The sequence below is a fragment of the Orcinus orca genome, chromosome 15 (genome assembly GCF_937001465.1).
Source record: "Orcinus orca chromosome 15, mOrcOrc1.1, whole genome shotgun sequence".
NCBI classification, from domain to species: domain Eukaryota; kingdom Metazoa; phylum Chordata; class Mammalia; order Artiodactyla; family Delphinidae; genus Orcinus; species Orcinus orca.
The window spans coordinates 47,155,737-47,277,632 of NC_064573.1; the positions used below are offsets into that span (position 1 = coordinate 47,155,737).

The 121,896-nt window shown below is 44.2% G+C and overlaps 1 protein-coding gene across 3 annotated transcripts; it reads left to right on the plus strand.

Annotated features, from left to right (window-relative positions):
* The first annotated feature begins 18,795 nt into the window (after positions 1–18,795).
* On the plus strand, positions 18,796–108,716 carry KCTD1 (potassium channel tetramerization domain containing 1). Of its 3 annotated transcripts, none has more exons than XM_004273732.3 (5): positions 18,796–19,228; positions 64,377–64,555; positions 87,295–87,439; positions 103,346–103,651; positions 107,802–108,716. In XM_004273732.3, exons 2-5 carry the CDS (start codon positions 64,392–64,394, stop codon positions 107,958–107,960), a joined length of 774 nt encoding a protein of 257 aa, XP_004273780.1. In that variant the 5' UTR covers positions 18,796–19,228; positions 64,377–64,391; the 3' UTR covers positions 107,961–108,716. The 3 variants fall into 3 exon arrangements, with proteins under 3 accessions (XP_004273780.1, XP_033291154.1, XP_004273779.1); XM_004273731.3 differs by lacking the exon at positions 18,796–19,228 and adding an exon at positions 19,238–21,388; XM_033435263.2 differs by lacking the exons at positions 18,796–19,228; positions 87,295–87,439; positions 103,346–103,651; positions 107,802–108,716 and adding exons at positions 19,235–21,388; positions 74,799–75,400.
* Positions 108,717–121,896: the final 13,180 nt, after the last annotated feature.

The following is a 121,896-nucleotide window of genomic DNA, read 5'->3' on the forward strand; positions in this document are numbered from 1 at the left end:
CTGCACATTCCTACAAAATTAGTACTCCCTGAACACAGCTTTCTTTGTGTCACTCCCTAGTATGAAATCTACAGTGACCTTAGCAAACACTTCCTGGAAGAGTAACACAAAGTCCTCCCCGCCTCCATGAAGCCCTCCCGGGTTATTCAAAAGTGTATTTAGTTCACCCTATTTGGAACTGAGTTGCTTTACTACCTAGCATGTGAGTACAGCCTGATTGGTATTGTGGGTCAGTGATTTTACTAATATGTCTTTTCTCAGTATTGTTGTCAAGGATCTTTGGTTTCAGAGAAGTTAAATTCTCACTACACAGGGACTTCCCTGGTGGTCCAGTAGTTAAGACTTCGCCTTCCAATGCAGGGGGTGTGGGTTCAATCCCTGGCTGGGGAGCTACGATCCCACATGCCTTGCGGCCAAAAACCAAAACATGAAACAGAAGCAATATTGTAACAAATTCAATAAAGACTTTTAAAAAATGGTCCGCATCAAAAAAAACTTGAAAAAAAAAATTCTCACTGCACATGGATTGTCTGTTCTGACTCATGGGCCCTTGGCTTCTCCCATAATTTTAACTCGCATGTGACTTTGGTTGACCTTGCTGCCAAATATCCATGATCTTTTCCTTAATTCACTGCTAATATCTAATGAATTTAGTTTCTCAGTCAATATATTACTCAGTTATTTGTGAGTGAATAACTTTATAAGCTATGTGTCTTTCTGTCCAAAACTAAGTTCCAATCGGTGATTTCAGGTCTGAGCCAGGAGAGGGTTGAGATCCAGTTAGAGGAATTATTTCATAACCAGAGGTGAGTCGGGAATTTTCTGTTCTTTGTGAATAATCTGTGTCCTTACTTCCCCCTCAACAATGAATGCAAGTTTAGTTGCCATTGCCATGGGAATCAAGGCAAAGTGCCCTCTCCTCCCTGATTGGAGTCCCAAATGCTTTGCAAGAAGAATCTGACAGCCTAAATTGAAGAGAAGAGTGCTGTCGGGGGCGGGAGAAAGGCGAGAGGGGTAGGAAGTGTTCCTTTTCCCTGACATTTGAGCTGCGAATTGTCAAGAAGAAAGAGATCTTGAGTGGGTTTTATCACTGAGTGAAGCTCTGCTCAAAGCGCTAAGCTTATTTCTCAGAGCCCACGGGATGCTGTAATTTTTTTAGGTGGTAGCTGTAGTAGTGAAGGAATACAGGATTTGGGATCGAAGTACTGGGGCCACTGCATCTTAACACCTGGGTTAAATAATTTTGGGGGGCAAACTATTTAAATGCTCTCTGCCTCCGTTTTCTTCTATGTCAAGTGGGGAATAACAACAGCACTCCTTGGGATTTCCCTGGCGGTCCAGTGGTTGGAACTCTGTGCTTCCACTACAGGAGGCATGGGTTCGATCCCTGGTCAGGAAACTAAGATCCCACATGCCCCGGGGCATGGCCCCCCAAAATACCAAAAAACTAAAAAAAAAAAAAAAAGCACTCCATTCTTTGTTGTGAAGTTGAGATGAGAAAAAACATACGAAAGTGCTTTGTAAACTCTAACACATCAGACAAAGATCAATGACACATTATTAAAGGTACCTCAGCTCTGTCTAGTCCGTATGATAAAATGCTGTTTATGCAATGGAGGTGGGATCAATGAACAGGCTAATTGCCTTTTTTAAATGTTAAACAGTAATTCCTCTCTCTTCCCCCCAACCCAAAGCAAATTTTTATGTCGAAAAGAAAAATAACACTTGTATTTTCACAAAGAAGATACATTTGGAACGCAACTTTTGGTTTTTCAACAGTACCAACAAAGGCCCCTTTAGCACAAGAAGATATCAGGGCCGTTTGCTGGGCTCCCAGGGTTCAGCGTCCATTCTATTGAGCTCAGTCTCAAAAGTATATCAGCGGCAGCAAATTAGTTACAAATTAATAGGGAGCAAACCCACTGTTGGCCTTGGTTAAACTCTCAATGGATCCTGTTAATTACTCTATTTTTTACTTGTATTATTCTATGGTGTAATGGTTTTAGATGGAATGAGTATACAAATGGACTGCCTTTACACCCTACCTACCTACCTCCTTTTTTTTTTTACTTTGAAGGAAAAAAATCATTTAAAAACGCATGAGCTGGTTCATTTATATTGTTAACTTCTCTACTCTTTCCCCCTTGATAATTCTACTTATATTACTTCTGCTGTATTTGGGGTTTCATTTAGCACCACCTTTTGGAATCTGTTAATCATGCCTTATTAAGTAGAGAGGAAACAGGTACAGAATGAATTTTCAGGTGGTCAGAGAAGAAAACGATCTAAAATATTCTAACTTAAAATCCTACAAATGTTTAAGAAAGTAAGGCCTTGGTTATCTCGATTTTGATTTCATAAACAATGTGTTTCTGAAAAGATATCACTTCATCGTTGGTTTTCTTCTCATGGGGTCGTAACACACACACACACACACACACACACACACAGAGACAACTGCTCTTTTACATAGATTAGACGAAATCTTAATCATCATCTTCAACATGTGTATTCAATTCCTATTTGCTATGGATTTTAAAAAAAATTATAATTGACACACAATATTATATTAGTTTCAGGTGTACAATATAGTGATTTGGTATTTTCATACATTACACAATGATCACCATAAGAAGTCTAGTTACCATCTGTCACCATACAAAGTTATGACAACATTATTGACTCTACTCCTTATGCTATACATTACATGCCCGTGACTTATTTATTTTATAACTGGAAGTTTGTACCCCTTCCGCTGTGTTGCCTGATATGATGGGTAATTTCAACGGAGAAGTACTAGATCTGTGTCTCTAAAACAACAGCAGTTCCCTCTCATCACCCCTAAGACAAGTTTTCCTTTGGCGTTATGACAATGCCTCTGCCCCCTTACTCTCAAGAGAGCACGCTGGAATTGCAAATAGATTCCAGGGTTGTAGTTATGTAACTTGTATGTAAACAAATTTCCAATGTTCACATTTTAGCATCAGTAACTCATTTCTTGAAACAATGAGAAATGCCTGGACATTTCTCATCCTTACACAGAGATGAGCAGAAACCATCCAATTCTAGAGACACTGATGTTTGGCTACATCTCTTGTAAAAATAGTTTGTGGACTACTAGGCAACTGGTGTCAAGGGAAACCTCAACAACATTTGAACTCCACTGGGAGACAGTGGGTTTGCAGGAGACCCTCTGAGTCATTCCCCTTCTTCCCTGGCTCCCAGAGGGCCTCCTGCAACAGGGAAAACGTTCCCTTGATCTTTTGCCTCAGGAAGTGGCCCTTTGTGGCACCAACCTCTAAGCTGTTGCCTGACCAGCCCGAGGACACAGGGGCACAGATTCCTGGGCGGAAAGGAACAGATGGCTTCGTCACAACCCTACCATCTCCCCTTCAAGATCTTGCTTCCAAAACAGCACTTGGGGATTATTGTCTAAGATTCTGCAAGCCACCACGGGCAATGGCAGCTGTGCGGGCTGTGACTTTGGAAGCAGACCACAGAGCCTGCAGAGTCCAGGTGAACCCCCCGGTGCCAGGCTTGTGGATCTCGGCACAGAGGCTGCTCCAGCAGAATGTTCCTGCAGACGCTCCAGGAACAAGCTCCCTCCCCCAAATGCAAATTCAGACCTCCCCAGCAGATTCGTCGAGTTGGAAATCTCTACATGTACCCACTGTCACCCTCTGTAGGCAGGAGCAGTTTCAGAGCTGTCTTTCTCAGTGAATTGCTAACCAACTCAGAGTCCGGCAGTGCACACGCAGTGGCAAGCTTTTGTTGGTTTGTTTTGGAACAGCCAGAAGGAGCTCGGTGGAACTGGTCTGGTGCCTCTGTAGTGCAGGTGTGGACCTGGATGGGCGGGGAGGGGGGTTGGAAGTGCAGCCAGGGAGAAAACTCAGGGCAGGAGACTGGGCAGATGCAGCTGTCCTAGTGGAATCCGGCTTCCTAGTTCCCTACCCAGGCCATAGATATAGCGCTGGGATCCTTGGACAGACTATGCAAGCTTGAAAATTGGAATTTCAGGAAGAAAAATAGTTTAAAATGCCAAACTTCTGAGTTGAGTTAATGGAAGAGGAAACAACATTTAATGACAGCTATTTGATCACATTCAAAATGGCAAGTCATTCAGATTCAATTCAGTTCAACCAGTGGTTGTAGGTCCCTACTATGTGCTTGGTTTTATGTTAGGCACTGGGTAGGAAATGAAGACACAGACTGTATCCCATAGGGTTCATACACTACTAAGATAAAAAGCTATTTTGGGTACAAAATGCAAAGAATACTTGTGAAAGAAACATATTTTTCCTAAATAGAACTTAAGATGTCAGAAATCGGGAGAGAAAATTATTCAGTAATAAAATACTCTTTAAATGGCAAATTCCCACAATAATAACAAAAACAGCAATGACATGTACACTTAGTGCAGATCTAATTTTGCCTTTCATCTAATGATTTCAAAGGGTTTAGCCACCACTGCTGAGTTAATCCTCAGTGCTAAACCTGACTCTTCCATTTTCTTTTGAAAAAAAAAAAAAATTGGCACTAACACTTAACATCCCACAGGGAAGAAGTTCTGGAAACAAAGAACGCTCACCCCCACAAAAGCATCAAGCAGCGAATTAAAGATAGTCTAATTTATTCAAAAAAGTAAGCTGGGCCTCAGAAGAATCAAACCAATGCCCACAAAATGAAAGTCACTGGAAAAAGGAGTGCAAATTGTTCTTGCAGATGGAAATGACCAACTTTAATGTACTTTTAGACATTCTTGTTGGGCTTTCTGTATTTCTCAGGGACCTAAGGTCCTGAGTATATTCTGAGAAGTCTTGCTCCATATTCAGAGAGGGAACTGCTTCCTCCTGTTTTAAAAACAGAATGGAAGATAAAGATTTCATTTCCATAACATAATATATAGAGGCAACCTGATTCAGCTGATGATCTCCAAGCGCTTTGATGGGTCCCCTTAGAACCATGTTCATATGAAGGGAAAGGTTATGAATGAAAGAGTTCAATTGTCTGCAGAAATAAAGTGAGAGTCTGCCAGAGATGGAGGTGATCTGGAACAGATCTGATGGCTAATTATATAGTAAACTGATACTTAGCACGCTCACCTGGCAGTCTTTATCTTCAAAGGATCGGACCAATATTAATGAATTCTTCACCTCCTTACCTCTTATCTACTCCCAAAATAGCTACTCTTTCAAGAAAATTGGTCTAACTTTTTTAGCAGACCTGACTCTCATTAGCATATCATTCTAGGATACAGTTACAAGTATCTCTTTTTCCTTTTGATGTTCTGTGATGTTGCCTTTTGGCTTGTTTTGAATAGATATTATATAGTCTATGACGGTGTTAAGACTGTTCTTAAAAAGTACACACACACATAGGCACACTGGAGCCTCTCTGTGGAGATATTATTCTGACAAAATAATATGCAAGTATCAGCATAGAACAGAGATCAGAGATGGCTTCATAAAAGCCTCTAAGACATGAATTGGGTCAGGTAAGTACAGATCAGTGGGAACGTGTCAAGTAGGAGGGAAAGGCATCCTAGGCAGAGCGGAGCTGCGCAAAGACCCAGAGCTAGGCACAATGCACTGAGCTAGAGCCCAGGCTGTGGATGTGGGTAATGTTCATTGGAATGAGACTGGAAAAGTGAGTTGTTCAAGGTTACACAGCTCGGAAGTGACGCAGCCATGATTTAAAGTGGGCTGTTTAGCTCTGAGTCCACGCTCACTCTAACCTATGCCTCACCGCCCCTCCTTATTCAAAGAGTAAAATGAGTGCAGGGAGCTCACAGACTAATGGGTGATGCAGCCAAGTAAATTCATATTAAGTTAAATTCATTATAATACATTCAACAGACACCTATTGAATATCTTCTATGTGCCATAACTATGCCAAGCAAAGTGAGTTAAAAATAAAAGAATCAAGCTCCTTTCTTTTAATGAAGGCAAGGAGTCTGATTAAGGAGAGAATAGCAATCATAATACATGCAACTGCTAAACCACAGGTCTGTCCAAAATACCAGGAAGCGTAGGGAGTCAGAGAAGGTGCCTGGGAGGACTTGAGTTGAGACTGGAAGGCTCGCCATTCAGTAGACGGGGGCCATAGGTCCTGCGTAGGGTCACCATCAACACTCACATTTATTAAGCACTTACAGTGTACCAGCCACTGTTCTGAGCACTTTGCCCATATAAACTCATTTAAATGTCACAACAACCCTCCACCCTGCAAACAAAGACACAGGCATAGAACGGTGAAGAATTTTGCCCAAGATCACATAACAGGTAAGCAGCAGAGCCAGAATCTGATCTGAGTCGTTTGGCACCAGAGCCCAAGCACTTCACACCCACACTACACTCTCTTGATACAGAGAAAGAAAACCCAAGCCTGCTGAGTCACGGCAGGCTTCCAAGAGGGGGCAACATGTGAAATCATTCCCAAAAGATCTCTGGGAGTTCAACCACCGGGGGAGGGGATGAAAGACACGTGAGGCCAAGGGAGGTGGAGCTAAGGTATGCGGGAGAAGAGACAAGCGTGTGTTCAAAAAATTACTTCCTGGGCTTCCCCGGTGGCGCAGTGGTTAAGAGTCCGCCTGCCAATGCAGGGGACATGGGTTCGTGCCCCGGTCCAGGAAGATCCCACATGCCGCTGAGCGGCTGGGCCCGTGAGCCATGGCCGCTGAGCCTGCGCGTCCGGAGCCTGTGCTCCGCAACGGGAGAGGCCACAACAGTGAGAGGCCCGCGTACCGCAAAAAAAAAAAAAAAAAAAAATTACTTCCTGGTAGGTGGAGGGTGGAGGCAGGTATTGGGGAATGGGGGGGCCACTCACATTTCTTGGTTTTCAAGGAAGAGAAGCTTACACAAATAAGCCAAGTTAAAGGATATAAAGGTATCCCGTGGACATCTATGGACAAGGCACTAATCCCAGCCTGGACTCCAGTGGAGGCTGCTCCCTCTTCTGTGGTTGGCACTGCCTCAGTCTTGGCTTCTACTCTGTTCCCTAAATCACAGAACTGTGGAGGAGATGCCTGGATTAGGATGAAGGCATTGGAACTGCAGAGCACGGGCTGAATGAGACGGATAACACGAGGGAACAGTGATGGTGATCGCTGGGTTCCTAGCTCGGGTGCACTGCAGAGACAAGAAGTATAAGGAAGAGCAGGTTTGGAAGGTATTATGGACTGAATTGTGTGCCCCCAAAGCCATATGTTGAAGCCCTAGTTCCCAGTGTGGCTGTATTTGGAGATACGGGCTTTAAGGAGGTAATTAAGTTACATGAGGTCATAAGGGTGGAGCCCTAATCCAATAGGACTGATGTCCCTATAAGAAGAGGGAGAGAGACGCCAGAGATTTCCATCTCTCTCTCTCTCCACACATGCACAGAGAAGCAGCCAGCTGAGGACACAGCGAGAAGGCGGCAGTCTACAAGCCTGGACGAAGAGGTCTCGCCAGAAACCAACTCTGATGGCACCTTGATCTTGGACTTCCAGCCTCCAGGACTGTGAGAAAATGAATTTCCACACTTGGTCTGTGGTATTTTGTTATGGCAGCCTGGACTGACTGATATAGAGGGAAAGACAATTAATCCACACTTGGATGAAGATGGATTTAAAGCAAATGGTGACTTAGAATTAGCAGGTCTTGGGGCTTCGCTGGAAGTGGAGAGTGAGACAGAGCACAAAGGAGGAAGAGGGGGAAGGGATGTGGTCTAGGTGGCAATCTTGGCTAGAGGATGAATTGTGGTGACTTTCTGAGTCTGAGGTTTGGGAGCTGCACCTGGGCAGAGGGTGAAGGTGTAGATAGGATTTCTTGGTTGTAAGCAAGAGAAATTAAGTCAGGGGTGATGAACTGTAGGGATGTAGTGTGCTTGTAATGGAAATGGAAGTTCATTGAAACCCAAGGTCAGGATTCCAGTAGGGTCACCCTCCTGGAGTCTGGAGAAAGAGCAGCTCCGGGCTCTCAGCAGATGCTCACTCCACGAGCAGGACTGGGCTGCCTCAATGGTCTGTCTTCTCCCTGCTGGCTGACTTACTCTCATCATAATTCCTGGAGAGATAGTTTGGCTCAGGAGTTTCAATGCTGGCTTCTAGGTAGCTTAGGGATTGGTTGTATAGGGACCTATCCTTGATCCAATCTGTTAAGGCTGTTGGTCACGTGACAGAATGAATACTTGGCTTGACAAATCTGTCCCTTCATCAGTGGCTGTGAGCAAAGCAGCATCCTTTAGAAAGGTCTGGGGTATGCCAAGCAGTGTCACTGAAACATCTAGAATGGGGGGGGCGGTGGGTAGTAAGAAGATCATTATTTTGGTTTCAGGCTTGTTAGGTACATTCGTAAAATGTGCATATATCATTTTAGTTCAGTTTTTGCAACAAATGAACTCATACTTTCCATTAATGTTCTTTACTTGTTTAAGAAAACGTCTTGGAGATCCTTCCACTCAGAACCTACAAATCTATGGACACATAAATTTTTTTATTCACCATCCACCTCTAGAGTTAGATTGTATCTGATGAGTCTTTATCACAAACAATGCTTCAAGAACATCCTTGTACATTTCTCTTTGTGTGCAGCCTAGATTCCTAGAAATGAATTGCTAGGTTGAAAGGGATGTGCATTTTGCATGCTGATAACTACTGCCAAATTGTCCTCAAAAGACACTGTACCAGTTTATACTTCTAGCAACAGAGCATGCATGTGCTTATTTCTCCACATCCATATGAATGTTTCTTCAACTATTTTGAATCATAAACCCCTTTAGATTCTGCGGAAAGCTATGAATCCTTGTTGTAGGAAAATACACAGATGTCCCTATACAGAACATTTTGCATACAATTTCTATGAGTTCACAGACCACCTGAAGACCACCCAGGAATCCCAAGGCTTCATATTAAGGGCCTCCGAATGGACATGTATGAATGGGTCTCCCAGTCTAGGTCAGTGAGTCTCAATCTTAGCTGCACATTTGAATCACTCGGAAAGCTTTGAAAATTCCCCATGCCCAGGCCACTTCCCAGACCAAGTCAATCAGATTCTCTAGAAAAAGATCTAGGTATTAGTAAAATTTTTTGCCAGTTTTCTAGATGATTCTAACACACGCTCAGTGGCAAGAACCACCTCAGTTTAGGAGAGGCCTAAAGAAGGATGAAAAGAAGTCATTTGAAGACAGAAAACCAGAGTCTACAAGGGTCTCTAGGGACCTCAGACCTGACTGCAGGTGTTTTTATTTTCATGGGTCGGTGTGGGGGGCAGGAGGGACGAGGACATGGCATTGATGCACATGTTTTCACTGAGGAAATGTTCCACGTACACAGAAGTAGAGAACCTGAACACCCACATGACCTAAATTGAACACTTATTAGAATTTGCACATTTGCTCTGTTCTTGGGAGCGCGGCGGTGGGTGAGGGCTGACCCTTCTCCCTCAAATAATTCAGTGGTGTTGTTACTTTTTAAAAGCTGCCCCTGGTGACTCTAAGGTGTAGCCAACGTTGATAATCACTGTGCATTGGGAAGCCTCCCAAAGAGAAGAAACCCCAAGAAATGAGAGTAGAAGGAAGAAAAGCTAAATGCAACCCTGAGAACTTGCGACTCAGAGCCAACGAGCAGAGCAATACCCCTGTGGGTGGCACTGACGAAAGGGCTCAGCCAGGAGCGTCAAAAGCAGGGACAGCTGGCTTCAAGCTGCAAGGGTGAAAGAAGGCTTCATGGGGAAGGAGGATTTGGAGGTGGCGCTTAAAGAATCCAGACAAGTTAGATCAGCAGAGGGGATGAGAAGAGGAGTTTCCCAGTCGGAAAGGAAGCTGGTAACTAGGGCTGGTTCAAGCCTCCTAACTGTTTCTCCCATTATAGGCTCAATCATAGGAGTCATACGAGAGGTTCCCTCCCCCCTGATACTGCCCAGTCAGCTCAGGGATGCTCACCACGTTCCACGCCTTCAACCTCTAACCCCATCTTTCCTCCCTTCCTGCGCTGATTCTTCCCTTTAGAAATGTTGATCTACCTTCTCCTAGGACGGTGGTTCTCAAAGTGGGGTCTGGGAACCAGCGCATCTGCGCACCCGGGAGCGTGCACATTCCTGGGTCCCAGCCTTGACGTGCTCCATCAGACACATGGGAAGGATGGGGGGCGGGGTACGACATCTATCTTGACGAGCCCTCCGGGGGATTCGGATGCACACTCAACTTCGAGGATCAATGTCTTGGGGACTCCCAGCCACATCTCCAGCACTGTTCTCTCTGGAGTCCTCCCCAACAGAGGGCTGGACTCACCGTAGGGAGATGCAAGGAAGAACATTGGGAAATTAGCCTGGGGCAAGACTATAGGGCATTTGGACTTGAAACTAACCTAAGGAAGGAGCCATGAAGACTTGACCAGGGGAGGAAAAGTACTCAGATGGTGCTGGAGACCATGCAACAGCATTTTCAGAATGCAGGTGGCCCCCACCCTCCCGAAATGGTAGGCAGAATTCAGTGTGAATGTGCATCTTCTGAGGAAGAGGTTTCATAACTTCCATTCAATTTTCAAATGAATTATGGCCCCCAAATGATTTAGTAATCATTGCTATAGAGAGGAAATTATTTTATTGCTTGCTACATTATATTAGCTTTTGAGGCCGTGTTTCTCAAAGCATGGTCAGATTAGTATTAGAATTATCTGAGCTGTGTGTTAAAAATATACCTTCTTGGGCTGTATCCTGGACCTAGTAGATCAGAATCTCTGCAGTTGGCACCAAGAATCTGCATTTTAAAAAAGTTCCCTAGGTGATTCTGATGCATTCTGAGGTTCACGAACTGCTTCAGGCTTTCAATTCAAAAGCCAAATACTTCTAGGAAAGCTAAATTAATAATGAGTTTGGAAAGCATGTGAGCCATTAAAGCATGGTGCTAAGGCACAAAAAGTCTTACAATGCCCACAGTCCCACAGAACTGGGAACAGTAGCCAGAGCAAAGATTTTCCTGGGCTGTTCGGTGATCATTTAAAGCTAGGTTCTATTGGGAGTTTGGGAATGACATATACACACTACTATATTTAAAATACATAACCAACAAGGACCTACTGTATAGCAAAGGGAACTCTGCTCAATATTCTGTAATAACCTAAATGAAAAAAGAATTTGAAAAAGGATAGATACATGTATATCTATAACTGAATCACTTTGCTGTACACCTGAAACTAACACAACATGGTTAATCAACTATACCCCAATATAAAATAAAAATTTTTAAATAAATAAATTTGAAATAAAAATACATAAAAATAAAATAAAATAAAGCTAGGCTCTATGTGTATTACTATATGGATGGCAAAAAAAGATCTGAAGCGAGAGTCTGAGTCCAACTCAACTTCCCACTGTTGGATAAAGAATAAGTTAACGTGTTTCAGGGACTTCCCTTGTGGCGCAGTGGTTAAGAATCCGCCTGCCAACGCGGGGGACAGGGGTTAGAGCCCTGGTCCGGGCAGATCCCACATGCCGCGGAGCAACTAAGCCCATGCTCCACAGCTACTGAGCCTGCGCTCTAGAACTCGCGAGCCACAACTACTGAAGCCCGCGTGCCTAGAGCCTGTGCTCCGCCACAAGAGAAGCCACCACAATGAGAAGCCCACGCACCGCAATGAAGAGCAGCCCCCGCTCGCTGCAACTAGAGAAAGTCCACACGCAGCAACGAAGGCCCAACGCAGCCAAAAATGAAAGGGAAGAAAGAAAGAAGTGTTTTTTCTGTGGCAGATAGAAATAAGGCAGAAGGAAAACTCTTGACCACCGGGACCTACTGAAGGTTCACCCCTCCCTGCAGTCAGGCCAGTCATGTTCCTGGAGAGAATCTTCTGCTTATCCTGCCTCGTAGCATGTACTTGGCAGTTTGCCAAAAATCCACTGATTACATATTTTGAATTATAGATTTTGAAATATGTAGTACTTAAACAGAAAACCACATAAGATCAAGTTCATGGAAATATACTCGAGTAAAAAGAGTGTTTTTTTCTGGGCAATGGAAAACAGAACTGAAGGACCTGTTCTGGTGGATTAAGAAAGTGTGTGTGCTCAAGTCTGACCCCCATTAGCTGTGTGATGTTGGGCAAGTTATTGAAACTCTCTGGGTTTCTACTCATCTGGAAATTGGGAACAATGCTCACACATATTCATGAGAATGACTTGAGAGTGTTAATATAAAAAACCAGACCTGCAGCGAGCACTCTCTAAACCTCAACGAGAACGAAATAGGGTGCATATACATTTTTCCAGATTTGTAGACTTTCTGAACCTGAAGACCCACTGCTTTTACAATCAGGAAAGAATGATAAACCACAGTTTTGCCGTGTTGTTGTTGTTGTTTACTTGAAAGTAACAATGAGCCGTAAAGAGAGAAAGGATAGTGAAACAAACAGATGCTATCACAGTCAGAGGAGTCTGTTTTTATTTGGAGTAGTGACAACATGTAACCCCCGGGGTATCCTAATCTAAGCACAGATTGTAGGAAGAGTAAACACCAAGAATGATGAGTTCTGTACTGGTATCTCCCATGCCCTGGCTCTACAAATTTAGATCCTAAAATAGAGGGGTAAAGTCACAATGTTTCCTGTTTCCCCACCCCTCTCCAAGGCAGTCTTCTAACATCAGGTTCAAAGCCTGGATTTCCAGCATCAAATTAAAGAACTAGAACAAACCCATCCCAGGGCTTCTTTAAATATTCAGATAAACCCATGTGCCCCTATCGGTTAAATTAAGCTTTCCTAAGAAAAAGTAAGTCAATTAGTTCAAAATGTGGGTTAGTGCTTCTGGGTATTTAAAAGGGGATTTTTTTTTTTTCTTTTTTAGTTCATTTAGAAACAGCCACAGGGCAGGTACATACCTACTCCTCAGCACGTCCTGTGAATTGCCATGACATACCTAGATACTAATTTCTGATATCTAGAGCTTTAAAATCTGGTCCTTAAACTTTCTCCAAGTCATGAAGATATTGAAATATGAGCTTTAAAAATGCATCTTGCTTTGCCCTTTTAGTTCATATACTTTATCTTCACCTTCATTACTGTTATTTGTCAAAGGGTGCTTGGCATTGCTATAGAACATGAGAAGACAAGATTCTACCCTTATTGAACTTCTTCCTTCCTTCATTCAACAAATATTCTGTTGAATATTTGTTGTTCATTCAACAAATATTCTAAATGTCTATAAACAAAGGTCAGTGCCCAAGACACGATGAAATGTAGCTCTAGAGCACACTTTATGACGTATACTGCAAAACTCATTTGTCCAAGTGGTCCAGATGCAATAAACTAAACTTTACCAAAACACAATTACATATTTCTTAAGATGAATTTCCAGAAGCAATTTCTGGGTCATAGAATATGAACGTTTTTGTGGCTTTTGAGAGGTTGCCTACTTGCGTTCTTAAAAGGCTATCTTAACTGATATTGACAAAAAAAATATATAAGAATAACATTTTCATATCAACATTTGGGGGTAGAGCGATGTTTGACATTTTTGTTGTTTGTTTTGTTTTGCTTCTACTAATTTAATAGGTTACTTTTTTGACATGTAGCTAATAGTTTCAGGAATATTTTATCTTCTGAGACAACTGTAAATAGCTGTTCCATTATGTAAAATACATGTATTAGTTACATGACATTAACACATATCTTTATCTCCTTTTCCACCTTAATTAGTATTGTAATAGCATTGAAATAAATGTTATTTAATACTAGGACTAACATCCACTTCAGTCCTACATGCTCTTTAAATATATATGACTAGAAGATAAAGAAAGAAATGACTATCATTATTAATTTTATGTTTGACTTAACTTTGACAGCCTTTAGGTTTGACTTCTTTATTAGCCAAGAGGAGTTTCATTGTCAGAATATTATAACAAAGAGAAATAACAACACACTTTTAAGCTCTACAAAAACACGATTCTCTTATGCAAAACTGCATTCTTCTCATACATTATTCGTTTTACAAACAGCGTAGGAGACTGGTAGGTGATTATTAGGTGGAAAGATCAAGAATTATAGTTACCAGGTGGCAATTAGAAACTAAAAATTCTACTCCTGCCAATCTGTGTGGTAAGTTCACTCTGACCTGTTTTCTGACAAAACATCAAAGATAAAAATAGGTAAAGCCCTCCTTACCCCCAGGAGATTTATGCAGGACAGCCCAGGGTGTTTCAACAGAAAACACCTAATTCTAGTCTGATTGAGTTTGTGGGCGTTCCTTTTGCCTCTAAAATCTTCACCATCATTTCTTCTAAGACACAAATGGGTCTCTACCTCCAATAGCCCAGAAAAATAATCCCAGTTTTTTTGTTGCCAAGTGACAAAGGTGACAGCGTCTTAGGCTATTTCTGCTGTACTCACAGTCCAAGGACGTGGCTTGGTACTGTTCTAGCTTTCCAAGATTCCCAAATCAAATGACACACAGAAGTATTTTAATGGTAGGAAACTGTTCCCTTGAAGATTTTTATTTTTTGCATCCTTTGGTTTCTAGAAACTGAATGTGGCCTGCTAAGCTTGGGCTACAGAGCCAAACTTCCCTGCCCTAAGGAGGCCTGGGAGACCTTGGGGAAGTGGCTTAACTTTTGTGAGCCTTTCTGGCCTTGGTTTTCTTGTTTATAATCAAGCCTGGAAAATACTAGAGTCTTAATAACTAAGAGCTAACGGTTGAATGTTTACGATGTTCCAGACACTGTATTACGTTTATTCATATTAACCCATTGAATTCTCACAACAACCCTGTGAGTTAGGGGTCATTATTATTATAATCCAAGATAATAAAATAATGAGGGCAGCTGGTAAGGCCAAATTAGGATTCAAACTCAAAGATGCAATTTTTAAGTACTCTGCTCCGTGACCTTTTGTGGTGGTTAGCTCTCTCCCCACACATAAATATTTGTATGTTTATTGAGTGTCTACTATGTACCTGCCACTCTGCTAAAATATGTGAAGGAACTGTACTGGAAATGAACCGGAGTTGAAGTGATAAATAAGACACAGTTTCTGCTCTTATTGAGTTTTCTTCCACCTCGTGGAGTTAGATTACATGGGTTCTATTTTCATCTGAGTTCAAAAAAAAACATTACTCAAGATGATCTTCGATTAAATTCAACAGAATTTAGTAGTAATACTCTGAAACAGACATGTCAAAACAGCCTCAATTTGAATTCATATTTAACCTCCAAAGTTCTTTATGAATCTTTTAGTAATCAAATCAAGAAAGCATGACTTAAAAGTGACAACTAAAAACAGTGATGAACTAAAACATGACTTAGACGAGGAACTAAATGCTTTTTCTGGCCTCTGCCCTCAAGAGCCCACAAAATTTCTTGAATTTATCCATCTAAATCCTCCCCAACTCTCATCTCTTGATACATAGCTACCTCCCTTCCCTGGTCCCTTGCTCCTCCAATAACTGCCTATAATGTGGTCCTCTAGAGAGGGAACTAATGGCAGGAAAATATTAAACCAAAGCAGGCATTACATTCATTTTAACTTGTAAACATTATTGCAAACAGTAATGTTGCCTTATAGTTACTTTTCATCCTACGAAATTTTTTTGATATAGAAGTTCAGATGCTTGATATTTCTGATTTTTCCCCTACATGTTCCTTCCTTAAAATAGGGGTTAACTAAACACAGATCCTGTTCACGCATTCATTCATGAAAAACAACTGGAGTGTTCACCACGTCCCCGGCACCAGCCTAAACTACACAGGTATATCGGTTTAGGAGAGGAAACATCAAAAGCAACTACATCAATTATGTAACAGATGAGGTCAGAAGGCTGCAATCAAAGAGGAGGAAGAGTTGAATCTGCTTCTTTATGGCGTAACTTTTCATAAAGTGTGAACTGAATGGGAGTAAGTAGGGGGGGTTATAAAATGAGGAAAAAACATTTGGAGTTTTTCCTTCCAGAATAACCATGTCACTACTTTCAAGTAATCTTAGAAATGGAGAAGCACGGATGGTACTTTATAATGATAATGAAAGAGACAAAAAATGTGGAGCATATTGTTGAAGTTGTAAACCTCTTAGGGTCGCTTACAGTAAAGAGTTCTGACAGTTACATCATTGCAATCAGTGTGCCATACAGTACTGGGATCATTTTTATATAAAGAAGATACGTGTTTTATATGTGCAGAAGCTATGCTACACAACAAATAACTGTCCTTGCAAAGGAGTGAGGGACAGCTGTCAGTTTCAAGTGGTGAGCTAAAGGGACTTCATGATAGGCAAAATCAAAGTGGAGGAATCAGGCTGGGCTGATAGGCAGAAGATAACCAATATTGCCTGTCTACCAAAATAATTAGAAGAAAGCTCTTTTGATTCTGTCAGTTTGGAATTGAGTGTGTGGAACGACAGGATGTTTTTAAGGAACCATTTATTAAAGCTGGAATTGAACTCCTGTATGAACTCAACTGTAATTCTGTGTTATTGGGTTTTAAAAATTAAGCAACATTTGGGTGGGGAGCGTTGGTGTGTGTGTGTGTTTTGGGGGGAGGTGAACAGGTTTATAATTGCTTGGTTTCCCTGGGTGTTCTTCCTGGTAAATATTGTAGGTACTAACTTGAAGAGGCCTTTTCCAATATTTGATGAAGTATCATTACGGGGAAAGAATTCTGGTAGCGTTTCAGGAGCTGGTGCCACGAAGCAGATTCACAGTCGCCCGATAATCAGTCAGGGCGTACTTCCCGAGGTGCGTTTTTTCGTCTCTAACATTAGCGGGGGTCCTGCCCGTTGTTTGCAAAATATCCAGGCAGCATCTGAAGCTGCTGTTTTTCCAACTCCGTTAAAAAGTTATTTGTGCTTGGGGTTTTTTGGTTCTGCTTTTCCCCAACCCCGCCCCCTGGCTTTTGCCAGTAGAGACCTGCCCTGAGGGGGAAGGGGGGGAGGTTTGTCCTGGGAGCACAAAACCATTTTCTTTCCTGGAAATAAGTTGACGTCAACTGGGAGCTGTTTTTGGTTGCTTTGTTTCCCGGAGCGTCCAACCCAGCACACTGCCTTCGGCAAATTGCAAGCAATTCAAAGCAGCTCGCCCAGCAGGGAGGGGAATCGGGGAGGAGGGAGCGGGGGACCCCCGCCGCCTGCAGAAGTGGGGAGACCTGGAAAGCGGCTTCGCTCCTGGACTGGAATGTGGGTCCGAGTCCCCAGGCCGAGCCGGGAGCGCAGCCCCGAGCCAACGAGGCCCCTAGGTTCACTGCGTCGGCGGTGAGGGCCGCCGGGGAGCAGCCCCTGGTAGGTAACTTGCCGGGCGCCCACCTGAATTCTCAGAACTGCTGAAATGCCCCGCCGGAGAGTTCCGGCGGCCCCAAAACCTGGGAACATCCCGGGACAAAGAGGCTGCCGGAAGTAGCCGGTGCTACTGGTGTGTGCCAACTCGTGTGCGCGGGCCCGCGTCTGCGACTAACTTAGCTGCCTACTGCCTTGGGCTCCTTTCTACACATTTCCGGGGGACAATGTATTTTGAACAAAGCGGGCCGCACCTCCGGGACGATTCCCGAGGAATGCCACCTCCGGATTCCTCGCGTCCCGAGACTGTTCTCTGCGGAGAGGAGGACGGATGAGAGCGCGCGCCCCGAAGAGCGGGAGAGGGCCCGCGAGGCAGGGACTTGCTCTAACTTGTTCACACCTGGCACGGTTTCCCCAAAGCTCGGCAACGTCCAGGGCCGAGGAGGAACACGGAGAGCAAGGACTCATCGCTGTGGAGACAGTCAACTCCCACTTAGACGCCCATGCGGCCCAGAGACCTAGTCTTCCTCCCTTCCTTCCTCCCTCCCTCCCTTCCTTCCTTCTTACAAAAGGACAGATGGGTTACTTTTGATGCGCAAAATTATAAACTGCCCTGAAAGCAAGACAGAAGGCCCCGGGGAGAGGGGGTCCTCGGGGGACCGGCAATTGACAAGACTCTCACAGCGGAACTGCTGAGAACTCGGAAGGAAATCCGAGGACGCCCTCGAGGAGCTGGCGAGGCAGCCGCACAGGCTGGCCGGCTTGGGCCGCGCGCTGCTGGTACCTGACTCCGTAGGTTCCCCTAGCCCCTGGGACTCGGAGTTGACTAGCGCGCCGGGGGGACACTCAGACTGCCCGAGGAGGAGAAAGTTAGAATACAGGGCGAAATCCGTAGGTGGCCGTGGCTGTACGTCCAAAGAAATCAGTCGAGGCCTCCGGAGGCTCTGGGGGCGCTGCCCCTGGGAGACCTGGAGGCGGTGACGAGGACGTGCCCGGAGCCTGGGCGCGCCGGGGGCGGGCCTTTGGCTGGAAGTGGGACAGTGTCTCTGATGGGAAAGCGGGACCCGGGCGAGCTCTTTGGCCGCCTTTCCAGTTTCGGAGGTGCCCGCCCCCGCGCGCCGAAGGCAGCGCAGCCCTGAGGGCAAACGAACGGCAGCTGGCAAACTTGGAACTAGAGCACGCTCGGGATCCCAATTGCCGGAATTGTGGCGGCGGCGGGGGCGGCCGAGACCCAAGTTCACTTTTTCCGCCCTCCTGCCCGACGGATCTTAGGGACCGGCATTGCTCGCTCCAACTAGGTGGAGCGCCTTGCCGGAGGGAGTTGTGTCAGTTTGCTCCGAGGCAGGAGGGCGGTGGCCTGGGCGAGTGGGGAGGGGTCCCTGGGGTCCCCAGCGCCTCTTCCCGCGTCTCCCCTCCCACCCGCCCCTCCCAGTCTTTCTTCCTCGCTCCTTCCCCAGGCTGACTGGACCGGCGCGGACTTGCCCCAGACCTACGGGGAGCGCCCCCGGTCTTTAATGACAGCTTAAAAGTGGCTGTTGGAAAAGTCGAAAGGGATGAGGCTGACGTGGGGCGTGTTTCGCTCCTTTGCAAGAGTCAGAAAGGGAGCTGGGAGCCTTGCGGCTGGCCGCAGGCCCCCGCGCCTCGCCCGCAGCAAGTAGGTGGGGGAGTCGCCGCTGCCGGCAGCCCCATCCCGCTCCCAAGCCTCGCCCGCTGCGCCCTGGCCGCGGGCGCAGAGAGGGTGCGGGGCCCCGCCGTGCCTCCTCCACCCTACTCATTAACCTGCCTGCTCCGCTCCGCTCCGGGCGGCCCCAGACACAGGCTTCTCGAAGTAGCATCCGCGGCCCACCGGGTGCTGCCGCCTCCCGGAACCCCCGGCTCCGGGGGGCAATGAGGGGGCGGTGGAAGGGGCACTGCTCCTCGGGCATTACTTAGAGAAGCGGCCGCCCCTCCCTCCCGCCGGCCCTCCCTCTCTCTCTCGCCCGGGCCCGCGCGCCACTCAGCCAGAGGGTAAGTTGGGAGTGTTTCACCCCCACCGACAGCTCTCCCTCCCCTTCCTTTTTTTCCCTTCAAAGTTTTCTTCGGAGTGGGGAGAGAGGTGGGGGAGGAAGAGGGTCCAGCCAGCCTCGGTCCTTACGCTCTCCCTGTCTAATTTACCCCCCGCCTCCCTACCCCTCCATCCCCTGCGCGCCGCTGCCCCTCCGGAGCAGCGCTCCGAACTGACAATTGGAGCGCGGCTCCTTTAAGAGCCCGGCTTTGCCTCCCGGTAGCTGAAGGTCATTAAACACAAAAGCTCTCAGCGCTGCGGTCCAATATAGCGCATGCGCCCTGCCCGAGGACTGGCAGAGAGACGGCAATATGGCGAGAATGCCTGGCAGCGGGGACTGTAACACCAGCGCGGGCGGCAGCGCCAGCGCCGCCGCCGCCGCCGCCGCCGAGAACAATGGGGAGCGGGGCGAGGGCGAGCGCGGTGCGGGGGGCCGAGGCCGCCGCCACGGCCGCCCGCACTACTGCAGCGCGGGCGAGGAGGAGGAGGAAGAGGAGGAGGAGGACGAGATCCAGGAGGTGCAGATAACGGGGGACGAGGAGGAGGACGGAGGTGGGGGGCTGGAGGAGGAGGAGGAGGAGGAAGAGGAGGAGGAAGAGATGGGTCTGGACTGGGACGAGCCCCTGGAGCCCGAGGACTCGGCCGGGGAGGAGCTGGAGCCGGAGCCGGTCCATATGATCAATATGGACCAGAGCGCCGCGCTGGAGCCCGAGGCGCCGCCGCGGCTGCTGGCGCCCCGGGCCCGCGGCGGGCCGCCTGGGGACGGCGCCGAGCTGGACCCCGACGTGCTGCAGCGCCCCGAGCGGGCCCGGCTGAGCGAGAACACCCGGCTGGCCACCCGCTACGCCGTGCGCATCTTCCGGGAGTACCTGAGCGAGAAGGCGCAGAGCCCGGACTTCGAGACCATGGACAAGGGGGCGCTGTGCCGCGTGCTGCGCTCCTTCTACGCCGAGGCCCGCTCCAAGAGCGGCCAGCTCTACAGCAAGTCGTCGCTCATAAGCATCCGCAGCTCCCTCAACCGCTACCTCAACGAGCCCCCGTACTGCCGCACGCTCGACCTCACCAAGGACCCGGAGCTGCGCAGCGCTAACCTGACGCTGGCCGCGGTCATCCGCAAGCTTGAGGAGCAGGGCGCCGGGCCGGTGGTGCAGAAGCAAGCCATCACGCGCGCCGACCTGCGCAAGCTCTACACCTCCAGCGTCTTCAGCACCAACACGCCCTTCGGGCTGCTCAACAAGGTCTGGTTCGAGACGTGCATGTACTTCTGCACGCGCGGCCGCGAGAACCAGCGCGAGCTGGAGGAGGACTCCTTCGGGCTGGCTATGGATGAGGACGGCCGCAAGTTCGTCTACTTCAAGTCCCTCGGGCCCTACCACAAGTCGCGCTCGTCGTCGTGGAGCAAGAAGCGCGCCGAGAGCAGCGACGAGGAGAACTTGCCGCGCATGTACGAGACGGGCACCGAGTTCTGCCCCTACGCCAGCTTCGTCAAGTACCTGTCGAAGCGCAACCCCCTCTGCAAGGCGTTCTTCCAGCGGCCCCGGGACCACTGCAGCGAGGGCGATGTGACCTGGTACGAGAACAAAGCCATCGGCAAGAACTTGCTGGGCACCAGGATGCAGATGCTGTCCAAGGCGGCCAAGCTCTCCAAGACCTACACCAACCACTGCATCGGCGCCGTCTCCATCGCCACGCTCAACAGCATCGCGGGCATCGGCACCAAACTGGGCTCGCCCGCCCCGCAGGGCTGCTACGCCGAGGCTCTGAACGGGGCGGCTCGCCACCACTCCCCCCATCCCCCCACCCATCCCTCTCACCACCACCGCCCCCAGCCGCCCTCGCTGGGGAACACCTATATCCTCCCCAGAGACAGCCAGGTCGGGCCCGACGTGAAATCGGAGGCTGCGCCCAAGCGCGCCCTGTACGAGTCCGTGTTCGGGTCGGGGGAAATCTGCGGCCCCTCTTCCCCTAAAAGACTTTGTATCCGCCCCTCCTCGGAGCCTGTGGATGCGGTGGTGGTGGTTTCCGTGAAACACGACCCCCTGCCTCTTCTTCCAGAAGCCAATGGGCACAGAAGCACCAATTCTCCCACAGTAGTTTCACCTGCTATTGTTTCCCCCACCCAGGTAACCAAACCAAACTCTATGCATGAAATGTTTCTCTGGTACCACTTCGAGACTAACTTGTGCTAACTCAGGTCTGGGTTGGGGGGAAGTTTTTCAAAGTAGCAAATATGCTGAGTCGGATTTGATTTCACCCTTAGAAGCTTAACTCTCTCGATGCTTTTCAGGACAGTTTACACCTAACCTTAAAGGCTGTGAGAGGGCAAGCTACCTAACAATCCCTGCTGCGCAGTAACGCTGAAAACGTCAAAGTTCTCAGAACAAAAGGGTCAGCTCAACCCTTGCAGCCTCTCTCCACTGAATGCCTGAGTTTATAAGGCAAAGGGTGCAGGAATACTGTGCATATAAATGGAGCAGTTACTTAAAATATCTTTGAATAAAGTAACCATTTAAAATACTGTATTACATATTCGCCCTAACTTATGAAGGTAGAAAAAGTTATAAATTATTTAAAAAGAAAACATGCCAATCCTACTTACTGTAAAGGGGCGGGTTTTGGAGAGACTGGCGGTTGAGTGCCAGTTTATACCATGAGGTGTAGTTGAATGTAAAGCAACATTTGGGATATAGTTTTCATAAACGAAAGTCACTTGTTAAAGTTATGGAAAGGTAGTATCTCCACTGCCAGCCAGGCTCCCAACTGGAGTGTGCCCCATGGTGCCCAGCAGAGTGGGCACTGAAACATTGCTGTCTTTCCTAGCACCATGGAGCTCTCTGTCTAGGAGGCAGATAAGTGGTGGGAAGATAGACTACTGAGATAACAACACAGTAGAGTGGAAAGAACACCAAAGTAAGAGTGCTAGCCCAGAAGCTGAGCCACCTTGGGCAAGTCAGTTCACCTCTCTGGACTTCAGTATCCTCAACAAAGATAAGGAAACTGTTTTCACACAAAAATTATTTATTTCTAAGCACTTAGAATTCTGGGTGGAGATTGGGGATTCGATTGGATGCTTGTCTTATTATTTTTCCTGGAGGAATATATTCATATTATTAAAACTGTATTCATCTTTTGGGTACTGTGCTGTAGGAGCCAGAACGCAGAGGTCCTTGGGGACTCTGCTCTATTTTCCAGGCAGGGGTAGCCACGGGGTTTTACAGCTTTGCCCTCCCTGCCATCAAACAGAAGTAGGAATTTCAGCTCTAAGTTTGGAGGTGTAGTGCAGGTCTTTCAAGGAACAGATGTCAGGTACCTCTGTGCTTTTTCCAAAGTGGAAATTCCAGTTCTGGACATACTGACCCTTTCAAACGTTTACTTGCTAATCAGCAAGCCTCAAGGCCAACCGAGAAAGGGGCTGTGAAAGGTTCTATGAACACCAAAGTTCTCTAAAATACACGAGACCAGAGGCTTACGTGGCTTTCTGCACTTGTAGTGTGCACGGTAGTTTCTGACAGACCAGGAGGTGGGTTGTAGGGCGTTGTAAGGATGGACAGGAGAGTTCTTTCTCCTCTTTGGAGAATTTGGGTTTGCTTTTTCTTTGAAAGCAGAAATAAACGATCACATTCTTCTGATAAAGTAAAAACCCTTAAAATGCTCTGGTTTCAAGTAGCACCTGATTAATTAAGAGTTAAAAGCCTAAGAGAGTTTATTAAAGTATCTATCTGCTTGAATTTAACAATGAAGCAGTTTGTCCCCTGGCATTTGTCTACTGGTTTCTTGACACCAGTGTCACATAGAATAATGACATGACATCCACATGAGAAAGATTAGGGGGGTTTGTTTAGTTGGTTTGGTTTTGTTCTAAGAATTGCAGTCACTCTGTCACAGTCTTTCATTTTAACTGAGTGAGATCAATCATTTCTGTAAACCTGAACACTGATTCTTTTATTCTTGAGTGATTGTCAGGTAACTCCCAGGTTAAATGTAGATTTGAGGATCCATATGTTGGTTATGTTATCATTATGCCTCTCAAGCAGTATCTTAGCTAAGTCTCTTGCAGTTAAAACACTACAAAAACTTGCCCTCTTTGCTTTCACTAATGTTAGAGTGAACATTTTTTTTATCAGCCTTAAGAAGTTTAAGGGAACTCTTTAGTAACTCCTGTAGAACTCACTTAATGAAGTCTGAGCATTCTAAGTATGAAACAGGTGTTTAATTTAAGTACAAAGCTGATATTAAACTTTTTCCTCCTGTATTTACTAAAATCACTGTTGAGGTTCAGGGCATTTCCTGGGGATTAAGGACTGGCTGGGGTTACTGGCCGGAGGCTTTGCTTTAGGTCGGCAACTCCTTTGGCTGGTCATTAATCCCCAGGAAATGCCCTGTGTACCTCGGACTTCGGTCATTATCACTTAATTATAAACATAGGCTGTCTAACTTTAATACAGGCTAGACCCTCATCAAGTGGAGTGGCGCTGAATTCCACTAAGGACCACTTGAGGCCACAGTCCCCCCCGATGTTTGATTCTTTTGTAACATTGCAAGTTTCTCAAAAAAATGAAGAGCCTGTTACTATCAATGCATTTACTGTTTTTACTTCTTGAGGGTGTTCATAAGTGTATCACTTATGGGACTGGTTGAAAAATGAATGCACTCAAGGATTAATGAAGATTATGGAATTGGTGGTGTTTTCACTCATGTGGAGTGCCTGGTTTTAGTTGGTTTTGGAGTGGGTGGAGGGCTTGGTGGTTGTGTTGGTTACCTTAACTGGTTCATTCATGAATTCTTTGGAAGGTCTGTATTCAAAGTAAGGGATGGTTTTAGTTCCCGCCCCTCCCCACCCAAGGCTGTTGTGATTTAAGATGATCCAGTTGCTAGTACAACATCTAGCTCCCAGGTGGAGATAACGTGGTATTTAAAGGCTTAGCACATCCCATATCCTACCTCTTCGTAGCTGTTCTCTTTGCATGAAAATGCAGCATTTTTCCTGCCTCAGTCAACGGTACTTCAGCCTAGGTGGGATGATAGAGATCTGTAACTTTAGTCTTTATCATTTACAGAAAAAAGAATACTAGTAGGAGTTTAGATTCTAAATATCATAGTTTTGTTGCTAAAGTTTTTATGGACTGTACCTTTCTTGGTACCAAACGAAAATGTGAAAATTAGCTCCCTAACGTATACCTAAAGTCTACTTGGCAGCGTTCGTAAGCTTGTGACAAAGGTGCCTTCAGTTGGAGCTACCTGACCCTAACCCAGATTACTTCCAGAAATACTTTTAAGGAATCCTGTAAGTAGGAAATCTATTAGTGGAGAGATTCTGGGGTTGGTGGTGCACGTCCAGTGTTTCTGTTTCATCGACTTCACTAGGGGCCAGAGTCTGTCCTTAGAGTCTCCAAGATGAAAATTAGAGCAGCTTCCCTGTGAGGCACGCCCAGTGGTTCATGACCTTGCCTTTGAAGAAGCCGGATACTAATAGCACTTGGGAAACCACTCTTCATTCAGGTGCTGTCATGTGGGAAGGGAGAAGGAATACTCATTCTATCTACTTACTAGAAAAAACATGCATTTTCTGTATTATTGAAATTATCACCAAAATCTTATTTTGAATTTGGAGACTAGGCAGGAGGGATACCCTTTTTTTTTTTTTCTTAAAGATGGAATCAAACTTCTGTAAACGTGACAGAAGAGTGTGTTTAACAGCTATGGCAATTATAGGTTATCTGGAGCAATTAGGATTAACCACCTTGTTTAAAATGGGTATTTTCCTGATTTTTAATAATATTTTGTGGCTGTATTATTTTTTCTGATGCAGGAATGTTTGCTCTCCTTTACAGAAAGTTCAAATTGGTGAAGAAACTAAATGGCATTAACATAAGTGTGGAACTTTTTTCATTCACTCAGGAAACAATTACTGAGCACCTACTATTTTGGCTTGGGTACCAGGAATCTTTATAAACTAATCATTTTCCACTTGGCAAGTAGTCTCATTGGCAAGATTTTGGCCTCATTAAATATTAAAACGAGATTAAAATAAAGAAGGTTAAAAGGTGACGAAAGAAATCTGTAGTTTTACTCTTGCATATTCATATTGCAGTGAGTACTCAGGTGTATTATTTTAAATTGATATGAACCTACATATATGTCAGCTCACTATCTATCATATCTGATCCAGGAAATAGAAAGCGAAGTATTTGCCACCAAAGGAGAAAGTGGATGCCATTCATCTCGAACGTAAACCCTGACTTAAAATCTGGTTCCCCTAACACATGTCACCTATAAGGGCATCCTCTCGTCATTGTAGATGGATTTCAAGCAAGAAGAGCCCCTTCTTCAAATAGGACTGTGAGTTGTGCGTGAGACCTCTTAGGTTTTCACCTTGATTTAGGCCAAAGCTCCACTTCAGTGATTTAATAAGTTCACTTTCAAGTTATCTTTTGGCATCTCCACTGCCACTTCAAAAGCAGAATCGATATAGGAGTTGCTTTGTGGTTACGTATGTTGAAAATCTCAGGACCAGACGTAAACTAGTATTCTAGAACTTTTATTTCTAGAACCTTTTTTACTTCTCTTGATTGATCATTCACTGCATTGTACCGATTAGTCAGGATGCTATTTGAAAGACTTCTTTGGAGAATTTAGATAGGGGATAGGTAGTGGGAATTAATTGGTCCAAAAAGGGAGATTGATTGACTTTGATAAATGAAAATGAAAGAAAATGGAGCTTTAGAATTTGAAACCTTGTGCTGACAAACATTTTTATTTAACACTAGTAATATTCTAAAGAAGCTGAATTCAGCTCAACCATTGTTTTTTGTTGTTGTTTTTCTTGGCCCCACTGCAGGGCATGCAGGATCTTAGTTCCCTGACCAGGGATCGAACCGTGCCCCCTGCAGTGGGAGCAAGGAGTCTTAACCACTGGACTGCCAGGGAAGTCCCTCAGCTCAACCATTGTTACCTGAACCTCTTGCTACCTGCTAAGTAGTGCCAAGAGGAACAGGATTCAGTTTTTGCCCTCGGTCAGGGTTTGCAGAGGACGGGCTTCCAAGCTGAAGTGATTCTCTGTTTGTTGCATGAACATCACAAGGGAAACAGATGAACTTGTCAAGTTTTAGGCCCTTTGGGTTTCCAGATCTGTGAAAGTTTCTCTTTGCCTTCTCTTTCAAGAGAGGATGGTCTCTGAATGGTGTCGAGTCTTTATAACAGAGATTGAGCTTCTATATGGTCTAGAAATAAATGGGCATTTAAGCCATTCAGGATATCTCGCTAATATCCCCTACGGGCTGGGATTGAACCTGCATGTGAGGGGATATTACCTAGCGCCCATGGCTGTGAACTAGACACTGGACCCCAGCGCGTCCTGTCAGACTACAGGAGGCCCAACCTAATTAGACGTGTTTTAGGTTTTGAGTAATTCAACACTTTTTTTTTTTTTACTGTCAGACTTTCTTCCTTTCAGCTTTTGCTATAACAATCTGACGGAGGCTTTTTTTCCTTAAAAAAAAAAAAGATCCATTTATATCTGACAGCAAACTTTCCTTTGTGACTGAATTTTTTTTTTTTATTCATATCCTATCCTAAATTTGTCCGCATCTTGGGTCACAGAATTTTCAAAACAAATGGAAGTGGGAACAAATGGAAGTTTGTTTTCAAACAAATTTTCAAAACAAATGGAAGTGGTCTTCCAGTATTGGAAGGCCAGAGTGTCTGAGCTTTAATTGTAGTTTTTGTCACAGCAGTTTGCTCTCGGGCAGCTTTGCAAACCCCAGTGGGAACTTCCTTTTTCTGGAAACCCACTACTTTCTGAGATTTGTGATTTGTGTTTAGCAACTGGAAACAGTTCAGCTCTTGTGGGCCCTCCAGGTAGTTAGTTCGGTTGTTTTTAATATGGGGGGGAGGGGAGCGAAGGGGGAGGGGAGCGGGGGGGGGAGAGGGTGCGGTGGGGGGGGGGAGTACAGGGAAGTCCCACAGGCGTGAAGGAGCGGGGATGGGGGGGCGGTAAGGGTCTCCTGTGTCGAGTCCATTTCTGGAACCCTGGGAAACTGCGGGAACCTGGGGAGGCCTTGGAGGGAAGCCCCGGGCACCGTCCAGGGCCACTCAGTTCTTCCCCCATCACCAGCCCCATCTCCACCTGAGTATAGACATTTGAAACTCATCTTTGTAATGCAAGCCTTTCCTGGGAGTGTCTAGACTCCTTCACACCCTGAATTACTGCTTTCCCCTGATCACCTGGCAGTGAACCCTGGCAGATGGGCGGTTTGATCCGGTCTGTAAGGAAGGAGGCAAAAATGTGCTACCTACAAAGGGCTGACAGATTTAAGAGAGGTTAGGCTGTAGGCTTCTGGGAAGAAAGAGGAATTTGGAAAGGAATGCTGGAGAATGACAGAGATAAGTGTTGCTTCCTTTGTGATAATTGGGTTACCGAATGTCAAGACTAGTTTGGAAGCTTGTAATTATCAATTTCTAGTTTTAACTACATGTCCCCAGTCCAGGGTAACTCACCCGGTTCAGTCCGCGGTCTCACCACTCAGTCCCCATCCTTCCTCTCTTAACACAAGACAAAGGGAACTGTTATTTTTAGCACCAGGTCCCATAAGGGCTCTTTCCACCACGTTTCTTCAGCTTGTGGATTCGTTTTGATACCTAAATGTGCTGTGGCTTTTGCCATGTAGTTTTTGGTTTGGGGGTTCTTTTGGCTGCGGCGCGTCAGGCAAGATCTTAGCTCCCCAACCAGGGATCGAACCCGCACCCCCTGCATTGGAAGCGTGGTCTTAACCACTGGACTGCCTGGGAAGGCCCTGCCATGTGGTTTTTAAGGAACTTACACAGGTGAACTGTTTCACCATCCTGGCTTCTTCACTGTTCTGGGTCAGGGAATGGACATTTGGACCAGATCCACGCAGGAGTGAAGGGAGGGAGTGTGTGGCCCCGAGGCTTCCACTTTACTGGGCTGCAGTCCAGAGACAAACGTGATTCCCTCCTTGAAGAGTCTGATGTCAACTGTCCCAGCCTCTAACTGACTCTGTAGTTAGGAAGTAGAATGTCATCATGAATAACAGAGGGCTTTAAAGTGGTCCCCCGACCGGCAGCCTCTGCATCGCTCAGGAGCAGTGGGCTACTTGGTCTCCTTTAATCCTCACACAGTCCTTCAAGGAGTTATGGTTATTATTTCCATTTTACAAAGGAGGAGTCTATTAATAGATGTTGACTTAATTTACTGAAGGTCCAACAACTGGTTAGTGACTATGCTGGGATTTAAGTCCAGAACTGTCAGATTTCAGAGTCTGCTTTTAAATCCATGGTCTGTTGATTCCAAAATTCTTAGCTGTTCAAATAAAAGAATCCATTAAAGAGAAGATGATATAACATTAGATTCATATCACTGCCTGAGGTGCTGTCCTGGAGCAACTTAAGAAGAGCAAACCTGTTAAAATACAGCAAAAAAAAAAAAAAAAATTGGGAACACAGAAGAATATTTCCAGTGCTTAACATGCTTCCATTTTGCTGTGTGTGGTCCCAGCCTCTGACGAGTCTGGGGACAGTATCAGCCTCTTTTGAGAAGCCCCATCACATAGAACATGTTAAGAGTAGACTCCAGGGCCTGACTGCCGGGGCCAAAGCTCAGCTCTGCCCAGAACCAACGTGGTCTTCAGTTTCCTCCTGGGTCAGATGGGGACAGTGGTCATACTCACCTCCTAGGGTCATCAGCGTTAAATGAATTACTGTTTAAGAAGTGCTTAAAACAGGAGTGGTCGATGAACATTTTCTGTCATTTTATTATCTTAGCACAGAATGTTTGACGTATGAAAAACGGCTGATCTTGCTGATAAAGTCCCAGTGTCCGTCTTCAGTGTTTCTCTTGTGACTAGGTCGTCCAGGTGCTGCTCAGGGGCCTTTCTGCCGTGTCTCCTTCTGGGGCGTCTGTTGCCTTGGGCCAGTAGCACCCCCTCTGGTCTCCTAGGAGATGGGCAGTCTCAGGAGGCCTCTGGCAGTGTGGCTCACCCAGGCCCCCTCCCTCTCACTGTCACCTCAGACAGCCCATCCAGGTGGATGCTTTATACCAAAGCTGGTTTTTCTCCCCTCTACTTTCCTTTGCTACTCAGCTCCACAGCTTCTTCTAAGTTTGTTCTGCAGACCCTTCCCATTGCTAGAGGGAGTAGGAGGCACTCTCTGAGGGGCATAATTGCTGCCCAAACTCCAGGGGATTCACAAAAGTTGGCTTACAAGGAGATTGACAGCTTTTCACAGGAGTAAATTTTATTTGGAATGGTTTGGGATTAGGGGAGCAGTCATAATACTGGGGTTCTTAAAACATCATGAAGGTCGTCATGGCAATGACTTTAGTAAATTTTTTTGGGGGGGTGTAATTCAGATTGTATTGCTTATTATGTCATTCCATACAACTTTAAGTAAACAGACGTTGAGAAAATATACTGGAAGTATTAAACAGATGATGGCAATATTGATGAGAATGTTCAAGTGTTTTACATAAGGTAGTAAGAGGCACCGCTGCCACTGTCACCCCCCCCCGAAATTTGTACATTTCGTATAAAAAGAGTAAAAATAGTTCAATGGCATTTAACTAGCATTATTCTTTGTAATGACTTTCATAAATTTTAATTCCAGTATTCTAGAAGTAGGGCCTGTATTTGGCTAGATCTTCTGGTATATTGTTTACATTTCCCTAATGCATAATTGGATTATAATTTTCTAATTCTTTTTTTTTAATTTTCTAATTCTTGACTTCTGTCTTGGAGACTATATAAAATCAGTAGAAGTTTTACTTGAAGTTGATGTGTACTAATATATGCTTTGAATAGGCTGCGGAATCAGGGTAACTGGTTGGTGTTCTGATGCAGCATTGCTGACCAGTTAATGACCTCTTCTGACTTGTTCTTAGTTTGACAAAGCGAGCACTCGTATAAAATAGAAACGATTGCTGTGATGATGCAGGGATCTGTCACCTCTAATTTAGTTTGCTTTTCAAATAATCACAGTATTCAGCCACCATATTCCCAGTAGTATAAGTTTGTGGGTTTGAGAATTATATTAAATAAACTAATAATAGCTTTAATTAATAATTCTATTCATTAAGCCAGCTCATCTGGAATGTTGGTTTCTATTTTGTGACATTTTTTTCTGACAAAGTTATATATAAATAGATTTTAGATATTTTCTTTCCATCTTGAACAAATATCTCATTGTTTTTTACTCCAGAAAAAAAGAGACTGGCAGAAAATTTATTTTACAGTGGAAAGCATGTTGCTGCAGAAACACACAGACCTAAATAAAAGTGTAACAAGAATATTAGAAAACAGATTATGCTAGCTTCATTCTCTTTTCTTCTCAACGTGGTGGTCACTCACACGTTGAATTTTTATAATTAACAGTAGGATATTCATAGTGCTGGTGATTTCACTATTTTCAGGATTATTTTACGGGTGGGGTGGTAAAGTTCAAGGTATGTTTCTCAGGTTTATGCTTTTAAACTTATGAAGAGGGCTTCCCTGGTGGTGCAGTGGTTGAGAGTCCGCCTGCCGATGCAGGGGATGCGGGTTCGTGCCCGGGTCCGGGAAGATCCCACATGCACGGAGCGGCTGGGCCCGTGAGCCATGGCCGCTGAGCCTGCGCGTCCGGAGCCTGTGCTCCGCAACGGGAGGGGCCACAGCAGTGAGAGGCCCGTGTACCGCAAAAAAAAAAGAAGAGGATCATGGAATCCTAGATCCTATTCATAGCATTTAACTACAATCTCAAGTGATGTATTTTAGAACCACCTCTTGGGATGTGAGTGGTGATCTGAGAAAAGTCAAGATGAAGGAGACTGCTGCTATACAGAAAAACTCTGAAAATAGGATTCATTTATTGAGCACTTACTGTGTGCAAGGGCAGGAATTTGGAGGTAAAGAATAACTTAGAAATAGTTAAGAGAAGATGCTGGAGAAATGACAGTGGCAATACCTGGGGCAAGTCAGAAGGAGGACCCAATGGAGAGGATGAGGGTCTTGTACCATCTAATGACTGTTCACAAGTAAAGCCTGGGTAGTAAACAGTGTGTATTACTTTCTAAGAAATGGGACCGAAGGTGGCCCGACCAAACTGAAAGACTAAACATTTAAGCCTTAAAAGTGTGTGAAGAGAAAATGTAAAAACTCAGAAGAAATAAAGTCTTGCCTTGTCAAAATGTAAGCCTTTTCCTTGCTGTGACATTGATCTCTCTTGGGAAGGCCTTAGTATACTATTTTAGATGTCCCAGCACGACGTAAGCTGCCACATCTCTCTCCATATCAGCCCCTCTAAATGTTCACCCTGTGTTAATCCACGTGTTTTAAGACTCAGTATTTACGCAATAACCCAAGGAAATTCAGAACTGGTACTGTGTCCTAGTTTACATTTCAGTTCCAGCTCTTTGAATTACTAAAGCCTGGCTCCTTTGGTACCCAGCAGTATTTCTTTCACATCTCGAGTCCGGGACCGTACAATGAGTAATCAATTACTAAGGTCCATGAGAATAGTGCTTAACGATTTGCAAATGGCTTTCTTGTATGTGACTTCATTTCTAAGGAAGCTTTGCAGGGCCCTTTGCAGTGTCAGGTACTGGCTTAGATAGATGGTGCCGACATAGATAAATTCCTTGTCCTTGGAGGACTCAGTCTCGTGGAGGGGGCAGACAGGTAACCTGAAAGATAAACTCCGATGTGTGCTAACTCCTGTGATACTCTGTCCACACAGTATAAGCAAGCTGAAGGGGGAGGGGAGGCACTGGGATTATACCCATCCTGGGTGAGAAAAACTGACCCTCAGAGAGGTTAGGCAGTTTCTCAGGTTCACCTCACCACGGAGGAGTGAAGTTCCAAGTCCAGGTCCAGGCCTCTTATACAGGGCTGCTTTGGGGGCTGTCATTTATAGCTGAACTTTTGTTTTGTTGGTTCTTTTGGCTGCACTGTGTGGGATCCTAGTTCCCCAACCAGGGATTGAACCCGCACCCTCGGCAGTGAGGGCACAGAGCCCTAACCACTGGACCGCCAGGGAATTCCCTAGCTGAAGTGATAAAAGCAGTGCAGTTAGGCATTAAAGAAAGAAAGAAAGAAAAAGGACCCTGAAGCACAAGCATGTAGATGGATGTGTCTTTTAAAAACTAAAAAAGGCTTAATGTGATTTTCATGCTTTCGGTATTTTAGGAAAATCCAAGGGAACATTCTGGATTAGGGTGAAATAGAATGGCCCAGCACAGGCTCCAGGCGTCAGTGGCTGACAGCTCTAGCCAGACTGACTGGGGGATCTTTCCTTACAGTGAAGCCCCAGCTCCTGGAACCCTTTCTGCAGTGGTTGAGGGCTGACCCCCACGGGGAGCTGCGCGGTTCCGTCTGATCCCTGACTGGTTGGCAGTTGAAGACCAGCTCCCCAAGGCCTTCGGTCTTTCCCACTTCAGCCAGAGCACTTAATTAAAACAAAAAATGAACACAGCTCTGATGCAGGTATGGCTAGTAAAAAGAACCTATAAAAATGACAGTGGAGTGCCCGGCAAATGGAAGATGTTAATGATACTAAGGCGCTTCATGGGGCACGTCTGTACCTCTTGGCACAGGACGACAGGCTGCCCACGGAGGCTCTTCCTCACAGCGGCCCTTGGCCGCCAGCTCCCACCCAGACTGCACAGGCGAGGTGCCCGGGCTCTGCCGACCTGGGGCCACCCGACTTCTCCCTGCAGGAACATCGCTGGGAAGTGGCCACCACTGACATGTAGCCCTTTTCGCTGGTGACAGCAGATAACACAAGGTTTCAAGGATACTTTTGTGACACGGGAGCAAAAAGGAGACAGGGAAAAGGCACAGGATCAGAAAAGTTAAAGGGGAGGGAAGTAGTCAAGGTACCTCCAAGCTTACTGGACATTTGGAGCAAACTCAGCGTTCTCATCAGTTCTAATTAGACTTACCAAAGGGTAGACCAAGTTAAAGCTAAGAGAATAATAACTCTGAATTACCCTTGGGCAAGTTACTTAGTTTCCCAGCTGTTAGATGGGAAGATGGGAATCCATTTGTTCCTCGGTATCCTTGGAGAATTGGTTCCAGGACCCCTGCAGATGTTCAAGTTCCGTATGTAAAATGGTGCAGTATTTGCATATAACCTGCACACACCCTTCCTTATACATTAAATCATCTCTGGGTTACTTATAATACATAATACCACATAAATGCCATGTAAGTAGTTGTAAATACAATGTATTGTTATAGTTATAAACACAAATACTATTATAAATACAGTGTAAATGTTATGTAAATAATTACTGGTGCATGGCAAATTCAAGTTTTGCCTTGTGGAAGTTTCTGGAATGATTTTTTCAATATTTTCGATCTGCGGTTTGTTGAAACTGTGGATGTAGAGCCCATGGATATGGAGGGCTGACTGCACTCCAGTTGTGAGTGGTAAAAGCCCATAGTAAGTGCTTAATAACCGACAGCTTTAAAAAATTTCAGTTGGTTAGAGATTGCTGACAGGCTAGAGGAAAAGCAGAGGGATTGTGTACAATTTCCAGCTGATCCTCAATATTTTAAAGCTAAGACAGTGGATCCAAAAAAAAAACCCACAAAATATTTATAAACACAGGTGAAAGAATGGAAATATGCAAAGAAACCAGCTGGAGGACCCACATCTATGATAAGAACAAAATAACAATAACCAAAAGGCAAATAATAAAAGAGAAAAATGCGTATTAAATTCTAGGTATCCCTGTTTGAGCCAGTGTGTAACTCACTGAAGTATAAAAATAAAACTAAATCTGCAAGCTTTTGTTCTCTCCTTTATACCATGAAGAGGTTAATTTAAATATATATAAAATGTTTCACAGATTAATTTTGGACTACCTTTTAAGTAGATCTTAGAAAAAAGTTGAAATGACTTACAAGTATTGACAATATGTCTTCAGTGTTCAATAAAATTATCCATCTCATTAAAAAATACACAATTTGATTTCTTTTAATTATAAGCAGTAAATTTATAGAAATTGATCTTTTTATTTATAATTTTCATTAGAGGGTCATGATTCCAGTAAAGTATATTCTAAATTGATTTGAATAAACAAAATATCTTAATAGTATAGAATATGCAACTGAGATCTTTTAAACTTTTATCATTAAAAACAATACATGTGACCAGATGATAAATTGCAGGTTTTGTTTTTTGGTTTTTTTTAATAATAGTTTAAAAACATTCTCATGGCCACTTTACAACCAGAAAATATCTCATCCAGATACAATAAAGAATATGAAACTTTCTGGCAAGTATTAAATAGAACAGTGGCACTCTTTGTGTCAAAGTGCTAATTTGAGAGAGATTATGTCATGCTTTTAACTCTCTTTTCCGATGTGGCAATAAAGTACTTGCTCAACTGACATAAGTCATCAAATATTTCACATTTTAGTCTTAATTTAGTTTATACCAACATGTTTAGAAATGAAGTCAGTAAATATTATTTGCATCATGAAGTACGAATTATAATTAGAAGATTAGCCTTCAATGCATTGCCTTTACTAAAGATACACATCTCATTCCTGAAGAATTTATCCCCATGATCCATTCAGGAGCTAACACATATGTGTGGAACTTGTTACCGTACATACTCAGCATACATGATTCGATCCAATCGCATAACAATCTTGTACCCTAGAAAGATGAAGTAGCCTGCCCCAGGAAGTTCAGTTAGTAAATGGCAAACTCAGGGCGTATCCCAGGGCTCTCACTTGACCATTTATTCAACAAATATTAATTTTTTTTTTTTGACTGTACCATGCAGCTTGTGGGATCTTAGTTCCCTGACCAGGGATTGGACCCGGGCCCTCAGCAGCGAAAGCGCAGAATCCTAACCACTGGACCGGCAGGGGATTCCCATCAACAAATATTGAATACCTACTATGTGCTAGTCGCAGACGACCCAGTAAAGAACAAGACAGGTCTCATTTCTCATAGACTTGACATCCAAGTGGGAGAGACAGACATTAAAACCAACAAAACTATCATCGAAATAGACTGAAGTGACTGCATCAGTTGGGTCCCACCCACAGAGGAGTGGGCCACACACACTGAGCACAGGGGCTCTCCTAATCCCAGAGGAGGCCCTGCATGAGCCCAGAGCAGATGGACCCGTGACTGGTCTTGTCCACTCTTCCAGGTACAGGTGGGCACTTTTAAATCAGACTTACAGTTTCCCGAACTAGAATATTGGGTTGGCCAACATGTGCGTTCGGGTTTTTCCCGAACGCACGTGTTGGCCAACCCAATGTTAGGGGAAGGACGGTGACCTGTATAGAACAGGTCTTAGTATCGTTTCTTAAGAGCTCAGGGTGGACAGCACATCTGAGCACCTCAGCTTGTTAGGCGGGGAGAGGATACGGAAGGCCAGAGAGATGGGTAGCAGAATCTGATCCAGAGTCAGGAAGCGCTCCTTATTCATAGGCTCAGAATCTCCTTGCTGGTCAACAAAGCCCCGGTTCTCACTTGCTAGGTTATGTGTAACCCTTACGATGTGACAGTTTCAGACTTTATTCAGTTGATTCCCATCCCGGGCAAGGTCCTCCCATGCCTTCAAAGGACCGGGGTCTTTCTCTCAGGGACACACTTCCCCACACTGCCTCACTGAGGATATCTGTCAGAAAATCTGTGCTTTTCTCCCCACTTCTATACTAGAAAGCAGCCAAGGTATTATTGATGGAATCAAAAGAAAATATCAACATGGGTGGGCACTTGTTAGTCCATATTTGTGATGCTGAAGGATCGTGGGATTAGCATTTGAGAGTGAGATCACCTGGCATGGCTGCTGGTTACTGCTGTCACCTCACTGGGTGTTAGTCTAACTTACCTAAACCAATTTATGAGAAGTCCTTGATGAGACGGGCATTACCGGAATACCTGGTCAGGTGATCTTGAGAATCCCTTCTGCCCTAAGAACCTAGGATTCCATCGTGGCAAAAATGTCTGCAAATCAAAATTTTACAAATCAAATGTTCGTAAATTAGATCGCAGTTGAAAGACACTGAGTGAATTCTTTTTTGGAGCCCTCATTTGTCCTCGATGTGAATTCCGTTATTGGGTCAGGCTGTTTAACCTTAACCATACCTTGGTATACTTTCTAGTGTCTGTTGCCATTTCTGGTTGGGATTTATGTTTCAAGGATGTATGTCTTTTTCTACAATATTCAACTTAATGTGATGTATAAAGTAGTGTATCTGATTTAATGTATCTCAACCTGCGGTTGAAATTTTCTTACTGATTTAGGGTTGTTTTCTCTTTTATTTGCTGTATGCAGAGTAGCCTCTCAAAAACTAATGGTTGAATATTTTTAAAAGTGAGAGTTAACATTTTCATGATTTTTATTCATTGGACCCTTTGCATAAGGACCATTCCTGGGACGTTGCTTCCTTTTCTCACTGCTCTATTCTCAGTGCCTGGCACAGTGGTTGGCACATTTTAGGTGCTCAAAAGTATTTGTAGAAATGAATAAAAATATTTTGTAATAACAATAAAGGTGAGTTTATAATCTTTGCCCTCCTAGCCTTGAGCAGAACGGGTCTAGATATTTTACTCTCATTTGAAAAAATGAAAACTGATTCTTCAGCTGTGAAGGTTAGAAATAAAAAGCTCCTCCAATGGCACATAAGGAAAAAAAGTTTCCTTAAATATGTGTGGCCCACCTACTGTGTGCCTGGCACTGTGCTCTGCTCTGAAGGTCAGACGATTAAGACAGTGCCCTGAAGGTTAAGTCGAGTTCTGTCCTGCATATATTGCAGAAGCAGTTTGTTCCCTTCTGTTGATTTCTTAGCACACGGCAGGGATCACATACAGCCAAATAAATCAGCAGCTGGGTTAAATGCGGTAGTGGTAGCTGTGCTGTCCTAGTAGAGGTGCAGGTCTGGTTGGTGAGTTGTGCCCTCTGGGGATGACGGTGGGGCGAGACGAAGATGGACTTGCCCTTAGGTCACCACACCTGGACTTCAGCCCCTTCTGTGCCTTAGGTCTGGACTAGTGTTCACCTCTCCACCTCAGGCCTACTCAGGTTTTCTTTTCTTTCTTTTTTTTTCTCCCAGAGCCCTCATTTCTCCTCTGCCTTTCCCTGGCTCAACCTCCAACCCCATAACAACTGAGAGAAACCCTTTTACAGAGGAATCCGTTTGATTCCGTAGAATCATCCAATGTGTAGTATTTGCTCAAATTATAGAATTGACAGTGCACAACTGTGAAATTCTTAGGGGACTCCAACTTTAGGGGGTCAATGTTGTAATTTGGATTTAGGGAAAAGAGTTCCTTTTGCTTGTCTGTCTGTCCAGTTGTCTACGTTGGGCTTTTGTGGTTATTCTGCCTCTTCTTGCTCTCCTATGTTAATTCTATCAATATTAGGATGTATCATGTACTGTATTAGGAAATATCAATGACTATTGTCACTAATACCATTTTCCTTTTTTTTTTAAATTTTTTTGTTTTTGGCTGCGTTGGGTCTTCATTGCCGCATGCGGGCTTCTCATTGCAGTGGTTTCTCTTGTTGCAGAGCATGGGCTTTAGAGTGCACAGACTTCAGTAGTTGCAGCGTGTGTGCTCAGTAGTTGCAGCACGTGGGCCCTAGAGTGCAGGGGCTTCAGTAGTTGCAGCACGTGGGCTTAGTAGTTGTGGTGTGTTGGCTCAGTAGTTGTGGCACATGGGCCCCAGTAGTTGTGGCATATGGGCTCAGTAGTTGTGGCATGTGGGCTCAGTAGTTGCGGCACATGGGCCCTAGAGCACAAGGATTTCAGTAGTTGCGGCACGTGGGCTCAGTAATTGCAGCATGCGGGCCCTAGGGCATGAGGGCTTCAGTAGTTGTGGCGTGTGGGCTCAATAGTTGTGGCTCGAGGGCTCTAGAGTGCAGGCTCAGTAGTTGAGGCACACGGGCTTAGCTGCTCTGTGGCGTGTGGGATCTTCCTGGACCGGGGATCAAACCCAAGTCCCCTGGATTGGCAGGCGGATTCTTTTTTTTTTTTTTTTTGCAGTACGCGGGCCTCTCACTGTGTGGCCTCTCCCGTTGCGGAGCACAGGCTCCAGACGCGCAGGCTCAGCAGCCATGGCTCACGGGCCCAGCCGCTCTGCGGCATGTGGGATCTTCCCGGACCGGGGCACGAACCCGTGTCCCCTGCATCGGCAGGCGGATTCTTAACCACTGTGCCACCAGGGAAGCCCTGGCAGGCGGATTCTTAACCACTGTGCCACCAGGGAAGTCCCATTTATCGTTTATGAGATTTGATCGTGGACTCCAGATGCCTTTTGATTGATCACAGTTACAGAAAATAAAATCAGTGCCCTCACAGTTATTTAATTCCGTTTGAGAACTTATATCTGTTCTGGTTTAGGCACAACCTCCTTGGGTTACGTTTTCTTTTAAACTTAAAGAATACTGTATGAGAGGGCAAAGTACAGTTAATAAAGGGATATAAACCAAACTGTCTGTTTTTCCTTCTTGGTGCTTTTTTTCAACTTACCTATTTCTCTTGGTTCTTATTCTCCCTTGGGCTTTACTCTTAGTTTTCACTTCAAGGGGGTGTAGAGAGAACAGAGAAGGGAAGAAGGAGTTTGATCTGAGCGACGTGGTAGACACAGGGAGGTGTGTGAGCAAACACCCGTGATGGGAAAGAGCATGGTTCATTCCAGAATATTCCAGAACAGAAAGGAAGTCTGTGGGCTTTGTGCATAGAGTGATGGGGAAGGGGTGAAAGAGAAAGCTGAAGGGTTCGGCTCCAGCGCTGTGACATCTAGACCGTGTTAAAGGTTTCAAACCTCATCTGTGGTCTGGGCAGTTGTGGAAGGGCTGTAAGCAGTTGTGGAAGGGCTATAAGCAGGACAGGATTCAACTTATTTGCCTTGTTTTGTTTTGTTTTGTTAACAAGTTCTCTTTGGTTGAGAGATGTGGACCTTGGATTGCAGAGGAACTAGAGCAAGGGAGAGGTGACGGTGTCCAGGGACTAAGATAGCAGTAGCGGGAGGGGGAGAAGTAGTAGATTGTTCCCAGAAATATATGGGTGGTGTACTCCACAGGACATGGAAGTCGGTGTCGGGGGGACAGGAGTTCAGGTGATGGACAGGTGAATGGTGGTGCTACATATTGAAACAGGGGCCCCTGGCGGGGGGGGAGCCCTGGGGGTAGATGGTAAGTTGTGCTTGGGAGGTGTTGGATTTGAGAGGCTCTGGGACACCTGAGGGGAATGTTGGCTAAGCAGGTAGATAAACAGGTCTGGCAAAAGTCGTCTGGAGGATAATATTTGGAAGTTCACCAGTTTGTGGATGATAATTGAAGCCACTTGGGGTGGATTATTTTGCTTTAAAAAGAAATCCTAGCTGGAGAATAAAAGAGAGCCCTAAGGAACTTGAATATTGGGTAGAAGGGGCTTGCTGGCATAAAGCCAGGGGGGCGGAGGGCACTGGTAGGTTGTAGTGTATTGGGACCAGAGGGAGTAGTGGGCTTTGTTAATGCGGCTGAGATTGCCGGTAAGACGAGACCACGGTGTACATCCTCTGGCTTCTCTGCAGAGCAGTTCTGTGAGGTGGTGGGCAGTGGGCAGAGGCCATATGGAGGGACCCGAGGGAGGGAAGAGAGGCGAGGAAAGGGGAACAGCTGGGCTGTTTTCAGGTTTGACTGTCCAGGAGAGGGGTCAGGAGAGCGGGAGCTGGAGGGAGCTGGGGCTGGAGACAAGTTTGTGGGAGATTTTATATATTTTTAACATGGGAGACACATGAGCATGTTTACATGCTGATGGGGAGGAGTCGATAGCAGGAACGGGGGGAGTCCCCGAGGACAGATGAGGTGGCTGGTTTGGGGTGGTCTTGTTAATATTTTATGTACTTTTCTAAAATCACAGAAGGAAAACACTGACCCAGGTTAGACGCAGATGACACTGCAACCTCAGCTCCCCTGCCGGCCCTCAAAGCCCCTCCTCCTTCATCTGGCCCAGCGTGCTCCCCAGGGAGTCTGGGATCCTGGTCCTAAAAGATCCTGGCTCCCACTTCAAGGGCGTTCCTCATTCAACCAGAGAACATCCTTTGTGTTTTAATTGAGTCAGTGACAAAGTGGAGGATCACATTCAAGGTAGGGGCCCATTTTATCGAAAGGAAAGCTAGATAAAATAGGAACACTCGGGCTTCCCCGTTGGCGCAGTGGTTGAGAGTCCGCCAATGCAGGGGACACGGGTTCGTGCCCCGGTCTGGGAAGATCCCACATGCCGCGGAGCGGCTGGGCCCGTGAGCCATGGCTGCTGAGCCTGCGCGTCCGGAGCCTGTGCTCCGCGACGGGAGAGGCCACAGCAGTGAGACGCCCCCATACTGAAAAAAAAAAAAAAAAAGGAACACTCTCCGAAAATGTTTCTCAGCCAGGGAGGGAACGAACAAGTTGCACGGGAATGAACATGCTGGGTCTCAAGTTTCATAGCATGAAGATGGGCGCTTTTTGGCATCACTTGAACTGATGTCGAGTATTGTGCCTGTGCAGAGAGACTTTCTAGATTTCAGGCTTCCATTCGCTGGCTTTTTTCTGGGGGAAAAATTACTGTGACTTGCAGCAAGTGTAATTTTTTAAATTTGTTTTTTTAATTGATAAACTTTATTTTTTAGAGCAGTTTTAGTTGCCCAAGGAAACAGAGCAGAAAATTCAGAGAGTGCCCATGGATACCACGTCCCACACAGTACAGCCTGCCCCACTATTGATGGTACGTTGTTATAACTGGTAACCCTCCACTGACACCTCCCGAGCGCGCAAACTCCATAGTGTACATTAGGGCTCATTCCTGGTGCTGTACATTTTATGGGATTTGGCAAATGTCTAATGACATGCGTCCACCAGGTAGTATCACACAGAGTAGTTTCACTGCCCTAAAAATCCTCTGTGCTCTGCCTGTTCATCCCACCCTCCCCTCTGCTTATTTCCACGTGTTTGTTGGCTTGTCTGCAGACTTCTTCTTCCGTGTAAGCATAGCAATTAGATTATCAGTCTCCTTCTGAAGATCTTGATAGAACCTTAATAACAGCTTTGTTTGGGTTTTGAGTACTTTTGTACCTAAAAGAAAAATTCAGTCCTTGACCTGGAATTATGATTTTAAAGCAATGACATCTAATTCCGGCTTTATTCTCCTCTCTGCAAGTATTCCCTGCCCTACTTTTTAAGCTCTCTGTAGTTAACATTTCAAGGAAACTTTTTTTTCCCTGTTTCTTTGCGGGGTGGCCAGGAGGGCAGAGAGATTCGCCCTTGACCCTCCCAAACCACCACAGGGCAGCCAGCTGAGGAAGTGTTGTGGGCCTCTCCTGAGTCTTTGCAGAGTAGATTTCTGTTCCTAAAGGGCCAGAGGAGAAGCAGAGAAGCAGCGCTTCTTAAAGGTACTGGCAACAATGTTGGCAGCAGGGGCCTTAAGAGATGGAGAAAGGTAGTTTGGGGATTAGGGAGTTAAAGCATTAGCATTCAGCGTTCTGCTTTCTACTCATTGCTACTTTGTGCAGAAAATATGTTGCTTTAAAGCCTAGGGAAACTGGTCATTGTAAATTAAGCGGTTTGAAAACTGTTGGGAAAAAAATCCCAAAATGTGCAGGGAGAATTGGACTGAAAATACCAATGCTTCAGAGAAGAGCCCCCTGGGCGCTAAGCTTCTTGATCCTCGCATTGTGTTTCCATCACCAAGGCTTTACCCAGGTCACCTCAGTTTCCAACATCCCTCTGGATGCCTTGGAGGAGACGGGGTGGGGCTGTAAAGTGGGGATGGCTTCTCCGACGTCGCAATGCAAGGACGTTGTGACTTCTGATGTTTCTCGTTTCGCCGGTGTCCATGTTTACCTGGCATTTTCTCTTGACTACTTCACGCTCATCCCAAGTGACAGTAGCCATGAAATCACAGGTTTGATGTGCTAGCTGTATATTCTAATACTCCCTAAAACACCCAGTACTATTTAGAAGCAAGAAGATGCACGGTGCCCTGTTTGGGAACACCGGTGTAGACCACAGCCTCATAGAGCTGGAAGGTCCCCCCCAGATTTCCTGAAGCCCATGAATCGAGGCCCCCCCCGGAGGTTCATCGTGCACATGAGGCACGGTCCCCCTTGTCCAGTCGCTCCCCGGTGCCCAGAAGTGTCCAGGAAGGGCTGCTTCCTTGCTGGTCTCTCCTCACGTTTGGCTAACTCACAATTATGTGCATTCTTGGATTTTTTTTCTTCCCACCCAGAGGAAAATGCTCTCAAAGACTGGTCTCCAGCATCCAGGATTGTGTAAACGGAGGGCCCCGCCCTGCGGGGGGTGGAGCTTAGAGATACCTAAATTGTTTGCCTATTTCTCAACTACGCGTAAACACCTATCCACAGGTGCTGCGTGGGCCCTGGAAAGGGCAACTGTCCGTCAGACTGACAAGGACGCTGCCTCTCCTGAGCTTATATAGTCTAGGGGGTGAGACAGACAAAAAGGGGAAATAGGTAACAACAGGAAAATGGGATATAGTAGCAATATAGTAGCATATAGTCGGATATGTTCTACAGAACATGAAACCCTGGGGACATGACAGGTGGTTATGGGCACGTGGGCCTACTTAGATGGGGCACAAAGAGACCCACCCTGGGAAGAGTGTTTCAGGCAGAGGGAACAGCGTGTGCAAAAGTTTTGGAAAATCTTTGGGAAGTGCAGGTTAGTTTAGTTTAATTCTGGGTTGCCAAGAAGGGAATGAGGTGGACAGTAGGTTGGGCCTTACTGGAGGCAGTGGGGAGATAGGGGCACCGGCTTATACAGGGTAATCATGTCCCAGAATTTAGCACGGGACGAAGCAGACTGCAAAGCGGACCAGCGCACGTGCGTTGGTGCAGTGTCTGCCGCCTGAAGAAGGTTATTGACCTCTAAACTGCACGTGATCTGTCCGGGATGCTTACTAGCAGCGCTGCCTCATGCAGGGGTGTCTGTACCCCGCTTGGCACAAGGCCTGGCACACTGAAGTACCCAGCTGCAAAGGTTTTGCTAGCCCAATCTTCCTCTTCACCCCGGAGGCCTTGTGGAAAGTCCTTATGGGTAGAAAGAGATGCCTGGTGAGAAATAAGCCAAGATTTAAAAGTTGTTTGGGTACTTCTGCTCTTTGCCAGCCTCATCAAAGGAAGGGTCTGGAGAAGAGTGGCTGGTATTGGCTGGGTTTTATAGGAGAGGGATTTTTTTTAGGGAAATGAACTCTTTTGATATTCAGCATTCTTTCCAGAGGACCTTTCTGGGCAGAGTTTATCCAGGCAGTACGTATAAACAGTGAGATCAAGGCATTTTGTTTGGGGAAGAGTCAAAGCCGTGGCTCTAACAAATAAGTCTGGAAGGGCATATGTGGTTTGTGTCTTTAGATTCTTTTCTTAATTTAAAGAATGTTTTATAATTTAACACATGCGCATATTAAATGTTTTAAATATGCCATGAAAAATGGCCTTGCGTCCTACTCCTGACTTCCAGTTCCCCACTTTCCTCTCTAGAGACGGCCACTGTTACATTTTCTTACAAATTCTTACGATTCAGCCATTTAATATGCATATTCAAATATATTGCATGCATCCCATACGTGTTTTGAAAGGTAGTGCTTTCTTAAACGTTTGGGGGCGTGGCAGCTACTTAAAGGTTTGGGGGAAAATCAAACGACATAGAAAGAAGATGGAATAATGTCATTGGGGTATTGATTCCTGAGCATGAGTGAATTGGGGGGTTCACATAAGTAATACAAATCATTGCTAAGGGAAAAAATGAAAATCATATGTACAGTACAATGGAGCTCACTCTATCTGTAGAGACAGATTATTCTGGAAAGAAAACAGAACCTTGAATATCCTGGTTATGTATACTCTTGGGGAATCTTTTGGAGTCTTCTCTTCTCTCTCTCACCAAAACCTGAAAGTGTTTGAGCTGCTTGTGAGTGCCTTTATCTTAGCGCCTATAGCAGGCAAATGTGGTCCACGAGAAAGTGGAGGTGTGGGCCTGGGAGCTGTCCTCAGGCCCCCTGCTGGAAAGCAGGCAGTCTATGCGAGTGAGGACCAGCGTCCTCATACAGGTGTTAGGGTGAGCGCCTCATCTCCTGGTAGCCCCTAGGGGCATTAGAAGCCACCAGGGTAACAGCTGGGAAGCTCGTGAGTTAATGCCTCCCTGCCCCCCAGCATTGTGTCCAGTGCAGCCCCTGAAGCCCTCGAATCCTGTTCGGCCGAGGTGTTCCAGGACTGCAGCTTCCACTCTGTTCCCTGCTTAGAACCACCCTGCTACAGCTGGGTTCCAGTGAGAGTGGGCAGACCCCGGAGCCCGGGAGTGGTTCTGAATGGGGCCAGCCACAGTTCCATCACCTAAACCTTTATCCTTCTTCCACAAATGGCCTTTGCCAGTCTGCCGGCAGCTTTTCTTAAATTAGCAAAGAAGAATCAGCAGTAGGTAAAGGAAGATCTCCCCGCCATGTTTTTTCCAAACTCAAAAACTGGGTTAAATGCAGGTAAGTAAGATTTTTCATAAAACCACTCAAGGCTTGCCTTAAGCTTATGATTGTTCAGATTTTAATGTCCTTTCATGTATATTATATAATTTGACCCCGACAACAACCCGCTGTGACCGTAAAACATTATTATCCTCCTTTGATAGATGGAAAAATCGAGTCTTGTAATAGCCAAATCGCATAGCAAGTTCGAACAGAAAGTAAGACATTGTACACAGTGGACTTTCCGCAGCGGAAATGAAGGGAAACACTGGTTCTACAATAGGTTCCTAAAAAGTCAGGTTTCCAGGTCAGGTGCGTTTGGGGGAACATTGTCATCATCTTGGAACCCTATGTAAGGACACCTATTTAATTCAGTGTTTTCCAGATTTATTTGAATTAACTCGTCATCTTCCCCCACCTGGGATAACTAGCACTACTACTTTTTTTTTTTTTTTCGGTATGGGGGCGTCTCACTGCTGTGGCCTCTCCCGTCGCGGAGCACAGGCTCCGGACGCGCAGGCTCAGCGGCCATGGCTCACGGGCCCAGCTGCTCCGCGGCATGTGGGATCTTCCCAGACCGGGGCACGAACCCGTGTCCCCTGCATCGGCAGGCGGACTCTCAACCACTGCGCCACCAGGGAAGCCCAGCACTACTACTTTTTATAACATTTTGGGAAACACAAGTCTACGTCACCAGGGAAAATGTAATTTTTTTGCAACTTTAAAAAAAATGCATCTCTGTAAATTTATTTGTACTATTTAAAATAATTTTAACTTTAACAATTTAGAAACTGCAAAAGATACCCACATGGCTATCAGCCACCACTAGTATTTTCTGATTCAAGGAGCAGTGGACAAGCTGTGGGAGATGCTTTAAATCTCCTTTAGTTCTCAGCCACTTACTGGCTTTGTGACTTGGCCAAATTACTGAACTTGTCTAAACCTCAGTTTCTCTGTCTGAAAATGGTGTTATATTAATTCTTACTTTAGGGTCATTGCAGAGATTCAATGAGTTGACTCACGTAGAGCACGTGGCACATAGTAAGTGCTCAGAAAACACTAACCTTTATTATTCCTGAGATCCACGCAGATCGCTGTTCAGCAGAGTCTGGTAGACTCTTGTCTGGGGGATAGATGCCATCAAGATTTGATTAAGCTTGAGAAAATTACAGTTGAGTTTCCTAGGGCTGCCATAGCAAAGTACCATAAACTAAATGACTTAAACAGCAGAAATATATTATCTCACAGTTCTGGAGGCCAGAAGTCCGAGATAAGGTGGGTATCGGCAGGTCTGGTTCCTTCTGAGGGCTATGGGAGAATGTTGCATCTTGCCTTCTGGTGGTGGTTTGCTGGCAATCTTTGGTGTACTTTGGCTGTATAGTCACATCACCCCGATCTCTGCTTTCGTGTTCACATGGGGTTCTCCCTGTGTGCTTGCCTGTGTCCAAGTTTCCCCTTTTTCTAAGGATACCAGTCATACTGGATTAGGGCCCACCCTACTGCAGTTTGACCTCATCTAAACTCATGACACCTTCAATGACCCTATTTCCAAATAAGGTCACCTTCTGAGGTACCATTCTGAAGTTAGGGCTTCAACATATGAATATTTGGGGGACACAATTCAACCCTCAACACCAACATAGTAGGTCAGTCCCACTGAGAACGTGCAAGAAGGAGATCTGGTTAAACATTTGGTTGTGAAATTTTGTACTTGCTTTCTTTTTTTCTTGGAACGACTTTTTTTCAATCACCTTCATTTTTTTTTTGTCTTTATTGAATTTGTTACAATATTTCTTCTGTTTTTTGTTTTGGTTTTTTGGCCACTGAGGCATGTGGGATCTTAGCCCCCCAACCAGGGATCGAACCTGCACCCCCTGCATTGGAAGGCGAAGTCTTAACCACTGGACCACCAGGGAAGTCCCTCAATCACCTTTATTAAGGTGGGATTACATACAACAAAATGCATCCAGTTTAAGTGTAAGTTCAGTGAGTTTTGACAAGTGTATATACCTATGTAACCACCACCCAGGTCAAGATACAGATCATTTCCAACATCCTAGAAAGTTTCCTCTGGTCCCTCCCCAGTCAGCCCCCTGCCATAGCCCAGCCCCTAGGCAATTGATCCCTGGTCTGCTTCCTGTCACTGTGGATTAGTTATAGTTGTATCTTTTCTAGTCTTTCACATAAATGAAATTTTACAGTATATATATTCTTCTGTGCTGGCTTTTTTGCTTGTGTCTGCTTTTGAAGTGAACCATTAATCCACAGAAATCTAGTGTAGAAGTGTTTAATAACTACAAATCCAGCCCTTAGAATTCTGTAGCTAGATGGAGCACAATTTGGATAGATCTTTTTAAAAAAACATTATTTCCTTACTATGCCTGTGGTTCTTTATTAGAGACCTTATACCCTCATTAAATCCTTAGATCAGTCTTGTGAGGTAAGTATTCCTTTCTTCTTTTATAAAAGAGGCAGTTTCTTGGTGCTTTTTTTTTTTGTCTTTGATTACTGCTACCTGGAAAATGTGTTTAGTTGAGGGAAGTCGAATGTCAGAATATTGGAATATGGCTGTCATGGCATTTTAATTAATTAATTTATTTTTTACAAGGACAATTTTTTTTTAATTTTATTTATTTATTTTTGGCTATGTTAGGTCTTCGTTTCTGTGCGAGGGCTTTCTCTAGTTGCGGCGAGGTGGGGGGCACTCTTCATTGCGGTGCACAGGCCTCTCACTGTCGCGGCCTCTCTTGTTGTGGAGCACAAGCTCCAGACGTGCAGGCTCAGCAGTTGTGGCTCACGGGCCTACTTGCTCCGTGGCATGTGGGATCCTCCCAGACCAGGGCTCGAACCCGTGTCCCCTGCATTGGCCGGCAGACTGTCAACCACTGCGCCACCAGGGAAGCCCTGTCATGGCAATTTTAGTGAAATGTCACAAGGTCATTATAAAGATTAAGTGAGATAGTACGTGTCACGTGTTGAGTATAGTGCTTGGCACACAGTGAGGGCCCCCAAGTGCTCCTTGTCGCTATGGTTATTAGTGGGCTCGGGGCTGTCACAGCTGGAGCCCCACTATGATAATCGAGGCCCAAGCTTTTTACCCTTCAGGGCCCAGGGAGGGGTGGGCCTGGTGGACAGAAGGTGGTCCTGTGCCCCTCCCTCTCCCCCCTCCCCCAGCAGCACTGCCTTTTTCTGCTTTTCAACTGCAACTCAAGTGTAAGCTCTCTTCTGAAAAGTAAAGGTTCCATGTGAACAAATGTGGGCGCTGCCCTGAAGTTCAGCCTCCTCATTTTACGGCAGGAGCACTTGAACTGAGCTCTCCAAACTTCCAGCCTTTAGGAAATTAAAACAGGGGCAATGCCAACCCAACACTGAGATTGTAACATTGTGCCAGTTCAAAACGAGGACTGTTCTTACCCATCTCAGCATTTCCCGTGCCAGCCAGGCTGGAGTAAACGTTGATAGGCATACATATTGAAGTTACCTTACAGTTTGTTTGGGACGTATTAAACATTTCAGAGCTAAAATATGGAACTGGCTGGGGCTTCCCTGGTGGCTCAGTGGTTGAGAGTCCGTCTGCCGATGCAGGGGACACGGGTTCGTGCCCCGGTCCGGGAAGATCCCACATGCCGCAGAGCGGCTGGGCCCGTGAGCCATGGCTGCTGAGCCTGCGCGTCCGGAGCCTGTGCTCCGCAACGGGAGAGGCCACAACAGTGAGAGGCCCGCGTACCACTAAAAAAAAAAAATATATATATATATATATATATATATATATATGGAACTGGCTGACACCATCTTTTTAGCAGTCATTTTCATTTTGTTTTTTTAGTTCTAATTTGTCATATTTTCCTCATCCCTTACCCTTCATATCACTTTTAAAATGCGTGTGAATTAAGGTCAATTAGCGTGTGTGTTGACACCCACCTCCAACTAAATCTCCGAATTATCTTCATATCCATCTTGAAGAGGTGGTAATTTCAGCTTAAGTGACAATTAAAAAGCAAAGAATTATACTTAATAACCTCCGCGGGGGTACCTGAGGTCTTCTGTTGTGGCGTCTCAACAAATGCTATTGGTCATCAATAATTTAGGCGGGATAGCCTGTGACTTGCACGTAGTTTTACAAGGTTACCAAGGGTGCCACTTCTCTCTGGGGAGATGGCAGAGAGAAAAGAGCCGTGTTGAAACCCTGCTCACCGGATGCTTCTTAGCTGTGGGCCTGGAGCAAGTCTCCAAGTGTCCCTGAGCCTCAGTTTCCCTTTTTGGGGAAAACAATCGCATACCAGCTCTTTTCCAGCCCTGAGGTCATTTGCTATTTATTATCAAAGTAGTAATGTACTAATTCTGTTTTAGAGCTGCTACCTCAAATATGATCCCATGTTTCGGGATTAACAGTAATTTAGTTAAGCGTACTGTCAGAGTTGACAGTGAGGATATAGTCATGCTAATTAGAACAGGTACAGTGAATAGGATCTTGCTAGAGCTGTCTCATTAAGAGAGAGAATTGAATTGATTTTTATGCTTTTTTACAGATTTTTAAATTAACAGTAACAAATGACAGCTCCAAGTATATAGACTTTTATCTAGAACAGCCATAGTCCCTTTCCACGACGGTTATTTTTTTTACATTTCAAGGATGCTAATTTCTTACCTCCTATCTCCTTTTTTATCATCCAACTAAATTTATTATTATTTATCTAGAGAGAGACGTGGTAATCACTGCTTAATTTAACATTTTAATTTCCGTAGTCCAACTACATGCGACAGATCTATCAAGTACATTATAAGCAGATAAAATAATTCCACTGGTGAAATTTATTTTGAGTATTATTTTATATAAATGGTTGAGTGAATGTTAATACTGAGATCATCTTCCCCATTATTACTAACTTCCTTTGGTTACCTTTTAGTTTGGGATTTCCATTAGAAGGCCAGCACGTCTTTAAATGTAAAGATTTAGAATATTTATTTGTTTCAACATAACACTTTCCCGTACAATACTGGACTGACTTACAAACAAGTAATTACTATTTTAGCATCACTCTCATACCAGACTCTCATCTTTCGCTTGTTTGTCATATATACAAGCTGCAGAAGGAGGCATGTTATCTATGTGTGAGGGCACTTAATTCACGTGGGAATTCTTTAGGTCGTGGCTAACTAAGCCCCTCATCAGAGTGAGGAGTTTCTGAAGACATGTGAAAAGCAATCCTGTGGGACTTAAATAACATAATTGTGAAAGTCGGGCAAGTTTTCATTAGCCAAGTGTCTTCGTTGAGCTAGAAGTTGTACTTAAACAGATTTGAGAATAAAGTAATAAAAGTGATACAGTAATGAAAAATAAACTAAAAGCAGGAAAAAAATGAATTTTTACTGCTTACTATTCTTGTCAGTTAATAATATCAGAAGTTCATCAATATATACTATGTGTATCAGTTAGAGTGTATTCACTTTTCTTAGCAGAAAAGATAATACTTGTAAAGTTTAAGTTTCTGGGTATTTGGATAGTACTGCATACTATACAGTATAATGTAAGCTGGGACCTCACAGCAAGTTCAGAACCACTAAACAGAGGGAATGAGAAAGGTTGTATGAGCGACATATGTGTAGACAGGTATTTTGTAAGTATCTCTTAAAATAATCATTAAATCCTTTAGAAATAACATCATTTGTAAAATCTTTAAAACCATCATAAAAAATAATAGCTTACTTGTGGACTTCCCTGGCCGTCCGGTGGTTAGGACTCCACGCTTCCACTGCAGGGGACACAGGTTTGAACCGTTGTCAGGGAACTAAGATCACACAAGCTGTGAGGTGCTGCCACAAAAAGAAAAAAAAATAGCTTACTTTTGTTAAAGGTTATATTCCAGGCACTAGGTAAATGCTTTTCATAACTGTCTACTCTTATACATGAATTATTGATTTTTCACAATAATCACAAAAAGCATTATTATTGCCTTGTTAAAGATGGCGAAACTGAGGCAGAGAGTGGTTAAATCGCACAGCAGGCACGTGATGGAACTAGGATGGAAGCCCAGCGCTCTGGCCCTGGAGCCCTCCATTCCATTCTGCCTCTGTGCACCATTGCTGATGTGTTAGTAATATTTTTCTAAATAGAATTTAGAAAGAATAGCTGTCAATTCATAAGATTATACTGTAAAATATTTTACTTCATTTGAAAATGTTATTCTATTACCGAATAAACGTTCACCTAAGTTATTCGTAACATTTTTCATAGTGTCTGTGTTTAAATAACGTGCGGCTCTATGTTGCTCTATTATGTTGCTTGAAGCGTTCTGCCTGTTCCAGCCCCAGGTTCATTTTTTGTTTCCCCTTCTGCTTCTATTCTCTATACTAAAGTGGTTTCCAGTCCCTTCAATGGTTAGTGCAGCCATGGTGCTCCCACATTTCCCAGCCCCTCCTGGAATTCAGTATTAAATTATTCATCAAATGGTTATTAGTGCCTGGTAAATGCCGGGCTGTGTGCTGGAGACTGTCAACAAAACACTGTTCCGATCCCCACGGAACCCGTAGCCTGGTTGATTTCCAGGGGTGACTTTGAGTACATCTCATTTGTGAAACGCTTCACCCTGGACTGGGAATTGGTGGCGTTTGACTCTCTACTCTTGTCCAGCCTTACCCCACCGACCCTGAGTCTGTACGTCGGAGCTGCAGGAACCCAGAATCACCCCCACAGAGCTGGCCACCTTGTCATTTTATGTAAACCTCAGCAAAACCAAGACTCCTCATGCCCTGCTTCTCCGAATGTGGACTGCTAACCCCCGAGGTTCCTCCCGGCGCCGGTGTTTTTATTGTGCAGTACGGCCGCATCGAGCTTCTGTCTTGGGAAGTATGCGTTTACTTTATTTCCACAAAATCCCTATCGCCTCATTAGTGTTTAATTTTTCCTTAATTGACATTTATGCCTATTAACACCATGGGATGGTGGGTTTTGTCTTTTCTTTTTTATTTGATGAATGGGATGGATAAATAACAAATCCAGAAGTGTTTGGGGCCCCGGCCCAAAGGGAGAAATCACTGAGGTCATTTACTGGAAGGCGAGCAGAGCCCTCAATTATGGAGCCTTATAGACTTGCTTTATCATCGTCAGTACTGTTTATTCATTTTCTACTGTGTGCAAAATTAAAAACGTATTTCATTAAGTACTGTGGGGGGTTGGTAGGAAAAGTAACTGGGCAGTGCTTACCCCCCTCATTTCACTCTTATTGTGGCTGTAAGCTTTCGTTTGATGCCTGTGATCTTCCATCCTGCGGGCTGGAGCCGTTGATCTGCAAGCTCATATATGGGGCCAGCTTTCCATCAGGGTCAAGGATCTATCTGCTTGGTTCTCTAAAAATTAGGCTTCATCTCCACAATCTTCAGAAGGAAGCAGTACATAGTGGGATCATTCAGACTGGTTAGGAAGGAGACCAATGCAAACTGTAGGACCTAGAGAACGCTTCAAACCCTCCCCGCAAACCTCTCTCGCTGCTCCCCACTTAGAGGGATCAAGTAAGATCTACTGTGGAATAAATAAGAGGACCTGTGGGCCAGCAGCCGGGCGTTAGAAACTGACCTCCTGAGTAGAAAAGTGGACAGGTGGTTGGGAAATGAGGAGATGAAACTAGTCCGATTCACCCCACTCTCCGAACACACATTTCTTCCTGTCTCTATGGCATTTCCCTTTTCATCAATTTCTCTTCCCGCCTCCCTCCCACGTCACTGGCCTTTTCTCCCTTCCTGCCCCTCCTCCATCCTTGTCTCCTCATTTCTTCTTGGCTTCTGCTCTTGGGCTATTTTCTGTTCTTTTCCTGCTGCCCTAATGGCGACCGCTTTTCCCCTTCGACGACGTTTCGTTACCCACCTCCTCACTCCGCCACCCCCTCCGTTGCCGTGGCATTATATAGCATCTTGTGGTTAAATAACCATCTAATATACAAAATTAAACCGGGGCTTTTAAGACTACCAAAGGCACTCTGCTGCACGTTGCACTTCCTTAAGTGGAAATGCTCCAGTGCAGTGCTCTCTGCTGCTTGCAGGCAAACAAGAGGGCAAGAAAGGATGGAGGAGGGGCAGGAAGGGAGAAAAGGCCAGTGATGTGGGAGGGAGACGGGAAGAGAAATTGATGAAAAGGGAAATGCCATAGAGACAGGAAGAAAAGCGTGTGTGTTCGGAGAGTGGGGTGATTCGGACTAGTTTCATCTCCTCATTTCCCAACCACCTGAGTCTGATCCAAGTCCTAGTGGGTCAGGCGCTACCAGATTGCCCCAGACCGAGGCAGCACATTTGAGAGGGGAAAAATGCAAGCTTAGATCCTGGAATATTTTGCTTCTGACTTCTTAATCAACTAACTCTTTATGGCCTCGGGCAACTATTGGGCCATCTGAATATTCCTGCTTCAGTTTCTCTTCTTTGCAAAAGACAGTATCGGCCTTCCTTCCTCTCTGGACCTTTTGGAAGGCTTATGGGTTGTGATTGTTCATAAGGTCTTTGGAATTCTGGGATCTCATAAGTTAACTGCTTCATGGGCATAAGGCATTATGTAAATTCCAGGTATGATTTTTTTTTCTAATGCATTTCCATTTTTGTACCATACTTTTCTTGCCAATCAGGTTGATCTTTAAAAAGTTAGTTTTTTTACTCTTGTTGGTATTTATTTTAAGATACTTCTCCAAGAACACAGACGTCTCCTCCTTTATCGTGCGAAAACTGTAAGGAATAGCTTGTTGCAATAAAATCCGGAGGAGGGTGACTGCCTTGCTGCTGCCTTTACTGCTCATTCACTTTCTTCTTAGTCTGTGCTTTCGGTGCTATCTCCTCACCCATCCGCTCCTAAGCAGGAGGTTTCATCAATGTCCTCTCTAAAATTTCCCGAGAAACAACTCTCATACCAGGACCAGCAGTTCAGCTGCAGGCATTGCTGTGCCTCCCAGGGTCACTGGCCACAGCTGGCGGCTGCCAGATCCGGCTTCAACCACGTCATCAGGGGCAGAGTTAGAGCATCCACAGAGTCACCTCCACTCTTACGTCATACCAGGGACTCATGGAACTAAGAATCGGGATGACCTAAACAGCCAGAATCCGTCTCCATCTTCTGAGGACAAATATTCCACCTGGCACGAGGTGTCACCTGGGAGAAGCATTTTTGGCAAGCCACTCGCCCTCTGGCATGCCTGTCAATATGACACGCCACCCGTTGGTTCTAGTGTGGAAACCTCGAGACTGTTACTCTCAATTGCCCCGATTTTTTAAAATTATTCAATATGGCTTTTTGAAAAGATGACACTGATTCTGCTTATAAGAGATTCTTACTTTATTAAAAAGCATTTGTTTTCTATCACTCAAATAAATGTTTTCTATTCTATAAGGGAATCTCAGATAAGCTGCTTTCAGACCACTCTAGTATTTTAGAACAGTATTGTTTATAAATATATAAACAACTCTGCAGTAAAATATTGCACCAGGGAAAGAATATCTCTGAAGTAGGCGTTCTGCTCATTAAGCACCATATTTTATTGGCCATTTCCTCCTGTCAGTGAAGGCAAATAAAAAGCAGTAGTGATTCAAATTTAATCTTCCTAATCAGCTAGAGAAAATGCTATGATTGTTAAGAAATCTCTCTGTGTTGGCTTCTTCTTCTTTTTTTTTTTTTTTGCCCTCATAGTTTTGGAATGCCTTTCATTTCATGACCAGTTCTTCTTTCTTTCAAAAGAATTTTGAATTCCAATTCTGACCTCCTAAAATGCTAACTTTCTTAAAACATTTGAATCTCTATGGTTTATATTTTTAAAAATCATAGAATTATTTTTAAAAAATCAGGATTGAAAAAAGCGCTATAGACCAGCTGGTTCAATGGCATCTATTACAAATGAGAAAACTGAAGTGAGAAATGAAATAATTTGCCAAGGCCACATAACTCATCAGTAACACAGCTCAGACTAAAACTTGGGCCTCCACTCTGTCACGTCCTTAGGAAAACATCTCTGAGTTTAGAAACTTCAGTCGATGTCAGCACTGTTAGAAACACTGTGACTGGTTTCCTTTTTAAAAGGTAATTGGGTCGAAAATTAGGAGTATGATCCTTGTAATGTGGATTTACTAACTAACAGGTATGTCTTATTTAAAAATAATGTACTCTGGGCTCATAAAACCAAGAGTGATTCATTCCTTACTGTACCAAAGTATTGTTTGCCCTCCAAATGATTCGCTTAAGTAGTTCTCGGGACATTTAAAATATAATTTGATTTTTTTTTTTTTTTTTTTACATGGGGCTCTCTTGTCATCAGGAATTCCTTGTGTATATGGTTTATTCCTAAATCAGACTCTCACTCCCTGAATTGTTCACTTCCACAGTACCCTAGCCCGGCACAAAACAGGTTAGTGAGCCAACATTTTCTCAGCGAATGAACAAGTGAGCAAATGAACTTTTTGAACACACCTATTATGTAAATGAGAGTAAGTCAGCATACTTACAAATTTGTGTATCTTAATTTTTTATTTTTTAATGCATAAACATCGAGCAGGGCTTCCCTGGTGGTCCAATGGTTAAGACTCTGCGCTTCTAATGCAGGGGACACGGGCTCCATCCCTGGTCAAGGAAGTTCTGCATGCTACAAGGCATGGCCAAAAACAAAAGAAAAAGTGTTTCTCATAAAGGTCAAACAAATAGGCATCTTAAGAGATTTCTAAGGACTCAGTTAAGGTTAGAAGGCACCCATTTAGCTTTTGACACTCCACCGGACAAGGAATTTTTATGACCACATCGAAGAGAACAGTAAGTCAAGCTTATTGTTTATTTAGAGGCAGATGTGTCCTGTAGGTAACATCTAGGACTAGCAGTTAGAGCAATCAATGAAATGCCAATTTTCTGTGCCGGGGAAAGAGAGTCAGGAGCTGGGGGGAAGGTGTCCACTTCCTAGACCAGCTGGCTCCTGCCTTGTGCCTGACCACTAACCATCCATCCTTCAAACTCTCCAGCCAGTTGTCTTCATCCCAAAACAGACCAAGTGTAAAAATGTGGGTGGAGCAACACAAATCTCTCCCTTCTCTTGTGAAAACCAGGGCATGGATCGTCTCGTAGTAGAGAGTGGTAACCTTATCCTGGTACACAATGGCCAGCGTGTAAAATATCACAGTAAATTCATTACTAGATAATTATAGGCTAAGCCACTTGACCTCAGAGTCAACTTCCTTCTCTGTGAAATGGTGATAATACTTAACATTGTGCAGAGGTTTCTGGTTTCAGACTAGGCCCTCTCTGAGTGTCAGGTACTGTTTCACTGTCAACCTTTGCTGCCATCTGCATCTTCCTTCCAAGAAAGCAGGTGCAGAACCGACTTCTGGAAACACAGGAGGTGTGCGTGTGCGGCTTTTATCATCTTGCTGGGTTTTAGATCTGGGAATGGAGGGGACCTAGGGGAGGGCACAGATGACCAGATAGCTCCCAAGAGTGTGGAAATCATAGGCCCCTGCCCCTTTCTTTCAGGATCAAACTAAATAGGCTTGTGTCAGCTAAATATGGGCTTACCGTGACCTGAGGCCCATTTAATTTTCTGTTCCGCACATTTCCTCCCTGGCGAGAAAATAAAGGGAAGGGAAGCATTACCCCTAAGTTCTGTTCCATTTCTGTATTGCTTCATTCAGTCCTTCATTTAAAAACGTCCAAAAAAAGCTGATTATGAAAGTAAGATATAATAGTGTGCCAAGAGTATGTACTAATGGATCTGATTGAGCAAACTAGTGCTGTTTTTCTCCTTGTTTAAAATAATATTTTTTTAATTTCAAAAGTAATAAATGTTCAACACCATAAAGCACCAGAGAAAAAAACAAAAACAAAATTTTCTTGTAACATCATCCCCCACTCCTGCCCCCTACTAATATTTTGGTGCATTTAATTTCAAATTTTTTCATGGTACATACACATGTTTTTGCAAAAAGTGGCCTTTCCTTATAGAACTGTGACGGAGCCTGCTTTCGCTTTAATGCTATGTTTTAATTTTTAAAAAGCAGTAATATCCATAGTTGAGCTACAATGTCTATTTTTAAATACTCTGTGATGTTTTAAGTACATTTAAAAATATCTAAGAAATCTAATTTAAAAATTAATCCAGCTATAATAAACACAGCAAAATTCTATCGAAATGTTCCCATTTTACAAATTCGCTTTGCTTTTGGGAAAAAAAAAAAAAACAGAGAAATCTTGGCAAATGGTTGTTCTTTTCATGGTCCCAGCTTGATAATCTAATACAGGAACTTCTTGGATGTGTATTTCATTACTGGAGGGGAAAAAGGCACATTGAGGGCACTCACTCCATATCTGGCAAAGATTGTGCATTAAAATAGATAAACAATAGTAACCCCTACTCCTGGCCCAAGGCAAGAAGAGTAACATTTTGCTTTTTCAGATTAGGAAGTAATTGCGGATTAATTTAACACAGTTGCTAGTCATTTTGAAACAACTTTGAAGTCTCCTATTTTTTATTTCTGTTTTATTTTAATCTGTGAAATTAAGATTTGATCTGAAAAAAATATTAATACAGCTCAAGTGCCATTTCATTTATGAACCTACTGGGATGATCTCATTCTCTACTTCCTTTTATAGGCTTTGTCCAAAGCACGTAACTCACATGTTGTTATGCTCTGTCCTATTTTGTTTTTATTTATCTGTATCCCACTATGTAGTACTTTATCAGTGTAAAACACTGCCTTTCTCACCCATGGGTCTTACCTCCTCAACTGCTTTAAAACTTCTCTATACTTCTCACTGGATCCATAGACATCTTCTCTGTACATTGGGTGTACTGGTGTATTAAATTTCATTTTTCACGTGCAGAAGGAAAGAAACTTCCTTTGTCTTTCTCTGTGCCATGCACTGTATTGTATGCCTTCACAAACATCTCACCCACTGCCAGCTTTATCTCTCTGTGGGGTGGGAAGATTCATCCTGTCTTACAGATGAGGAAACTAGAGTTCCACAGGTTTGGTAACTTCTCCAAGATGACACAAAGGCTGAACCTGAACTCAAACCAGGTCTTCAGATTCCCAAAACCAGGGCTCTTTCTCCTGTACACTTGAGGTGTTCTGTGTAGGTGATTTTTTTCCCAGCTATATAAACTTTTGAAATTTGTCTCACCTTTAAAAAAAGTTTTTCTTTATCATATTTGGGCAGAAAATTTTCTTCAATATATTATATACTTTCCAATCTAAGTTAGTCTGGGGTTTGACCTGGGGATGACTTAATTTTGGATGATTCTTGTATAGGCTAGAAAACCAATGACCACACTTGTTATGCGTCTCTGAATGAAGAGTAAGCAGGATCTATGAGTTGGAAGGGAGTTCCTGTGAATAAAGTGAATGGAAGATTTGATACCAAGTTTGGATGTTCAGAAGACTTTTCAGCCTAATTCTCTGCTGACTTCAGAGATTGACAGAAACAATCTTCAATTTTGAAATAATGCTAGGGCTTGGTTGGGTTTTTTTTTTAAACCTATATGAAATTATAAGAAAAGATTTCTTTTTCTCTCTCTCTCCAGGGTCATTCTGCTATTTAAAGTCAGAAGAGACCATAAAGTTTGACACTTAGTAGGAGCCCAATGAATACTACTTGAATGAAGGAACAGTGAGGGCCCTTACAAAATATGTTGGCATTATGGTTGAGAGTCTTACTACCCGATTGAGTAACTATGGTCAGTGAAGGGATGTTTCTCTCTAAAAAACCTTTACTGTGAGTCCAACAGGATTGTGTCAGCTCTAAACTAACCCTCCCAAGGTAATCACAGATTTCCATCCTAGGAATCAGGATCCTGGTCTAAGACACTTTGATTGCAGGCTCATGGCCTAAATGGTTGGCCAACTATCAGAAAACAGAATCAATCAGAACACTCCATTCTCCATGCATTCCATATAATTTAGAAGCTACTTGAGTATGTGTGTGAGAGTGTGTGTGATATAAATACACGTATTTTAAACCCAGGCTGAAATACGTGGAACAGTTATGATTTGTGTTGAATTCCTTCGCTGCTCTATTGAATGTTATGAATTATAATATCAAATAATATAGGTAAATATTTTACTATAGACATGCTTTTCTGGAAGTATCCCTAAGAAACCTGTTTCTTTTCCCAGTGATAGAGGTAATATAGTCCTACTTGATAGTGAAACGTGACATGAGACAGGGGCATACATTCTTAACAAATAAAGTCATTAAAACTTTCAGTTTAAACTTTAGCTCATTTGTTCTAGGCGGTGCCCCTGGGGCTCCTGTTTGAACAGCACACAGCAAGGTTAGATTTAGGAGGCAAAGTTTTCATTAGCTTCTTTTGAAAGATGCCTGAAGTCAAATCCCTCCCCCAAAATCATTGCCGCTCTGCTGGATAGGTGAGATAGATGATGAAGCTACAAGGAAGCCTCAGACTGAAAGCAGCTGGGAAATGGAAATTTTAAAGATAAACTGATCAACATGCCTGGAAAATCTCTACAGGATAGAAATGAGGGAAAGAAGAATTAGAAATAGAATTTCAGGTACTGTTTCATGTCAGGGTATTAGAGTCAGATTTGGTGAATCCTACGAGAGGGAATAATAAACGTCTTTTTGGCTTTTAAAAGAAGACTGTATTTCACAGAAATTTAAATGAGTAACCATCTGAACAGGAAAGTGTTTTGATTGGAGGAGTTTCTTCCAAGACTATTTTTGGTTTATTTTCTTTTTAAGTATAATGTAAGAGTCAAGTGAATAGGGGACTTCCCTGGCGGTCCAGTGGTTAAGACTTCGCCTTCCAATGCAGGGGGTACGGGTTCGATCCCTGGTCAGGAAGCTAAGATCCCACATGCCTCCTGACCAAAAAACCAAAAGCATAAAAGAGAAGCAATATTGTAACAAACTCAATAAAGACTTTAAAAATGGTCCACATCGAAGAAAAAAAAAAAAAAAAAGAGTCAAGTGAATAAATCTTAGGCATACATACGTGTACAATGGTTTAACCTCCCAGAATAAGATTCAGGACTTTTCTAGCTCTCCAGAAGGCTTGTTCTTATCCCCTCCTAGCCAGCTACCCCCCACCCCCCAGAAAAGGTGGCCAGTGTTCTGAGCTTTGCCATCACAGATTCCTTTTGCTGTCTGTCACCTCAGGGGAAGGGAGTCATTTGGGATGTGCTTTTGTGTCTCAGGACTGGCTCTCTGAGATCCAGAGATGTGTGTGCAGCATCCCTGCTGTGTGGTTACTAATCTCTTTTATTTTCATAAAATCAGTAAAATAGGGAGAAATACTGTTAGAAGGGGAGAGGGAAATGCATGTTTTGGGTGGGGGGGCAGTCATAGACCATTTGTACTCACTTTAAAATGTCCCTGCTTCTCCCTGAGTGATAAGTTCAAGTTTATCATGATTTGGGCGTCCATAGATTAAGAAAAATTCAAGTAGAGTTTACTCTGCTGTCCAATATGACAGCCACGAGCCACACTTGGCCTACCTACCTTAAAATTTAAATTGATTAAAATAACTTAAAATTACAAATTTAGTTCCTCAGTTGCCCTAGCCCCACTTCAGGGGCTCAAAAGCCACATGAGGTTGTGGCCACCCTACTAAATGGTGCAAATGCGGAACATTGTTTCCATTCCTGCAGAAAGTTCTGTTGGACAGCGCTGTTTAGAAAGCTGGCTATGAGCTTCCTTGCTCTTCCTCTTCCCCTTTTCCCTTCCTAAGGATGTTATGGTGGGTTTACTTATGTTTTCATTGTAAGTTACCATTTAATTCTGTGGTCCTCAGACCATTGTCTTACAAGCTTCTGTTTCCTGCACTTTCCCTCCATACTTGGGAAGAAAACAAGTGGAAGAATTCTCACAGTGTACTGAAATTTTAATTTCTAGAATATACCATGTGCTCTCCTTCCTGCATCCCACTGTGAGTTGACTTCTCATCCATCAGATCTCAGCTTAGACTGTCCCCAGGGAGCCTTCCACATCCCACCTCCCAGCCCCCCAAGACTGGGTTATGTATCCCTGCAGTTAAGCTGCCACAGTAAACTGCTGGCCTTCCCCTACCTGTTTCCTGGCTTCTCTCTCCCACTGAACACGACCAGCCTGTCCTGTCCGCTGGTGTATGCCCATCCCTGGGGACACTGCCTGGTACTGTGGAGGGAAGGAACAGTGGGCTGCACAAGGAAGGGGCAATAACCCAGTAACTTAATGTTAGAGTGGGGTTCCTTCCCCCAGCCCACCACCCGGATGAAGAGTCTGTTCCAGAAGGGGGATTAGCAGAAACGCATTTCTGTCTGGCCGCGCTTCTGAATACACCTCAGTGCTCTGAGCTGTTTCTCCAGCAGTGATGTTGGCGCATCCAGACGCTTGCACTCTCTCTGGTTAAAGTTCATGGTTTTCGTCTCATCCAAAGTGAGATGCTAAAAGACATATACAAACTGAGATGGTGCTGGGCGAGCAATTAAAAATGGGCAAGTGTAGTTGAAGAGTGGCGATAATATGATAGAAAATTCTGCTGCGTCTGGCAGCAGGCAGCTGTTCTTGGCATCACAGGCCAAGTCTCACCAAGCCGAATGACCTCTTGGGGAGGCGGCTGTATCCAGGAAGGGTAGGAATCAGGATCAGTAGCAGAAATCCCAACTCAGACCAGCTTTAAAGATGAACTTATTTTCCCAAGTATCAGGAAATCAAGAGACTGGAGGCTGAGAGTTGGTTGATTTGGTGTCTCAGCAGTGCCAGGGAGGACCCAGATCAGCCTTCCTGGGCATTGGCTTCATCCTTAGGCTGGGAGGGAAGTGGCTTCTGTAGGCTCAGGCATCCCATCCGGGACCTCAGCATCTATAGATAAAAAAGAGAAAGTCTCAGTTCCGGTCACTGGTGAGGGGAGGAGGTGGCCAGAGTTGTGTCGCTGAAGCATCTGGAGTTGATGCAATAGATCCGAGGGTCTCCTACAAGTGCCAAGACCACCGGCCCAAATATGCTCCCCCAGCCCAGCCTATGCATTCTTTCAGCCTGCATCAGTGCAGAAAATACTGAGTGGAAACCCTTAACTCCATTAGCTAAGAGCAGTTAATGCTTTAGAAATGATCTAACCAACGGGACAAATACGGAACACAGAAAGCTCCCAGGATGGGAAGAGAGAGCCTCGGAGAAGAGGTAGGAAGGCTCAGCAAGGACCAATTATAACACGACAAGTCTTACTAGAACCAACAAGGACCTACTGTATAGCACAGGGAACTATACTTCATAGTTTGTAATAACCTATAAGGGAAAAGAATCTGAAAAAGTGTGTGTGTGTGTATACATATAAATAACCGAACCACTTTGCTGTACCCCTGAAACTAGCACAACATTGTAAATCAACTATACTTCAATTAAAAAAAAAAGTCTTACTCGTCTGCCTGAGCCAAGCCATTAGGAAACTTCCTCCTTGCCCTTAAGGGTTAATCCCCCCACTACCCCTCACCCCCCAACTGAGGAAACACTGGTTTAATGTTAAATTTAGTAAGATCTATACATACACGATTTTCAGCGTACATGGTATATATTCTGAGAAATCAGGAATCCTTCAACCGATCAGTTATGCTTTCACTTTTTCCTCCTTCTCCGTAGACCTCACAGAGTTAGAGCTGTGCTGAGTGAGGTCACAGTCTAACTACAGTATTAACCCTGCAGAACTGTTCATTTTTGCCCGAGCACCCAGAGGCAGGATAATGAATGTGTCCAACTGAAAAACTATTACAGAAGATGCAGTGCTGTGATGGACTGAATTGTAACCGAGACGGGGATGTGTGTGTGTGTGTGTGTGTGTGTGTGTGTGTGTGTGTCTTTAGCCAAGAAATCATTTTCTAAAAGGAAGTCAGGTAGTACGTAGCTCTTAAAAGTTGAGGTTATATGATTGTATTTTTAAAGGAAAAATGCATTTTCTGACACCCAAATTTTAAAATGCTACTTTGAATATTTCCCAGCCTTAACTGTTTTATATTTCCTACCAACTGTGTCCTTGTTTTTTAGTTTTTTCCCCTATCCAGTACCTCTTTCACTTTTCTCTCTGTGTTACAAACATCCCTTGTGTTTTCTAATATCTATTTTGCATTGTTAAAAATATACAGGAATGTATAAGGGTAACACAGTGAACATCCACGAACCCACCACCCAATTTAAGAAATAAAACATTAGCTCCTTTTTCTATGACTGTTCCTGAGCTCTGTTTAATTCAGCCTGGAGAAAAGCACCACACAGGTGGTCAATATGTTGTGTACAGGCCCCATCACCACCCCGTTCACAGTAGATGCGGAGTTTCAGGAAGCACGTGTGTTCCCAGTCTTGCCTGGACGTGTGGTTAATGCTAACTTGTCTAACAGTTGTGCCCCAGGTAACTCCTAAAGCTGTTTCGGATCATAAAATCTGGGATGTTTTGCAAATTTATATTTCATCATGCTGGGCTTTATGCACAAAAACTAGATGACTTCCCGTTTGTAATCTCCATCAAAGGCATTTCTCAAAATCCCTTTATTATGCCTTATCACTGGCGCTACCACACATTGTCTGCATGTTTGCAAACAATCTCTGGCTAAGTTATAAATCTGCGAGTATCCTTGTGGCGTTCGCCTAGCAGAGTTCAGACATAAGTGCTATTTTAGCTTATTCCTCAATCGTAGATTCTAAATACTTGACCCCCTTCATTGAGTGCCAGAGACCTGACTTGACTTGTCTGTGGTTCGGGCTCTAATTTAAAAGCAATCAACCATGTCTGAATAGTGTTTGAAATATTTATATTGTATCCATGGAAAGGATGTCATATTTTATTTTCTCAAGAGTACAGTTCCTTTAGCACGCTCTCGCTGCCGTCACGTGATGCTCCGTTTGCTCCCGTGGTACCGTTGCCTGTGGGGCAGCACATTGTACACGAACGTCTGCCTCAGCCCAACCTTGGGAACTTGATCTCTTCCAGGAGCCCAGCATGCAGAAGAGCGGCTTGCTCATGGCTCCCAAGCACATGCTTAATCACTGGAGGGGACATTCTTTTCAAAGTGTCCTCAGCTCCATAGTCTTATAGGGAGAGAAACAGGAACCAGATGGGTGGAGTGTGGGTTGATTTTTTTTTTTTTCATCTGTTGACGGATGAACTTCTGGTGCCTATTTGCAAGGTTGCTTTGAGTATGTGAGCTGGTGGCTAGACCAGTCATGTCCTCTTCTTCCTGATTTGGAACATAGAAATTGAAGAAAACATTCTGCAGAACCCAAGTGCCGAAGGTCTGAATTTGTCCCGAGCCCACAGCAGTAAGGACGTTTTCCAAGAGAAGGATAAAGCATATGTATTTTATTTAGAGTGGACTGTTTTAAGTGTTATCTTTTCATTTGGAACGAATAGTAGTTCTCCACGTGCCATTAACCAGTTGTTAAATGTGAGAATTCATTAGTTAAATAAGCCATCACAGTGTGTGGGATGATGTGAAATGAACATTAGCTCAGCTCCTTGATTCCGAGCATGGGAAGTTTTCCTTTTCTTTGTTACAGAGTTGGGGGGCTTTTTGATATTCATTACAACAAAAGCGAGAGCTTGCTGATCTTCCAGATTTTATTGCCAAACGAATATCAACACTAGTCACTGGCTTCTTCTGTAGGATGTATGGGTTTCCTTTCTCTCCACAAAAGGAGACATGTCTAAACTTGCTTATCTCTCTATAGGACAGTCGGCCCAATATGTCAAGACCTCTGATCACTAGATCTCCTGCATCTCCACTGAACAACCAAGGCATTCCTACTCCAGCACAACTCACAAAATCCAACGCACCCGTCCACATCGACGTGGGCGGCCACATGTACACCAGCAGCCTGGCCACCCTCACCAAATACCCCGAATCAAGGTAATCCGAAAAGCCGCAAAGTCACGCTCCAGAGTGCATGTATTTGATGATCTAACTGTTTTTCCTTTGACCAGCTTAGCAGTGCAGACTCGCCAGGGCCAGGGGTAGCACATGAAAGCATCATGTGGGCCACCTGTTATGGAGGCAGCTCTGGGACATGACCGTAAATCTCCTACGAGTCAGGGTTTGATCCAGAGATTAGCCGAGTACGTGTGAAAGTGTCACTGAGAATGGGGTTCTGTGATATTTCACTCCTCTGAGAGCTTCACGTTTCTCAGCGTAGTAAACAAAGGATGATGATTTCTACCCCTGACCTTTCTTCTGTCCTCTTCTTCTAAAACACACTTTCTTATCGAGTCTTAGAATTTTATAGTTGGCCCAACTTGTGAACTGGAGAAAAAAAAAAAAAAAAGAGAGACTCTTATCAGTAGGGCAGTATATTTAGAACAGTTGGCAGAAGTACAGAAAGATAGCCTTGTTTGAAAAAAAAATGAAGGGCAGTGGAAGTTATGAACGCTCGAGGCAGATAAGCAAATAGGAAAAAGGTATGAAGGGGGAGAGTGGTTTATAAATGGGCGTGTACACCACACTGATGAGAACTCCCCTCCCACGCCCCACTCACCCATTTCTTTTTCTTTTTTTAAAAGTTTATTTATTTATTTGGTTGGGCTGGGTCTTAGCTGCGGCAGGTGGGCCCTTAGTTGCAGCAAGTGGGCTCCTTAGTTGCGGCATATGAACTCTTAGTTGCAGCATATGAACTCTTAGTGGCGGCACGCGTGTGGGATCTAGTTCCCTGACCAGGGATCGAACCCGGGCCCCCTGCACTGGGAACGTGGAGTCTTAACCGCTGCACCACCAGGGAAGTCCTGCCACCCAGCCTTTTCTAAAGGAGTTTCCAAGGAAACAATTTACTTTGTGCCCCAGGACACCCCTCCTGGCTCCACCTAGATCTGGGGGCTGAGGCAGATCCTATTAGGGAATTTATCCTCGGGCCACTCGGCTGGTGGGTAGAGGAAGAGGCATGAGCTCACGTAGGCTGATGTCAGGAGAAAGGGTGTTTCTCTGCTTGTTTCTGCTCAAATGGAATGGAAACATAGCACTTGGGCTTCAGAAAAGCACTCTTTGCATTTCTGAGAACCTCCTACAATATGACAGGTATCAGGTAACTTACAGCCTAAGAAGAGAGCACTGACATACAAATCACTGTCATAACTGCACAAAGACTGCTTTTGTGGTTTTTGTTAGTCTCACTTCACTATCTGATATTTTATGAAGGAATGTGAAGGTTGAGAAAAGATGAAATATTTTCCCACTCAATTTCCAGATTTCATTTCTACAATAGACATGAAATGATTTTTAAAAAGCAGATGTTATAAATTCAGTTACCCAAAACACCTGTATATTGGGAATTCCCTGGCGTTCCAATGGTTAGGGCTCCATGCTCCTACTGCAGGGGGCATGGGTTCTATCCCTGCTCAGGAACTAAGATCCTGCAAGCTGTGCAGCATGGCCAAAAAAATAAAAAAAAATTTTTAAATGTATATTTTAAAATGAAATGATCATATCAGTCAGTTGTTAGTATTACTGAGTCTCCACCCTCCCTAAATGCATTGTTATTGGATGCTACAAAATTGTTACATGATGGTTGTATTTCTTAAGAGTATCGTTATATAAGGAGGTTCTTTTTTTAAAAAAAAAGTCTATTTCCATTCCTTCTAACCTTCTAACACCAATATCGACAATAGAAAATCACTGTGCCTCTTCAGATGAACACTTAATTCTAGGGGGCAAGTCACCAAACAAACATAAGTCAAAAAGCAAGTTTCGACGATAGCAGAATGCACTGGTCTGATCTGGCGGCCTTTTCCTTCAGTCTGATTATTAGACTGTGATACAGGAGGGAAGTTAGTCATTACACTATTTGCATGTGGTATAAATGGTAGGTTTTCTCGTGCTCATTGCAGCTGGGTGGGTCTCTTCCCACTGCCTAAGGCCCACCAGGGTTTTGGCTTTTGTGAAGCTCACCGGTGTCACTTGGCGTATTGGCAGTGATATAAGATAGACAGTGAGGGACTCTGTAAATTCAGTTCCTCTCTCGCAAGTCATTTGCCATTTCAATCGTGTCGATGCTTGGCAGTATTAAAGACCTCTGATAGTGTCTCATTTGGAGAGCTTTCCTCAGGCCAACTTTCCATGGGTATTTCTAAGAGTCCCCTTTTTGTCCCTTATTCTTTTCCCCCTGAGACGTGCATCGCGTTTCATGGATCTCAGTACGGATTCAGCACTCTCGGTATCTGTACTGTCTCATATGGGAACCACTAGCCACATGCAGCTTTGAGCACTTGACGTGTGGCTGGTCCAAACTGAAATGTCCTTTAAGTGTAAAATATACACTGGATTCTAAAGACTTAGTGCCCTCCAAATGTGAAATATCTCAAAAATTTTATATTGATTTCATGTTGGAGTGATACTATGATAATATATTGAGTCGTATAAATAATAATAGAGTTAAATAAAATATATTAAAATTAATTTCACCTGTTTCTTTTTAAGCTCTTTTTTTTTTTTTTTTTTGTGGTACGCGGGCCTCTCACTGTTGTGGCCTCTCCCGTTGCGGAGCACAGGCTCTGGACGCGCAGGCTCAGTGGCCATGGCTCACGGGCCCAGCCGCTCCACGGCATGTGGGATCTTCCCGGACCGGGGCACGAACCCGTGTCTCCTGCATCGGCAGGCGGACTCTCAACCACTGCGCCACCAGGGAAGCCCCTCTTTTTACTCTTTTAATGTGGCTACCAGAAAACACAAAATTACAGACGTGTCTCACTCTTTATTGCTGTTGCACAGCACTGAACTATATATATGCACAGATTTTTAAAAAAATCTCATTAAACCTCCCCCTCCCGAAACCTGATGCTTACACGCATCATAAATTGAATTTCTCTTTCACCAACTTAATTAGAAAAGATAAAATTGTTCATCTTTCTTTCTTGACCTTTCTCTATGCTTCGCTGTCGCCTCTGTGCTCCCAGTGTCCTGGGAGCAACATCAAAAATAATATGTGGTTCATTAGTCCCAGGTTTGAATGCTGACGCTCCCATTTAATAGTTGTTTGGCCATGGATAGGTTCAATTTCTAAGTGCCTGTCTTCTGTCTTGTAAAATAGACACAAATACGTCTTCTTCCAAGGTTATTGGGAGGATTAAATGTGATTATGGAAAGCACGACATGGCCCTGTGCCCAACACGTTGTATTGCCTTTATACTTAATCTTCTGCCAAACCCAGCAATTGTTTCTTTTCCAACTGCCTTCCAAACTCCAAATATATCCCATTCCTTCATTTCCTAGACCACAGAAACAGCCTCACTTCTGGATACTTGCCTGGATTTATAAAGGCTCAAGGGCCTCCTTGCCTGCACCTTCTGGTCCTTTATCTTTTTTTTTCTTTTTTTTTGCGGTACGCGGGCCTCTCACTGCCGTGGCCTCTCCCATTGCGGAGCACAGGCTCCGGACGCGCAGGCTCAGCGGCCATGGCTCACGGGCCCAAACGCTCCGCGGCATGTGGGATCTTCCCGGACCGGGGCACGAACCCGTGTCGCCTGCATCGTCAGGCGGACTCACAACCACTGCGCCACCAGGGAAGCCCTGGTCCTTTATCTTTAATGTCCCCACCTGTCTTGGAACTGCCAAGCTATCCCAAGATCATCTTTTTTGTTAGGAGATATTTTTAAGCCTATGTCCAAACTTTTGGAAACAAGCCCTACAAGTAATTTATGTTTCTAAAGCAGATGACACTGGCTGGAAAACAATGCTGTGGATGTTGAATGGACCACCGTGTGTTGCTTTGCTTCCTCTTGGATTTGGGAGGGGGCGGGGGGGTGCTTGGAAAGAAATTAAATGTTCATTTCAAAGCAGCAGTCAGTTTAATGGGACCCATCCACAACTTTCAGTAGTCAAAGATATAGGGAAGAAATAGTTCTTCATGCTTTTTCCGCAGATGTCAGATGCTCCTTCCAACTTCTGGGAAAATCTCTCATATATATCAACCTTTTGGGGATAAATTGTAGGACATTAGGTTGCCCCTGACCATAGAATTCCAAGTAATTCCAAGTTGAGCTCTCTAGATTCTGGTTGTCTTGAATACGTCTCATCCTACTGGACCACTCCCTGCCCCCTCTCCCTCTTGGAGCACCCTGGTTCCTCTCTCGCTCACACTTTCCTTGGTGTAGCCCAGTGGGGAAAAGGGTCTTTTCCTTGGTTTTCTTTTCTAGGATTTCAGGGGGAGATTCGTAGTGTAAAAGTACTAAGTTGTTTGTAACAAGTGATCCTAAAAGTGTCCTTCTATAATTTCAAAGGTCCTGCAAAGGGCCTTTACTCCATTTTGAAATATTGTGGGTGATTTTTTATTCTGTTTCTATTTCTTGTCCTCTGGGCTAAAGGCTACCTTTAGAACGTTGTCCCCAGAAAGTGGTACCTTGGACCACACAGCTAAACATTAGAAGCACCTGCAAAATCAAAAGGCCATGAAAGGCCATGCCCCAGACCAGTGAAACGGGAAACGCTGCGATTTTCCTAAGAGGTCCTGATTTTAACCATATGGCTTTGTATGGTCCCTCCAACTGAACATAGGCCTCTTACTTAATGAATCTCCCATGCTATATCATAATGGCCATTCCACCAAAGAAAATACATTTGGATCTTCATTTCTTTAATTAGCAAGGTTACCCGGTTCCACTGTCTGTGCCCCCACATGCCCTATTTTTTTCTTTTCTTTGGCTTGTACACCCTGAGTACGGATTCAATATGCAAGTTGACTTTTATATTTTACAACAAGGTTAATTACTTATGTTGTTATTCATTTCCATTACTGGGTGGTTTTTTTTTTATTTTTTTATAAATTTATTTATTATTTCATTTATTTTTTTGGCTGCGTTGGGTCTTCATTGCTGCACGTGGGCTTTCTCCAGTTGCGGCGAGTGGGGGCTACTCTTCGTTGCAGTGCGCGGGCTTCTCATTGCGGTGGCTTCTCTTGCTGCGGAGCATGGACTGTAGGCGAGCGGGCTTCAGTAGTTGCAGCACGTGGGCTCAGTAGTTGTGGTGCATGGGCTTAGTTGCTCCACGGCATGTGGGATCTTCCCGGACTGGGGCTTGAATCCGTGTCCCCTGCCTTGGCAGGCAGATTCTTAACCACTGCGCCACCAGGGAAGCCTATTGAGTTGTTTTTAGCTAACAGGACTGGACATAAAGGCTTCAAATTAACTGAAGTACTGCATACATCCGTGGTGTGGTCTGTCTTTACCAACATTTCGTGTGAGATGCAAAACAGTTCTTTGGAAGTGTTTATGAGACAGAGGCTGAACCACACCACCTCAGTGAAAAACACTGTTCCCTTTCAGGGGAGCCTACCAGTCTCCAATTTTGGTTGCTATTTTGAATTGCCGTCACCAAACAAAACACCCAGTTCAGACCTGCAATAATTTTACATCAAATAAGTAAACCCAAAAATATATATATTTTTAAATAGATATACAAAGAAGATAGAAGATATTTAACAATTTGTTACCCTGATTTCTAAGTTGTAAATATCTAGACATATGGGAGGTGGACCTCACTTGTACTCTTGCCCTGAGCCCCCCAAATTTTAAGGACAGACCTGATCATATCTGACTCAGAAATCCAAGGTACCCACTAACATCATTGGTAACAAAAAATCTAGGTATCTAATTTGTCGTAAGTAAGTAATATTGGTACCAAAGTACATGGCCTCTTTAAAATCTCCTGCTGTTGACAGTGAAATATCTTCTTAGCCACATGTGTGTGTGATATTAAAGAAATGTTCTATGCTTTAAAAGAAGACGTAAGTCTGAGTTCAAAGTTAGGTCTGTGTCATCATTTACTGTCACCTCGAACGAAAACAATATTAACAGCAGTTATATTGATGGTTATTCAGATGTGGACTTTTTAAACCAAGAAGTGGGCAGATACTGCTGGTTAACCACACCTATGGGGTGGCAGTGAGGCAGGGATCTTAGCTAAAAGAGCTACTAACCTAGAGGTGAAAGACACAGTCTCCTGTTACAATCCCCTGAGCCATCCAATCTGCCTGCTTGACAGAGCTTTTGTATATTTTAAACCAAGTATATGAGTTAACTCCGACACAAGCAGATTATGCTGAATTGGTCTCTCCTAAATAGCAGTGGTTACTAAGCACACTGGCATATGTAGGTAATTGCAAAACTCAAGAGACTCAGCTTTCAACGTTGCGGTCGACACCCATGGCCACCCAAGGGGTGTGTGTATCTGGAGCTTCAGCATGGCGATGCCAGGCATGTGTGCCTTGCCAGTAGAGATCTGGTTTTGGCAGGCTTCACCCCCGATGTGCTGGCCATTCCAGGGTGGTTCCGTGGAGCTGCACTGAAGGAAAAGTGGGGCACTTGCAACGTTAAGGGGTTGGTCCGCATGCTCAGGACAATTGAATTCTAATGTCTGGATTTCCGAGTAACTGCTGTGCACCAGCCCCGGGAGTTTTCTGTAATCCCGTGTCAGGGCTGGGGGTTCTGTGCTCTGGCTTTGACTTCACAGCTCCAGTTCACGCTACGGTCCCTAGACACACGTGGTGCATCCCACGTTGTCATCACACAGGCTCACGCTTCAGGATCTCAACAAAAATGCCCCCAAATTAATGCATCCTGTTTGCTGGCCAAACAGTTCCCTGAACTTTCTTTCAGAATGATTGCATGGCACTGAATACAAAGCTTTTTATTATGACCTGCTCTTTAGATCAGCATGATTTATAATTCAGTATCTATCTCAAGTTTTAAAAAAAAATCACAGAATAGGTTATTGGGGGTTTTTAGATGAGTGGACATCAACCTGGCATATATAGTCTCAGCACAAATGGAAAAAGAGAACGTATCCCTGCTGCTGGGAAAACGCCTGTGGAAATGCATACAATGAGGACAGTCTAATGGTGAGCAGTTCTGACTGGTTGATCTTAAAACAAAAAAAAAAAAAAGAAAATTAGTTTACGGAGGGATTAAAAGGAGGAAAAGCACTTGGCCAATGAAAAATGGAAAGTTTCTCCAGGATTATAGGGACAAGTTTTCCTCTGCTCTGTTTCTTCTTTTCATCTTACAATAATGCTTTTCCAAAACTGCTCCTCACTTATATAGGCAAAGAGTAAATGAAACCAGCTTCAAAAGACTTTTTTTTTTTTTTTTTCAAAACGACGAAGCTGGATTTTCTGTTTAGTGTTGAAAGTCCAGCTTCAGTAACTTAGGCTGCACTGCTGGCAAATTCAGCAAACTTTCTTTGCCACTTGGGCACAACATGGGCCTAGCTTTTAAAGTAATCTAGCTCATCAAGTCTTATCTTCGACAATCATTCAAAGAAAAATGCAGCCATGTTACAGGTACTGGCCTGTAGTTTTCCCTGTCATGTTCTTTTTTTTCATTCTACAGATTTATTCTGTGTTCCTTGTCAACCAGGGCGTACACTGGCCAACAAAAGTCCTTGCTCTCTTGTCGTTTACTTGGGGGCAGGAGAGGACAGACAATAAACAAGTAAACAATCAATTAACAATATTTGAGTTGGTAGTAAGTAAAGTAGGAAGAAAAATAAAACAGGATGAATAGCCTTGGGATGTAGTTTGCTTCCTGTGTTAAGTCTAAAGATAATTTTATTCTATGGTTTGTTTCCTCAGGTTACATCTTTATTAGTTCGTCTACATTTTCAAGACAAAATCTAGTTTACATTTTAGAGTCGATGTAGAAGCAGATTGTTGTTGCTTCAGTATTACAGGTCACACCTTATCAACGGCCTCTTCTGAGTTCTGTGATTCACCTCCTGTTATCTGATGTGTGGCAAATACATATGTTCACCCTTCATCTCAGCAGGAGGGAAGTACAGGGTGAAGTCTACTGTCTGGGCTATGGGTGTGGAACAGCTCCAGGCCAGACCATCATCTTCAGATCACCTTGCTAGTTATATTAACCATGATATTTTTTTTGATATTAACTCAGTTCAAATGTCACTTCTTTTTATTTTATTTATTTCTTTATTTGGCTGCATTGGGTCTTCGTTGCTGCGAGCAGGGGCTACTCTTCGTTGCGGTGTGCAGGCTTCTCATTGCAGTGGTTTCTCTTGTGGAGCACGGGCTCTAGGCCCGCGGGCTACAGTAGTTGCAGCGTGCGGGCTCAGTAGTTGTGGCTCGCGGGCTTAGTTGCTCCGCGGCATGTGGGATCTTCCTGGACCAGGGATCGAGCCCGGGTCCCCTGCATTGACAGGTGGATTCTTAGCCATTGCGCCACCAGGGAAGTCCCAACCGTGATATTGTTTCTGGTACATTTTCTGTAATTTTGCAGTCGGTGGTAACTGAAGTTAGATTTGGTGTTGACCAAAGTAGGGAGTTAACAGATGTTAAAATAAATGTGGGCAGAAGGCCCTTGGAGGTAAACAGTAACAAGGCCGGCGGCTCCCTTAGCCTGATCCTTAGACCAGGAAGGTGAGGGCCCCCTTGCGCCCCCCACATGGTGCTGGTGCCTTTGATGGCAGAGCAGTAACACTGGGTATTCAGCGTGAAACAACTCAGGACAGGACTGTAGGTCACGTTCTCGATTCTTATTAACTTCTCACTTGCCGAGAACTCAGCCTCAGCTTAGCTAGAAACCCTCTTCCTGAAAAACTCTTTCTTACTTAGTTCTCATCCTTGTGTTCTTGGTACCTAGTATCGGGCCTGGCACAGGGGACGTTCACAAGTTTGCTTGATATATGGATTAATTACTGGGTAAGATTCTGTACCCAGAGGCCAGATCCTCAAAACAATGAAGGTCAAGTAATTGAATAAAGCTATTCAAAATAGAAAGTTACGTTTAAAGCTGGACTGGGCTCGTTCCCTATATCATTCGTGCGCCGCCATAAGCTATTTATAGGAGGCGCTGTTGCAGATAAGAACACGCAGCTCTACGAGGCTCAGCAACGTGTTCAGTCTTATTCGGCAAATGGGGAAGAGCCAGGATTCCAACTCCCACTCTGACTCCAGGGCCTTGGTTTTTAAATTCTTCTATAGCCATGCTTCTCAATCCTGGGGGCATGTTAGAATCATCTGGGATTCAAAAAACAACCTGGTCCTTCCCACAAAGTTTCTGATTTCATTGGTCTGGACCTGGGCATGGGATTTGCTAACGCTTCCCGTGTTCAGCTATGCAGTCCATCTTCCCACCTTCTGGAACTGTGTTCTAAAGGTGAGCTTTAGCCAAGGGGACAGCTCTTCTACAATATCTCAAGCTATTTTATTCTCCAGGTGGCCTTCACCTAACTCTGGGTCAGTGCTGGGGCATGTGTGAGCCCTGCCACCCCCGTGGTGCCGGAGCTCCCGGCCTGGTCTCCTGCCGTCCAGTGTCATACAAATACAGTGCTATCATTTTCTATGTGTGTCATGACTTTAAAAAGTCTGCAAAGCACCGCCTTAGACTGGGCAATGGGATAAATGAATCTTGTTCTTATTTGCCTGTGGGTTTCAGGAAGCTCTTTTTTTCATGCCCCCATGTCCAGTGCACACAGTCATCCCACAGCAAGGGACAAAGTTGGCCTTGGACCAGTGATCTTGCCACCTGCTGATGGCCACTGGGTTGACCTGTGAAGAGAAAATCATTAGCACAACATTCAGTGACCAGCTTCGGCCCCAGCACGCTGTGCCCACGGGAAGGAGTGGTCTACCTGGTGCCAGGATACGTAGGGCTGCTAATCAGGTTAGGGGCATCTAGGTCCACTGATGTGTTAGTCACCGCCTCTCTGCTGGCCTCCTCCCTTTCCCGTTGCTACTGGAGCAGCGGACCCGAGTGCCCCGCGATATAGCAAACTATCGCAGGTTCACACCACTGCACAAAACACACGTGCCTGCACCAATCAGAAAAATTGTTTTCAAAAAGTTTTAAATTTATTTCTAAAACATGCCCTCTAAGCTTACGCTTTAAGTTTTAAAACAAATAATACATCTACCAGTAGTCTTCAATGCTTTGAACTGTGCCTGGCAATGCTTGATAAATATTGGTCGAATGTTGAATGAGTTTTGCTTAGTTGACTTGAGTGAGTTTTGTTCTGACCTGGAGCAGCTCAGCCATCACAGGGCTGCTGCAGTGTGAAGGTCAAACATTTTGAATCATCAGGTGCTAACAGTGATGTCAGATCGTAACGGCAAGCCTAGTCCAATCTGGGCAGCAAAGATTAACATCCTTTTTCCTTCAAGGCAGAGAGAGACCAGAAAGGAATTTTCTAGGCTAATTACGCTGAAGGGAAAAGGTAAGGAGAAGGGAATACATCAATCCAGTCACAACCCAGAGACCAATGAGCCAGATTAACAGAAGGGTGACACCTGCCTTCAGAATGTTTTCCTCCAACTGAGCCCCTCCTCCCTGAGCCCCTCGGATCATCTCCAGATGCTTGAAAGAATGCAGATTCCTTGTCTCCGGCCGCCATCTGTATCCCAGGATGTGAGGGAAATGAGCAGTTTTCATTGGCATCCAGGTAATCCGCCTGCATCTCCGAGTTTGGGCCACAGATCTGCAGAGGAGGGCAGTGAAGCAGCAATGCATCCCCCTGCAGCATGGCGGGGACAGCGGTGGTGTGGCTAGAGACACAGTGTTAGAGCGAGGCTTTTCTTAGTGCTTCTGGCTGGATTCTCAGCACTTGGGACAATAATACGGACTGTGCTCATTTTGATCTGTCGTGATAAATGGTGTCACTGGGCAACGCCAGCGTTGTTTTTGCCCTGTGTTCGTTATTGTACTTTCATGATTCCTGCCTCATCATACAAGAAGTACTTTGATAATAAACTATATGTTCTATTTACTTGTTCGAAAAAGTTAATTCATAGGTATTTCGTAGAAGATTCTGGTAATTTCCTACAAGGTTAATATGTGAAAAATATGTTCCACTTTACTGTGTTCTTGAGAACAGTTCCAGTAGAAGGGCTTAAAATTGACAGTGTTATTTTCCACAGCCCAGCTCACATATCTCCTATGACTTTGGTTCCTTAAATCCTGTAGTTTCTGTTGGTCACGTAACTCTGATTCTGGCTGAGGGCTTCGTTTGAGAGCTTTTTTATGGCACATGAGAACCAACGTTAATTTTAGGTGAATTTCCAAAAGACAAACCGCATTTTGGCTCTGTAGAGAGCTTTGTGGGCCGAGTATCACACCCCAGAGCTTGTGTCTACCGTATAGGTCTTAATTCCATCTTCCCAGACCGCTATGGTCTACTCTGCAGAGAGATGAAATCTCTCCGTATCTCTCTGTGCAGGATACAGCGAGGTGTCTATGCTGTGTGTATTCTTGCCTGGAATAAAACAATGCACAAGTTATTCTCAAGTTGGGGGAGTCTTTTTTATTAAGCCAATGCAGAAAATAAACTTCCCCTCCCTTAATTTCTGAAGAGAAGCATTTATTCAAAACAAAATCACATGATGTTATAATTTGCATGTGAACTCTGAGGACTTAAAACTCTGAAAGTCACACTGAAGGCTCCCTTATGGGTCCACCGAACACCCAGATGCCCTCTGCTGAAACTTGAGCTGTGGTCTTAGAAGAGTCCGTTTCACTGCGTCTGCCATGTCTGCCAGTTTGTTCTATTATCAGTATATAAATAACCCATTAAAATGCCATTTCTTTTCATTAGAAATGCAGGATTTATTGACTCAAGTTGATGAATTATCAATATTATGCTTCTGAATGGTTACTCTCAAGGTGCCTGGAGATAGAAAGTAGCAACGATTTGTCTCCAAAATAGCAAGCTGAAGTGGGTGCCTAATGCTTGACGTGTGGCTTCTGAATATGCCCAGGGTGGTCCTGGTGGGAGGATGAGGGATGTGAGAGGTGGTGAGGGATGAGAAGTCAGTTGTGCTCTTACAAGGCGTATGCATTTCATGTGGTCATACTCCAAAGGCAGACACCCAGAAGTTCCAACTGGGTGGCAATTCCATTTGCAAAAAAAAAAAGTTAAAAAAAACCCCAAAACTTTCTTCAGTCCCACCATTATAACAGTTTTTTGCTGGACTGTCTGAATCTAATCAAGATTCAGTGTCAGTAGAAATGACACAGTCACTTGGATAATGGCTTCCTGCTGCCACACAAATGCCATGTGTCCGTTTGCTTAGTAATGACCTTGCTGTCTATCTTTTTTGGTGGTAATGATTATTTTTACCCCTGTGCACCTTTTCTTATTGTGTTCCCCATATTCAGAAGGTAAATTACAACTGTGCGTAACAGCTAACCACCACTTTCAAACAGTGGCGGAACTCACCAGGTTCAGAGGGCTTCATAACCGAGAGGTGAATCTGAACTCACCCAGACCTGTTTCCATGATTTGAGCTGAACGTGCTCCATAACTCCCACCCAGGCTCATTAGGGCTTGGCTAGGTGCCTGCCACCCCTCCAAAAATTGATTTTTTTTTTTTTAAAAAAAAAACAGCTTAGAAGATCCTGAGGGCTTCAGAGCTTACCTGAAAAATGAAAACCCTTCTAGTCTCAAAGCAGTGCAAGAGAGCTAATGTCAAAGAAAAAAAGAAGGATCTTTTGAGTGTATCCTGCTGATCCATAATCTTAGTGGTACTTGAGGTTCTTCATCACAACATCACCATCTTGATGATACGTTACAGAAGGAACAAGGTGGCATGAAGGGTGGAATTCAGAGAAAATTGTTGGACACGTTAAAATGGGCCGGAATAAAGGTTATAACAGCGAAGCAAACCTGGGGAGCCATGATCAGTGTGAATGAAGCTCTGGTCTCCACTCTGGCAGACATCTGTGACGATCACAAAAACCCAACAGTGACGACACAGTCTGTATTTCCAAACACACGTCCTGACAGGCTCTTGAAGAACCCATCTGTAATCCTTTATGTAGATGCAAAAGCTTCGAGAAAGTAGTTATTTGTAAAAGAAGTTTGGCTTTAGTGTACTTTCACTCAGGACTTGCAAATGAAAAGTTATGTGAACAAAAGACAGGGGAAGCAAATGGTTATCAAATGACTCCTGCAGTCTGTCCCGTTCTCTATATGATCATAGAAAGGAAGAAGAAACATGAGAAATTCTTGTCATTAGCTGGGATACTTTTGTTTCTTCAAATGTTTTGCAGCTCAGGGCTTGGTTCTGGTTTTTGTTGGAAGGGACGGGAAGAAACATCGATAGATACACCCACCGCCCAGCGAGTGTGTGGACTGGCTTGATGCCTTTGGGTAAATTCTTAAACTGTGGTAAACCAAGCCTGAGCCCCAGAAGGGCGTGGACGGTTGCACAAGACACACACCTGTGACAGCACATCGTTGACCGTGGTACAGCCAAAGGCAGGTGCTGTGAACAGCCACTTTCCTTATTTCTCAACCCCACACACCCGAGAATGTTGTCTTTGAATCACGAGCTGATACAAACTTCATATTTTTCACATGTCACTTTTGATTTGGTGACTATGTAAATAATCTTGCGACATCAATTCGAAATCTTACGCTTCTCAGAGTACAAAGCCAACCAGGTACAACGTGCATTGTGGTTTGAAGAGGCAATTAGACGGTGTTTCCAACAAAAGGGTAGGGTGGACATTTTTTATATTCTTTCAAATGTGTAGATCCTTCTGAAGCTCTGTAAACATGACTCTTGTCCAATTAGCAACTTTCTTTCCTTCTTCTAAGGAGGTATATATAACTCACAGTCCTGGGGCTAAATCTCCTCCCTTTGTCTTCGTCATCTCAAACTCAAAAGCCTAGTTTCTGAAAGTGTTTTTAAGCCTCCTAGTCACTCTGAAGTCATACAGTGACAGAATAATTCATTTTCATTCATCCAACCACCTTTCAATATTCCTGAGTATTTGAATGATACTCATAAGACTCTTGAACGGTGTCGGTAATGACGTGTGTGTGTGTGTGTGTGTGTGTGTGTGTGTGTAGCAGGATAGGGGTAAAAAGGAGACAGTATAGATTCACTTACTTTCTTCCATACATCTTCTGTTAGGTTTTCAAAAAGCATTTACCTCGCCTTTAAGTAAATTATATTTTTCTTGTTCTTTCTTTTTATATTAAGCACTGTGTGAAGCCTCTGGTTTTTTCACTTCTAGGTACTAAGCAAAATATGTAAATACTTCCCTGTAAACTTCTGTTTTGCTGGCTCCATTACAAGTAGGAAAAAATTGTTAAATTGAAAATAGAAACAGCTGGCTTCGCCCTAGCCCTCTCCGAGTGTCATATAATTAATAGGATGATTTTATTTGAAAGGACTGCTGTGACGTCCTGTAAGCCAGTCCCAACAGCCTGGGATAGTAAGATACCAGAGGAAATAGGGACAGGCTCCGTTCCACATCCTGTTTTTACTGATAGCCTCAAAGTATGGTGGAGAGAGTGGGGCCGCTGGGAGAGCACAGCCACACGGGGATGGGCTGAGTTCATGCCATTTATGAGGGAGATTGAGGGCACAAATGGAAGAGTCAGGAATGTTTCATCATATAGGAAGGCACTCCTTCAACAGCTGGGGCTAACTCAGAATCCCAGGAATAAGAACAGTCACTCAAAAATAAGTTAAATTCAACGGGAACACATGCAAAAGAGTTTGCTTATGTAACAAGAAACTGGAAACAAGAAAACTGGAGTGCAGCTGCAGGATGCAGAAAGGTTGGCAGGAGGTGTCTGAGTGGGAAAGGAGCAAGTGTTCTGGGACAGACGGACACTGAGAGTCGGAGACAGTGTCGAGGCTGGGCTGGCCCTCCCTCTTCCAGGATGGGAGGCTGCATAGTTCAGCAGTGACCTGGTGGCTCTGCGCCTCAGTTTCTCCATCACTAACATCGAAGTATCACCTGTAAATACTCTACCATTGCTGTGAGGATTAAAGCAGATAATTCATAGAGTTTTTAGCAGAATGCCTAACACAAACTCAAAAAACGTTTTATGACATGTTTTCTCTGAATAGTAATTATTACTGTAAAATGGAAAACATATTCTAGAGTTTTAAGTCAAGAGAAAAAAGGAGTGTGTCACAAATACCTCCAAATATAGAACAGCCCGTTGGGAGCAGTGGGGGTGACCTGGGGGGCTGACTGGTGCACACGTGCGGGCTTGCCTGCCCACAGAGAAAGCAAGGGGAAGCCAAAACAGAAACCGCTGGAGCCGAAAATACCAAAGTGGGCTCCCATGGGACACCATGATGCTCTGATCCAGGACTGACCTTAAAAAGTAGCCCTTTGCCCTAGAAATCATCTTAAAACAGACACTTGCTCAAACCAAAGAGCAGGACCAGGTGATGTAAAAAGTTGTCTTCCGGGACTTCCCTGGTGGTCCAGTGGTTAAGACTCCGTGCTTCCACCACAGGGGGCGCAAGTTGGATCCCTGGTCTGGGAACTAAGATCCCGAATGCCCGGGGGAACAGCCAAAGAAATAAAAAGTCTTCCGATTTAAGATGCACAACAGGATTTTATATACCATCGGATTCTGTTTGGGCATTGCATGTCATCTCCAAAGGATGAAAATCTGTCAACATTTACGGAGCCCAGGCTTAACCGAGAGGCAGAGCGACCACTGGGCAGTAAGGGAGTGGCCCTGAGCTGGGCTCTGCAGTCCCACTGCCTCAGCGCTGGTGGACTGGCTGCAGTGTCTTCACCTGTAAAACGAGGGTGATGGTGTCTACCTAGCAGAGTTGTTGTGAAGGCTCAGTACTGTGCCCTGCATGTGGAGCACTCGGTAAATGTAGCTCGTATTAGACATCCATTTATTCCTCGTAAGAATTCTTTGGACAGGGTATTATCCCATTCCTCAGATGAAGAAATCAAAACTCAAACCGATTTGGTCCTGAAGATGGTAAAGCCAGGATTCCAACCCAGGCCTGTGAGTCAGAGCTGAACATCCAGGGGCTTCTGAGATATTACTGAAGGCACCACGGCCAAGCTCTTGTGCCCTCACATGCTCTGCTCAGGTTGACCCTTTGAGAGAGATGCTTCTCACTTGTTGGTGTTGCCCACCTCACCCAACAGGCTCTTTCTTGCCTGAAATCCCTTCTCCAAGGCCCTCCCTTCCCCTTACACCTGGTGATCCTGAAGACCCAGCACAGGGTTGCCTCCTGCAGGAAGCCCCAATCTCCCTCTTTTTTTAAGAAAAACTTTTTATTATGGACATTTAAAAATATATGCTTGGACTTCCCTGGTGGCACAGTGGTTAGGAATCCGCCTGCCAATGCAGCAGACACGGGCTCGATCCCTGGTCCGGGAAGATCCCACATGCCACGGAGCAACTAAGCCCGTGCGCCACAACTACTGAGCCTGCGTGCTGCAACTACGCGGCATGCGCCTAGAGCGTGCACGCCTAGAGCCCATGCTCTGCAACAAGAGAAGACCCTGCTCGCCGCAACTAGAGAAAGGCCCGCGCTCAGCAACGAAGACCCAACGCAGCCAAAAATATAAATAAATTTAAATATATATATATATATGCAAAAACAGAATACAACATTGAACCCTCACATTTCAAAAAGTTTGAGATATCAACCTAGCACTTCTCTTCCCTTCCACCCATTTTGTATCCTTCCTCTCCCATCTCAGCAGAAAGGAGGAAAGGGGACCCACTGGTTGCAATGCTGACTTTTCTGTCCCCATCTCCTTCCTTCCCTGCTGTTCCGAGTCCAGGTTCCACTACAGTGACAGCTCCCCACATACCTCTCGTTTGTGTACCCACACCTACAAACACAGACACACACACACACACACACACGCACACGCAACTGCACAACACAAACACACACACCTTCACCCAGCCCTCTACCTCATTCACCATCTTCCTTAGGTATATATATTAGGACAGAAAATTGGTTGGCAATCTACTAACTTGAGTTAGTAGACATGAAAAAGTATGAAGCCACAAGTGCTTCTGAAAACAAAATTATTCAATAGAAAAGTACTCTGTAAATCAGATTTTTAAGAAAAGTAACATGCTACTGATTGGTGGACTCGTGGGAGGGTGTCCTCCATGGGCTTCAATGTGACCGTCTTCTGCCCATCCCCCCAGGGGCAGCATGGAGGGTTTACAGCCAGCTGTCTGTCTGGCCAGCTGTGCATCCTAGAGCATTACATTTCTCCATTTGTAAAACGGGACGTTGATCTAGGCCATCCTGGAGATTGTCACCTCTAAAAGTGTGGTTGGCTATTTAAGAAAAAGTGCTGTGACAGTTCAGAGTGACAGAATGACTAACTGAGAGCATCTCCAGTCAACGACGTTGACTTGCTCCTCTCTAGTGTCTCTGCTCATCCGCCTTTGCACTGGTTCTCAACTCAGCTGTTCATTAGACTTCCTTGGGGAGCTTTTTAAGAGATGCAGATGCTTGGGTCCCAAGCCCGACCAATAATTACATCAGAATATGTGGCACTGGGCATCTGTATTTTTTAAAAGGTCCCCAGGTGATTCCATTGTGCAGCCAGGGTTAAGAAGCACTGCTCTATACAAATGACACAGTCGAAAGCAAAGCAAAGGAGGCAGGACTTGGATAAGTTACAAGCTGCATCTGTGAGGAGCTGTGATTTCAGTGTTTTGATTGTCTCACTTCTAAAGGAGCTCTTCTCCTTAACATCGCTGAGAGCGTAGCCTGACATCAGTCCCCATCGCCCTCAGAACCAAATCCAAACTCCTTGACCTGGCTTACACAGCTCTTTGTGATCTGACTTAAGCTGATTTCTGCTGCCCCAGCCTCATTTTTCAGTTGGCCCCAGTGGAGAGTAATCACATGTCTGTTTTTTTCCAGCTTCAAGCCTTTGTATCTTCCCTACCCCTCTCCTTTCTTATCTAACCTTACCTCCCACCCCTGTACTTGGCCAACTTCTGCATATCATTCAGGTTCTCCAGTGGACTTTCTTTTTCTTCCCTGTGTACTGCCATAGCCCACTCTGCATACCCACTGGCGCACTCAATCACACTGCACTTGACCTGCAATTCCCAGCCCCACAGACTGTTAAATTCCACAAAAGTCAAGAGTGTGGCTTATTCTCCACTGCGTCCCCTGTATTTCACATGGCCAGGTTGAGTGAATATTGGTGGAAAGAATGGATGAATAACTGAATGACTACACAATAAAAAAGGAAAGAGAAATTCTTAAGGAACTGAGTCACGGTAAATTAGAGAAACCAGGTCCTCTAAATGAATGACTACACAAGAAAAAATTCTCAGTGATTGATTCACACTAAGTCAGGTAAGTCAGGTCCTATCCCTATATTCTCTTTTATTTAAGACCATTCTTTAATGCCAGGGAGAGGGGGAGCCACAGTGAGGAAGCAGACTAACTTTCCACCAAAAGGAGCTTAATTTCCTTGGAGATTTGGGCTGCATTATTTCCACCATAAACAAAAGTAGTCAACAGAGTTAATACTAAAAAGCAAAAAAGAGGAATGTATTTTAATATCTGTTAATGCATTTTTTTAGTGAACCTTTATAATTCTTTTAATTAATGAAATATTTGCAGATAAAAATGATAGTATGGGGGCTTCCCTGGTGGCGCAGTGGTTGAGAGTCCGCCTGCCGATTCAGGGGACACGGGTTCGTGCCCTGGTCCGGGAAGATCCCACATGCTGCGGAGCAGCTGGGCCCGTGAGCCATGGCCGCTGAGCCTGCGCGTCCGGAGCCTGTGCTCCGCAACGGGAAAGGCCACAACAGTGAGAGGCCCGCGTACCGCAAAAAAAAAAAAAAAAAAAAAAAAAAGTGTGTTTGCAATTTACTTAGAAACTCCAGAGGGGGAGAGGGAGGCATAGAGGTACAGGTGAAACAAGACTGGACAAGAATTGATAGCTTTAGAAGCTCGGTGGACACATGGGGGTTCATTATATTATTTTCTCTGCTTTGGCATAAAGTTTGAAACTGTCCAAAGTAGAATGTTAAAAAATACATGTCAAAAAAATAAACTTGTGGAAGGAAGTTTTTCCCTGCATTGCCACTTGGTTCAATGAGTGTTAAAAAAAAAAAAAGCAGCTGTACATCATCCGTAGCAAGCTTGGTCTTGGTCAGTTGAAAAACAGGAATGTTCTCCAAGGTTAGCAAACTGTAATCAGTTCCACATAGTTTTCAGGCAACAGAGTTTACAAGTCACTGCAGTTGATTTGTAACTCCATTCATATGTCCACAAGAAATACAGCCTGTGTCGATGTTCCCCTCTATTTGCTTAGCCAAACAATGCTTTTCCACAGCACATTCAATCTCGAAACAGACCCAGGACCCCATTTTACGATCACTGGCACCACTCTGTCTTTCCGCATTGTTTTCACAAATTCAAAACCTCCTCTTTTTAAAGTTAGCAAAAATCTGCAGCAGTGTCTCTTTTTATTACTTCAAACCTTTGTTGACCCAAACGCAGGGACTCTTTCTTCTCCCAGGGGCCTTTCACCGCAGCCAGGAATGTGCATTCATGTGGCCACGGGTTCTTCCTTCCCGATCCCGCCGTCCTCCTCCTCTCCAGCTCCTTCCGCCCCGCGCAGAAGGCGGGAGGGTTTTCCCACCAATTTCAGGCCACGCCCTTCCCACCTTCTGGTCCGCAGAGCGCGCCCTCCCCAGCCTGGCGCAAGCTCGAAGCGAAGGTTCCGGACCAACGCAGGTTCCGGGGCTTCGGTGGGTTTCTCATCTAACGTGGGGAGTCCAGTCCTTCCAGCTTCTCACCCCCTTTCGGCTTGAATGATTCCACCTACAGGCTCCATTTTTCCCACTGCCTCGCCCAGAGGTCGCAGTCACCTCCCTGCCCCCCCCGCCCCCACCCCACCCCCCCACCCACCCCACCCGCGCTGGGTCTCCTTTCAGATTTCCCTCCTCTTTCCTTTGCCTCTTTTCCTACGTCATCCAAGTCAGATCTGAAGGCGCTTCTGATTGCAACTATGCGCAGTTTCCCGTGTCTGCTGAAGGTGGGTTTTGTTTGTTTTGTTTTGATGGTATCCTAAAAGCCGCTTACACAACACGTTTCTCCTGTCTGGGAAAGCTCTGTATCAGTACACTTAAGCCAAGATTCTTCCTTTTACTCCTTCAGTCCTGTTCCCTACAGTGCCCGCAGGCTTCTAAGAACTGTTTTCGTAGACATTGTAGTTTTCGTTTGCTCCTTTGGGGTACTTGCTTTTGCTGTGTTCTTTTTGAGCGTGCCATGACTCTTTCTGTATTTTTCATCAACCCTGAGAAAAAGGGTACCTTTATAAAAGAAATGGAGACGCAGAGAAGTTGATTTACCCAGATTACAGCTAGTAACTGGCGGAGCCTCATTCCCCTCCTCACTCAGTCACTGCTTTACCCATTCACTCCGTGAAGATTTATTTTATTTATTTATTTATTTATTTATTTATTTATTTGTTTGTTTGTTTGTTTATTTATTGCGGTACGCGAGCCTCTCACTGTTGTGGCCTCTCCCGTTGCGGAGCACAGGCTCCGGATGCGCAGGCCCAGCGGCCATGGCTCACGGGCCCAGCCGCTCCGTGGCATGTGGGATCTTCCCGGACCGGGGCACAAGCCCGTGTCCCCCTGCATCGGCAGGCAGACTTACAACCACTGCGCCACCAGGGAAGCCCGTGAAGATTTATTTAATCACTCATTCTGTGCTGGCGACCTTCCAAGTCTAGATTTTGAAATTGAGTATTTAAAAATTAAAAGCCTGGGATTTATTTAAGAATAAAATATTTACTTTTCATCTCATTAGTGAAGTGACTTGTAATCTTTGATATTAATTTACTTCAGGCCACAAAAATAATCAGTGTACACGCTTGGATTTCATTATAAAACTCTTGCTGAACAAATGTGAGGTAGAAATGAAAAGTCTAGACCGAAAGCTTTCATTCAGCAGTGGTAATTCTTTTCATTCCAATCATTGTAGGGAGGCCCCTTTAAGATCAAACAGACTGTGCCCAAATCCCCCAATGCTACTTAACTAGTTGGGCAAGTTACTCATCATTTTGAGCCTATTTCTTCATCTTAAAAGGAGGATAATGGATTTGTTGCATACATAAAGTGCTTAGGTGAGTGTAAGTTATCTGGAAAACACTTAATAAATATAGTTCCCTTTTCTTCCCCTGTCAACTGTAAATTTATCATTAACAGTGAAGAGTAGAATGTTTTCATCATAGGCAAAGAAGTCTTATTCTTTCCCATCCTGCACCAAACTGTCCTGGAAACCGTATAAATGCGTGACAAAATGTGTTTTAGTTTCGCTGCCTCTTCTTTCTATAGTCTACCATTTGATTGATGTGTTTATGAGAAATGAATGACAAGGTAGCATGTGGTGCAAGAATCCCAGGATGGTTGTAACCTACACCCTGGATGATCACCCTCAGTTCGTGGAAAGTTGGATGAAAATAGTAGTTGAGAGAAATACATTGAGTTTTAAAAATACGATCTGACTAATTAGTTGCTTTCTTCTTTGCGCTTACTACCTTCAGGTAGGACATGAGTTTTCTAATTATCTTTCAAAGATTGTTATTGAAACAGATTCACAAGTCTTTCTTTTTGGGGAGGGAAGGGAGCAGCTTTCCTATTTGTTGGTTGGTTTGTTGTATTTTAAGAGGGATGGAATTGTCGATTTACCATTACATCTGTCCCATTTCAACAATAAGATTAGAAAATTTCAAAATCATCTTCAAATCAAAATCATCATCAAAGCAATAAAGTGGTGTTCCAAATCAGAGAGAGACTTGTCATGAGTTCTACAAAATCTTTTCTTAAAAAATGGAACCATTTTCCTGCCTACACTGTTCATGAAAATCAAATGCACCTCTTGGCAAAGGAAGAGATTTCAAGTGTGTAAATTCTACTTTCTGATACAGGATATTTATTTGTCATTAGCCAACACTCTACCTGTTCATACTATAGATGTGACTGCTTTCTATTAACTGAGTATATACTGAAGTGTATAGTTTCAGCCTTCCTTAAAGAGATAAATGATAATGGATACAAAATGCTTTAACTGTAGCACACTTTTCAAATGTTTACTGTAAAGAGGAAAAACATATTATAGATTCCTGTTTTTAAAAATTACCCATAGCCACTTATGTTTCAGCACTAGGTCATACTTTTTGGGTGGTCAAATGTTTATATTTTATAACGATTCCTGGCTGTTACAGATGATTTTTGCTGAGACCTAGGAAACTAGACTGCATATTGTTAATGGAAAACATATTCTCTTAGATGAGTGATATTCTCAATTATTGTTTTTTATAATTAAATGTAGATGTTAGCATATAGGCATTGCTTTATTTTTAGAAAATTTGGGAGTCATGGGTAGGGAAAGCTCAGAAAACAGATTTCTTAAAAACAAAATTGCTTTTTTTGTAGAATCTGTTTAAAAGACGCTTTGGAGCAATTATATATATACATTTATATGTGTATATATGTATATATATATATATATATATATTATAATGGCAGAGAGGGTTGTTTTAAGTAACACAGAGGGAAAGACATGATCTTCCATTACAATGAAAGCACTTAGCCATAATCACCATGTCAGGACATCTTCTTTACAGGTAAAAGACATTGAATAATAGAATTTACTTGAGAAAGGCTGAGACTATTTTGAATTGTCTGGTCTTGAGATATTTATCAAGCAGGGGCCAGTATTTCTCAGAGAGCCATAACTACTTAGTGGGTGATTTTCCCGGACTGCCATCTTCAAAAGTGCTACCTTTGACAGTGACACAAAACAGTAGCTCTCAGTCTTAGCGGCCGAACAATTGATTCTAATTGTCTTCACTGTTCCCTCTTTCCTATCACAGAATCGGAAGACTTTTTGATGGTACAGAGCCCATTGTTTTGGACAGTCTCAAACAGCACTATTTCATTGACAGAGATGGACAGATGTTCAGATATATCTTGAATTTTCTACGAACATCAAAACTCCTCATTCCTGATGATTTCAAGGTGAGGGATTCATATTAAATTACCAACAGCATAAATACGTGCTTTGTTTTGATATGCTCCAAAAAATATTTCGAGTTCTACGTCTTTAACATACACCAACTCTAATGGCATCAGAGGTTTCTGACATGGTTATATTGTCTTAATGAAATAGAGTATATGGTCATTAAAGTTTTACATGGCCGAAAGAGGACAGCTTTTATGTGAAGAATAGAATTACAACTCATTTTAATAGATTGAAAATAAGTTGGTTAAATTCAAAGCTTATTTCTGACAAGTCTTAGGTAGAGAATAAAAGGAAACCTCCTTAGCTTAATAAAGACTTTTTCTCCCAGAAATTTAAAGGAAGAATTATACTTACCAGTAAAATTTTAGAAGCGTTCCCTTTTAAAGTTACTAACAAGTGTTAAAGTTAGTCCTACATGGTGCTGGCAACTCTAGGCAATGAAATTAGACAAGAACGAATAGAAAATGTTAATATTAGAAGGGTGTATACAGAAATGTTATCTTTGCAACTGTTAATACTTCTCTAAATAGAAGATTCTAAAGGATCAATTAAATACTATTACAACTAATAAAGAACTCATTAAAGCATCCACATTCAGGGTCAATATAGTAAAATCAATAGCTTACCAATAGAAGAGCAAAAGCCAATTATAAAATGTAATGGGAAAATGTACCACTAACAGTAACAACAAAAATTATAACACCCAGGAATAAACTTAAGAAATATGCAAAGCCTGATTAAGAAAACTGCAAATCTCTACATACAAGTTTAAAACAAGAATTGAATAGATGAAGAGACATTCTCTGTTCCTGGTTGGGAAGCTTCAATATTGTAAAGATGTCAGCTATGCCCAAATTAACTTATACATTCAGTGCAAACCCATTTAAGTCACAATTTTTTTAAAGGAAACATGACCCATTTATAAAGTTTGTGTAGAAGAAAAGAATGCTTAAGAAGAGCTAAAAAATATTTGGTGGTGATAGTAATGGTGGGCAATAGTGGATGTGTCCTACCAGACATCACAACATACTATAGCGCTACAGTGATTAGAAAGTGTGATCCTGATAGGGCTAAATTATACACATAGATCAATGGAGAAAAACAGGGTTTGGAGACAGATGTGTGTGTATGTAGGAATTTGATATATTATAAAGGTGGTATTTCAAATCGGTGGGAAAAGAAAGGAATAGTCTGTAATTGGCAGTGAGACAATTGGCACTAAGACCTTTGGAAAAAATGTAAAGCCAGAGCCCTATCTCTGTCATAAGGTCACCAAAATTCCAGGAATAAACATAAAAATTAAAGCTATAAAAAGTATTGGAAGAAAATAAAAAGGAATTTCCAAAAGTATAATTTTCAGGCAATGAGGCAGTCTACTTAAGCAAGACTTACTACCCAGAAGCCATCCTTAAAAAAAGAAAAAAATTGTTGAACTAAAGACACCATATACAAATAAAAGACAAGTGTCAGACTAGTTGAAATATTTGCAACAAAAAATTAATATCCATCATAAAAGAGCTCCTAAAAATCTGTAGGAAACATTCAAACAACCCAATGGAAAACATTTTAAAATGTAAACAAAAGTTTCTCAAAGAAAAGAATAGAAATTGCCAATAAACATTTGAAAAGATATTCAATCTCTCTAGTATCAAAGAAACAAAACTTAAATGAGATACCCCCTTTTATCCATCAGATTGGCAAAGATGAAAAAATTGGTAATATATAGATAGTATTGGGGAACATACAGTGTGGTTGGGAGTGAAAACTAGTAAACATTTTTGGAGGACAATTTAGTGGTAGTTTTAATTTAGTTTTCATTTAGCAATTCCATGTCTATTAATTTATCTTCTAGAAGTAACACATAAATATGCAAAAATATATGTACACAGAATGTTTATTATAATTATATTTGTAATAGTAAAAATTGGACACAAAAAATGTTCAACAATGGCAGATGGTTACAAATATTACACACTATTCATACTATGGATTAGTTGATGTATGGGGGAAAAAATCACCAAGATTTTTTTCAGTGAAAGCATTAAGTTGCAGAATATGTATAGTAGGTTTCTATTTATGTAAAAACTTATGGGTATGTATGTGTAAATAGATAGAAAAAGATCTAGAAGAATAGATCCCAAATTAATAGGGGTTCGGGGGGGCTCTCACCCATCCTCTCCTTCAGGGCTTTGACCTGTAGGGTATGGGCCAAGGATGACTAGCCATATGGAAAAGAGAGTGTAGAAGAGTCATATCATGTACGCATTTCACTTACATGAAAACAATATACATTTGGCAGAAAAATAAGAGCATAATAACTGTAACGAGTGTGTGCAGTTCCCCGCAGCCCTGGAATGAATCGGAGGAACTCTTGTGACTCTGTTGCTCCCCAGCCAGTTGGGGGTTCCCGGGGGCCTCTCAGAGCGGGCCTCTCACGGTGCTGAGCAGGATTCCAGGGTTTACAGACATTGGAAGTTGGTTTGTGCAACGTGGCTCCTAAATGCAAAAGTCGGCAACTTTGCCAAGGATGGTCTCTTCCAACTCAGGAAGGAAAACGTATTGCGAGTCTCTAATACGGCGCCTTCCTAGACGGTGTTCAAGGATGCTCTTCAACGTATACACTCTTCTCTCTACTTACCCCTTCCTGCCTTCCCCTCGTGCCACGCCATTCATCTGCGAGCATCGTCTGCAGAAGCCACAGGGGACTCTCCGGGCTCCAGCCCTCAGTGTAGGGCTGGGGACCCACCTGCTTAGACACGAGGGCAGAGCGAGCCGACGGGTTTAGACAGCGGGGCCCTCGCTGCAGGGACCCCCCGCTGCAGAGTTGACAGCCGGCCGCTTCGCACACCAGCTGCAGCGGACGGGAGCTCGGAGGGAAGTCTTCTAGAAAGCAGGCAGAGGCCCTACGTGGACATGCGAAGCGGGGCTGAGTCCTGCACTGGGCACAGAAGGGAAGGAAGGAGTGGGGGAGGGGGAGAGGCCTGCTGCGCGTGGGCGGGGCTTCGGCAGGGACCCCAGCCTCTCATCAGACCCGGCGCCTCGGGTGGCAGGCGTTGGCTCCCGGGTTAGGGCTGGGAGAGCAATCGGCGAGTAGAGAAAGGGCTGAAAGAATGAGAGCCAAGATTTCCTTCCTCTCTGGTGTTTTCCTAGAAGGAAGGCACTAGGAGTGGGAAAGTGGGTGGAGGAGAGAAATTTCACCTTTAGTCCTATTTGAAGGTGATTGCATTTCCAGACGCCCACCCAGAACAGTGACCTGGATAGTTCACTGGCTCCTTAAACGAGCTGCCCACCCAGGAGCTGGGGGGGGGGGGCACCGCCTCCTCCCCGCCGCCAGCACCGTGAAACCCGCTCCTCTCCGCTTGTGTCCTATCCATCTCAGTGAAAATGCCAGAATCCACCGTCCTGCTCCAGGCCCTACCCTCCCACATCCATCCATCGGTGGCTCTGCCTAGAGTACCCTCCGGATACTTCTCGAATCAATTCACCCCTCTCATCCCCCCTCCCTAGTCCAAGGCCCGGCAACTCTCTGGATGACTCAGGGTCCCTTCATAACTGGTGTCCCGTCTCCCACCCTTACCCCTTCTCATCCACTCTCCATGTTGAAACCAGGAGACACTTTTTTCCATTAAACTTTTTTTTTTTTTTTTTGCGGTACGTGGGCCTCTCACTGTTGTGGCCTCTCCCGTTGCGGAGCACAGGCTCTGGACGCGCAGGCTCAGCGGCCATGGCTCACGGGCCCAGCCGCTTCGTGGCATGTGGGATCTTCCCGGACCGGGGCACGAACCTGTGTCCCCTGCACCAGCAGGCGGACTCTCAACCACTGCGCCACCAGGGAAGCCCTCCATTAAACTTTTTATTTTGAGATCATGGTCGATTCTCATGCAGCTGTAAGAAATAATGGAGAGATCCTGTGTTACCCAGTTCCCCCCCAGTGTAACATCTTGCAAAATTATACTACAACCTCACAACTGGGATGTCAGCATTGTCACAGTCAAGGTACAGAACATTTCCATCATGGCCAGGATCCCTCCTGTTGCCCTTTTATAGTTATGCCCTCCTCTCTCTCCCACTCCTCCATCTCCCACCCCATCCCTCACCAAGGGACACTTTTAAAAACACATCGTGTATAGTGACTTGCTCCTGCTTCAGACTCTGCAGGAGTTTCCCATTCCTTGTTCATGGAGCAAAGCAGCACATCCCTGTCAGAGCGCACAAGGCCCCTGCCTACCTCACCCGGCTCTTAACCTACACATGTGCCGCACCATCTTCTTGTTCCCCTTCAGAGCAGCCCACTCTGTCTGCTGCTCTTTCCCTGGCCTTAATTTGTCACTTAGGGCTCATCATATTCATCACTAAGCCATCATGTGCCTACTCTAGCTTAGATTTGCCTGTATCCCCGCTTCTCCGTGGTCACACACAGTGTATTTGTAATTATTTGTCTCTGTTGTTTAGCGCTATGTACCCAGCTGTATGTTAGCAAATGCTTTCAGCTACAAGTGTTGAAATAGCCAATCAACAGCACCTTAAACTAATGGAGATTTATTTTTCTCACATAAGAAATCAGAGGTCCATGGCTGTTGGCAGTGGTATCTGCTCAGTGATGGTATCAAGGACAGGACTCTCTCTTTTTGTTTTGTCATCCTCAGTGTTGACGTTCTGGCCTCATGCTTGTCACCTCAGGGTCTTAAGGTGACTGCCACAGCTCCAGGCATCACATCCTCATTCAAGGCAGGAAAAGGGGACAGAAGGCTTATAACTCACAAGACTTCGTCCTTGTCAGAAGATTCCCAGGTTCTCTTTATATCTCATTGGCTAGAACTGACCTCCCCTAGCTGCAAAAGAGGCTGAAAAAGTGAATTTTTTTCTTTTTCAACCTCTACAGTGAGAGAAATGGGCAAAGGCTAAGGGTTTGGGCATAGCTATTGGGGAAGCTAGCCAGCAGTGTCTGTCACACTAGCTCAGCCCTGCACGTAGTAACATGTAAATATCTGTGGCATAAGTGAATGAATACACGGATGGATGAGTAAATGAATGAAGTGAGTCTCACATTCAAACCAGATTCTCATTCATACCTGGTCATATACTTCCTTATGTTTGAACTTTGGATATTTTGTATGTATATCCTGACCCTTTAACTACTTTGTAAGAGTCTCACAAACAGGATCATTTTTAGATTTTTCTAGAGGACATTGTGTGCTGGACACGTAATAATTACTTAGTATTAATTAATTTAAACACAGCCGAAAAAGGTCAAAAGAATCATAGGAGACCAGAAGCTAACTATAAGTAGGCACTACACTTCCATTTAAAATCATATAGGACTAAATGGAAATTATAAAACATGTATGTATGTAATATCATCATCCTAAGCTACTTGTCAGGGTAATATATTAACTTATAATTTCCATGATTAAAAGAGATGCAGGGCTTCCCTGGTGGTGCAGTGGTTGAGAGTCCGCCTGCTGATGTAGGGGACACGGGTTCGTGACCTGGTCCGGGAAGATCCCACATGCCGTGGAGCGGCTGGGCCCGTGAGCCATGGCTGCTGAGCCTGCGTGTCTGGATCCTGTGCTCCGCAACGGGAGAGGCCACAACAGTGAGAGGCCCGCGTACCGCAAAAAAAAAAAAAAAAAAAAAAAAGAGATGCAGACTCCAGGGAATATAAAACAATTTATGGGGAATTACAGTCAGAAAATGATAATAGCCATTTGTTTTTAGTTGCAGTATGTTCCAGAAACAGAGCTAGGTGTTTTAAACACATTTAAATGTGGCAGGCATTATTTTTCCTCCAAGAATATTCAGGTTAGATGCTGGGGAGAGAAAAACTGCATGGGAGATAAGCTGTGGCCCATTCCAGAGGACAATCCCTTGAGGACTCACCCAGTCACCACCCCCAGCCCCCTACCCCTGGCTAGGATTGGGATGGGTGCTTCTCTGTACCTTTGGTGCTCCCTTGGGATTCCAGAGCTCTGAAAGACCTGCTGTTCATCAACTCTAAGCACAGAACACACCCTTTAACTGCCTAAGGTTTTAACTGTAGCCCACACTTGGGGAAAAAGACAAAAAGCATGTCACATGAAACTCACGTATCCCAGGGCCCTGCAATGTTTCCCACAGAACCTCTGGGTGACAGACAGGCTGTAAATTACAGGGAGTCTGGAACCTGGCAGAGCAGCCAAAGAACAGGTGATGATGGAGGTGCATCCACCGCAGTCCGTGCGAATCACAAACGTGGGCGCACACAGATGGGCTCTGTCTGCCCGTCCCTGAGCAGCACTATAGTGCTTTCTTCCTTGGCAGAGTTTATCTCCTGACCTTGGAAAAGGGACACGGCATTTGGCTTGTGGAGAGAATCTTTCTTACTGGGTTTGCAGGGAGAGCATTCCTTGATGACCTGCTCCCCTCTCCAGCTATTTAATGCTGGGTTGAGCAAATGCGTGAAATCTTGAAATCACAGCATCCTACGACCCTGAAAATCTCGTTCTGCAAATGTGCTGTCTGAGCTAGATACCCATTTAACAATTTAGATAATTTCATACTTCAGAACACCACTTAAGTGGCAGCTGCTTGTGCGCTGCTCCCACTGAAAGGCGTTGGAATCTGTTCTCTAGATAAGTGATTGTAGAACTTCTCTGCCTTGTTTTATTATGGATAATAATAAAACTTCCCTTCATTTCCCCTCACCCCTAATTATACTGATTTGTTCACTGTTGCTCTATTTTCTGCTCACTCCCAGGCATGCATGGGCGTGTGTGGGTGCACACACCCATATACACACGCATGCACACAGTTGGAGTTCCCAGCACATCAGGAGTCCAGAGCTTTGGTTCCTTTTTTGATGGGGAACCACAAAATTACCCCTCTCTAGGCTTCTATTCTGAACCCCTTTGGTAAGTGCCTGCATGTTGCTAACATCTTTTGTGGTCTCTGGATAGATGTCTCCCCTTCTTAGATAAAGAAAAATTTGCTAGCAGACAGCCTCCAGCTTACCTCTCCCTGGCTTAAGTTCAAAAGTCTATTAGTTATTTCTAATAACCTTTTAATATTGCAGAAGAAGTATATGTACGTTGTAGGAAACCTGGAAAAATAGACAAGCAAAAAGAAAAGTTTCAACAGTATATTCCCACCACCCAGAGATTGCCGATGTTAAAACTTTAGTGCATAGGCTTCTGGGTCTTTTTGCTATGCTTATTTCAGACAATATCTCTACCTTTCCATTTTAATAAAATTTTATTTCCTCTAATACTGCAACCATATTCAGATTTCCCTGGTTGACCCCCAGAATGTCCTTTCTATGTGTTTTTTTTTTTTTGATCCAGGGATTCTTTATTTTTTATTTTATTTTTGGCTGCATTGGGTGTTTGTTGCTGCGCGCAGGCTTTCTCTAGTGGTGAGCGGGGGCTACTCTTCATTGCAGTGCGCAGGCTTCTCATTGTGGTGGCTTCTTTTGTTGAGCACAGGCTCTAGGCGTGCGGACTGCAGTAGTTGTGACATGCGGGCTCAGTAGTTGCGGCTCACAGGCTCTAGAGCACAGGCTCAGTAGTTGCGGTGCACGGGCTTAGTTGCTCTGCGGCATGGGGGTTCTTCCCGGACCAGGGATTGAACCCCTGTGCCCTGCATTGGCAGGCAGATTCTTATCCACTGAGCCACCAGGAAAGTCCCTTCTGTGTGGTTTTTCCAAGCTGGTATCTGATCCGAGACCTCGATGAACCTAGTTATTTTATATCCCTTCCTTTTATTATCTAGCATAGTCCCTTTTTATATGATGCTGACTTGCTGAAGAGAGCGGGCCACTTGCCCTACACAATGTCCCACCATCTGGATTTGTCTGGTTGCTTTGTCATGTGAGCTCATTACGCTAACCTCTCATTTCCTGTAAACTGCAACTTGTATCTAAAGACTTGATAGGGTTAAGTTAAATATTTTGGTGAGAATACATCCCCAGTGACGTTGGGTACTTCATATTACGTCACATTAGCAAACGCATGTGGTTGAGTCACCACTAATGATGCTAGGAGTGACCATTCAATCAGGGTACGTTCTGTGTTCCTGTAGTTGCAACAAAAATGATTCCTGTCTCGCTCAGAGTTTCTCAGCTCACAGTATTAACGTTTTGAGCCACATGATTGTTGTGGTAGGGCTGTCCCATGCATTGTCGGATGTTGAGTAGCATCTCTGGCCTCTACCCACTACATGCCAGTAGCACCCAACCCCTCCCAGTTATAGAACCAACAATGTCTCCAGACATTGCAAAATGTCCTAGCTTAAGGAAAAGAGGAAGGCAGGATTTATGGGAAGGATTCTCGTTTATCTCACAGAATTAGTGGGAACATTCTCTCAGGGGTGGAAACACCAGGGCAGCTCTGAGGACCTTGGTTGTGGGAGTCTGTGGGCTTCTACACTGCTGCCCTTAACCTGGCTCTGCCCCAGCAATGCCAGGGTCTCTCTCCCCTTTTTTGGTTCCACAGAGAGACCATCTGATTGGCTCCACTTGGCTCCGATGCTGGTGCTTTAGCCAATCAGCTGCGGCAACACAGACATGGCTTCTAGGTACTCATTCCTGAGGAACGAACTTTCTCAGAGGAGGCAGAGTGCTGAGCTGGGGAGACCTTCCCCCCCCACCCCCCCGCCGGAAGTTTCTTCTTCCCTAGCACCTGAGAGAGTGCCCACTCAGGATGTCGGCCCCCGCCCACGGTCTCAGCTCTGCCAGCTAGAGTTTGCGTCTCTGCTGAGGGACTGTTGCTCCTGGTACGCCTGCCGAGGCCCACTTCTCTCCCTCTCCCCAGGACACTCCCTCCGAGGCAGGACAAGCTGCAGTAACCAGAGGTAGCAGCCAGCGCCAGCGCCGTGTCAGATAGCATCCCAGCCCTGGCCACACGCCAGGGTGTGGCTTCCAGATGCTCATGGATCTGCCTTGGGCTCTGCCCTCGGCACCCTGTCAGATAGCATCCCAGCCCTGGCCCTCGCCACACCTGCACAGCAGCCCTAACTCCTGCAGCCTCGTAACCCGGTGACGTGCCGCGCCAGGGTGTGGCTTCCAGATGCACATGGATCTGCCATCGGCACCCTGCCATTGTCATCTGTGGACACTTTAGCTTTTCTCTGGGAGAGTCAGACAGGTGGGGGGTGGAGACAGTGGCCGGGTAGAGAAGGGACCTTGCCACCTCTCGTTACCTTCAGTAGCCATCAGGGCTGGGCATCCTTGGCCCAGGAAAAGGAGTGGTCGGGTGGGCCTGGAAGATGGTGTTCAGATGGTGCTGAACGGGGAAGAAGACTCCTGGCCGGAAGTACCAAGTGGTAGTAGGGCAAAAGGAGTGAGCGGGCCAGTCCTCCTGGGCTTTGAAGAAAAGGAAGGGGTTTGGGGGTGGGGAGAGCAGACCAGGCAGAGCACAGAGGAGTTTTAGGGCAGTGAAACTACCTTGTATGATATTATAATGCTGGATACATGTCATCAGACAGTTGTCCAAACCCACACAGTGTTCAACAGCGAGAGTGAACCCTAACGTGAGGACTTTGGTTAGGATGTGTCAGTGTAAGTTCATAGATTGTAACAAATGGACCGGTCTGGTGGAGGCTATGGGTAGCCAGGGAGGCTGTGCATGGGTGGGGGGAGGGGGCATATGGGAAACCTCTCTACCTTCTGCTCAGTTTTGCTGTGAACAAAACTGCTGTAAAAAAAGAAAATTGAAAGGAAGGAAAAAAGGAAGGAAAGGAGGGAGGAAAGGAGGGTTACAGAGCCAGGGAAATTAAGAACCTTAGAGGTCCCAAAACTCAAACACTGAAAAAACTGTGATGGCCCACCTCCCCCTAAAAAACACGTTTTTAAAGTCAAGTTTTCTAAGGATCTGTTTCTGTTTATGATCACTACATGGATGCTACTGTTGGAATGTAAAATATAAAATCCTTTCATTTCCCCTCGTTTTCTTGGCGCCTCCTCTTTGCAGGTGCCCAGATACATACATACCCTGCCTTCTGGGGAGCCAAGCATGGCCAGCGAGACCCGGGAGCAGGACCCCCCGTCCCGAGCGCGGGTGGGAGAAGAGCTTCTAGAGCTCCAGGGAGGAGTTGGATGCATTCCTCGTAGAAAAACCCTCTTTGTGCCCACGGTACCTAGCATGGCCGCTGCACATAAACAGGTCTTAAAATGAATGAGTGAGCGGCTGAGTTGCCTTTTGAGTGGAAGGACCTGTGAAACTTCAAGTACATTAGGCGTGAAATAAGCCTTTCAAGGGTTTTGTGGAACTAGAAGCCGTGCGTGGTAGGCTGAGTAATGGCCCGCAAAGGTGTCCACATCCCAATCCCCAGAACCTGTGAATGTCACCTTACGTGGCAAAAGGGACCTTGCAGATGTGATGAAGTTTAAGGGTTTGGAAATGGGGAGGTTATCCAGGATAACCCAGGTGGACCCAATAGAACCACGGGAGTCCTTAGAAGTGAAAGAGGAAGGCTGGAGGGTCAGAGTCAGAGAAGATATCAGGAAGGAAGTGGTGTGATGGTTAGCCACGAGCCAAGGAATGTGTGGGCAGCCCCGGAAGCTGGAAAACACGAGGAACCTGATTCTCCCCATGAACCTCCAGAAAAAGAGGCAGCTCTGCCAATACCCCGTCTTTGTCCTGTGAGACCCGTTTCAGACTTCTGACCTCCAGAACTGCAAGAGAATAAATTTGTGCTGTTTTACACCACCAAATTTGTGGTAATTTCTGACAGCAGCAGTAGGAAACCAACACTGTGTTTATCACTTTCCTCCCTGTATGGAAAATGTCTTCTGAATTCAAATATTTAATCAAGAAATAAGCTTTGGAAAAACGGCCCATCTGCCTTTTGGAGTCCACGCACATTTACCTTCCTGTTCCGTGTACTTCTCTCCAAGGTCTCAGGGAAGCCCAATGTATTCACCTGTAAAATGAGATCTTGATCTTTCTGCCTCTCAGAATTATTGCAAATCTCAAAAAAAAAAATCTTTTTTATTTTAAAAATATGTATTCTAGGATGTTAAATTATTTAAACAGGATAATACGTCTGTGAATAACCTATCTTTTACTGAATATGAGGCTAAGCAAGAGATGGGGTGGATGCTGTCTTAACGAGAGAAGGTAAAGTCAGCGTGGGAGCAGAGAAGAGTAATGGCTACTAGAACATTCTGGACTTGCTTTGCTGAAAGCAGACACGGATGCTTTGGATTCACTTCCTTCAAAAGAAGAACTGGGGCCAAACCTGCTTCAGCCCCGTAAACGCCTGCCCATTTCCACCTCGTCCCTTGGGAACAAGAGGCTGGGTCGTCTAGAGTTTGTAAAAAGCCAATGAAAGGAAGGCGGGCGTCTTCAGATAGGAACTGAGTCTTCAGGGAAAAAGACTTCAAAAGATTGAGATACCAGAAGAGATGAGCACAAGGCCAGAAAACCTAAAAGGAAACAGGATAAACCCTAAACAACGTGAAATGTAGACAGTAAAATTATATGATCCTGACTGAGGAAGGAAAGGAGGATGAGGCTTCTGGAGAGAGTGGCCGTGGAGACTGAGTCTGTTCTGTAGGGAGTTCTCGGATGAGACGGGAGGCGGGCGTTAGGAAGCAGAGAAGGACGGATGTAAAGGAGCCTACCATGAAAAGAACAGCCAGCGTGAGCTTAGCTGTGCAGAAAATGGTTACAGGGTGACCCTTCTGGTGCTCGGGCCGGTGGAGGACGATGCTGGGAGGCGAGTCAGAGTGGGGAGCCAATGGCCACGCCAAGCGCACGCGCTCAGCTGTTCTCCAGCCCTCCCTCCCTAGCGCAGACGGCGGCCCCGTCCTGCAGACCAGATGGTGCGGCGGTAAAGGAAGAAGTGGAGCCAGGAGAGTCAAGAGACAGTAAAAGAACACCTGGCAGCGTGAGGTAGTTCAAGGCTAGGCCTGTGAGATGACGTCCCAGGTGCAGGATGACCTTCGGGAGAGCCCTTTTAATCCTTCACTTTACTGACCCCTAACTAGCAGGGTCCTTGAGCCGCCCTGAGCAGGGCCAAAGGGCTGATAAGGCCAGTGTTCCCCTCTTCTTCCAAGAGCGGCTAATGATAGCTGTGAACAACATTATGTAGGGAGGGGCTCAGTCCATGGCGGACTTCAGAGTGGATTATTACACACTTGCTTTGTGAACTCAGAGGAAAGAAGGAGAAGGTCAGAGTCAGCGTAGGGGGGACTTGTAACCCAGGCCCTGTTAGTCTCATTACTTCGGGGTTATGGTAGACAAACTGGTAGATCAGGGTGTTTGCACGGACACAGGCTCATACAGTAGCGGGGCTGGAAGCAACTTGAATGCGATTGATTCCACTCGCTTGACAGGTAAGTACACTGGAGCCCTAAACAGTTAAGGGGACTAGCTGGCAGTATGGTGACTTGGAGCCCCTCCCAGACCTCCAGCCTTTCCCCTGGAGTCCCACCCAAACACACAGTATTTCAACAAGACTCTAACAAATGCCACAGTTATGGGCTGGATTACAGATTGTATAACCAGGTGGCAGCCAGAATCCAGAGACTTAATTTATTAGCTGACTGTCAGCCTGAACAAAGCCCTGTATGTAGCCCTGTCCTCTCAGTACTTTTAGAAATGATTCACACATAGAAACAGGACACCCAGTTCAAAATGACACAAAAACGAGAGGGAGACCGAGAACATGGGTGAAAGAATTTGAATTTTCTCAGTACCTTGGAACGAACTCAGAACCTACAGTATGTAATTTAAAGAGGGATAAATAATGGAGGACTTAAAATTTTTCACAAAAGCTGAATGAGGCAGACCTAGCTCCATAGCAGCTTTGTGGAAAAGGTGTAGGGATTTCACTGTAAGCGGAACAAGCAGAATGTGAATAGAGCAATGGGACTGTGGGGATGCCAGCTTTCGCTAATATGACCTTATGCCAGGTGGTGGGCAGAGTAATGCCCCCCAAAGACGTCCATGTCCTAACTCCTGAAAGCTATAACTGTGTCACCTCACACAGCAAAAGGGACTTTGCAGATGTGACTAGATGAAGGATCTTGAGATGGGGGGATTATCCTGGATAATCCAGGTGGACCCAACATACTCAAAGGATCCTTACAAGTGAAAGAAGGAGGGGAAATGGTCAGAGTAAGAGGAGGAGATGTGACAATGGTAGCAGAGCGGGGAGTGATGCAGGACCAGACGCCAAGTGGTGCAAGCAGCCTCTGGAAGCTGGAAAAGGCAAGGAAATGGATTCTCCCCTAGAGCTTCCAGAATAAACAGCCTTAGTGATTCATCTTGGACTTCTGATTCCCAGAACTACAGGAGAATAAGTTCATATTGTTTTAAGCTACTAAACCTGTGCTAATTATTACAGCAGCAACAGAGAACTAATACAGACTGCATTCATAGCAGTTACAGTGTCCAGCCAAGCAAAGGTGGTGCAGTGCACTCATGAGATCACATCTGAAATGTTAGGTTCCATTCTGGATTGGGTTTTAGGCAGCATGTTGACAAATTCAAGTACAGTTGACCCATGAACAATGCAAGGATTGGGGGGGCAACCCTCCTCGCAGTTGAAAATCTGCATATGATTTAATCGGCCCTCTGTGTCTGCAGTTACACATCGGCGGATTCAACCAACTGCAGATCACGTCGCACTGTGGTACCTATTTAGTGAAAGAAGTCCACATGTAAGTGGACCCGTGTAGTTCAAACCCGTGTTGTTCAAGGGTCAGCTGTACATACTAGATGTTGAAGAACTTCGAAGTCATAACAAATGAAAGGGAGCTGAAACGATTGGGTATTTTCAGCCTGAATAATAGTTAGACATAACAGTTGTCTTCAAATGTTTGAAGGGTTAACACGTCAAAGATTAAGATCACTGAAACCCCAGAGTGCAGAATTAAGAACAAATAAGTTGAAGTTAAGGAAATTCAGGTCATTCTAACAAAGACATTTACAACAATCACAGCTTCAAACAAAGTAAATACTGTGCCTTGTTAAATAGTAAGCTTCCCACCTCTGGAAGCATTCAGTCAGAGGCTGAATGATCACTACTCAGTGACATTAGAAAGGATTCCTCCATGACTCCAAGGGTCAAGGTTGGTCAAGAAGACTGCTGTGAGCAGTTTTAAGATCTGAAGACTTGATGGCATGTTTTTCACTGGAGTCCAGATTCTTTTTCATGCTAAAATTTGTAATTAAATCTCACAGGAGAATAAAAAGCAGTAGCATTGTGTAACTCTCAATACTGTTTAAATCTCCTTGAGAGCTGTCATCTTGATGAGTAAGATATTAAGGTCAGTATGTCACAGTTGGTGGACTTCAAAGATGACCAGGGCACGGTAGTGGGGTCCCCAGGTGGACCAGGAGGAACCTGCAGTTCCCTCACTCCTACCCTCAGGCTGGGCTGGTCTGGGGGCTCGGTTCTGCCCTCAGAGCGACCACACTGCAGCTTGGTTCTCAACACCTCAAACCGAGCAGTATCTCCTGTGAGACAGGAGGCGAAGCAGGTGAAATGAGATGATGGGAGCAGTGGGCTGCTCTCCTGCAGGGAGCCAGGCTCCTGTAGTGATGGGGTTGCTAGGAGACGACAGAGTAAAGCAGCAGCCCCTTCTGCTGACCAGCGTCCAGGTCATGTCTTACACCTGGCCCGAGTTTCTCAGCATGGAAGGTAGACGATCCAGCTAGGGACCCACTCATACTTTCTTGCCCCTCCAACTCTGTTTTCTGTGGAAGCCTTGAATAATGCTCCAGCTGTTGATTTGCAAGAAAAAGCAAAGTGCCAAATAAAGCAGCTCTCCTGAAGTCGTGCCCTCCTATGCTCCGTCCCGAGGCCTCTGGCGGCCCTCGAGCCCTGGGCTCAGGCATTGGCTCTCCTGCAGGCACGGGGCACCGCCTGCCAGCTCCAGCCCGTGGAAGGAAGGCGAAATGCGTGTCGGTTGATTAAAATGTTCTCAACCAGCGTGTCTGGACAAATGTCCACGTACCTCACAGCCAGAGATGATTGTGGCCATAGCTACATTTAGACATAATATTGACCTGCTTGATAACATTCTTCCTAAGCTGCTGCCTCCCCGTCATCCTCTTTTGTCCTCCCATTCAGTGGCTTGTGTGTGTTTTAATAGATTTCTTTTAAGACAAGAGAAAAAGAAACCACGCCCGAAGACTGGGTGACTGCGTTTTCAGAAGTGGACTAGTTTCTTTTCCTGCACATCTGTCTTTCAGGAGCCCAGGCCTGAGGCTCTCTCACTTTGTTTGCCTCTCTCACTTTGTGATGGGGGCACTGAGGGCTGGTGGAGGGCAGTGCGTCCTCCATCAGCCTCCCCCAAACCATCACCCATCCCGCAAGTTTAGGTAAAGACAGCATGCGTGCCCTCCAGGTGTCCATTCACCCGCTTTCCAGCCCCACCTCCACCATGGCCCTGCCCCTCCCCCTCCTGTGAGACGTTCTGGAGCTGCCACTGAAGGTGACAAGGAGCACAGGCTCCTGGTGAATGGTGCACAGCTATGCCTCCCCCGCCTCGACCCATGTAGGCGTTCCATCCAGCGGCCATAAAGCGGATTCTCACGGACACAAACTGTAAACACCCAAAGGCATTTTTCTACAAAAAGAGAAAAGTCTTGGTGAATCCTTTCACATCCTAGTTTTCTCATCTGCAAAATGGGAATAAAACATGGTTCCCAAGTCACTGGACAATTATGGGGATTTCATGAAAGCACTTAGAAGGGTCCCACCTGCCCCTTAATACCCTTAGCTCCTATTATAATCACTGAATGAATGAATGAATGCAAATTGAGTCTGTACAAAAGTGTTATATAAGTGAAAAATTTACACCCAGATTTGATTATTGAAGTAACGGGTGAAAAATTCACCTCTCATATGTGGGCATTTTTGGCACCTTAAGTTTGCATTTTACACTGTGAAATACCTTTTTTTTTTTTTTTCAGGACTACACTTTGTTATATGAAGAGGCAAAATATTTTCAGCTTCAGCCCATGTTGTTGGAGATGGAAAGATGGAAACAGGACAGAGAAACCGGTCGCTTTTCTAGGCCCTGTGAGTGCCTCGTGGTACGTGTTGCCCCAGACCTCGGAGAAAGGATCACGCTCAGCGGTGACAAATCCTTGATAGAAGAAGTGTTTCCAGAGATCGGCGACGTGATGTGTAACTCCGTCAATGCAGGCTGGAATCACGACTCAACACACGTCATCAGATTTCCACTGAATGGCTACTGTCACCTCAACTCAGTCCAGGTATAGTGTCGTCACACACTGTGTGGCATCGAATGTTGCTCTTAATGCTGTTATCTTGCCTTCATGTGGTACCTTTCCTCCAGAGAGCTGGAGAACCCTCACATGGTTGGGGGACGTAAACTGTTCACCCCTCTACAGCAGTCATTCAGTCATTCCACAAACATTTATTGAACATCTACTGTGTGCCAGGTGCTGGTATGAACACCGGAGATACAGAAGGGAAGAAAACAGACAAGAGCCCTCTTTTCATGGAAAAGAGGGAATTATATTATGGGAATGGGGGTGGGAGGGTGCAAACAATAACCAACCTAAATGATGGGCAGGTAGTGAGAAGAGGATGCCTAGGGCAGGGTATCCTGGCAGGGGGAGCAGCGAGTTCTGAAGCCCCCAGGGTAGGAGCACGTGCTTGACATACTGAGGAGTATCAGGAAAGCCAGCGTGGCTTTAAGCGAGTAAAGGTGGGGTGGGTAGTGCAGAGTCCCCCCAGGGACAGATGGTGGAGTGCCCCACAGAGGGTGGGAAGAGCTCTGGGATTCTTTGTTTTGGTTTCTTTGGGCTTTGGTTTCCTTGCTTGTATGAGTCAAATGGAAAGCCATTTGAGCAAGAGACTGACACGTTGTAACTCGTATTTGAAAGTGAATATTCCAGCAACAGGTGGAAACCAGGGGGAGCAAGGGGACCAGTTAGAAAGCTGGTCTAAGCAATAATTGAGAAGTTTCCGACTCTGAATATCTTTTTTTTTTTTTTTGGCTGCACTACGCGGCATGCGGGATTTTAGTTCCCCGACCAGGGATTGAACCCGTGCCCCCTGCAGTGGCAGCACGGAGTCTTAGCCACTGGACTGGCAGGGAAGTTCCAAAGTAATTTTGTTTGTTTGTTTTTTGTTTTGGAGGCACCGCACAGCTTGGGGGACCTTAGTTCCCTGTCCAGGGATTGAACCCCGGGCCCTTGGCAGTGAGAGCTCAGAGTCCTAACCACTGGACTGCCCTGAATAGCTTGAATGTAGAGCTGACAAGGTTTTCTGACAATGGCTCTGGGTTGTGGGACAGAAGCAAAGATGACTAAGATTTTTGATGGAGGAACTGGGTGAATGGAATTAGTATTTTCTGAGATAGAGAAGTTTATGGGAGAAGAAGACTTAAGGGCAGAATTCAGAAGTTTGGTTGACAAGGTGTGAGGGGCCACGTGCCTTAGATGATGGTGATTGTGGTCACCGTCGTAACTGACGCGTGCCAGCCCTGGGCCAAGCGTTGTCCGTGCTTGTCTTCTTACACCAACCCTAACAGGTAAGCACTGTAAATTCCCTGTCTTGCTGATGAGAAAAAGGAAGCACACCTGGGTCTTGACTCCAGGTCTGTGTGATTCAAAACGATTTGAAGTCAATGGAGTCAGGGTTTGGGGGCTTTTCTCTGTCTTTTTAGTTGGAACGGGTCCATGGCTTTATTCAATATTGAGCCAACAAAACCTCTCCCCAAACTCCAAGACTAGAAGCACTCACTCTACCATTCTGCCTCTTGAGGATGGTTTCACAGCTATTTATCATTTTAAAGTTTTGTGATCAGGTGTCTGAGAGCAGAGTAGCAGGAAACTGGCAGACACTGAGCCCTGGGCATGCCAGAGGAAGGCACACACCCCAGCAGGCAGCGGGTGGCACCTGGGCTGTGCAGGCCCGGAGTCGCACCCTGGACCGCCCTGTGCAGTTCCTGAGCGGGGCCTCAGCGATTTAGAAAAGCCTCTAGAGCCCTGAAAGCCTTTGCCCTCCTCCCCCAGCTCTCTCTAGACAGCATTTCATTGCTTCTCTAGGGCCCCATCCCTAGGGCCACTGAATAACTATCAGAAATTCACAAGCCTGACACGTTTCCCAGTCATTGGAGTCTGATCAGATGTGGATTTCCATCTGGATTAACTTCGTCATGTGACATGGCCATGCGAGCTCCTGCCCCATCTAGAGGGCAGGCACCATCCTCTAGGCGTTCAGAGGCTTTGGGATAAGGCACAGGAGCCCTGAGAGCTACCCAAGTGATTTTAATATTCCCAAATGATCACTAACTTTAAGGAACTTTGCTATTAACGAGTTGTGGCTTAAAAAGGAACGGTCAAGAAGCATAAGCTATCTGCATTACACTGGAATAAGCTTTACCATCTTCAAGGTAACATTGGATCATATTGAATAATTATCATATGCATATTAGACCCTCTGGGGAGGAAGCTTAGGGACTTCCTTATATTAGCAATTTAGCGACCTAACAACACTGAAAGACAAACGGTATGAGTTAAGTTCTTTATTCTTCAGCTTCCTCTACCTTTGTAATTTCTCTCCTGATCAAGGTAAAAAAAATCCTTTCCAAGGCAGTGGTTTGGCCAAGCAGGCTGGGGTGCTTCTTGCTGACAAGCTACATTCCTGGGGAAATCTCCTGAGAGCGAGCTGTTCACCTTTTTGTTTTTGTTTTTGTTTCTTGAGGTACGCGGGCCTCTCACTGTTGCGGCCTCTCACTGTTGTGGCCTCTCCCGTTGCGGAGCACAGGCTCCGGACGCGCAGGCTCAGCGGCCATGGCTCACGGGCCCAGCCGCTCCGCGGCATGTGGGATCTTCCGGGACCGGGGCACGAACCCGCGTCCCCTGCATCGGCAGGCGGACTCTCAACCGCTGTGCCACCAGGGAAGCCCTGTTCACCTTTTTACTCACCTGCCACCAAAGCACATCTTAATGTGCTTGATTCTGAACTTAGAGATTGTTTTCTTCATAGCGTCCTTCTGCTGCCTGGTGTGCATATGCATTGTGAATTTATGTATAGAAGTAGACACTGCAGGGAAGAGTGTTCATTTTGTTCCCATAAGGACTTTTTTTTTTTAATTTGCCACCATTTGAGGTTTTAATTTTTAGAATGCATACTCTTGCTTTCCCATCTCATCTAGTTAGCTCTTTTGCAAAATAGCAGATTATATTACATGCAAAAGTAGCCAACCAAAAAATAATAATTCAAAAAAAGACATAGTAAGGATTCACTGTAATTACATTTTGAGAGTTATTTGGTAACATTTCACTTTGTTCCAAAAATTTTAAAAATTTGAGCCAGGCATTTTTTCTAAAGTTATGATTGAGTCATCTTGCCTTTAGAGTGGTGTAGATATAATTTAATTACATCCAGAATCCTGGCAGGGAACATTTGCAAGTCTAATATTTGTTGGATTCCTAAATAAACAGAATGCTCTAGATCAGTTTCCTGTATTTCTGCGTATCTAAGAGTTGCAGGAAATGTTTCCTGCATTCAAGAGTGTCAGACAAGTAGTGACAAACCCAGGGATCTTTCTGGCATTAGGTATTTGATTTCAAAATCAGAGATTATATGGGTTATGTTTGTATGAGAAGTTTAGAACATCTTTATTTTTGGATATGTTTTCTAATACAGATCATATACAACCATTTGCATTTATTCTTGCCTCCCTGGATACACTCAAGGCAATAGAACTATTTCAAAAGCCACAAACTTGAAAAGCTGTAGATAAACCTCGACTGTCTTTAATAGTCCATTTCTTCTGCTGTTGAAATTGCATCAGTCTTTCAAGCTGAAATATATTAACTCAGTTTCAGGAAATTTGAACAATGGCCCAGTCAAGAGTGAAAGAGTTGAGGCTGAATCACCGATGGAGTAAATTCAGATAATATCACTGTCTCTCCATAGTCTTTATCATCTCATCGAATATATGTTAGTGGTCAATGAGCTTTGAAATGTGAACCCTCTCTTTCGGCAGAGAAGGTGGAGTTGCACATTGCAAAAAACATGGGATTTGAGGCCAAAGAGACCTAAGTTGGAAACCCAATTCCATCACTTACTAGGCGTGAGCCTCAGTTTTCTCATCTGTCAAATGGACTAACTCCACCCATTATGCAAGGTGGTTGTAATGAGTAAATGAACTTGGCATGTGTAAAGCTAGCGTGTGAAGGAACATTTTAGGTATTAAAAACGTTTGCTCGCTCCCTCCTGCCCTGTAATCCAGTTTTGTTTGAAAGCAGAGAAACAGATTTAAGGGTTGGATAAGATGAACCAGAGCTGCACATGATCTCAAACTTGGGGACAGTCTTTGGGCTGTTTATGTGGCCAAAGGACCTAGCTCACCCCTAACTGCCTGCTTGTATCGGTCCCTCACAGGTCCTTGAGAGGTTGCAGCAAAGAGGATTTGAAATCGTGGGCTCCTGTGGGGGAGGAGTGGACTCATCTCAGTTCAGCGAATACGTCCTGCGGCGGGAACTGAGGCGGACGCCCCGTGGACCCTCTGTCATCCGGATAAAGCAAGAGCCTCTGGACTAAGTGGACATATTTCTTATGCAAAAAGGAGAAAACATACACAACAAATAATGCAAACAAGAAAGGGACATTTATGTGCAGTTGGGACAGCAAACCAAGTCCTGGACCTAAAATTGAATAAAAGACACATTTATATCCAATAGAGACCACACCTGTATTCATATGGGAACAATTGGAATAGTGATATCCTCAAGGTGTAAAAAATATATAAATATATATATATATGTCAAAAGGTAGGAAATGCAAAAAAAGAAAAAAAGGTGGTAGCTACAGTTGGTGCTGTGATGGCCGTGAAGTGTCCTGGGCCTCCCAAGGCCTCTGACCAATAAACAAGCCACGAGTGAGGACGCATCTCCTTACAGTTTCCATTGCCAACAGCCATCCATTCTTTCTTTTTCCTTTGTCCTTCTTTTTCCTTTTTAAAAAAAACAAGAACACTTAGAATCGCATTTCTTTGCATATGGAAGTTTCATGTCTCTCTTTAGACGGGGGACTGGGCAGGACTTCAAAAACAACTCTCACGAGCACACTGCATTCGAAAGACGTTAGACATGAAATTTTAAATGTAGTTTGTACAGAAGTCACACTTTTTTGTCCGCCTCACAGATGTGAACATGACTTTGTTTTTAAACCGATCAGTTTTGCAAAGGGGCCAGAATTATTACTTGTTAGAGTTGCTCCAGTTTGAGTCTGCTGCTTTCCTACAATTTTTCAAATTTTATAATGTATTAAATACAATAAACTCTGTTTAAAAAATAAGGTCTGTGTGAAACACACGTGTTGGGGCGAGGCGGTATTAAAACGAAATTTTTCTATTTTAAAAATTTCTGTGTCGAACATTAAAAAGAGGCCTAAAAGCTGAGGCCATTGCTGAGACCCAAACCCACTAAAGGATAAGGATGTCGACCCTCCTTCTGAACAGTTCTGTTACTGCTCAGTGTTAGGTCGGGTGCTTTGTTATTCTGCATTGGTTAGCAAGATAAACCTTCCTTCCTGTGAGTTTACAAATTTCAGTTCTCTCTCGCTGCAGAGCGAACCACACCCAAACTTAGCAGCTTACAACATTTTCTTCTCTCTCTTGGTTCTGTGATCCTCTTGTGTGGATTGGCCTGCGTGTGATGTCATCTGGGGCGTGGCCGGGGCACCAGTCCCCACTGGCCATGGGCCTCTTCATGTGGTTTGGGCATCTCCCAGCGTGGGAGCTAGGTTCCAAGAGGAAGGAAGGAAGACACGGTCCCCCGGAAGGCCAGGCCTGGAGCTACTCAATGCACTTCTGCAGGAATCTGTTAGTTCAGCAGATACAGAGCCAGCCCAGATTCAAGGAGGGGCAGGGGATAAAAACACACCTCCTGTAGGGGAGAGTGCCAAAGAAGTTGTAGCCAAATTGAATCTACCATAACACCTGTCCAAAAAAATCCAAAAAGTAAGGCATTAATGGTTTTGGAAGAAGTAGGGGAAAATCTCAGGGCCAGAACGATGACTTTCTTATTAGCCAAAGAGGCGAGAAACCAGAGATGTCAGTACCACTTTGGAATCAGGCCCTCAGCTTTTCCAGGGTATTAGTGATTCTGAAGACTCCTCTGTCAGTGCTGCCACCACCTTTCTTCCTTACTTCCTCTTCCTCATTCCAGACACTCAAAATAAACCTGGCATGATGATAAGATTGACAGGTAAACTATAATGTGTTTCTGAGGCAGAGATGTTCCTGTGGTGATGCACTATTTCCATCCTGAACTTTCTTTTTTTAAATTAAAAAGTCTATGCCTGAGGACACGAGTAATAAAAATATTTGGGGCTTCTGAAACTACAGGTAAGCTGTTAATGGCTCCAATCACCCCCCTGAAACACAGAGGCAGCCCAAACACTGAATTACTCTAATGACTGCCAGCCAGGCTTTCACGTGGTTGTGTAATTTCCTCTTATTGGCGACTAATACACACCACTGTATCAGATGGAGACAGCCAGGGCTGCTCCCACCGGCTGCCTGGTCATCCGCGTCTGCTGAAAGGAAAACAAAATTGCTCTATGATTTTACTGGTAATCCATTCTCAGTGGGTAAAATTTCCTAAAAGCAATAAAGCAAGGGCCCCACTTTGGGACTTTCTGTTGGTTATTGTCATCAGTGAACATTTACCCAGCACTCTCTCTGGGCAGTTAGTATTGTCCCAATCAAACACTCCACAGAATTATGTGTACTTTGTTCTCTTCTGAGCTCTTATGCCCATTTATACAACTACAACCCAGTTGTGCATTCTTTCTACAGAAACTCCAATCCATTTCAACAGAGCAAACACGTCAGATGTTATGTTCTTTTTTTTTTTTTTTTTTTTTTTGCTGTACACGGGCCTCTCACTGTTGTGGCCTCTCCCGTTGCGGAGCACAGGCTCTGGACGCGCAGGCTCAGCGGCCATGGCTCACGGGCCCAGCCGCTCCGTGGCACGTGGTCTCTTCCCGGACCCGGGGCACGAACCCGTGTCCCCTGCATCGGCAGGCGGACTCTCAACCACTGCGCCACCAGGGAAGCCCTATGTTCATGTTTTTAGGTCTTACAACGAATAGATTCCCAGACACCAAAGTACTTCAGGAAAGAGCTGGTCAATCAAAATATAATTGAGTTACAATCTTATTTTTTTCCCTACGTTTATCCAGTATATAGGGTTATCCATACTTCACCAGTTGTCCAAATAAGGATATTTATAGCTGTGCTTATTTTCCCCACAGAGGATGGATGGGATCAAGGCTCAGCGCTGCATTGATTATTAATGTCTTTAGACCCTAATTTAGAAAGATTTCCCCTTTTTTTTTTTTTTTCTTTTTCTTTCTTTCCTTCTTTTCCTGTGTTCCATGACATTGGTCTATGTGAAAAGTAAGAGTCAGTTGTTCTGGAGTTTGTTGCACAATCTAGATTTATCTGCTTGGTAGAGTCAAGTTAACTTTTTTTGCAAGAATACTGCATAGGGATGTTATTTCCTCATTGTATCACATCACAAGGGTCTGTTTGGCCCGTAATAGTGATGATAATTTTATTTGTATTTTTTGTTTTTATTTTTTGTTATTGTAGATCTTATTGCATGTTAGTTGTGGTTTTTCTTTGGTGGCGGTAATTCTGACCACTCAATTGAGGTGACAGTCACCAAATTTCTCCAATGTAAAAGCAGTTCGTCCCTTTGTAATTAATAACTAATCTATGGGATGAAATTTGAGATTGTAAATACCCTGTACCTCAACACACTTTCACCTGATGGTTTTAACATTCATTGGTAATCTTTTCCTGAATCAGTCATTACCTTGGGGTTATAAAAGTGTACTCTTAAAAAAGCTACTGTTGCCTGAACCTTTGGCATTTGAAATAACCATTTTTTTTTGAGCGAAATACATTTCTTTAGTCTAAGTCACACGAACTATAATCTTTGACCTGCTCTTTACTAAGAAGTATTTTTAGAAAAAGTAGAATGAAGCAAAGCCAGTTCTTAACTGGTTTCTAAATATTAGGTGAGTTTTCACATAGTAATAATAATCGCCATGCACTTGATGTTTGCTCTGCCCAAGGCACTGTGCTAAGTACTTCACCTGCACATAACTCACTGAATCCTTATGACCACACTAGAGGTTGTACTATCCCCGTTTCTCAGTTAAAGAAACTATTAAGCCATCAAGTAAATGATATGATAAAGGCTAATGTTCAGTTAAGCTTTCTAAGGAGGGCCCAAAACAGAATATTTGAGAAAAAGTAAGTTTTCATGTTGTAGTAGGATGATGAGGAAAGTAGATGATTAGTTAACAGCATTTTCTCCTTAGAATGGAGACGTATTCCTATATTTAAATATTTTGATCATCCCTCACAGTATATTGGGCTCTTGGTTTTGGTGATACTCTGAGGATTGTGACGTGGTTTCTGCCATGGGGTACTGGGGGAGGGGGGTGTTCCCACACGTCAAGCAGCAGAATTAGGGCCTGTACCCAGCTAACCACAGTACAAGGCACTACAGGTGGGCGTCACATTTACAAACCAACGATTATAGAAATGCCAGATGATAAGGTTCACATCTGGTTGGGGAAATTAGAAAAGCATCACAGGGGAGGTGGCACCTGAAAGAGGGGTAGGCTTTCCCAAGGAAGGGGTACAGAGGGAGGGTGGAGGCTCCAAGCTGGGAAAGCAGGAAGCAGGCTCAGAGAATGCTGTGGATGCAGCTGGTTTAACTGTGATGTGAAACATGGCGGAAAACGACAGTGGACGGGGGGCTATCTTGAGAGCCAGGCTTGGGGGTGGACTTGATTCAGCAGCTTTTGGAGGATCACAGGAGGTAGGTACTGGGGATATTCACCTACGGGGTCTGCGGACTGGAGTGGCTGGAACAGTGTCGGTGTGAGGGGCAGTTAAGTGGCTGTTTCTCCAGTTTATCCATTTATGACTACTAACCAGGTTAAGAGCTGAGAATTCAAAGATGTATGAGAAAATAAGACATCACCTTGGGTGTCAGGGTGACAAACTCAGATGCCTACAAGGGTCAGGTGAGTCGCAGAAATTAGGAAGCAGACAAGCAGGAACACGTGCGCCCCATTCAGAGGGGCAGCCCCTCCTCCACTCCAGCAGGTACTCCAGCAGAACAAGGAGCCTGTATCCTTCAACTTCTCATTTTTCTAGAAAACCTGGAAATCTAGATTTTTGTGTGAAATCTCTAGCTGTGAATAAACTCATTTTTTCCCAAGTGTACAGACCAAGCAAGACATCTGCAGAGTTTGTAGCTCTGAAAGTTATGAACATAATAAAAACAGTTTTAGACATTCTAGAAAAATTCCATTTGGGTAGACTCATGAGCGATGGCACCAGAACTAAATTGTGTGAGAACATGACTTTTATGAAATACGGAAATTTAAGGCAAGCTTTCAGTCATATATCATTTGATCATAAAGATTTAAATCCTGGTGTATAAATAACAATAGCGATTATAAGCTACCTTCATTCCATGCTTTCTACATGCCAGGCACTGTGCTCAGGGTTTTACAGATGTTCTTCAGTCCTCATACAAACTCAAGGAAGTTGGCATTATTATCCCAATTTTACAGAGGAGAACATTGATATGTTAAAAAAAAAATGTGCCAAACTCCACAAGACACTTGGAACAACACGTTCACACACACACACACACACACACACACAAACACACACACGTTTGATGTATACCTTGGACTCAACTCTTTCTGGTTTTCTAATTCATGCAAAAATGATTTTTCTCTGTCATTGGCAACTTCAGTAAGTTCGTCATAAAGGCACTAGACAAAAGTGTCGCTGCAGTAACTTACTGGCTCTAGGGTAGGAGTTACTAAGCCCTGAGGAGAAGTGTTTTCTCTGACTTTGTAACCATCAAGCAACTGTTCTCAATAAAAGTTTACATTGGTTATGTCCCAGCTCCCCCAACTTGCCCGCTCTTAAGGCACACAAAAGGCACTTGTTAAAGTTACAGTTTCCAGTCCCTCTCCCCAGCCCCCCCACCATCTCCCCACCAATGTCTTGAATCTCGGTCTCCAAGTGAAGAGCCCGGGAAGCTGTGTTTTAACAATGCCCATCACAGGTGACATTTCGATCAGGCAAGGTTGGAAATTACTGGGTGATATCACTGTGTCCCTCAACCTAGACTAAGAATAGTAGATGAGAACCTTCTGCGGGTGCTTTTGTGACTTGCCTTTTTATGACTTCGTTGATGTTGGTTAAACAATAGTTGGCCCCTTCCATTGATTTGAAGGCCAGATTGAACACTTCCAATGGAGTTAGTGAGGGTGGAGAAGTACTTAACTGAAATTTAACCTGAGGGCCCTCACCCTTTCCTAATTAGGGAGAGAACTACCTGATCCTGCCGAAATAGTCTATCAGCTACAGAATCCCTTCACCTCCTCTTAACAAGCTACCAGAGGTTTGAATGAACAGAAACCTTACAGGAGAGAATTACCGCAGCATCTGCCATGTGTAAAAATAGCTGACTACAGGTGTGCAGGAATCCGACGTCTCCCGTATATTTTAATTTGTGTGAGTTTCTTTGAAATTTAAATGATTTTTCAACCTTCAGAGTTTGAAGAGGTATGTGAATCTATAACCCTAACCAGTTTAACACAAAAGTCCTTTGCATATGCTTTAAAAATGCTAGATTCAGAGAGCTCAGTCTGACTGTACTTCCCATGACTCCAAGTTCATTCTCTCTCTCCCCACCCCCTCAGCTTCCTCTTTCTCCCTCAGTCTCAGGGTGAAACCCAGTGTTTCATCACTCCTCACAATCTATCAGATCGTGCTTGTCAGAATTCAGAACAGACAGTACAGGTATGAAATTATACTGTTGACTAACAGGACTACAAAAGCCAGAGCAACGCTTGCTATGCATTCCACTCAAGCTCTGGAACTTGACTCAGAAAGCCTGTTCTGGAAGCTGAAAACCAAATCTTTGTCACAGAAGCCTCACCTTAGTTGGAAAAGAAGCAAGATCAGTAGGGACTCTGAGGAGGCCCAAAAGGGTCATTTAAAGATCGGCAGTTTGAGCCATCTATTTGATGCCACTGGTTTTTGTGGCCACACCAAGTGGCTTGCGGGATCTTGGTTCCCTGACCAGTGACTGAACCCCCTGCCCTTGGCAGTGAAAGCGCAGAGTCCTAACCACGGGACCGCCAGGGAATTCCCTCCACTGGTTTTCCTATTAGTCAGCAATAATGGGCAACTGGATTGGCAAGAGAAAATGATGGGAGATGGATTGCTGGTGGGCCTTAATGTTTCAGTTTTGCATCCGTTATTGCTCTGTATTTGAAATGGTATTGTGTTATTTAAAATACTGTTGTCCTATAGTCTTATTCTCACCTATGTGGTCTCTTAATGTATATAAATACCAGAAGATTCAGAGTTCTGTTAAGTAGGTTGCGTATTCATGAAAATAATTCAGTTATAGCTCTTACTTTAAGCAGAGTAGATGTATTTCTACAACAGAGCATTGACCTATATAATCTTTTCCCTACTGGCATCATAATTGCAAAATCAGAGTTATTTCTCATAGCTCCAGAGTCAGGGGAACTACATACACATCCCCACATCCTTCCTTCCTGTAGCTTTTTGCCTCTGTCCAGTCTGCATTAACCATCCTTCATCCCCCTGCCCACTCCTTAGATATTTTCTTCCAAGCAGAGATAGTCAAGTGATGGATCAAAATATGTCCGTACAATCACTAAAAGCTTTTCTGTTAATATTTAAAATATACAAAGGAAATGACTTACCTAAACCCAAAACACTGACAAAGCAGGTGGTATTTCATGGGGTCCATGGGAAAGCCCTATGGCAATGTGAAGCCAGGTCACTCATTTCTCAAATTCTCACCCCAAGGTGTGAACATCTTCTTCTGTGTGTCACTGCTCTTCTTGGGCTCCTGTCTCTCCCTGGGTGATCTCATCCATTGATGGCTTCCCCATCACCTATGCTTCAGGCCCAACTTATTCCAGAGCTTCAGGCAGGGTAGGCAGCTGCAAGGACACAGCGACAAGTAAGCTATGGTCCTGCCATTCGACTTTAGTTAGGCAAGTGAGTAAGATGTAATCAGATCACTCCAATATATTCTGTCATAGCAATGACAGATGTAGGGTCTGTACAATGTTTCCCTTTGACTATCCAGAACTGAACTTATTTTAGCCCCAGCCCTGTCCTTTCTCCTTTTAAATTTCTTATCTCAGTTCAAGATGCTCTCTTCCATCCAAACCAGGCATCCATTTCCTGCCCTCTCCATTCTAGTTGATCACCAAGTTCTACAGAAAGTATCTCCTAAACATTTCTCAAATCAGTCTCTTCCTCTCCATCCCTACTACCACTTCTCAATGTCATATTATCAACTCCTCTTCCATGGACTATTTCCATAAGATCTTAATTGGTTTTTCTGCCAGGAATTGGGTGTGTCATCCCCCAAATGCTTCTTCCACTTTGCAGCCTCTCACTCCCCTGTTAAAAGCCTAGCAATGTTTCCTCATTGCTTTCAGAATCATCTTGTTTCCTTGGTATGGCATCCAAGGCTCTCCTCAGTCTAACTCTCAGATTCATCTCCTGCATAAGTACAGGAGCTTTTAGCTCCCCCATGTGTCTTATTGTTTTAAGTCTTCCTGCTTTGAAATATATTTATCATCTTATTCGCTTAATCACCTTCCCCTCATCCTTGAAGATTCCCTTTACCTATTGCCACATTCCCATGGGCCCTTCAGCTGCGTGACCCTTCTTTATGGTCCTAAAGCATCCTATTTGTACTTTTATTATGGCACTGATCACATAATACTGAAATATTTATTTACATGTCTACATCGAATGGCCAAACTTAAGATCGTCAATGGGAGAAATCTGACTTATTTCTGTCACACCTATTGGGTGCTAAAGGAATTATTTGTTGTGACAGATGAAATAAACAAATGAAGTCTATTATTCCTAGAAAAGGCAGAGTCTGTGTTTTCATGTTACGAACCCCATCACTTGGAGAGATTGTTTATCCGCATAAGCACTAGATTAAATGTAAATTATTTTTAAAGGAACAGGCATACAATAGGGAATCCATTACTAGTAATATTAAATCCCTCAAGCACTGTAGGTTTTTAAATGTGTACTTTGGATTTTGCCCAATTAAAAGTTATGGTGGACTTCCACATTTGACCAGTATGGAATAACAGATTTACTCTACCACATAAAACAACTGAAAAACTGGACCAAATATATGAAACAGTGGTTTTCAAGACACTGGATATCAGGCAACAGAGGACAGTGATGTCTGAGAGGTGGATAACACACAGGGTGATCAGACTTCCCTGGTGGTGCAATGGTTAAGAATCTGCCTGCCAGTGCGGAGGATGCAGGTTCAAGCCCTGGTCTGGGAAGGTCCCACATGCTGCAGAGCAACTAAGCCCATGCGCCACACTACTGAGCCTGCACTCTAGAGCCTGTGAGTCACAACTAGCCTGCGTGCCACAACTACTGAAGCCTGCGTGCCTAGACCCCGTGCTCCACAACAAGAGAAGCCACCACAATGAGAAGCCGGCTTACCACAATGAAGAGTAGCCCCTGCTTGCTGCAACTAGAGAAAGCCCACACGCAGCAACGGAGACCCAATGCAGCCAAATATGTAAACAAATAAAAAAACAAACAAACAAAAAACCCCAGGGTGATCCCTACATTTGCCCAGGCATGGTACAGGGAAAAGTAACTCAGGCAGAAGCCAGCGGTCTCCTTGAGTTGGAGAGACAGAGCTGGCAGTCCAGGGAAGCCAAGACATCTAGAGTTTATAGAACAGAGTAATGGGGAGGCGAGACCTGCACACAGAGAGAGAAGGCCAAAGAACTGAAGAGGGTCTTCCTGGAGTCTTCAGCTGAGTACTGATCAGTGCATGTGGCTGAGGAAACTGCCCAAGGTTAGGCAAAGAACTATGCAGAAGGATTAGAAAAACTATTGCTCACACAGGGCCAGCGATAGTTCCTATTTCCACCAGACTGGAAAACCTCATAATTAACGGGGCATTGTCTAGAATACTCAGAATGCCTTAGTGGCAGGAAAAGAATAGCCATAAACTAAACATAGCTCTGATCTCACCTAACAAAGCTTAAAGGGATCAAACTATTTCCAAGTAACTCAACCTCATGCTAAAACGAAGTTCAAGAATATTTATAGGAATACAAATATATCCAGCAGCCAACAAGGTAAAATTCACAATATCTGGCATCTAATAAAAAATTACCAGGCATGCAAAAGAGCAGGAAAATTCAAGAAATATCAATCTATATAAATCAACCTAGAAATGACAAAGATGATAGAATCAGTGGACAAAGACATTAAAACAGCTATTACACTATATTCCATATGTCCAAGGAGCTAAAGTGAAGAATGACATGTTAACTGGTGACACGGGAAATATAAAAAAGAACAGGGTCAAATTTCTAGAAATAAAAATTCCAGTGCCTGGAAAATACACCTGACAGAATTAATAGCAGATTATACATTAGAGAAGAAAAAATTAGTGAACTTGAAGATATAGTAATAGAAACTATGTAAAATGAAATACAGATTTCCAAAGCAAAATGAACAGATCATTGCTGAGCTGTGGGGCAACTTCAGTCAGCCTAATATACATGTGATTGGAGTCTGTCTCAAGGAGTTTGGGGAAAGAAACTGAAAAGTATTTGAAGAAACAATGGCTGAATATTTTCCAAATTTGAAGATGACTATCAACCCACAGATCCAAGGAGCTCAATGAACTCTGAGGAAAAGAAATATGAGGAAAAACACACCAAGGTACATCATAAACAAATTGCTTAAAAACAGTGATAAAAAAAAAATCTTAAAAGCAGCCATGAGGGGAGAATGAAGATACATTATAAACAGAAGAAGAAAGATAGGATGATAGCAAATTTCTTGTCAGAAACAATGCAAGCCAGAAGATATTGGAGTAACATCCTTAAAGTACTGAAAGACATAATCTGTCATCCTAGATTTCTATACCTAGTAAAACTATCTTTCAAAAACAATGGCAAACTAAAGACTTTTCCAGACATACAAAGGCTAAAAGAATTCATCACCAGCAGACCTCTCTACAAAAAATGTTGAAGGAAGTCCTTCAGGCAGAAGGGAAATGATACCAGAGGGAAACCTGCATTTATACAAAAAATGAAGAGCACTGGCAATGACAACTACCTGGGTAAACATAAAAGGCTTTATTTTTTATTGTTTAAATATTTTAAAAAGATAATCGACCATGTAAAGGAAAAATAACAACACTGTATTGTAAATTTATAGCATATGTAGAAGTAAAATGTATGACAATAGCACAAGGAAGAGAGAAATACAAGGTTCTCATGTCACTTCACTACTTGTCAAGTGATATCATATCACATGAAGGCAGACTGTGATATCTGAAAGATGATACTATATATAAACACTAAAACAGCCACGAATCAATGCAACAAAGAGTTACAGCTGATAAGACAACAGGGATGAAATAAAATCATTAAAAACACTCATTTTATCCAAAATAAGTCAGAAAAAAGAAGAAAAGCAAACAAAGTGCAATGGAATAAGTAAAAAGGAACACCCAACTAGAATTAAGCCATATCAAGAATCACATTAAATATAAATGGCCTAACACCTCAATTAAGAGACAAATGTCAGATTGGATGAAAATACATCACCCACCTATATGATGCCTACAGGAAACCTCACTTTCAATAAGAAATAGGTTAAAAGTAAAAGGATGGGAAAAAAATATACCACACTAACACCAATCAAAAGAAAGCTAGAGTTACTGTATTAATATCAGGCAAACAAGATTTCAGAGCAGAGAATATTACCAGGGATAAAAAGGTCATTTCATAATTATAAAGAGGTCAAGAGGACATACTTCTAGCCTTTTTTTTTTTTTTGGGCACATAACAGAGCATTAGAGTAGAATAGAATAGGAATTAAAAAATTATAGAATTGCTGAGAGATATAGGCAAATTATACTTACTATAAAAGATTTCAACACAAATCTTTTAAGAACTGATAGAGAAAGTTGACCAAATATTAGTAACAATGGAGACAACTTGAACAACCCTAACAACATAAATCAGAAATGAGTTAAGTCATACTAAGGATGTTCTCTAACCATAATGGAATTAAATTAGAAATCAATAACGGAAAGATCTCTAGAAAATTCCCAAATATTTGAAAACTAAATAATACATTTCTAAACCACCCATGAGTCAAAGAAGAAACCAAAAAGGCAATTAGAAAGTATTTGAACTGAATGAAAATGAAAATACAACATATCAAAAAGTGTGGGATTCTGCTAATGCAGAATACTCAGGGGGAAAATTATATCACTAAACATCTATATGAGAAAAGAAGAAAGGTTTCCAGTGAATGACCCAAGCTTCTACCTTAAGAAACTAGAAAATGAAGAGCAAATGAAATCCAAAGTAAGCAGAAGAGCAAAAATAATAAAGATCAGAATAAAAATCAACAAAAAAAAGAAAGAAAAAACAATAGAGAAAAACAATGAAATCAAAAGTTTTCTTTGAGAAAATCAATAACATTGATAAACCTAGCCAGATCGATCAGGGACAAAAAGCAAGAGGACACTTATAGTAAATAACAGGGATAAGGCAAAGAGTAAAGCAATGAAGGAGCCCAGATTCCAGCCAGGTCTGACCACCTGTCACGCCCAGGTTCCATGGACTCTTCAGAGTTCCGAGAGGCACACCAGATTGACAAACAGGTTGGGCGAGGCTTGTGTAAAATTTTTTCTGGGCCCATAAAAGTATCTCTAACAAGTTTAATAACCCTCCAAATTACACATTTGCAACCCAAACACTTCACAGCAATACTTTTATGTTAAAAAATTTATATTTTGTAAAAAAAATTTTTAAAACATTATTTTTTTGGGCAATTCATCTGACTTTCAAAATTAATTTTTTAAAATAGATTCTTAAATTCTGTACATCTTTCAAACTAAAAGTGTTTTCCAGAAAAACAAAAATAATTATGGCTTGTATTTCAAAGACGCTTTACGTACGGCAACATGCTGGAACCCTGGCTATACTGGTTTGAGGTAGGGCTGTCTCCTCTTCTTATAAGCATCAGGAAGTAACTATAGGGTTAATCAGAGTGATGGAATAGCGGTGGAGAAAAGAGACTTAAAGAGCCTGATCTCGGGTTTCCCTGGTGGCGCAGTGGTTGAGAGTCCGCCTGCCGATGTGGGGGCCGCGGGTTCGTGCCCCGGTCCGGGGGCGTCCCGCGTGCCATGGCCGCTGGGCCTGCGCGTCCGGAGCCTGTGGTCCGCAGCGGGAGAGGCCACGGCAGTGAGAGGCCTGCCTACCGCCAAAAAAAAAAAAAAAAAAAAAAAAGCCTGATCTTTCCCTCGGCCTCTCAAGTCTGAATGAGCTGATAAATGAGTTCATCTACCACACAAAACAGCCTTTGTTTTATTCTGTAGTTTACTGGCTTTACACTGCTACGAAAAGAAAAGAGGTAACATGGTTTGCCCCAACTTGCCTACTTACCACCGGAGCTTTTCGTTTTTAGGCTTACAACACAGTAAAAGTATTTCTTGAAATTTGCCTTAATTTCAATATTAATCCACCCTTGCCTCAGCTTTCATTTGAAAATATTCAAACCTACAGAAAAGTTGAAACAATAGTACAAATAATACCCTCCTCTTAGATTCATCAGTTGTTAACATTTTACCATGTCTGCTCTTCCCGCTGGTCTCATTGTGTGTATGGTTTTTGATGAACCATTTGAAGATAAATTGCAACCATCACGACAATCTAACCCTAAGTTCTTCAGCATGTAATCGCCTAAGAAAAAGAACATACTCCTACATAACTCTCAATAACTTTAACATTGATGGGATAATATCTCATATGCACACACCCACGTGTGCAGGGTCAATATTCAAATTCCCCCAATTGTCCCAATAATTTATTTTAGAACTGTTTTGTTTGGTTTGCGATTCTGGAACCAATCAAGGCTCACACATTACATGTAGCTGTCATATTGCCAAGCACTTTCTAACCCACGCTAAGTGTGTCTGTCTGATTTGCCACTCCCACCAATTAGGAAGTCACAGATAATGAAAGCTTGATTTTGCAGTTAATTTGGAAGTAATAACACTTGAAGTAAAGACCTAATACCAGACCCACGATTCCAAAAGGCAGAAGGAGCTATTTCTTTACATCATACTTTTGAATAAGTGACATAACTCATTGGAAAATGGTGCTGCAAAGGCAGCGAACATCGAACATTCTGCTCACAGCCATGCTGGTGTTTGCCGGGTGGCTGGTGGGGGACATAAGGGCGTCAGTTGCTTGCATCCTGTCATCATCTGCACAGTGACGAACACAGTTTGCAGAAGAGTCTGATGTCCAGCACAGGGCATCTTGGTGATCACAGACGCTCAGAGCCAGG

What these genes read in the sequence shown, in the direction of transcription:
- KCTD1 (XM_004273731.3), top strand. Translation starts at nt 19,577, where the DNA reads ATGGCGAGAATGCCTGGCAGCGGGGACTGTAACACCAGCGCGGGCGGC. An exon ending in CTATTGTTTCCCCCACCCAG is followed by an intron (nt 21,389 to 64,376) that starts GTAACCAAACCA and finishes ATCTCTCTATAG; the next exon opens with GACAGTCGGCCCAATATGTC. An exon ending in TCATTCCTGATGATTTCAAG is followed by an intron (nt 87,440 to 103,345) that starts GTGAGGGATTCA and finishes TTTTTTTTTCAG; the next exon opens with GACTACACTTTGTTATATGA.